The following is a 144179-nucleotide window of genomic DNA, read 5'->3' on the forward strand; positions in this document are numbered from 1 at the left end:
AAAAGGAAAGATGTACAAACTGGAGACTGCATTGCGACTAGTATAAAAAGGGGGCTATGGTCAAGATCGATAGTTCATTGTGACTACCAAGACCGAGCGAACAAAATGAATACTTTGAAAGAGACATCGTTCCAGTTTGGGGATTGTAAAAAAGCTGTATCTTTCTCTAGTGTGACTAATACTGGATGGATAAGACCCAGACATTGCGAGGGAAAATGTCCGGAAGGAAACTGCGATTGTCCATGTGGTTACCATTGTAATTGCGTAACGGAGTTTGCAGACGAGTGCGATTGTGAGCCTTGCGATGGGACCGATGCTGTACCTTGTGACCTGAGCGATGCCGTAAAGCATCATGGGAACTTTAGTGCCCCTACCCCTGTCATGGAAAGTGATGCTGTGCGTGTCAAACCTGTGGGATGCGAAAGCGATGCTGCTCGTCCTCTTGGACATTTTACTGGGTTTCGTTTTAAAGGGGAATGTCGACCTTCACGTTTACCTCCCTACGGATGTCATCCAGCCCTGAGCAAACTCCTGCCCATTTCACTCAACCCTCATCGAAACGAACCTGTGAAAAACGAATATTCGTTTCCTGTGCGTTTGTCGGAATACTGCGACTTTGAAAATCGTCTTCAATCGTTCAAAGGAAAATGGCCTAAGTATCTGGGAGGACCGACCCCCGAAGAATTAGCCAGAGCCGGATTTTTCTACTTGGGCGAAGGAGATAAAGTCAAGTGCTTCAGTTGCAGTGTGTCACTTCACCACTGGGAACCGCAAGATTCGGCCTACGTAGAACATGCTCGATGGTCACCGAATTGTCATTACTTACCTTTAGTGGGACCGAGACATTGAAGTAACTTTTTACCATAATAATCTGTTCATGGATACTTTACAAGAGAACATTTGTGCTTTGCCTGTGGAGTTGAGAGAACGCATTTATCGAGAACTGGTCAAAATACAAGTGAAACGTAAAGAACAATTGCATCCGATACGTCACCGGTGTTTGAACCACTGGTACCTGAAGGCTATACAAGGACTGATTCAATTGAAAGTGTTCCATTGGACAGACATTGATCAACGACCTCCTGGTTATAAAAAGGAATGGTTTGGTATTGACGATTTTATCTACTACATTGTAAACGTACTGCATCGAATTCCAGAGGAAGAGTTAACGAATTACCAACATCTTGAACACAATGTCAACTTGGTGAAAGAGGAAACTTCTGAACGAATTGTAATGTGTAGATTAGTGACTCAACGATTTAAATTCGACACTGAAGTGAAACCATGTTTGTGCAAAGAGTACATTTCTTGTGTCAGACCAAAGAGGATTTAGTATGACCTATTCATGGATACTTTGCTAGAGAACATTCGTGCTTTGCCTGTGGAGTTGAGAGAACGCATTTACCGAGAGCTGGTGAAAATACAAGTCAAACGTAAAGAACAATTGCATCCGTTACGTCACCAGATCTTTAACCACTGGTACCTGAATGGTATAAGAGAACTGATTCGTCAGAAATTGTTTCAGTGGTCAGACCTTGTTCAACACTTTGAGTTAGTGAATGATCGAAATGTTCATTATTTTGGTTACTTCGAGATTCACCTACAGCAATACATTGAGGAAGACAAGTTAAAGGATTATCAACATATTTTACGTGGAATCTACTTAGAGGAAGAGGAAACTTCTAAACGAACTCTGAAGTTTCGGTTACAGTATGCAAGATTTAGATTCCCTACTGGAGAACGAAGATCTCTGGCTAGAAAGTACGTGTATTGTTTCCGAAACAAAGAGACTATAAAAACAGGCTGCCATGCCACGACTTATGTCACATGTCATCCAACAGATTCCGTGGAAGGAACTCAATGACCATATTCAAACCGTGGATCATTACCATCGATTATTACAAGAACTGTATCCATTCAATTTGGGTCGACAAGTGTCATGTGTCTTAGTGACTTGTTTTCTGGGATTTCGTTTACCAGCCGATTCTTTCTGGACTCTTTACGATCAGAACTTACCACACCCCCATGGCCTTAAATGGTCACGAAAAACTCCTTTTGCTCAAAGCCTTGCGTTTTCATCTGGATACTTCTCGACCTCTACGGGAAAAAAGGATTCGTCAACTTTTAGCTACCCAAGACGTGTATGACGATGTGTGTGTAGCTTGTGACTTACACCCCCAATGGACAGTTGTCCGTGCCTGGAAAGAATGGGATTTTGAAGCTTGGACCCAAGAAGTGGCCCAGTATGCACAAGAGTTGTTCAAGGAAAAAAGTTACTTTTCAACCTGTGTTAGTGACGGTGCCATAAGAACCCGTCACCGAGAACAACCACTCGCTTCAGGACAGGACTGTCATGGACATTCCTGAAAGGTCATTCCGGGAGGACACTTGTGTGACAATACCTCATGTAGAGACTGTAAGAACATTACACACTATCCCTAGGACATCTTGGTTACCCAAAACATGTTGTACAGACACTTGTTTATATTCCACTTTGATCGCTTTGCTGTGTTTTATATTCCTGTACATCAATATTTGGGTTGTATGTATTTTTGTCTTTCGTATTCATGTTTGAAAAAAAACATTCAATAAACGTGTTCTGAAAAAGTATATAAACTCTTGTCTTGTTCGTTTTCGTGTCACAAGTGACATTTCCCATACCATGGCTACCTCTGCTGTCTCTGCTCCCTCTTCCTCTACTGTCAAAGTCATCGACGAACACTTAGATCGTGCCAGTTGGGAGGCTTTGTATCTTCGCCATCCCTTTAACATGCTCATTGCTGGACCTAGCGGTTCAGGCAAAACCGAATTCGTCAAACGTTTGATCGAACATAAACATCATTTGATCGATCGACCCCCTCAACGGATCGTGTGGTGTTACAAAGAGTGGCAATCGGCGTACAACCTCTTGCGAGAAAGTCAAGGCGATTCCATCGTGTTTGTGGAAGGCATTCCTAAAGAAGACGACGGCATCGTCTCTGACTCCCGTCTAACCCATTTGGTCATTTTCGACGACATGTTAGGAGAAGACGAAGAAGAAATTAAATTGTGGTTCACGCGCAAAGGGCATCACCGTAATGCCAGTGTCGTTTACATCACCCAAAATTTGTTTCAACAAAGTAAAGCCCATCGTACCATCAGTCTCAATGCGCATTACGTGGTCTTGTTTAAAAGCCCTCGAGATAAATCGCAAGTGCAAGTCTTAGCCAAACAGTTAGGAACACCTTGGCTGACTCAGGCGTACGACGATGCCACTCAAACGCCACACGCCTATTTACTCGTCGATTTGAAACCTACGACTCCTGAGGATTTGCGATTTCGTACCCACTTGTTTCACCACTGGTGCCAAGACAGAGGGCCTGTCCTGTACACGTCTCCGTCCTCGACTTCATTTCACTCCCCATCAAAAAATCTATAAAAACCTCAGACCCTTTTTCGTCTGTCTCACTCTCAGTGCGAACATGACGTCCCTTCAGTCGCATCTTCCCGTCAAATTGATTCGTGCCTTGTATGGCATCAGTCGAGAAAAAGATCCACAAACACGAGCTCGTGTCTTAGAAGCTAGTCTCAAAGAAGTCTTACGATGGTTCACGGTGACGGCACGTCAATTACTCCAAGGAATCATTCAGATTCCTCATCAAACCAAACGCTTTTTCGATCGAAACAAAGTCGCTTTGGTCCAACTGGCCGATCCCCGCATCGACACTCAAACCAAAAAACAAATCATTTTGAAACCTGGAGGGAGCGGTACTCTAGGAGGGGTCATCATTCGCTCACTCTTAAGATGGGATCCTAATGCCCCCAAAGTTATCCCCAAGACAAAAGTCCAACGAAGCCCCAAGAAGAAAAAGAAAAAGACCAGGTCCCCAAGAAGAATAACTTCTCCAGTGGCGGGACCCTCCTCTTACCAGACACCACCCCGAAAAAAGAAAAGAAGCCCCCAGAAAAAGAAACAGAGAAAAAGTCCTCAGAAAAAGAAAAGTCCACAGAAGAAAACTAGTCGCAAGAGAGGCACTGCGGCCAGGACGCAGCCTTACACTCGCAAACCACGACCTGCCACAGCGTCTCCGACAGCCTCACGTTTGTCCACTTCTTCGTTGATGTCACCAGGAACTGAAGAGTACTTGGAGACGTTGATTACACCAAGAACTTCTCCGTTGATGACCCCCAAAAGAACTTCCCCAGTGGCAGGACCTTCCAATTTAGCGGCAGTGGCTGCTGCTCACAAAGTACCTTCTCCCAAAATCAAAGTCCATGAAAGATCGGGCATGTTACAAAGTTTACTGGATTTGTCCAAGCAAGAACTGGCTCGATTTAGTCCGTTACGTACCCCTGCACGACGTGTCATGCCTGTCCTCAAACTGATACGACGTAAAGACAATCAATGGCGACGCGTTCCAGTATAAAAAAGGCCTGTGACCGAGTAGGATATCAGTGTTTTTTGGTGCTCCTGAAGACTCAAAGATGTCACCCTCCAGAAAACCCCAAGGAAAGAAAAGGAAAGGACTGCCACCACGTTTAGCCAAACATGGGGACATGTTATCTGTCCTGTCCAAAGCTTCTCCACCCCTACGAAAAAAACTCATTCAAACGGCCTCCAAAGAGGTCATCGATACCGTGTGCGAATGTTGTTTGAACGTTTTGAAAGGCCCTTTGTCCAAACACCAGAAACAATGCTTAAGCAAACATCGTCACGTTCTTCGCCAAATGGTTCGAAAGAAAATTCCCATTCGTCAAAAAAAGAAGATGTTAGTGCAACGTGGAGGCATTTTGCCCCTCTTGTTAGGCCCCATACTGAAAGGAGTCTTGGGAACCATGTTGGGAGGACTAGTGGGAGCAAGATAAAAAGGCCCTCGAAAGTCCCAAGATCTCAGAATTCACCCCTGACAACCCCATGGAAGGACGAAAACTAGCTTTAGTGCCTTACAAACGATGGATGGAATACCATCGGTGGCAAGAACAACGCACCCCGCATTTACCTCCCAATCCCAATTTGAGCGAGATGTCCCAGTTACAACACGAATTGCAGTCCTTGATGGATCGCCAAGATTTGTCCGAAACAGAAAAATCGCAAAAGTACGGTCAACTCTTGCAACGACTGCAACTCTTTCACCAGAAAGCTTTAGACGAAACAGCTCTACCCACTTTGAAAGATTTTAAGACCTTGATGAAAAGTCCAGCACCATCACCAGTACCAGTACCAGTACCGGTACCAGTGGTCAAGAAAGAAAAAGGAAAAGAAGAAGAAGAAGAAGGGTTTCAAACTCCACCAGAAAAAGTACGCAAGTTAACAACACCACCTACCTCCAGAATTGAATGGATTAAAAAGATGATGGCCACCCCTTCTTCATCACAAGAGAAAAAGAAAGTGAAGACAGAAGTGAAACAAGAACCGATATCCCCTGCTCAGACATCCTCCTCTTCGACACCTATTGCCGGTCGCACACGCAAAGCCTTGCAATCCAAGAAAATACCCCAAGAGAAAAAGAGTAGCCTCTTCCAAGAGTGGGTGCCTTATTAACACACAAACACAAAAAAATGGAAAAAGTCTTAGCCAGCATTTACTACGATCCCTCGCATCCTGCAGGTTACGCAGGAGTTCAAAAATTGTATCGTGCTGCCAAAACCCGACTGAAAAGTCTCCGTTTACCTCAAGTGCAACGATGGTTACAAGAACAAGCTACCTACACTTTACACAAACCCATTCGACGCAAGTTTGCCAGAAGTCGCACCCGAGTGGAAGGCATCGATCATCAATGGCAAGCCGATTTAGCCGATGTCTCTCATTTGGCCAGCTACAATCGCGGCTACAAATATTTGTTTTGTGTCATCGACGTCTTTTCCAAATTTGCCTGGGTCGTACCCTTGACTTCCAAATCCAGCAGCGAGTTAGTGCGAGCCCTGCAACGAGTGTTGAAACAAAGCGGTCGTCACCCTCTTCGATGGCAAACGGACAAAGGCACCGAATTTCTGAACCAAGCTTTCCAAAAAGAATTAAAGAAACGTGACATTCATTTTTTTACCACCGAGAATCCCGAAACCAAAGCCAGCATCGTGGAACGTTTTCAACGCACTTTGAAAGAACGCATGTGGAAATATTTTACGCATCACCACACTCTGAAGTACATCGACATCTTACCGCACCTGGTGCAAGCGTACAACCAATCTTACCATCGAAGCATCGGACGTGCCCCGCAAGACGTGACTCCCGACAACGAAGTGCTGGTGTTTGAGCGCCTGTTCGGTACGTCCCCGACGAGGGCTGTCCCTAAGAAAAGTGGAGAGTTGACCGTAGGAGATTGGGTGCGCATTGGCAAAACCAAACGCACTTTCGACAAAGGTTACTTACCTAACTGGACGACCGAATTGTTTCGTGTCACTGGACGAGTGCATGGCCGTCATCCTGCCGTCTATAAATTGGAAGACATGAACGGAGAAGTACTCAAAGGAACGTTTTATTTGCCCGAGTTACAACGTGTCACCAAAAAAGAAGACGACGTGTACGACATCGAAAGCATTCTCGAACACAGAACCCGTAAAGTGGGCAAACGACGTGTCAAAGAAGTCAAAGTACGTTGGAAAGGATATCCACCCAGTTTCGATTCTTGGATCGACGCTTCGCAAGTCATCGACTATAAAAAGAAGAAGTGACCATCATGCCCTTTCACACATCAGACGCAGCTACGTCGACCACTCCTTCTTCCCCTAGTTCTTCTGTGCAAGATTTACAAAAACAACCCTTGTGGGTGTGGTGTGGAGAACGTGTGCCTAAAACGCAAATCGTCTTTTTCTGCCAAATCTTCGTGGTGTATTGTGTCATCGGGGCAGCCATTGCCAATTTGAGTTTGCAACAAGGAGACAAACAATTGTGGACCATTTTATTGAGCAGTTGCATCGGTTACCTGCTTCCCAATCCCTCCCTGAAATTCTCCTCGAACGGGAACCCCGGGAACCTTGTGTCCAGTGCCAGTGTCAGTCACAACCACAACCAGAACCCCATTTTGGGTGGAGACACGCCTCTGACGTCCACTAACCCCTCGGACAGCCACAGAACTCTAGAATTATGAGTCACCAAAACCAATTTTACTTGACCTTACCCAGTGACAGTTCCATGGAGGTGTTTCCCAATAACACGTTGTGCTGTTACACGGCCAAATTACCTCAAGCCATCCCCTTAGACCACGATGCCCATTGGGAAGTGGCTTTAGTGGAAATGATTCACCCGACCCAAGTCCTCAATGTCCTTCCCAATCAAAATAAATTTGATGTGGAAGTTCTTGACGAGCAATTGCAACAGGAGTTGGATAAGAGAGTTACCATATCTGACATTAAAACCTATAATGAGAAAACTCAAAAGTCGACCTACCACTTGTTCATTCTCCCAGGCTATTATTTTAGTGGTCAACATTTGGTCAACACCATAGCTACCAAGTTTAATGGCGTGTTTGGGAAAGCGTTTGACATTGTCAAGAACAAAAGTGTCACCATGGAGTACCACAAAGTAGCTCGTCGCTTCTTGATGAAATTTGAACGGACTAAAATCCTGTCCATTTTATTTTGTCCTGAATTGTTTGACATGTTGGGCGGAGACATGAACCTGAGAATGACCATACTCAAGAACAACGAATTACCCAGCGTTTACGACAACGAGTCTTTTAGCAAGTTATTTCGTACCCCGGTAGAACTGAACCAAGGACTGAATTTGATGTTCGTGTACTCCGATGTGGTGGAGTACAACGTGGTGGGACACACCTCCGTGCCGTTACTGCGTGTCATTCCTTTCAAAGTGGATTCTGCCGCGAACGCTGACGAGGAAGGTGGAAACACTTACCACGTTCACCGCGAATTTGTCCATCCTCACTATTTGCCGGTCAGCAAGTCGTATTTGGACACGGTCAACATTACTATAAAAGGAGATTTGGGACAAAATATTCCATTCACCAAAGGAAAAGTCACGGTGAAACTCCATTTTCGAAAACGGTTCTCTCACGACTCGTAAGTAAGTCATGTATCCAGTGTACCGAGGGGTTGCTCGACAGCGAGGACACGGTTTAGGAGATATGTTAAAATCGGCCTTTCGTTCGGTGGCCCCAGTGTTGAAACCGATGGTGACACGCGGATTGCACGCCTTGAAAGATGCGGCACTGACGCAAGGCAAAGAATTTCTCCAAAATGTCATCATCGACAAACAAAACCCTAAAGAAGCCTTCATGAGGGCAGGCAAAAATGTCTTGCTGCAAACGGGTAAAGACATTTTAGGTCGACGAGACACACCTATAAATGCCCTGCACGCTACCGAGTCAGGCATTCAGCAAGGACAAGGCAGAAAGAGACGACGAAGAAAACACCCTTTCACCAGACTTCAAGCGAGAAAGGCCAAGAAAAGAAGAACCGTTCGAGACTTAGACGTTTTCGATTATTGAGAAAGAACAGAACAAAATGATGCACCGAGAGTCTTGCGCTTGTTCCAAAACGGAACTGGATCTGTTTACCATGCCCCCCACCATGATGACGATGCAAGAATCCCAGTGGGTGGAATTTCATCCCGTCTCCTCATTGACCGATTCCGCTCCCATCGAGTTTGAAATCAAAGGACAACCCGAAGATTACATCGATTTGAATAGCAGTTACTTGTACTTGAAAGTCAAAGTTCTAGATAAGGATGATGGTGGAATAGATGACACTGAGAATATAGCTCCCGTCAACAATTTCATGCATTCCTTGTTCAGCTCAGTGGACTTGTACTTGAATAACAAACTGGTCAGCAGCAGCATGGATACTTACCCTTACCGTGCCTACCTGGAAAATCTCTTGACGTACGGAATAGATGCCAAGGATACCCATCTCAATGCCTGTGTGCTGTGGGAACCTGACGAAGCGGGCAAGTTCGACCTTGTAGATGGAACCAATAGTGGCTTTGAGCAAAGAGAAATCAAAATCTTAGACAAGAGGAGTTTAGAACTGATGGATCGTTTGCATTTGGACATGTGGTTGCAAGAGAAGTATTTGCTGAACGGGGTCAATGTCCGCCTCAGACTGAATCGAAGCAGTACCGCTTTCCATTTGTTGGCTGATGCTACTAAGGCTCCTAAAAGCAAAATCGAAGAGGCCAAACTCTACGTACGACGCGTGGAAGTGTTACCCAAAGTAGGTAACGACATCAGTCAAACGTTGAGCAGAACAACCGCCAAGTATCCCATACGACGTGTGGAAGTGAAAACGTTCACCATTCCCGCTAACCATCATTCCATGATCGAAGATCATCTGTTTCAAGGACAGTTACCCAAACGTTTAATCCTTGGCATGGTCGAGAATTCAACCTTCAACGGACACTTCGCTAAAAATCCTTTCAACTTTCAGCACTTCAACGTGAAGAAAATCGAAGTCAGTCGCGATGGCAAGACCTTGTGTACCAGACCTTTCGAACCCGACTTTGCCAAGAACAATTACTTTAGATCGTACTTGTCCTTGTACGAAGCCACGGGCCAGTTAGGAACCAACACCAGTCACGGCATTACGTACGACGATTATGCAGGAGGCTATGCTTTGTGGGCTTTCGATTTCACTCCAGACCAGGGCAGCGACGAGGGACATTTCCACCCTATAAAATCAGGCCAGATTCGTGTGGAACTTCAGTTTGCAAAGCCACTGGACGATACAGTGAACGTCATCCTGTATGCAGAATTTGATAATACCATAGAAATCAACAGTTTGAGAGAAGTCATTCTAGATTACTAGAAACCATGGAAGACTGTTATCCCTCTTTACCTAGTGGAGAAACTTTGGAGATGGAATGTGAGGAGACCCTGGAAAAAGAAGAAGTAATCATGATGAAGTCGAGATGGCCAGAAGAAGAAGCCCATTTAGTCTCCTGTTTTGCCAAACACTTGGCGGACAAAATGACGGAACTGATCAAGAAAAATTGTTATGGATGTCAAAACGATCATCCCAGTCAAATTCAACACGATAAATGCCTGATGTTAAGTCAAGAAGAAAAATTGGACGAGTATCTGGACGAAGCTTGGAGTCTCATCTCGGACAAAGACGTGTTGCACCAGTGGTATAAAGACTTGCGTGAACATTCTTGTCCACCATTAACCACTCAAGAGATCCATCGTATCGAAGCTCTCCTGAATCAGAGTGAGGAAACAGAACGAATAACCGTTTATTCGTCAGACATTTTCAAGCAAAAAGTCAGGATCGAATTGACGACTTATTATTACCTGTGAAGAAGAAAAAAGCACACACAAATCAATGGATACCTGGGAACTTTATTACCTTTTGAACCACAGTTCGTATACGGCTTCTTGGAATCCTGTCGTCTGTGCTAAAGATGAACTCCCTCATCGCAAACCTAAAGACCATCAAGCTTACGTGATCAACACGGACGACAGTCATCTCCCAGGAACCCACTGGGTAGCCGTCTACTTTCCTCAAGAAGGATGTGTGGAATATTTCGATTCGTATGGATTGCCCCCTTTGGAAGACGATATCATCGACTTTATGAGAAGAAATGCTCAAACCACCCGATTCAATAACGTGAAATTACAAGGCACAGATTCCTTGGTGTGTGGACAGTACTGTGTGTATTTTCTGCATCATCGCAGCCTGGGCTATTCCTTAGAACATTTAGTGACTCATTTCGATCCTCGTTCTTCTGCTAGAAACGATGTGAAAGTAGATCGATGGTTTTGTGACCATTATGCTTATCTTTTGTCTCAAGCTAGGAAACGTAGTGTCCATCAATGGCCTAATGATTTCCAACAGTGGAAATCACAATTTCATTCACAACGTTGTCAGCCTTGTTTAAAGTAGATTGTATTTGAAGAAAAAAATGTTTGTGATTTGAAAAAAATTGTTTGATGTTATAGTGTTGGATTATTGTTAAAAATGTTGTTGTTTAGTGTTAAGTGATTTTTGAATAAAAAATGTTGTGTTTAGAAAAAAAATGCCTTTGTCTTTTGTTTAGCTATAAGAATGTTGGATTGATGCTCTTTCATTTCTTACTATCCCTCTCATGAACGTTGCGGCTCGAAAACCGTGTGGGGATGTTTTCCTTCACGTCCGCGCTTTAACTTTAAGAACCGGGTTGTTCCCAGTCTAGCCATCCATTGTCGACTCATCCTCCTAAGAAGATGTGCTCCAAACTAGCTAAGCTCAACGAAGCCTACGTGAATCTGCATAGGGTCAGACACAGTCTGATACCGAAACCAGAAGAAATAGAGAATGTGAGAATGTTAAAAATCACTGAAGACCTGATAGAAGAGCTCTTCAGAGAAGAAATGAACAGGGAGAAAGAAGAATGGACAGAGAAGTACAGACTTCAGAGACAGCAGCAACAGGAGCAACAGCAGCAGCAACAACAGCAACAGCAACAGCAGCAGCAACCTGAAGCTGACAGAGGCTTTGTCGATTGTCGTATCGACACCAAAGAATTCTTCTTCTCTTTCCGAAGAAGCAGACCTATCGCCAGAAAGTCTATCCTCAGAGGACATCGCATTCTTAGAAACTAAAAAAAGAATGCCATAGCAAAAAAAAAACAACAAAAAAACAGCCCTTTTCAGGGCTACCCAATACTCTAGAAAAGAAATAACGATCCATTTGCCAATGTGTGTAGGTAGAGTAGTGTGAAAATAAACACTAACTCTTTCTTAAAAAATGTGAGGGTATGAGTTTGTGTGTTTGTGTGATTGTGTTTGTAAGTGATAAAGTAGGTTGGTGTGGATAGTAGATTAAAGTGATGTTTGTTTTTTGGGCTGTTTGAGGTGTATATTTTGGGTTAGATTGGATTGCTTTGCGTATGTGGATAGTCTATTGAAGTGATGGGTAGCATAAAAAAGTGAGCGAGTGTTTCTTTTAGGTCCGCGCGTTGTTGTTGTTTCTTGGTCATGATCTAGGTAAGATGAATTTTATGTTTTTAGGGGATGTTTTCCTTCACGTCCGCGCTTTCAGTATAAATTGAAACTCGTTCGGCAGTCCAGCTACCCTTGTTGATTGATCAACACCAAAAATGAACACGAGACTGGAGAAACTGTTGGAACTTCATGTGCATCTGGAATATGCCAGGCGCATATTAAATGAACTGGCCGCTGAAGCCATTGTCGAGGAGGGAAGGATAAGAGAGGAGGAAAGAAGAAAAAAAGAAGAGGAGGAAAGAAGATATAAAGAAGAGGAGGAGGAAAAGGAGAGAAGAAAAAAATTTCAGAATCCCAGAGAGTGAAAATTGGGATTCTGAAGCGACATATCCTGCCTCTGCTCTCTCCCCCCAAAAGGTAAAAAGTAACTGGGGGATAAGATGTGTATGTGGCGCCAGGCCTGGAAGGTGCCACCATTAACCAGGTGTCCATGAAGTTCCAAACAAAACAGCCCTTTTCAGGGCTACCCAATACTCTAGAAAAGAAATAACTATTAATTTGCCAATGTGTGTAGGTAGAGTAGTGTGAAAATAAACACTAACTCTTTATTAATAGTGGAAGTGTATGTGTTTGTAAGAGCTCAGGTATGTTTGTGTGAATAGTAGATTATGGGTTTCTTAGCAAATGTGGAGAGTATAGTTAGGGTTATATTATATGAAATGAGAAAGTAGGGGGATGTTTTCCTTCACGTCCGCGCGATGTTGGGTCATGATCTAGGTAAGATCCATTTTATGTTTTTAGGGGGATGTTTTCCATCACGTCCGCGCTTTTCGTATAAGAACCCACAGTATTAGTTGTTCAAACCATTCTGCAAAGAATAAAAAGAAGATGGCGTCAAACCAAATGGACAAAATACAAACCTTGCAAGACGTTTTAGACAACTTAGGAATAATGGAACAGATGCTATTAAGACTGGTTGAAGACCATTATTCCTATAGTCCCCATCGTGTGAAGATGGAAATTAATAACTTAAGGAAAGCAAAGGACAAGATTAGTGGTGTCATGAAAGAGATCAAGGAGGAGAAGGAGGATGAAGAGGAAAGAATAAGAATACGCAATTGGAACGAAAAAATTGAAAAAGAAGAAGAAAATGAAAAGAAGAAGAAAGAAGAGGAGGAGAAGAAAAAAAAGAAAGAGAAGAAGAGTGTAGGAGATAAAATAAGAACTTGGTGGAGGAAAAGAAGAAATTAGAAGAAGAAGAAAACCCAAAGGCCCTTTTCAGGGCCAGCCATATTTCTCGAAAAGAGATAGTCTTTGAATTGCCTACCCCTTTTTTAAAAAAATTTTTTTAAAAAAAATCCCATGTTAATTCCCCTTGTCCGTAGAGTGTCCCACGATTTATTGCCATGTTAAATTCCCCTTGTCCGTAGATTGACCCACGATTTTTCGCCATGTTAAATTTCCATTGTCCGTAAAGTGTCCCAAGGGGTTCTGTAATGCTAATTCCCATTGTCCGTAAAGTATCCCCTTTCACTACTCTCACACTTTTTCAGGCAACTTCTTTTGATCTGGACAAACGTTTCCACAACTAGGTGATAATTGGCTATCTGGCGTCTTCGCAACTCCTAGGTCCGGCTCTCCACTTCTAGCCACGGCAATCTTACGTAATGGATTAGTGGTAGCCTGCGGCAATGTTTAACATCAAACAATGGCTTGTCAGAATTACTTTGATTATACATGTTTCAAACTGGGGCTACTCTGGGTCGGGGTAAACATGACACCGACCCTAGGGCAAGGCGAACAAGGCAACCGCCTTGGGCCCCGCGCTTTCAAGAAATCAACTCCGCAATGCAGTTTTTTTTTTTTTTTTTTTTTTTTTGCTTGTGGCCCCACTTATCGCTTGCTGCCTTGGGGTCCCGCGTGCTGCCTTGGGCCTCGCACATCCGAAGGTGGGGCCTTTATCCATACTACAATATTGAGAGAGAATTTAGCATGTAAATTAAATTATAACTCACACTTTCAAGATTTCTTCTTAAAAAGATTTTAAATCAGGTTGCTTGTGTCATTTATAAAATGAGTACATCATGTTGCTTGTTTCATTTATAAAAATGAGTACATAGAAGTATTCCATTCTTTGTGAAAATCATGAATTTCTTCTCAACAATTAAACTTAATTCTTTTTGGAACTATTCATTTTATCATGCCCGTAGTTTTAGTCTTCATTCCCGCCGAATGTTCAGTGAAAAATCAATCAATACGAAAGATACAGTAAAAAGCTCAGCTGAGGAAGAAAATTCCAGATGTTAGTTCGCTGAGTTTTGTCCCTTTAACTAGGTTCATTGTCACGTGAGATCTAAAATGGTGCCGAAAATTGTTCGTTCAGCTGTTGGCGTGTTCTTCGAGTACGATACACCAAGAATTGTCCACATTCGAAGCAAGAAAGTTGGAGTGATAAATAGATTTATTCAGCTTGTCATAATAGCTTATGTCATAGGGTAAATATATCGCAGGAGGTTGTCATTCACTTCATTTCTTGACCAGTACTCTTCGAGTTTTACTCACTTGAGCAGTTTCACTTTTTTAATAAAGATACGCCATTGACATTGATCCTCCTCATTTCGTTTGAAACAAAACTTATATTAATAAAATATGCATGACAAATGCCAGCAATATATTTATTATATTCTTGATGGCCTTGTCCATCCTGTATGTCACTTGGTGACGCATCATCCTCTTCCAGTTAAGTACTTTGCCGTATACGCAGGCACAGTCGCACCGTGGTGAACTTTGTACGTGTGTGAAAAAAGGCTTTTTGTACAAGTTAAAAATGGGTTAAAAGAACACATGTTGTCCATGCTGAGACATGGGGCCTCCAGCGTACTTATCATGAATAAATTTCTACCCATTACACAGTTGTATATAATCTGTAACAAAAATTTATGGTAGATCAACAATCAATAGCACATAAAAAAACAAAATATTTGGGGAAAATCACAACGAAATTTATCATTCGTAAATTTTTTATTTATTTAACGATTTTAAGATTAAAAAGCCTCAAGGATATAAAAAAGTGTACAAAATTTAGTCCATAATTTATTAATATTATCATTTCTAACCATAGTGTTGCCAGGGGTCCCTCACACTATCATCTTGTTGGACTGTTCTAAGCCAACCAAGATTTGTTTACTGACATAACAGCTACATTTGCATGGGCAAGTCAATTTTTTAGATGACATTAGTGATGTACTGGTTACTAGAAACAATGAATTCTACTCGAAAACCAAAATACACACAGAGCGACACATATTTTTTTACAATAATACCCATAATGACAAATGTTTTATGATTTATAAATATTGAATAAAATAAAAAGTAAATAAAACTTTGATTTTTATGCAAATTATTTTAACCTTTTTTTTTTATTGATAGCACAATTCATGCAATGAAGTCAATTGATCATACTTTGCTGGATGGGTGTGATAAAAGACAAACATTAAGATATACACAATGAAAGTGTATGTATCAAAGTAACATCATATTATATATTTACTTTAACTTTTAATAGTATAGATGTTGACAAATTTTAAATAACTATTTGCAGACCCTCCACCTAGCCATGTGACCATCTTCGTGTACATATGGTCCTTATTCAACCCAGCATAGTATATGTGGATTAGGACAACTTGATCTTTGCCAGGCTGCTGATTCAAGGGTTTATAGGCAAATTTTTTTGCTGGACTTGTTTTTTGAAAGAATACTTTTCATTTGGAAAAAGGAATTATACTCAGATCCCTGTTGTCAGACAAAAAATAGAATGATTTAGGGAATGCTCCGGTAGGTGTATCCAACACACAACAATTATCTGAAAAAGAATTTTTTTCCATTATTCAACCTGTTTTTGTTTTTTTTCTCATTACTCAGAATGAAGAAGACATTTTCTTGTAAGCAACATGGAATGCATTTAATGCTAGAGTCTGATTTTAGCAAAATTTGTCAACTTTTTATGTGTCAAGAAAATTACCCTGACCTAATTTGCCTTCTGATGGATGTTTGTATGTGGTGTTTCCATCTTTTACCTTGTTTTGTGTGTCAGTGAAGTTGTCAGTTATATCAGTATGTGTCTCCGTAATAATATCTTCAGTCCGGTCAGAATGAAGAGAAGCAGCATATTTTGAGTCATCTTTGAAGAGTAGTTTTCTACATTTATAATGACCATATGCTCCATTAAAAAACTGTGGCTCAAAAAGTGATTGTGTACAAACCCGTTTGTTCTTTCTGGAACAGACATGTTTCCACATTATGCATGCTCTCTGCGATACTGATTTGTTTATTGCCCTTCCATCAATCTTATGACTCAAAAGATCTGATGGAAATTCTGCTTGTAACTGTGGTAATTCAGCAGTTAAATAATAACAATGACGAGGAAAAGGTGCTGTTTCATTAATGTCCAAGACATTGTTTTCTTTGTTTGAATAAGAAATGGGATTAAATGGAAGACAGTAAAGGGTTTGCAGTAAATTTAAAATGAATTAAGCAACTTAAAAAAATGAATGAACTGATTTTCATCCATCCATTGCGGTGATTTCCTCCATTCTTTTGAATCTGTTCATTGCATTTTAAGTCTTTATTTCATTTAAAACACACAAGTATATGATATGAATACTGAAAGTATGTAACATATTCTGGCTTCTAACAGTCATAATTTCATTCTTGCATATGCTATTATCATATTTTAAGTTTTGACCAATTAGCTGTTTATCATACCATTATTGTCCAACTGAGTAAAATCAAGTATGATCGAGTGACATCATTAAATGAATTTTGCTAGAAATTGTTTAAGAGTAAATAATGCATATAAAAATCATTTAAATTAAAGTTTGTTTTGCTTTTTATTATTATTAAAACAATTACAATCATAATATCAGTTTACACTGATATATACACAGAAAACATGTAAGCATTTATGTATTTTCAGTGTATTTCTGTTTTTTTAGCATATTTTGGTGTTTCTAGTAACTCGTGATTTAGTTCATTGTGTTTGGTGTGCTGTGAATAATTCCATAATTTCAGTAACTGCAAGAGTTACATCCCTTAGAATCTATGTTCATAATACAAGTTAACACTATTTTCTCCATTTTTTTGTTGTTTAGTACTTTTGGGAAATATTAAAACCAAACATTGCAAATGCTGGATGCCAATGATGCAGTGTTTACCTTCTGCCTAACCCCTTCACTATAAATGGACTTTCAGTAAATTGAAAATAATAGTGAACATGCTCATTGTGTACACTTTGGGCTTGAAACAAGCACAAGACAACACTGCTAGCAACCCCTGGTGACATTTGGGATAGAAATCATAAATTTATGAATAAAATGACTGAGTTTTGTGCATTTTTTTACATCCTTGATGGTTTTCGTTTTTAAAATCGCTTGGGGGATGATAACTGCAAGAACGGTTAGCAAATACTAAAAAAGTATCAGATTGGGAGAAAATTCATGATGGTATTTTTAAAAAATTGTTCAGTTGGAATAAAAATGTTAGATTCATAATGTAAACTATTTGAGAAAAAAAATTGTAATTGAAGAGTGGGTATGCAGAACTCAAAACTTAGTCTCTTGAATATACAGTTTTAGAAGTTGGAACATACAGGCATTCATCATAGCTCATTCTACTAGAAGAAAAAAAATAAAGTTACTGGAGAAAGTTTTTATTTTCAATTTCTTATCATTCTTGCGACCATCTGTCGTAAAAATTACAAGTGTTATGTTATAATGGAAAGGGAAAAAAATTCTTTTGGGACTTATATTAATAAAATAATAAATAATGATATGACAAGGAAAGGTGAATTGCTTTCCAACAGAAAACTGTTATAGTTAACTTGAACCTGTGGTCTTTGTAAACACATCTATCTTTCTAGCCAGAGGGCAGTTTCACTTTTGCATTGCCATTGATGTTCTGCTCAACCAGGTGTTGGGAACCTTGTTGCATATTTGGCAGTTCACTGTAGTTTCCAGTCAAGGTGTCACAGTCTTTTACTGCCTGGTGAAACAAGTTCATGTAGGCATCAGTCACAGGCAAAATATTTTTTAATAATCTGCAAAATGTCTGTTTTTTTGATGTTGCCGTAAAATTGTTTTTCAGTGAAAATCATTGAATTGGCACAATGTTATTTATCATATGACAAAAAATACTGTTTTTATTTGATAAAACATAGAACAGTGTTATGAAATAACTTTAAAAACCGTCACATTCCACAGTTATTATGCCTTTGCCTTACATATGCCTCCATCACTATGCCTTTGCCTTACATATGCCTACATCATGTCATTGCCATACATATGCCTCCATCACTATGCCTTTGCCTTACATATGCCTCCATCACTATGCCTTTGCCTTACATATGCCTCCATCATTATGTCATTGCCATACATATGCCTCCATCACTATGCCTTTGCCATACATATGCCTCCATCACTATGCCTTTGCCTTACATATGCCTCTATCACTATGCCTTTGCCATACATATGTCTCCATCACTATGTCATTGCCATACATATGCCTAACTCAAATGGCCTTTTATGTTTGATAAGCTTCAAAAAGAGTGAAAATCAAGATTGATAGTAATGGCAGTCGATATGGCAATTTGTTTATTAAGGACTTGCTAATACAAATTTAAGACAAGTTTTATTTGGACACCAGTAAAATAATTTACATATTTTATTCAGCTTTACTGCAATTTTCTTATTTCAGATGTCTTCCTGAGCTAAAAATATACCAAAGCAATCTGTCCTTTAACTTTGTTCCTAATGATTTTCTTGTCAAAATGATGAGCCAATAAGTTTGTCATTAAAACAAAATCCTAGTAAAGTTTTAATTTTGTTTTTCTAAATGTATATTAGTCATTTAAAGCCTAAAACATCAAGGTTTATTTGTCACCCTGCATCATATGTAAACAAAAACTCGGAAAATGTTTAGGATGATTGTGTTGAGATGGGAGTTTTTTTTTTCCAGGTATGCCATTGTTTACAAGAAGGGCTATCAGGAATTTGATGATGTTCAGGGAGCAGTGACTACCAAGCTGAAGGGTGTAGCCAGGACTAACTTGTCTTTGCCAGGTCTTCAGGATCGAATCTGGGATGTGGTTGATTATGTAGAACCACCTCAGGTTAGTTGAAATGGCAATGCTTCCCATGCAAGTACTGGTGTCATAGTTGCTAGTGGTTTTTGTCATATAGACCATTCGGATTTGAATTAAAGGGTCGCATAGCAAGAACTCAGGGTCAGCTAGAAGGAAGCTGCAAACCCTGACCAATTGCTAATATCACTGGCTGATAATTATTTTTATGCTGTTAATTAGTGTGACCCTGCTATAACATGGTAGTTGGGAGCCATAGAACCCGACCATGTTATTGATCGAACCAGGCTTTAAGCAACCAGGTCAATTAGCTGAAGAAAATGATGCATGTACCCAAACAAAATTGCAAGGGGGAGGCAATAAATGCAGGCAATATATTGCATGCTTCATCTGCACAGTTACCATCTTAAATTGATGCAAATTAAATGAGAAATACACCTGTAGTGAAAACAGAGAAGGCATATGTATTATTTTACTTTTTTTAGAGAACCATGAATTGGTACATGTATGTATATACTGTTTATATATACATGTCTAATGTATAGTATAAATAGAGTATCAACACCGTGTACTCACCCGCGAATCTCATCACATACATTCAGTCCACAATGCAAGTAATTCCATTGAAAATATGCACACACACAGATTTAAAATATTCAGTACTTTTGTCACAGGTCATATAGGTCTGAATTCAGTGGAAAAACATACCCCAATCAAGTAATGATGAAGCACATGATTTACTTTTCAGTACGTCCCAAGTCGGTAAAAGTTAGTTTGCATTTTAAGCCATTGTTGATAGCGTTCGTAAGCATAAACTTTTGTCCCTGCAAAAAGGAAACTTTCACAGCACAGTTCATATGTTCCAGTCACGTTGGAAAATGCAAAAATCGACCACATTCCATTGCTTTTATTTAAGTTTGGTACTGACTTCCTTTGAAGAAAGGTTCTTTGTTTTTATTAATGATCATATTCGGCTTACTTTGATGAAGGGTGCATGCGTTATTGAAGTCACCGCTAAAGGCCAGCTTTGGAGAGCCAAACAAATGTCCATTTCTTATTGTGGCGGCAACATCAAATAATTGTATTGCATGATTGAGGCAGATTTTTTTCCGTTTGCTTAGTTCATTTTTATAACAATTGGTGCTTCAAAGGAAATCTGTTTCCTTTGAAATTTCAGCAAACTATTGTATCTGGCAGCATTTTTAAGAAGGAATTGGCCATCATTTGGTCTCTTCTAGTTACTGTTCCTACCTGCCTACTTAATAGACCAACAGGTGAGATTTTTTTTTACATTTGTGGTAGCAGAGTGATGCTGCCTTCCATGCATGTGTTAGAAATCTAAGAAAGGGTCAACAGATGATAGAGATGCATGTGTTCTGGTCTGATGACAGGGATTATTACAGAAAATGTGAGTGTTCTGAAGGATTTAATTCTGAGCGAAAAGAAGAGTAATTTTACTTAACATCCACATACAAATGTCAGTCTGTTTAAATATATTAATTATTAGCATACGGCCAAAAATCCGATGAAAGATAGATTACGAGATTGATCTCTGTTACCAGAAATGTCAGCAACAAAAAAAGCGGAAATCTCACAGCATACAGTACTCATACTAGATGTCAAGATAAGCAGATTTTGATATAACAATGCACTGTTTAGATGGTTTGTCAATATAGACAAAGAATTTGTTTACGTAACAATACATAAATTTTAGTGCATTTTATATCAAGTTTGCAGCTTCCTTTTGTGGGACCTCTGAATTTCTCCACTCGAAACCAATGGTTGTATATATAAGTTTAAACAGCCTACAGTGGCACCACACCAATAATAAAAATCGCCAGATGGTATATCTTGCCAACAATAAGGAAAAAAATCCAAGTTTGCGACATTGGCGAAGCCCTACGCAATCCCAGAATAAGCTTTTTACATGTTATTTTCTTGTCCTTTTATGAAGAAAAAGCTATATTTTCATGTGTGAGAAAAATGCATATAAAATTTCAGGCACCATGCCATGATCATCATGTAATATTCATATGCAATCTCTTCCCCCAAAAAATGATAATAAACGTTTTAATTTTTTTCGTACTTTCAAGAAATATTTGTTTTTTCATGTACGAGAAAAATACATGTTTATGAAATTTCAGGAGCCACACAATAACCATGTTATATCTGAATTTGTGTTATAACGGAGCTTGCTATAGCAGGGTCACACTGTATACAGTCAAACTGTCGTAAGCAGCCACTTCATCAAAGTGAGGAAAGCAACAGGGCCTGAGAATTGTGGTGGTCCGAGGTGCAGGATACATTTTTTTTTAGCTGCTGACCTGTCTTATGTTAGCTGATCAGACCTTTAATATTGGCTGCTTGTTCCAATACATTGAGGAAAGTGCACTTTAAAATTCTTCAGTCATCCTTGAAGAGTCATAAATGCAAGCAAACTCAATAGATATTTAAGGCTGGTGGTCTTAATTGTTACTGGAAATAAACAAATTTAGTCTGCAATGTATGGATCACCAGTCTTTTGATCTTTGTCAATCAAACATCTGTGCTCGTCCATAGCTAAAACTAAGCATCAGCCATATGATCTTAATGTGGAAGACTGAGATTTTGTTGATGGATGACTGAGATTTTGTCGGTGGATGACTGAGATTTTGTTGATGGATGACTGAGTTTTGTTGATGGATGACTGACTTTTTGTTGATGGATGACTGACTTTTTGTTGATGGATGACTGAGATTTTGTCGATGGATGACTGAGATTTTGTTTTAGTATAAATTTGTTGGTAGGGGAAAATAATGAACAACAAGGAATTTGTTTGCTAAAAGAATTATTGCATTGCATGACCTTGAACATCCCAGGTCCATAAAGGACACAAACTATGATAAAAATAAGCATATTTAGACTTGGTTTTCCATGATCACTGGAAAAAGACCTGGCCATGGGTCGAGTATGATGGGAAGAGGTTGCTCATGTTTTGTTCAGCATGTACTGCATACCCAGCGTTAGCAGATCATTCGGTTTTAATACTGTCTCATTGATAGCACATTAAACATAGAAAGAGCATATTACTTTCACTGGAAAGGTTGTTGCTAGTAAATCAAACATAATCCTTCCATCACTGAAACCCATATTTTAAGGCCTTTACAAAGCAGAGTACAGATCAGAAGAAAAGGCTTGAATATCTTTTTAGTGTTTTCCCTGAAGTGATATAGCTGGGATTTGTATCTCAGATTTTATGACAGCTAGTATCATTCAGCAAAAAATGCCTAGATTTGGGAGAACTTTACATGAACAGTTACAGCTATGCATCTTTCTTAACTCCACAGGTTGTTCCCTAAATGTGTTACGTATATTTGATTTAATTTATGTTTGATTTTATTTAATTGTTTGTTAGTTTTAAATTTTTGTTTATTCCATTACATGCTATTGTAATGTAACTTTATTTGCTGGATTTGACATTTTCCAGAAATTCAGTTTGACTTGACTCTTTTTCGTAAACACCTAATAATAGATACTTTGTATCTAATATTGATCTAGTTCCTGACCTTGATTCAGAATCAGTAAGAGTTGAAGTAAACAACTTTTGGAAGAAAAAAATTTATAATTCTTTCTCAGAGTAAAATCATTGATTTTAGTCAAGGCCATACTGGGAGTACATGATGTTAGGCATGTAAAAAGCTTCTGTGTGTTTCTAGAAACGTGATCATGTGGCCCTCATACGGGAATCTGTTTTGAGTCTTACATTAGTGTATAACTGTTTTCTAATGAGAATATAGTCAGCTGGGCTTTAAATTATTTAGACTTAAAGGAGTTTTGTTGTGACCAGTTCGAGTTTAATTTTTAATTTTTCTTCAAATTAATTGGATGCCAAGAGATAATTTTTCATTGGAAATACTTGAGCTCTAAATTAATTCTTGGACAAAGACAGTTATCGAAATTTATAGAGAATTCAAATTGGTATATTATTTTCTGTGATTCAACAAAGAACTGTTGAGATATCAGTATGACGCTGACCACAGCATACATCATCGCCTTCCATTTTGGATTTCATTGGGATTCAAACTCAGTTTCATTAGGACATTTTATTACTAGGACTTGTAATATTTAATTCTTGGATTATTTTTGGATTTGATTTGTACAACCAAAAGTTCTTTTTATCATTTTTACCTTGTTTTTCTAAGGAAATAAATTATTTGTTAGATTTTACAAAGCTTGTTTTCTTCACTCTTTTCTTGTTACTCTTTTAAAGAGCCTAAAACATAACAAAAGCACCAAAACGAAGACAGATACAGTTCATATGCATTCTTACTGATGGTAGCACTGATCAGGCCATTCTTGAGAATGATATATATGTAAGGTGTCTTGCCTGTAGACAATATGCCAATCACCAGAATGATCTCGTTTATTCCACTAGCTAGTATCACACTAGATGGTATTTATGATGCAGTCAGGATTGTTGTAGAAAGTATTAAATTAAAATAGATTCCTTGAAACCTGATCCAGAAAAGTTTGGGAGTCATCCCTTTGTGAAGTTTGGATCAGAGACCGGTGTTGCGCACAAGTTAAAGGAGGATGTACTGGATATCATTGCTACACACTGCTACTTGACATCATTGCTACACACTGCTATTTGACATCATTGCTACACACTGCTATTTGATATCATTGCTACACACTGCTACTTGATATCATTGCTACACACTGCTATTTGATATCATTGCTACACACTGCTACTTGATATCATTGCTACACACTGCTACTTGATATCATTGCTACACACTGCTACTTGATATCATTGCTACACACTGCTTAGCTTATAAGCAGTCATCATTAATGGCAGCATTTGAGGATACCATTAAGGCATATTTGGGTTTTACCATTTCTCACTCAGATGGACGCCTTAATTGAAAGAAGTAGCAATTGTGATTGAAACTGATCTGGTACATTTTATCTCCATGAAACAGTTTGATGGCTTGTAAGTAAGGAAAGAACATGTGCTCTTGAGAAGACCGTGGAGGCAGTTGCTGTACATCTTGATTTTGTATTTGCTGCTGCCAACCTTGGTGATGATACAGACAAAGCTGAAGGCTGTCTCCGGGACGTAGCATCTATGACCTTCTTGATTAGGTTGTTCAGTGCTTGACTATTTGCCCATCATGGCTGATCTGTCCAGGGCTTTCCAGATGGAAGATCTCCTGATTATCTAACATAGCACAGAAATATCTAGTGCAGTTAAGTGCTGTGAAGACTAACCAGGCAGAAATATGAAAGTATTTCTGCAAACGTGTGACCCTGTAGCTAAAGGTTTTGGCAATATTTCATGGAAGGGTTTATGTCAGCTTGTTACATTTCATAAGTGTAATGAGGTGTAAATTTTGTTAAACAGTACTATCATATATATCCAAGATAGATTTTCATGTATGATTAGGAAGAACCAATCCAGTAGCTCTCAGTGTTGAATTTCCATGAATGACCTCTGGACAAAACAGAACTTCACAGGGGCCCCGAGTGGCCGAGTGGTCTAAAGCGCTCACCGTTCCGGATCACTGCCATCTCACCTCTGTCTGCGTATGTTCGAGTCCAAGGCTCGGCTAGTGTGGGTACGTGGGAGAGCCTGCCAGTAGCTTCTCGTGGGTCGGTGGTTCTTTCCTGGGTTTTCCAGGGTTCTTCCTCCACCAGTTATACTGGCCACCATATATGGCCTGTCTTGTGCTGAAAATGGCGTTAAACCCCAGAACAACAACAAGAACTTCACAAGCATGATGAAGATTTAAAGCACCTGCTGTATTAATCAATAAACAGTAATCAAGCTTTATGACTGCAGTTCTGTCAATGTCACATGACTTGCACATAGGTTGGTCAGAAATAAAAATTTTGATTATACTGCAAAAAAGACCAAATGTCAATATTAAGGCTACTTTCAGGAATGTCAACATGATAAATTGGTATAGAATTTCAGTTATATTTATTAACAATACAGCTGTTTATGGACAACAATGCACTTGCAATGATATAAAAGCTATTTTTAATTTTTTTTATGTAGATGAGTAATGTCTCATTTTTATCTGTCTGGATTGTAATATTTTCAGAAATGATTGAGAAAATTAATGATGAACAAACACATAATTGATGTCAAAATTGTCTTTTATTATCACAGTAGTACATGAACATATATAATAAGTAATATTTATGAGTAATTAAAGTCTGAAATGCTTTTCACATCCTCTTTTCAACAAACACAAGAATCTGACAGTAGGCTGTACACACAGCCCATACTGTGAAAATCCATTATAATTTCTCCATTTTCATATTTTATGGTGATATATATTAATTGAATTATCACTAAATATCAGCATAAAATATGAAAATGGAAAAATGATAGATTTTCATGGTGTAATGGTAGCATGTGTTTTTCACATTAAGTGAATAACATTAAGACAGTAGAAATGTCAGTTCTTTGATAACGTTTTTTTAAATATATGGCTGCAAATGCCAATCTTTTTTTTTTCTTTTCTTCTTCAAATCCTGCTGATTTTGTTCTTCTTTTGGCATCATGATTTCATTACACTCAAGGTGAAAGGTCTGTAGACAAAACTAAACAGCATTTTTAGGAAGTTTTAATCTCTTAATTTGGCAGGAAATATTTGGGCCAATTTGAGGTCTGTTATTTTCAGAGCAGACACAAAAGTTGTAGGTATGGGGTAGAGAAAGTCCAAAATAATATGTTAGCTTTGTGGGTTTCAGGGAAAATGTGTGTGCGTGTGTGATTTGAATTTTCAATGTAGCTTTAACAATATTTCAGTCATATCGTTACAATGTCTGCAGTGTGGCAGTTTATAGTGATGTCTAGCACTGGGGCATCATGCCATAGACATGTAGCATGATGTCCCACCCAGTCACATTATCCTGACACCAAGCTGACCAGTTCAAACACTAACCTCTTAATGCTAAATGCCTATTGAGGTAGCTGTTAGTACCATTTTTGTAAGTCTTTGGTATGACTCGACCAGGGTTCGAACCTGCAACCTTTCAAGGAAAAAGAACCTCACTGATTTCGCAGCAGCTTATATTTTATTCAGTAGCACAGTGAAGCAAATTGTATAACATATGACACAGAGATGTCCACTAGCCTAACATTTATGTTTCATTAAATCCTTGTATCAGGAGCATTAGACATATCCTTTCTGCTATTTTAGTAACTTAAACAGACAGATAAAATTTCAAAATTACGATAAACTTGAATCCTTGTTAATCTGGACTCCATTTGTCCAGTGTCATGATATTTGTGAGAGACTGAATGGAACAATTCCAAGGTTATTCTTTAAAGTAATTCATTAATGCAGATTATCATTTAATCTGACAGGTTCAAAAGGGTCAGGAATCAAATTGCATGATCAATGAGGTCATACTGTACATACATTAATTGTAATATTGTTGTATTGGTTCTACTTCAAAATGTAATGATTCCAAAACAGTCATGGTAATATTTTTTCTTTACAGGAAAACAGTGCTTTCTTTGTTACCACGAATTTAATCATCACAGAAAACCAAACAATGAGAACATGCGAAGAGGTAAATTTAAACGTCACCATAATTCTCCATTGATAATATCACATCTTAATATAAGTCTACCACCATTACGTGGCTTATTATAGGAAAAATACTATACTGTACAGTTTTAGGTGTCACCAATAATATGATCATTGAAGCAATTGAACATAACACACATATTTATTAAAACCTTTTAATATGTTACACGACTGACAGTCATGGGGATGGGGTAGGTTGCACAAAGTATTTGGTGAAAATGGTCCAATTTGCCACTGAGGCCTGACCAGAGAGTACAGTAAATAGCATTGAGTTTATGGCCATTTCACAGTACCTATCACTGAAAGTATAGTCTAGGTTAGTAGGAATATTTTGGACAGAATGTTTGATGATGGTTTATGGCAGCAGGTATGATATGTGATATGATCCCCCACCACTACGGTGCTTTGGTTTTCGTTATCTAGGAAATGAGTAACCATGTTGTTATTGTCTGGATTGAGCAGACAATAAATAAAATGTTTAGTTAATGGACTGAGTAACAGAGATCTGAGCAAAGATATGGAATAGAGCAACACGAACCCCTATATGTAAAACATAATTTAATTGATTACATAAGCAAAATGAAACTGAACATGACATTTGAATTGCACACTTTTTCTTTGATATAGAATTACAAAATTTATGTGAAATGCACTTAGCAGTTCTGTTATACTGATAAAAAACTTCATCATAAATTTGTGTGACTGATTTAATTCAAAGTGCATGTCAGCATAGCCTGATTGCATCTGGTCCTTTCCATATCACTGTTGATAACAGGTCAGCTTTGTTGTATTTCTTCCTTCTTTCTCTCTCTGTCCAGCCTCTTTGGCTTATCAACTGTAACTTGCTTTCTGCTGTCTATTTCCCACTGCATGGTGCACAGGTATGGTGCTGTTTTTTTTTCTCAGATAAATAAAATGCAACCTAAATATTTGTGAGGTGTTTCCTTTCTGGCATCAGACATTATCTCCACTGTTGTTATGTCAGATATTTTCATTTCTTGACTCAACAGACTCAGGCTAAGGTTAGTTTGCAAACTGACACTGATACACAATCCTAGCAGCTACAGTAGTCCCCCTCTTATAAGGCCACACCTACTGCAGCAGGGAAGTAGCCTTATAATGAGGGTGCCCTTTCTAGAGGGGGATGACAAATGCGAATAGTAAATACATATGAAGAAAGTCACAAGTACATTTAATTCTAAAACATTTAATATTTTCATTAAAATATCACATGCATGTTGTGAAATAAATGAAAAACAAACTGTTTCTTCATTTTCAAAAGAATGTTATGAATAACCATTGATATAGTTTTAAAACTGTCTTTATAATTATGTTACAGATCACATCATCTGTCACTCTGTTGGTAACAGTCTAAAAAACAAACCAGTTTCGTCACAATTAAAAATATCCTTGCTGTCATATCCCCTGCATATATCGTTTAGTCTTTTGTTCCAATCTTTGACAACTTCATTATTAACATCAGCTGATTTTCCACTAAGGACAGAACACTTAATATTGTGCCGCTTGAAATCTGTGCAACCATCCGTTACTTGCGGTGAAGTCATATCCCAATTCAACTGACAAAATTGTTGCTTTTTCTTGTAATTTAGATCAGGATACAAATATCTCCTGGCTCAAACAATCTTCCTTTCTCCATCCATTTCACCTTCCCACTTCTGCAGAATTGTTTCCTTATCTTTCACGATATTTTTTATCCAATTCTTTCCGACATTAGTTTTCTGCAAGGATCCTCGACCACCCCCACCCCCCGAACCTCTTGGTCAGTTGAATTACTTTCACTTTCTCTTCTAAACTAAGAATTTTTCTTTTCCTCGATGACATGTTGATCTTTTTGCAGTAAGTTATTCATGTTGCCAACTACAGTACTGATAAAACTATTTTGTATGCATCTAAACAAATTGCCGTGTGTTTTTAAAGGAAGTGATCTTGTCACGTGATTTGTTAGTCACAGTCTGGTACCCTATTGTTTTTATACATTTCTGTACACTAAGTGAGTGATGCCAAAACAGCTTCGATATGTACCATTTAACATCATGCAGATTTGACCTCGCGGCCGTTACGATTTGTAATTTTGGCAGTTATTGTCAGTAGTAATAGCCACTAATTGTCAAAGTGAACATCTTACTAAGGGAAGCCATACAGGCTATCAAACCATTTTCCTGCTGACTTGTGTATTGTACATCGATGCTGCCACTTCGCAGCTGTTACTACTGTTCAATAACTGTAATCTTAACAATTATCGAAGTGACTAAACCGGACATCTTATGATAACACAGCAGTAAGGCTAATTGGATTACATGTACTTACCCGTTTGTACGGATTAAAATTTGAGGCTTTCTCGGCTTTATGGAATAAATGTGGCTTCTCATGAGGCGTAAATGATATAATATTAACCTTAGTGGTACATGTCCTTTAGTCAACATTTCTTTCAGTAACGTAAACCTGACATCGGGGAAACAGAAATCGGATTACTTAACACACGTTATGAATAAAATACTGGTTCTGGATACATATCAAAATAAAATGCGGCCGCTTATGAGGGGTAAATTTTATATTATTGCACTAATATGCTGGTCACGTTAGCCGGGTGGCCTTTCGTTAGGGGTACTTTGAACACAAACTCGTCAGTACCAACGGATTCTGGCCATAAGGAGCGGGTGGCCGCTGGTCAGGGGGGCCATTCAAGAGGGGGACTACTGTATTCGTATTCCTAACTGAGACCATGACATAACTAGATTAATTCTCACAATTTGTATCAGAGTAATGCTTGAAATTCCTACAATGTGTACTTTCTGTTATTTATTATATGCTCATTTTTTTCCCCATTAACTTTACATTGTCGGAATCGTTCAGTATTCCTCGATACTGAACACGTGCAACAATACACATATAGCATTCACATGAATAAAGGAACTACTTTCTATTGTAAATAAACAATGACGCAGACACCAGCACTTTTGATTTGTAAACAAATCATATACACTCGCGTAAGAGGCTCTTTACGTTGTGGTTATTTAAATTTGTTTCTGAATGAACGAAAACATGTTTCATGGACTGCAAAAAAACCCCAGCTGTTTTGGCACATTCCGCATTGATACAATGTTACGGATTTAGGCTAGCTACATTATATAAAAGACAGACGATTATGTCCTTGCAAATAACATACAAGTGACAAGGAATATACTGTATTCTTTATCTGGTGATAAGAATGGCAAAATAAAATACACTTACAGTTTTACATCCTGAATTTCCTCAAAATGTTTTTTCTTAATTCTGCAAATTCGAATTACATGAGCCATGTCATAGGTTTTCAATCTGGATTACACATTTTAAAAGTGATGTAATTTTGGCTGATAAGTGCAACTGCATCCTCCTTACTGCACTCAAAATGAAATACACATTAAATTCCATAGCGTCTTTTTGAAAATTGCAATTGAAAGAGTTCATATTTTTCCCACGTTATGATTTCAAACATTCAGTGACAGAAACAGAAACACATTTGCAGACGTAAACACGCTTCTCCTGCACCACTTCAATCCGATGTATTTCATGTATAATTTGCACAGATGAATCCAGTCCAAAATCACAAACTTTCGTTGAATCGAAACAAAATACCAAAATATGTTCACTCCAGATCAAATGGAAAAGTCGTTGCAATGCGCATTCATTCACAATATGACTGCAAATTTCAATTTTAACTAGACACGCCATTTTCTTTTGAAAGTTATGTCTACCGCACGACTAAGTTCAAATTTATCTGAGCGGAGCTATGTGCACATTAATAATGATGTCATTTTGTAATGTCAAACCTGCGCTTGTGTGTTTAGTTTGGAATATGGCATTCATTCATTTACGTTGTTTCTTGTAGTGTGTTATGTTTATATAATTAAACCTTAGGTAGAATAACAAAATGAGCAAATAATAAAAAGGTTACTGCATTTGTATGGGAAAATATGAACTCGTTTTGTCGGAAGGATATACTGCACTCACAGGTTCGTGCAGTATTCATTCCGAAAACTCATTCATATTTTCCCATACAAATGCAATAACCTATAAACACAAACCACTAAATGTGGACACATTCATACCAATGAAATATTGTATGACATTCTTACAGTACATGAATCATGCAACATTCAAGACAAGAAATTAACTTCTGAACTCAAAGAAAATTGAAGTAATGAATTTAAAATGAATAAATTAAACAAATGATTACAAACATACATCAATGTGTGATTGAGACAATACCTTGTGCTTTCCTGAAACTCACTCCATTTTTATACAAGCTGAATATCTCTTTCCGTGTCTCTCAAATTTTCCAGACCACGTCTCTTGGACAGTTTAATGGGAAAAGTACTTTTTACTGATCTCAGAGCTAGCTTCCCCTTTCCTCAGAAAAACTGCTCCGGTGGCCAGTTGGTTAGAGCATCTGCCTGAGATGCGTGAGGTCTTGGGTTTGATCCCCGGTCGAGTCATACCAAAGACTTACAAAATGGTACTAACAGCTGCCTCGCTTGGTGCTCAGCATTAAAAGGTTAGTGTTAGGACTGGTCGGCCTGGTGTCAGGATAATGTGACTGGGTGGGATATCATGCTACATGTCTGCAGCATGATGCCCCAGTACTAGACATCACTATAAACTGTCACACTGCAGACATAGTAGTGATATGACTGAAAAATTGTTACAGCTAGATTAAAAATCCAAATCATACACACACACTCCACAGAAAAACTTGGACTGCTGAATTTTGCAAGGAAATAACTTAAAACTTTGAATTTTGTTAGGGAAACACACCCGCTTGTTTAGCTTAGCCAATCAAGATTAACTTTCTCTAACTGCTAAAATTTTAATACTCCCATTGAAGTCAAAATATTCTCTCTAGTCCACCTTTATTAATAACTATTCAGGAAACTATCATTGTATGACACCTGTTTCAAAATGGCCCAAGATTTCCCAGATTTTGTCTCTGGTTTGTCTCTACTTTGTCATTTTCTCCACCTAACCCTATGTTCACATATCTTTTGAACTGTTATCCTGGCAAGTCCTAATTAAAATATGGCTCCCAAATGAGAGGTTAACCATTGGAAGCTAACAATTTATGGCGAGCCTGGCCCATAGATCAGTCGTAATGGTTACATCTCGTGGTTGGTGGTCAATTTCCAAAAAGAACTTTCATTCATATGAGTAGTGTTGGAATTAAGATATTCTGAAAATAATTGCAAAGATGTCTTTCTCATAAACTGAATAATTGCATTCTGCAGTTGACAGTTTCCTACTACTATATGCTACTGAAAATAGTAGCTGTCGCTAATCGTAAGTTATGCATGAAGATCGAAAATCCAGCCCCACCCCCAGTATGTTTCCATCATACTCTTGCAATAGAACTACCCTATAATCTCTGTAAGAAGCGTCAATATTTAAGACAAAGTTCTTCATCACATATGGTAATTTTACTGCTGCATCTGACTTCTGTCATTTAACATTTGAAATGCATGTTCATGTGCATCTGTCCAAATAACATTCATTGGAGCCTTCTTTCTAGTCAAAGACAGTCAATGGGCACTGAAGCTAGAAGCATACCTGTGATAGTACCCATGCCTGTCCCAAGGTTGAACTTCCCTCTTAGTGGTTGGTCCTGCTGCATCCATGAGTTAGTCAACTTTAGAGCTATCTGGTGTTAACATGTCTTAGTGTATTTCCCGAACCCTACATGGTGTGGTCATCCAGTAAATTTCATCTAAGTCACTCTAAAACTTTTCTCAGCTAAATGATATGATTGTCCGAAGTAACTGTTGCTAATAGTAAAGTCATCCATGAAGTTCAAAAATCCAGCCCCCCACCCCCCACCCCAAATAATTTCCTCATCATACAGGTGAAGATACATGGTACATTCTGACCCGAATGGCACGACTGTCCATTGGTACATTCCATCTGGAGTTACACAGTTAAGTGTTCACTATGAACTGGAATTCGCCAATACCCTTTTGACAGGTCAGTTTTCGAAAAATGTTTCACATTGGTCACTCAGTCAAATATCGACTTGGGATTCTGTAACATTTCTACTTGAAATTCTGTTATCCTGTTTAATTTCATATAGTCGACACAGAATCAATGAGTGCCATCCATTTTATACACCAAAATAGCGGGAGAGCTATATACTGATTCAGGTTGTTCTTTGACTCCCAAGTTGTTCATAGATTGAATTTCATCTCTGACAGTTTCTAATTTCATGTGTGTTAGTGGATAAGGTTTCAATTTCACTGGTTTTTCATCCAGTAGCTTCACTCTGAACTTCCCTAAATCTGACTTGCCAGGTTGTTCTATCAAGACAGTAATATAATCTTGGAGTATTGACTCCACCTCCTTTCATTGCTCTAATGTTAATGACTCATCAAGGACATCGTTGACATAGGTTTCTTCCCTCATCAAAGGACAACTAGGAAGTTTTTCTGCCTCTTCTCCTTGTCGTCGGGTTCTGTAGTCACAACTGTAGCACCCATGAGCTCTGCAGTTGTCTCTCTTTCATGATGATACTTAAGTAAGTTGTCATGGTAAGTTTCTGTTTGTCTCCTACCCTGATATGGTAGTTCTGTCCAACCTTCTTCTCTGTTACAGTGAACAGTCCCCTCCAAGAAACTTGAAGTTTGTTGTGCTCTAATGGAAACAACAGCAACACTTTGTCACCCTCCTTGAACTGTCTTTCCTGCATCTTTCTTTTGTAATATGTACTTGGCTTGACATCCCTATACTTCTGGGAGATCATTCTGAGCCAAGTTACATGCTTCCTGTGAAAATCAACAATATACTTTTATCTTGTTTGTGATTCATCGGATGCAGTTCATCAATCCATAACTGTTTCAATACAGCCGTAAGTCCCATTACTGTCCTACCATAAACTAATTCAGAAGATGAAAATCCTAAACTAGACGGTGGTACTTTGTGGTAAGCGAAATGTGTCACAGGAAGGTATTGATCCCAATCCCTGGGTCAACTTTCACAAAGCCTTCTCAGAGCTTGCTTCACAGTCTAATTAAAATGCTCTACTGAACCACTGCACTGCAGAAAATAAGGAGAGGTATTCAGGTGTCTAACGGACACTAACTGGTTTACCTCATCCATCAACTTGCTCACATCCAGCACACCCAGGTCATTTATTATCTCTTCAATAACACCACCTCTTAACCAGACTCTTAACAAGGTCTCAGCCACTGTAACTGAGACAATGTTTTCTTTATGCGATGATCTACGGGTATCAGATGGCATAATAACTATTCTTAATACATAACAAATTCCACTCTCTGATGCAGGCTTTATTTGATTAATCAGATCCATTGCCAACTTTGAGAAAGGCTCATCAGTCATTGGGGTGGTTCCTAGTGGCACTGGGTGATGGGAGATTTTAGGTGCCAACCGTTGAAACCTGTTACATGACAAACAAAAACTCTGCACATCCCCATACACACCTGGCTAATAGAACTCCCTCACTAGCCTATCTCTTCAACATGCCCATGTGGCTTCCAAGTAAACCGTCATGTGCCAGCCTAAGCACTTCAGCTCACTTAGCTCTTGATAATAACCTATTTAAACGTATCTGTCCTTTCCTGACATACCAGTACAAGATACCCCATTTAAACACTTCACTTTGCTATCTGGTAATTTCCATATCGACCTGTCTTTAGCACACCTGTGTACTTTGTTGAGAGACAGATCTTCCTCTTGAAGTTTTACTAAAGTGCCACGTAGCAAATTGTTTATGGGTAAAGTCATGGTTCTCAGCAGTTTGACTTTCTCTTCATAGACCTCATCTCAGCAGACCCCACATACACAGATGCACAAGTCACAGAGTTAGGCTGTGCCAGCACATACCTATATTTTACGATCACTTTGTGAGAAAAACCCAGACAAACATGCTGCTTCAATTTGCCCTTTCACATAAGGCTAGCTTATGTCAATGTTCCTGACTGGGAGTGAATCTTTAGTCCTGTCGGCAGACTGAGCTTCCACTGTCTTCCCTGTTTAATCTCCAGGCTTGATATATTTACTTTCTACCAAGGATGGATTACTGCAGCTGTAATCATAAAGCATGGCTGCCATTTCACTATTTTTTGTAGCTACTGCTGTGTTAGTCAACTGGTTTTTGCTTCTCAGTAGTATGCAAAGTTACTGTGCGAATCGTTGGACAATACTTTCTACAATCCTTAAACACATGGCCTTGCTTGTTGCAGCCACAGATGATTGAGGGTACCCTTATCTGCCCCATTAAGTCTTCCTGTTCCATGGAGATAATCATAGCTGGGATTCCTGGCCCCCCCCCCCCCATTCTGACTATTCTATTTTGTTTATGCTCCCTTGGTGGCCTTCCTAGGTTTGCTGATGCTGGGTCACTCCCTGTTACCCTAGGTGGTTGGATGTGAGTGCACATTTTCATAATGGTCAGCCATCATGTTGATATCTTCCAATGTCAAGAACTCATGCTCTGCTAAGAACACGATTAAAACTTTATGATATGTACTCAAAACATGCTCTTTCAGCATCTCTTTGCATATACTGTTGTATGTTCACACCACACTTGTCATTTCATCCATTTATGAAGAAGTACATGTGCATGAAATTGTGCATAAGTTTCTGTAGTTCTCTTTGACGACTGTCTGAAGAGTCTTTGGAAACTTTCAGCTGACAGGTCATAGTGCCACACAGTGTATCCCCTTGAGTACAAGACTGAGAGTCATAACCTCCTTAATGTTAAAACTGGGGATCAGACTGAGTAAAAAATAAACTTTAGTACCAAAACTGGGGATCAAATTAAACATCTGGGGATCTCTGAAGCGCAAATGAGGTTAAAGGGAAACACTGCATATTAGTACTTTCTTCAGGGCGTCATAGTCATCTACATTATTTGGCATCATATTATGGTAAATGACTTTTGCTTCTCCCTGCTGGAACATTGATAGCTCACTGATCTTTGGGCATCTGATGCACCAGTGCCAACTTTTTGTATTGCGTCAAAAATATTTCAGTGATTTCTTCATTGTCATTGGACATGGGCATGGTGATCTGTATGAGTTGTCTGACTTCAGATCACTTACTTGTGGGTCCTGAACATTCATTCAAGTCTTTGCACCTTCTGGACTCAACTTTGATCCTCAACCTCGCCATTGCTAATATATGTTCACATTCCCTAGCTGTTTCCTTGGCTTGCAATCTGGCTAACGTGCAATCTTTCTCCTTTTCTCACTCCACTGCTTGTCTTTCTTTTTCTTGGTCTGCTGTCTGTCTTTATCTTTCTCTTGCTCTGTTGCTGCTGCTTGTCCTTCTTTCTCATGTTCTGCCATTTGTTGTTCCTTGTTTTCTCTAACACTTCACTCCACAAATTGAGCTAACTGGGCCCCAAACTCATCCTCACCAATCAACTCAAATTACCCGGCTGACTGTCAGTCTGTCACCATCCTGGTCAGTTTGTGCGGTGTTCTTTGCCTACTTTAGTCTGACTGCCCTCTCAAACAATAGCTCCACACGTATTTGCCTGCTATGTTATGGCCCTACCTATGGACTCATTTTAACTAGACTATCCCTTGCACAAACAATCAATAAAAAGACAGTACCAGCCTGAATTTTTTTTATTGAAAGTTTATTTTTAAAAATCCAGATACATTAAGAGCATTTCAGAGAATGGTATTCAGATTCAGGTAATGGTTAGCAGTGTCCACTTGTCAGGAGAAAATGGAAATTATCAACATAAACCCAAATTGTTAGTAGTCACTTATAAAAGTGCCTACCCAGCCATTTTTTTAAAAAAATGGATGGTTTGTACTTTGAACTAGATAGTCTTAACAGTCACCACGAAGCTATAGATAGAAATATTTGAGATGAGAGCTAAGGCTTCAACATTTTATTTTCAACTGAGCTTGATACCAGCTGCAAAGAGCTGAATTCTTGGTGCAAAAACCTTAAACAAACGAGAAACTTATGAAGGGTGCACATCATGATCTTCTTCACAGTTGCAACACTGATAATTCCAAGTAGAAATGAAATGAAAACAGAACAGTATTGTTTAGAAATTTACTTGTTAAAAACTTCCAAGTTATTGTTACAAATCTAGACTAACCTGCATGTTATAAAGAGATTGAATCTCCATTTTAAAAATATATAAAAAAATCAAAATGCGTGAATTATCACACTAAAGTTAAAGTTAAATGCCTCGAAAATTTCTTGGAATGAAAACATAAAAAATAAAGAACTGTACATTAATGAGCTTTCTGTATAACTCTGTTTAATCACTGTCAGTATTGAAAAATTTCGATAAAATTTTCTTTTAAATGGAGTGTGTATTCAGTAGTAGGGTGTAAGAAAAAGGTTCACATTCTGGTACAAAAACCTGTGTTCCATTTGCGAAACAATCACTTGCCTGTGTTTGCAATTTAAATCCATTCATATATCCCATGTGGGTCGGTGGTTCTTTCCGTGGGTTTTCCAGGTTCTTCCTCCATTAATACTGGCTGCCATGTATAGCCTATCATCTGCTGAAAAATGACATTAAACCCTACAACAACAACAACATATATCCCATACCCAAAAATTTTAAAATCCAAAGCTAAAGAGTTCATCACTACACAGTATGTATGAGGGACTGGTTCCAGTTATGTATGGGCCTACATCTCATGTTATTTTTCTTTCAGTGGGTTGGTTGTACATTATCTTTTATAAACCTCCAGATGTCTTAAATTCTTTTAAAGGATACATTAAACAATTTCAAAAGAATGTTTGAATAAAAAGGTGATATGTAATGAATACAAAGCCACATAAGTGCTTTGTTCTGAGTCAAGGGATAGAACCTGTTTGATATGGCATAGGAATATTCATCTCAGCTGTTTCAAAACTTGTCCTTCACACTGACTTGGAACAAAATGTACCAGAAGTTTTATCTGTGTACAAGAGTAGAGAAATTTTCAAGAAGCTTGTCTGCCCACCAGACTATCATACAGAAAAACATTTGGTTGCCAAGCAACATCTGGTTGCCTGCGTAAAAGTCGCTGAGGGAATTCCAGTTTTGTTGCTCGGTTATTTTAAAATGAGTTCTGCAATCTGTGTGTGTGTGTGGATAATACCACATGGAGAGTCTGTTTTATTGATTTCCCTCATCATATGATTGGAAACTTAGATGGACTTGTTTTAAACCATTGGTTTCAAACGTTGGTTATTTGGTTGGGCTTTGACTTTCAGTCAGTTGGTTTCCTAGTGTTAATTTTAAGTTAAGGGTTTCAGGATTATTAAATTCCTGATGTAAATTCAAACATAGTTAACTCACCACACAAGTCATTGGTCTCATTTTCATATCGGGAATAATCTTCTATGCATAGTTTCTGTTGGTAATTTGAAACAAAATTGTTTCCAGTAAATATTATTTTATGCTTACAATTTAGTCTGGTGTCTGCTAAAGTATGTTGTATATTTGCAGACTAATTCAGAATTCAAAAATCTTCATTCTTGAGGGTGTAAATTGGACATATAAATTTACACAATATATTTATACAACAGTATGTGTAATGGGATGAAAACTTGTATCCCAAGTACATTTTTGTCTCTTGAATTCTAAAACAAAGGTAATCCAGTAGCATACTGTATTTCTCGTTAGTATCAGTTTATTTTATTTAATTCAATATGAAATGAGGAAACAGTATCGATTTTACATAAAACTTTTTGTTTATATTTTGTTATATTGTTGCAGAAATCTGTTGCTGCCAAAACAAGTAAAGATTGTCAAAAATTTAAAACCAGTAACCAATAGGCATTATTCAAAGGCAGGTCAGTTAAATGATACACGAAATATAGTCTCTGCCATTTATTTCATTTCAGAAAATTACTAAATTTTGGCAATTCAGAATACAAAAGCATGAAACTACAATGTTTTCATTTAAATTTTAGGACCCAAGCATATATGGTGCTGATTGCACACTAGATCCAAGCGTCTGCATAAAAGGGGAACCACTGGAGGCAGGAGATGGTAATATTAATATAGCAGAGTGCAAAATAAATTTCAGTATTTAAGATGGTAATATTAATATAGTAGAGGTCAAAATAAATTTCAGTATTTGAGATGACAATATTAATATAGTAGAGTGCAAAATAAATTTCAGTATTTGAGATGGTAATATTAATATAGTAGAGTGCAAAATAAATTTCAGTATTTGAGATGGTAATATTAATATTGTAGAGTGCAAAATAAATTTCAGTATTTAAGATGGTAATATTAATATAGTAGAGTGCAAAATAAATTTCAGTATTTGAGATGGTAATATTAATATTGTAGAGTGCAAAATAAATTTCAGTATTTAAGATGGTAATATTAATATAGTAGAGTGCAAAAAAAATTTCATTTTTTGAGATGGTAATATTAATATAGTAGAGTGCAAAATAAATTTCATTACTTGAGATGGTAATATTAATATAGTAGAGTGCAAAATAAATTTCATTATTTGAGATGGTAATATTAATATAGTAGAGTGCAAAATAAATTTCAGTATTTAAGATGGTAATATTAATATAGTAGAGTGCAAAATAAATTTCAGTATTTCATATGGCAATATTAATATAGTAGAGTGCAAAATAAATTTCAGTATTTGAGATGGTAATATTAATATAGTAGAGTGCAAAATAAATTTCAGTATTTAAGATGGTAATATTAATATAGTAGAGTGCAAAATAAATTTCAGTATTTAAGATGGTAATATTAATATAGTAGAGTGCAAAATAAATTTCAGTATTTGAGATGGTAATATTAATATAGTAGAGTGCAAAATAAATTTCAGTATTTGAGATGGTAATATTAATATTGTAGAGTGCAAAATAAATTTCAGTATTTAAGATGGTAATATTAATATAGTAGAGTGCAAAAAAAATTTCATTTTTTGAGATGGTAATATTAATATAGTAGAGTGCAAAATAAATTTCATTACTTGAGATGGTAATATTAATATAGTAGAGTGCAAAATAAATTTCATTATTTGAGATGGTATCATTAATATAGTAGAGTGCAAAATAAATTTCAGTATTTAAGATGGTAATATTAATATAGTAGAGTGCAAAATAAATTTCAGTATTTCATACGGCAATATTAATATAGTAGAGTGCAAAATAAATTTCAGTATTTGAGATGGTAATATTAATATAGTAGAGTGCAAAATAAATTTCATTATTTGAGATGGTAATATTAATATAGTAGAGTGCAAAATAAATTTCATTATTTGAGATGGTAATATTAATATAGTAGAGTGCAAAATAAATTTCAGTATTTCATATGGCAATATTAATATAGTAGAGTGCAAAATAAATTTCAGTATTTGAGATGGTAATATTAATATAGCAGAGTGCAAAATAAATTTCAGTATTTAAGATGGTAATATTAATATAGTAGAGGTCAAAATAAATTTCAGTATTTGAGATGACAATATTAATATAGTAGAGTGCAAAATAAATTTCATTATTTGAGATGGTAATATTAATATTGTAGAGTGCAAAATAAATTTCAGTATTTGAGATGGTAATATTAATATAGTAGAGTGCAAAATAAATTTCAGTATTTGAGATGGTAATATTAATATAGTAGAGTGCAAAATAAATTTCAGTATTTAAGATGGTAATATTAATATAGTAGAGTGCAAAATAAATTTCAGTATTTCATACGGCAATATTAATATAGTAGAGTGCAAAATAAATTTCAGTATTTGAGATGGTAATATTAATATAGTAGAGTGCAAAATAAATTTCATTATTTGAGATGGTAATATTAATATAGTAGAGTGCAAAATAAATTTCATTATTTGAGATGGTAATATTAATATAGTAGAGTGCAAAATAAATTTCAGTATTTCATATGGCAATATTAATATAGTAGAGTGCAAAATAAATTTCAGTATTTGAGATGGTAATATTAATATAGCAGAGTGCAAAATAAATTTCAGTATTTAAGATGGTAATATTAATATAGTAGAGGTCAAAATAAATTTCAGTATTTGAGATGACAATATTAATATAGTAGAGGTCAAAATAAATTTCATTATTTGAGATGGTAATATTAATATTGTAGAGTGCAAAATAAATTTCAGTATTTGAGATGGTAATATTAATATAGTAGAGTGCAAAATAAATTTCAGTATTTGAGATGGTAATATTAATATTGTAGAGTGCAAAATAAATTTCAGTATTTAAGATGGTAATATTAATATAGTAGAGTGCAAAATAAATTTCAGTATTTGAGATGGTAATATTAATATAGTAGAGTGCAAAATAAATTTCAGTATTTGAGATGGTAATATTAATATTGTAGAGTGCAAAATAAATTTCAGTATTTAAGATGGTAATATTAATATAGTAGAGTGCAAAAAAAATTTCATTTTTTGAGATGGTAATATTAATATAGTAGAGTGCAAAATAAATTTCATTACTTGAGATGGTAATATTAATATAGTAGAGTGCAAAATAAATTTCATTATTTGAGATGGTAATATTAATATAGTAGAGTGCAAAATAAATTTCAGTATTTAAGATGGTAATATTAATATAGCAGAGTGCAAAATAAATTTCAGTATTTCATATGGCAATATTAATATAGTAGAGTGCAAAATAAATTTCAGTATTTGAGATGACAATATTAATATAGCAGAGTGCAAAATAAATTTCAGTATTTGAGATGGTAATATTAATATAGCAGAGTGCAAAATAAATTTCAGTATTTAAGATGGTAATATTAATATAGTAGAGTGCAAAATAAATTTCAGTATTTGAGATGGTAATATTAATATAGTAGAGTGCAAAATAAATTTCAGTATTTGAGATGGTAATATTAATATTGTAGAGTGCAAAATAAATTTCAGTATTTAAGATGGTAATATTAATATAGTAGAGTGCAAAAAAAATTTCATTTTTTGAGATGGTAATATTAATATAGTAGAGTGCAAAATAAATTTCATTACTTGAGATGGTAATATTAATATAGTAGAGTGCAAAATAAATTTCATTATTTGAGATGGTAATATTAATATAGTAGAGTGCAAAATAAATTTCAGTATTTAAGATGGTAATATTAATATAGCAGAGTGCAAAATAAATTTCAGTATTTCATATGGCAATATTAATATAGTAGAGTGCAAAATAAATTTCAGTATTTGAGATGACAATATTAATATAGCAGAGTGCAAAATAAATTTCAGTATTTGAGATGGTAATATTAATATAGTAGAGTGCAAAATAGATTTCAGTATTTCATATGGCAATATTAATATAGTAGAGTGCAAAATAAATTTCATTATTTAAGATGGTAATATTAATATAGCAGAGTGCAAAATAAATTTCAGTATTTAAGATGGTAATATTAATATAGCAGAGTGCAAAATAAATTTCAGTATTTCATATGGCAATATTAATATAGCAGATTGCAAAATAAATTTCAGTATTTAAGATGGTAATATTAATATAGTAGAGTGCAAAAAAAATTTCATTTTTTGAGATGGTAATATTAATATAGTAGAGTGCAAAATAAATTTCATTACTTGAGATGGTAATATTAATATAGTAGAGTGCAAAATAAATTTCATTATTTGAGATGGTAATATTAATATAGTAGAGTGCAAAATAAATTTCAGTATTTAAGATGGTAATATTAATATAGCAGAGTGCAAAATAAATTTCAGTATTTCATATGGCAATATTAATATAGTAGAGTGCAAAATAAATTTCAGTATTTGAGATGACAATATTAATATAGCAGAGTGCAAAATAAATTTCATTATTTGAGATGGTAATATTAATATAGCAGAGTGCAAAATAAATTTCAGTATTTGAGATGGTAATATTAATATAGTAGAGTGCAAAATAAATTTCAGTATTTGAGATGACAATATTAATATAGCAGAGTGCAAAATAAATTTCATTATTTGAGATGGTAATATTAATATAGCAGAGTGCAAAATAAATTTCAGTATTTGAGATGGTAATATTAATATAGTAGAGTGCAAAATAAATTTCAGTATTTGAGATGGTAATATTAATATTGTAGAGTGCAAAATAAATTTCAGTATTTGAGATGGTAATATTAATATAGTAGAGTGCAAAATAAATTTCAGTATTTGAGATGGTAATATTAATATAGTAGAGTGCAAAATAAATTTCATTATTTGAGATGGTAATATTAATATAGTAGAGTGCAAAATAAATTTCATTATTTGAGATGGTAATATTAATATAGCAGAGTGCAAAATAAATTTCAGTATTTGAGATGGTAATATTAATATAGTAGAGTGCAAAATAAATTTCAGTATTTGAGATGACAATATTAATATAGCAGAGTGCAAAATAAATTTCATTATTTGAGATGGTAATATTAATATAGCAGAGTGCAAAATAAATTTCAGTATTTGAGATGGTAATATTAATATAGTAGAGTGCAAAATAAATTTCATTATTTAAGATGGTAATATTAATATAGTAGAGTGCAAAATAAATTTCATTATTTGAGATGGTAATATTAATATAGTAGAGTGCAAAATAAATTTCATTATTTGAGATGGTAATATTAATATAGCAGAGTGCAAAATAAATTTCAGTATTTGAGATGGTAATATTAATATAGTAGAGTGCAAAATAAATTTCAGTATTTGAGATGACAATATTAATATAGCAGAGTGCAAAATAAATTTCATTATTTGAGATGGTAATATTAATATAGCAGAGTGCAAAATAAATTTCAGTATTTGAGATGGTAATATTAATATAGTAGAGTGCAAAATAAATTTCAGTATTTGAGATGGTAATATTAATATTGTAGAGTGCAAAATAAATTTCAGTATTTGAGATGGTAATATTAATATAGTAGAGTGCAAAATAAATTTCAGTATTTAAGATGGTAATATTAATATAGTAGAGTGCAAAATAGATTTCAGTATTTCATATGGCAATATTAATATAGTAGAGTGCAAAATAAATTTCATTATTTAAGATGGTAATATTAATATAGCAGAGTGCAAAATAAATTTCAGTATTTCATATGGCAATATTAATATAGTAGACTGCAAAATAAATTTCATTATTTAAGATGGTAATATTAATATAGCAGAGTGCAAAATAAATTTCAGTATTTAAGATGGTAATATTAATATAGCAGAGTGCAAAATAAATTTCAGTATTTGAGATGACAATATTAATATAGCAGAGTGCAAAATAAATTTCAGTATTTGAGATGGTAATATTAATATTGTAGAGTGCAAAATAGATTTCAGTATTTAAGATGGTAATATTAATATAGTAGAGTGCAAAATAAATTTCAGTATTTGAGATGGTAATATTAATATAGTAGAGTGCAAAATAAATTTCAGTATTTGAGATGGTAATATTAATATTGTAGAGTGCAAAATAAATTTCAGTATTTAAGATGGTAATATTAATATAGTAGAGTGCAAAAAAAATTTCATTTTTTGAGATGGTAATATTAATATAGTAGAGTGCAAAATAAATTTCATTACTTGAGATGGTAATGTTAATATAGTAGAGTGCAAAATAAATTTCATTATTTGAGATGGTAATATTAATATAGTAGAGTGCAAAATAAATTTCAGTATTTCATATGGCAATATTAGTATAGTAGAGTGCAAAATAAATTTCAGTATTTGAAATGGTAATATTAATATAGTAGAGTGCAAAATAAATTTCAGTATTTAAGATGGTAATATTAATATAGTAGAGTGCAAAATAAATTTCAGTATTTAAGATGGTAATATTAATATAGTAGAGTGCAAAATAGATTTCAGTATTTCATATGGCAATATTAATATAGTAGAGTGCAAAATAAATTTCAGTATTTGAAATGGTAATATTAATATAGTAGAGTGCAAAATAAATTTCAGTATTTAAGATGGTAATATTAATATAGTAGAGTGCAAAATAAATTTCATTATTTGAGATGGTAATATTAATATAGTAGAGTGCAAAATAGATTTCAGTATTTGAAATGGTAATATTAATATAGTAGAGGTCAAAATAAATTTCATTTTTTGAGATGGTAATATTAATATTGTAGAGTGCAAAATAAATTTCAGTATTTAAGATGGTAATATTAATATAGTAGAGTGCAAAATAAATTTCATTATTTGAGATGGTAATATTAATATAGTAGAGTGCAAAATAAATTTCAGTATTTGAGATGGTAATATTAATATAGTAGAGTGCAAAATAAATTTCAGTATTTAAGATGGTAATATTAATATAGTAGAGTGCAAAATAAATGTCATTATTTCATATGGTAATATTACTATAGTATGGTGCAAAATAAATTTCAGTATTTCATATGGGTCATATAGACAGTTTAATACATCAGGTACAAATATTAAGCACAGTTTGAATAGTATGCATATTTATTTTGCTGCTCTTATTTCCGTTGTATATCGCACATAAAGAGTTGTGGCTGAATTGTAGATCCAAATATGCCAGTACTTGTAGTATCATATGAGTTGTACTGAGGTTTGTTTTCCTTGAAAAGTAAATGAGTGTGTTTGTGTTTTGGATTTTTAATGTAGCTTTAAAAACAAAATTCAGTCATATCATTGCAATGTCTACATTGTGACAGTTTATAGTGATGTCTAGCCCTGGGGCATCATGCCGCAGACATGTAGCATGATGTCCCACCCAGTCACATTATTCTGACACCAGGCTGACCAGTCCTAACACTAACCTGTTAATGCTGAGCACTATTCGAGGCAGATGCTCTAACCATGAAACGTAAATGAGGTAAAGAGATGACTTCGTCGGTTCAGCTGTATTTGGATAGTTTTATCATTGAGTCCACAATCAGCAGCTAGACACAGCTTTATTGGGATAATTTAGAGTTATATTATTGAGTCCACAGCTGTATTAGGATAATTTAGAGTTTTATTATTGAGTCCACAGCTGTATTTGGATAGTTCTGAGTTTTATTATTGAGTCCACAGCTTTATTAGGATAATTTAGAGTTTTGTTCTTGAGTCCACAGCTGTATTATAATAATTTAGAGTTTTGTTATTGAGTCCACAGCTGTAGTAGGATAATTTAGAGTTTTATTACTGAGTCCACAATCAGCAGCTAGACACAGCTGTATTAGGATAATTTAGAGCTTTATTATTGAGTCCAAAGCTGTAGTAGGATAATTTAGAGTTTTATTATTGAGTCCACAATCAGCAGCTAGACACAGCTGTATTAGGATAATTTAGAGCTTTATTATTGAGTCCAAAGCTGTAGTAGGATAATTTAGAGTTTTATTATTGAGTCCACAATCAGCAGCTAGACACAGCTGTATTAGGATAATTTTGAGTTTTATTATTGAGTCTGCAGCTAGACAGCTGTCATTTTTTTATCACATCTCTTTAGTGTGAGATGAGCTACCGTACTTCTCCGAGCATCACTGCCAGCATCTACAAATATATACACATATGTATAGCCTCACTGTGTCTAAGCCATTCTTTCTTCATAAGCTTTTGGCAACACTTTGAAATGGGTTTCATTGCATCTAACCCTCTGGCAAAGAGGAAAATGGGGCTAACTTTTTACCGCCATCTTCATTATTTGTGCATTCTTGGATACATTTTTACATTTAGCATAGGTTTGTTACATCCTGTATACATAACACCTGGAATGATGAAATTTGGTGAGGGGATGCATTTTCAGCTCTATTGGCCATAGACAGTTTGTTCCAATATGTCCACCACGGTGGCTATCTTGAAAATCTTGTTATTGCTGCTTCTCCTAGATAGCTAGTCATGTTGACATTGTGCTTCTCACAAAGACATCTTAAGCCCAAAAAAATGTGTTTTCTATTCGTGCTTTTTAAAATTAGGTATGTTATTGTTTTTTGGAACATATATTTTTTGTGATTTTTTTATGTAACATGAGTGAAAAAAATGCTATGGTCAGCAATGAGGAACAGGGAGGGTTGGCCAACCAAGGAAACGCACATATTTTTTTTGTGGTGCTTTATGATGTCTAGTTGATCCAAAATAGAAATGGTGCAAATCTGATATGCAATATAGCCATCTCAGCAGCCATCTTGAAAATATGGTTATTGTTTCTCCTAAAGTGGAAATCATATCAGCATGGGGTTTTCATCAGAAGACTGTTTAAGATGCCATGTTGGGCCTAAATTAAAATTGTCCGATGTCCAATATCGTGACCAAATCAAACAAAAGCTGTGCCGTTGTACCTGTGTCACTATATAGGAATCTTCATGTAAAACCTTGTGCCCTTCTGGCTGATGTCCTTTCTTCTGTCCTTCACAGTCATGTGAACACAATCAATTAGTCCAACAGATTTTGATGGATTGCCATGAAACTTGATGAATATTTTGGTGATTGCTTAAAGATGTGCATGTTGACAGTCACTTTGCTCTTGCAGCTGTTACAAACGTTGTTGCCCTTAATGAAGGAACAATGAATGCCTATGGCAGAAATGGGCATCCAGGTCATGGTCATGGCCAATTAGAAAAGGTAATGCTAGTCAATTCAGTGAATAGTGCAAAATTATATTGATTAACAGGTTTTACTTTTAGTTTATTGTTGTTAAAAAGTCACTTCATTATGAGGTGGCAGTTCATAAGATGCATAATTCTTGCAAGATGCAGCAGCTGCCACTGAAACGTCAGTAGTTAGATGATGGCAAGCAAGAGCATGATCAAAAATATGATGTAAAGAATAGATGAAAAAAGTATCAGAAATCATGGAACAATGAATACAAACAACTGCTGTATGTCTGGGAATGGATTTGGTTTGTGCACTTTCTGCTCGGCTTATTTGAGAAAATGTGAAAGTGCATTAGGTACTCCGTTTGATGATGGTTCTAATTTTACAAGACCGCTCCGGTGGCCCATTGGTTAGAGCATGCACCTCGGATGCGGGAGGTCATGGGTTTGATCCCCAGCCGAGTCATACCAAAGACTTACTAACAGCTGCCTTGCTTGGTGCTCAGCATTAAGAGGTTAGTGTTAGGACTGGTCAGGATAATGTGACTGGGTGGGACATCATGCTACATGTCTGCGGCATGATGTCCCAGTGCTGGACATCACTATAAACTGTCACACTGTAGACATCATAGCGATATGACTGAAAAATTGTTAAAGCTACGTTAAAAATCCAGATCACACACACACTAATTTTACAAGGGTTACGGTAGGATCAGTAAGAATGTTATTTTGGTGATCCTGTGGATCACTGGAAAAGAAAGATAATTTCAAGCCGAGTTGTAAATGTCATCAAATATCTATTGCTTGTTCATTGTGAAATGTTTAATATTATTATACAAGATTGAAAAATAAAAGGCTGCAAAGAAGAGATTAAAGTTTCTTTTTGTTGTAAATTTGTTGTCTAATTAGTTTAATTCCATTTTGTCCTTAATCAGCACAGTGTGCTTTTCTGATGCAGAATAATGGAACAGACTTAAGGAAATAACAAATTAACAAAGTTTATTAACCTTTTCATTCAATCCATGACCAGTATAAATGAATTTTGAGGCCATGGAATGCTCAATTCAAAGATTCATTCATTGAAACTTTCAGTTTCATAGGTGTTCTGTTTTTGTTATCAGAATTAGATTCATTATCCAGGGTTCCCACGCTACTGGAAATCTGGAAAAAGTCTGGGCAAAGAATAATTTTCTTCCTGACTGGGTAAAGCCCTTAAATTTAGCAAACTTGGGGGAAGACCTTAAAGATAAGTAATTGAGTTGTAACTGAACAATTTGTTAATTTCGTAGCATAATTGGTGGAGGTTGTAGAATTCTTCACTCAGTTGAGATTTAATTGCTGAATGGATCCTTTGGGTGCTTGACCTAAACATATTTATGTTGTCAATCCAAGCACTCAGGCAATTGGATTGGTCAGATTGTCTTGTTACTTCTTAGTCCATGTCATGGTGGTATCGTTTTTCACTACATTTTTTCTGTAGAAGTTTTGGAAAAAAACCTGGTTTCATAGTTTGTCAATATGACTTTAATGTGTTATCTGGAAAGTGTAAGAGAAAAATAATAAAGTCTTCATTCCTCAGTTTCCCTTTTCAAATCTTGAGATGTCTAAAATGCACTGTGATAAACCTTTGTTTGCACTGGGAACATGGTATTCAGCATTATCATCAATATTAACATTTGCTTCCTCCAACTTGGCCTTTGCGGTGAGTTTTGCTCTTAGACCTTGCTAAATACTTCAGGGATGATTTCAACAATAAAATTTTGGGGATCCCATCACTAGAATTTTGATTTTTAAATTGCAAAACAAGTATTTTGGTGAAATTTTAGAGTATTTTAGATCATTTTGAACACAGTAATATGGTTTCTAGCATTGTATCTCTCATCACTTGTACTCCTTTTTTGTAATTTATTTTTGGCTATCCCATTGTAGCAGATATAAAAATAAATATTGCATATATAAGGGTTTGTTGATAGTGTAAACCAGCTAACTTATTTTGTAGAGAAGGTGCCTTTTTAAAAAGCCGTGGTAGTAGTTGTGCTGTTGGCATAAAAATAGCCTCTTTAAATAAATCCTTAAATGAAACAAATGTATCTGTTTATTCAACAAGCATAATGTACATTTAGGTGGCATTATATTAATTTTGTATGCTACCTACATCTGTTAACCGATTCGGCCCCGATCCCGTCTGTAGGCGTGATGAGGCTGTACCCTACTTCAAAGCCCTGCAGCATCAAGGCCATTTAAGATAGACCAACGTGGATGGTATTAAAAAATAGCAGACAGATATAGCTCTAAAATGATATCAAATAATCTGGAAGTTCTAGTTGCACTACAAAATACAGTTAGAAAAAGCTCATTTTTTGGACCCGTTTTTTTTCCACCCAAAATTCGCTCGAGATCGGAATGCGATTTTGTGTCTGGATTTTAGACCTTTTGGCCTCAGATCTAAGGCATACCGGTCTTAACTGCACACAGACAGGTGAACCTTTGCAAAAACTAGGATAAGGTGGGCATTTGGAATAAATTGCGGTCTCCATACGAAAATGATGGGTCTATTAAGCAAAAAAAAAAAAAAAGAACTCCAACTTTTACCCTTCTGCTCATGCGCAAGCAAAATAACCAATGGAAATTGATGTTTCTAATACAACTAGGCATTATTCTCATGGATAATCCGTTGAAATCCGCTGTATTACAATGTATTCAGAAATAGCACCCCAAATCTCGTTCCTACGCACATTTCAGGCAAAAACGACAAAAACCTCTGGGGCCGAATGAGTTAATGGAATACACATGCCCTATGATCATATGGTAACATTAGTTTCACATCAAATTATAGTTTAATTCTGCAAATATTTACAAACAATCTATGAAAAGTCAAGTGAAAAATTCAGTAGTCCAGTCTGAAGCAAGTTATGTCTCTGTGGATGTATCCAGGTCAGTTATTTAAACAAAATGATCATTGTTTACAATATTTCATTATACAGGCATATGAAAAGAGACCCTCTGGTATGTAAACAGTTTCTGACTAATCTATTTTCAAGGTTGCCATTTTATATTAAAGAACAACTGTATTGAAGCACTATAAGAAAAGTGTTATTTTTTATAAACTTTGAATAGTATTTCATCAGCATTTTAATCATCAGATATGAAAATTTGAAAAAACAATAGTTTCAAGTGACTTTATTGAACTTTGTAAACATGCCTCTCCTATTTTGCCAACTTTGCTCTATTCTGTCTTGAGAGAGGTAATTTTGCCCAAAATGGAATCTGTCTTGGACCCTGACTTATGATTAAGTGCACTTAAAAGCAATGGCAGGATGAATGGAATGGAGTAAGATTGTGGCAAGAAAGATTTGCTAATGTTTGAATGGGCTATTTGAAAATAAAAATTCTAGGACTGTCAGGTGGCCCCAATTAATATAGCTGAATCATCCCTGTACTTAGAAAATCTGCCAACTACTGGAGCAATTTTCAGTGCAGAATTCCATGTTCTGTGCATTCTTTACAGTGACATAGATTACATTAAGCTCAATGTTTTGGCACAAAGTAGACATAAAGTGGAAATGTAGAAACAAAATGCTTAAAAAAATCAATCCTTTCTTTTATCCCAAGGTATATAATTTTTATGGGCTTTTTGTCAAAGTGTTAAATAACAACCATTGCCTTAAACATTTTCATTATATGAAGCTAAGCAAAGTTTTACATTTTTTATTCTGTAAAGTAAAATAAGTTACATGCAGTTTATTTTCTTGAATTGCAATAGTTCTCACCTACAGCCTTGTCATTGGCACCAAAGAAAGTTCGTAAAGTTGCCATTTGAACAGCACACATTTGTTAATTGATAAAAAAAATAAACTATATCTGCAAATGATACAAAAGAGCTGATTTGATGACTATTGCACTGTCAAACAAAATCAGTAAATTATTTATTCTTTACATGGTAGAATACCAAAATGTCCCAATATCTTGGCATTATATTTCTGAATGTGATATACGAGTGTTCCAAATATTGACACAGGATATACAAGGGATTCAAGTGTGCCAAAGGAGGTGAGGTGTCAGAGCACACACATAATTAGTCTGTTGATTAAAACAATGAGTTACTGACAATCAGCTGACAGGTGTTTTAATCTCCTTATCTGCTAAGGTCTGGCCTATGCTGCTTCACCCAATCCCATTACAATGACTTGAACTCTTTTGATAACCAGGTCACTCATAATTGATACTTGCTTTGTAGAAATAGATCAAACAAAAGACATGTTTGCCCCTTAAAAATGTTGTGTAACAAGGACTGGGCTGTTGGAATTTTCATGCATCCAAAATTAAAAATACACATGCATTAGATATAGTTAGAACTTTGCTGTTGTGTGTGACAGAATTTTGCAAATGCAACTTGTCTTACAGTTTGCAGTGGATCATCTTTAAACTTTGTACATGTTATAGTCATTATTTGAAGATGCACATATAAATAAATTACTTTCTTCCTGCAGAGTTATTGCTCTTTGTGTTGTGCAGCTGAAAGCATTGTATGGCAGAACATTGTGAATACAATGAGTTGTGCAGGTGTTTTTTAACATTGTGAAACTTAATATATATTATGGACATCGTTCGTAGACGCAAAATTCACTTTTGATATTTATTAGAGTTATAACAATTGCTCTGTTGACTTGGAACAGAATACAATTTATAACAACAGTTTTGAATACAGCTTGTCTAAGTTTGCATCATTTTGCCATGAAACTTTGTGAATGTTGTGGTCATCATCTGAAGATGTACCTATTGACACACTCTGTCAGCATTTTATAGTTAGTGCCCTTTTTGTCATTTAAGCAAAATTTAGTGAATGCAACTTTCATTTATTTTATGGATTGCTGTGAAACTTGTTACATATTATAATGATTATGAAAAGATGCACCTATTGACAAATGTTTAGTGCCTCCACAATTTTTAAAAAATTATTGCCCTTTGTGACTTACAGATGGATACCATATTTGACAATTCTTAAAAGCATTTACTTTCTCCATTTTTAGTGGATTTCTGTACATGGTATAATCGTCATCATCAGATATGCAGATTGTCCAGTCATTGCATGTTGATCATTGTACTTCCCTAATTTTTGTTTGAATTATCCCCTTGTTTTGTACTATAGACTGATATCCATGATGGAGGATAGGCATTAGAGGATGGAGATATGTGGTCTATTTATGTGAACAAATTAGTTCCCATCAATGTAATAAGCAGAACACTTGGAAATGTTGCACTTGACCAGATTCTGAGGTCAGTTTTATCTCTAATGAAAACATGTTACCTTTTCAGGTTATATGACTGGAAACTGTATAAATTCCACTAGACAAAATAACACAAAAGTATGTGAGGTTTTTGCCTGGTGTGAGACAGAAATAGGAAAGGATCCGTAAGTAGTTTCACATATCACATAATGCAACAATTTCCTCTGCTACCCTCTGTACATATTTATATTTCATAAGGATAAGTGTATGTTGTAAACCTGTTTTGAGAGACCACTCCTTCTGCCAAGAATAATTGGCCTCACAAGATAGGTGGTATTTCATAACAGGTTGGTGCAGGATATCATTTTTTAAGGTCAGAATTTAACATGGCTTAAGGTGGAAAATATCCACAATAACTATATATGCATTTTATTCTTTAATTCATATTTCTTGTTAAAATATTGTAATCATTTCATTTCAGTAATTTTACATAGCAATAAAGATTTACATCTGTCATAAAACATTTACATTTATATTTAAGATTATGTGTAGATATACAAAAGTAATATTTATTTATCCTGTATATAAGTTAACTTAGTATGTCTATAAATTTCCAGACTCAATTCAAATGCAGCATGACAATTACACAGTTAGCTATGGTAACTTTGTACCAATGACTGAAATAAAATGAACAGAATTAACCCATCCAGAAAGAAAAAAGATGTATTGGGAATAAAAAAGTGAAAGGCTCAGTTTACCAACAATATAAAGGGTGTGATGGATGATGACTTAGTGTGTGGGTTTCAGTAACTGTAACATCAAAAAGCAACAAACAAAATAAAACTTTTAGAATTAAATCTGGAAGAACAGACCTCATTCATTCCATACATTTTAGATTGACTCCATTGACAAACAACATACTTGACTGCTACAGTAAAACCTTTCAGAAGGTTTCTAATTATGACATTTGGGTTGTATGGGTTTTGCCAAAGATAAAGAAACAATACACACTGTTGAATTAACTGTATAAATCCTTGATTCCTGTCTTTGAAGAAAGAATGGTCAATTGTAATAGGGATTTACATGACTTTGTTACTGTAATTGCAGTTAGTGACTTGTACTTTAGTCTAGTTTACAGTTTGTAGCATACCTTGTTTTGTTTTTAAAAAATGAATCTAAGCGGCCATGTTTTCAAAGATCTTCTGTGTTTATCTCTGTTGCCAAAAAAGACATGGTTACTGGAAGCATTCTGCAGGTGGTTGTTTACAACAGTGTACTCATATAGTAAAATCAATCGGTGCATGATGGTTGTGGTCATAAATGACAGGTGGTTTCTCATAGCATATATATATATATATATATATATATATATATATATATATATATATATATATATATATATATATATATATATATATATACACACATACACACAATCGCAGACTATTGCTCTATCTTGTTTAGCTTGGAAGAGAATATTCAAGCTCACCTCATTCATATTTATGGATTTGCTGTTCTAAACAAAGGTGAAGTTATTAGTTGTATTTCTTTAACACTTTATCAAACAAAGCAATCATCGTTGAATACCACATTTTTAAAATTCATTTAGGTGTACAGTTTGTGAGTAAAGATACATTTCTCCGTCAAGTATGTTGCCTTTTCACATTATATTATGATAACTTTGTCTGCTACCTCTGAATCCAGTCCTCTAGGAAAGATCGGGGGGAAAAAAGTGTTAATACAGTATGTGGACAAAGGGAAGTAACTCTTACAGGTTAACTCCCCCTATCCACTACGTCGTTAGGGTGCAATGGACAATTTTTTTATGTTCAAATTTAATGTTGCATACATGAGCCTGATATACAAAATTCATAAAAATAAAATACATGAGTGGGGGCAAAAAAAGGTCCTTATTTTTTGATAAGTATAATAAAGCAAAACATAAGAATATCATTCATTTGACCTGTCAAATCAGTGGAAATTAATTGAATAAAAGCTAATGCAACCCATCCTAAAATTTATACATGCATTTCTCATGTCCGAAGGTCATTTTTGAGAGCACGTGATGCTCACAGTGCAACACAATCCCTTTCTTTTGGTGATAATTTTGAAAAACATTGTGTATTTAATAACATGATGAAGTTCAAAACAGTTGTCATCCAGGCAGTGTTTGAGATATTCTACTTGCCTTGAACCAATGTGTCTACTGCTATGAGTAGCTAGTTCTGCTTCCTAGCCGACTGTTGGTATTTCACTCGCTACATACTGTGCAGTGACTCCATTAGGTGTATATGCCTCACATCAAATTCAAGAACAACACAAGCCGAAAAGACGAATTCACAAATACATCCATATCCTTAATTATTACACAATAATAGCTCAAAAAGTCACACCAGAGCCTTAAGACAAGGGGTCAATTTATGAAACTGTCCCCTGCCACCATACCATTATACATATTTTTAAAAATGATGGGAATTTTACATATTTTATTTTTGCTGTCATGCTGTTAAGATGTCCTTCATAGAATCCATTTAATCTTATAGTCAGATGTCATATTTTACTTTGAGTAGTATAGTATGGCATGATGTTGTTTTATATGGTGCATGTGACCTTTTTTGAATTCCAGGGAATTTATTTAGATTTTTGCAACTATCATACCATTCATTATTGTTACATGTGAATTTGATAGGTTACGTTTAATTTTGCTGGAGAAATTTGTGGGCAGTGTACTTATTAACTATTACGCTTCTAAGTCATTTTGATTATGCAGTTTACATTATTTCAATTTATATATATTACCTGTATATTAGCTGTATATTACCTTTATATTACTTGTTTGTTCCTGTTCATTAGAGAGATGACAAGCAAGTGCATGAAGTATAAATAATTTAAGGTCATTGAGGATGGACATGAGACCTGTTTACACTCATGATTGCTCGTTGGCATACATGTTATGTGTGTGCACTTTGATCAGAAATACTTGGTACATCGTTTTCAAAAAGCAGCTTTTGGTCCACAAAAATGAGCACACTCCAATACATCGTAGCAAGATTTTAACATACACCTCACATCTAACTTATTGATTAGCCTGATGGGTGATGTTGAGATACCTTCTCCATTCCCCATGCAGAAGCAGAAACAGCACCTATGAGGAATGAGGTTACAGTCAAACTTATCCACTACCCGATAGGCATTAGCATACACAAGAATCATTGACCCCATCCAAGCATGAGAATATTAAGAAAACAAGCTGGACATGAAAATTTGCAATTTAACCAATAAGGTATGGATGAACTGACCACAAGGCATATATTGTCCTTGGTATGCTGTTCTGACTGTTGACCATTTGGTCCAGCCATATGAATGAGCTATGTATGATTGCAGTGGTCAGGAGTTAGTTATGTCTGACTGGCAAGCTGGTCATCCAGACTGACTGCATAACTGGCTGGCCTTACCGTTCATGCAACACCAGCTGGCTGGATCACAAGGCATGTCTTTGCGACACTGTTTCAACTGATGACCACACATCGTTTGAACTAGTCCAAACCACACTCACACTGAGCAAAGGTCAGTCCATTTTTTCTGCCTATACCGCCCTCCTCATAGTAGAAAAAACAAGCTGGCTGAATCTCTCATTTTGGAGCAGTTTCCGAATCTCCTGGAGTATGGAAATTCAGTAGGTGGCAACCTGATTATTCTTGGACATTTCAGCTTTCACTTTGACTGTCCTGGAAACCCAAACACATCAAAACTCATAGATTCCATTAATGTTTTCAATCTCTAACAGTCAATTAAACAACCCACCCATAAACCAGGTCACATTTTAGACTGGATTCTTCATAGACCTGATGATAACATTCTACGGTCCTCCCTGATATACCATGACCATGAATCAGATCACCTCTGCATTATATGCCATCTTGACATATCAGTCCCTAACCCTCCACCTTTTTCTGCTACTCAGAAAAACCTCCATATGATAAATAGAACCAAACTAATGCACAACATCCAAGCAAATCTAACAACTTGCTTACCTCCTACAGCAGAACAACTCGATAACTACCTGCATTCATTGCTCAACAAACATGCCCCAGCTACCAAGTGCAGAGTATCAGTTCAAAGTGTTCTCCATGGTATAGCAGTGTCTCTATTTGAACCTGTCTCTATGGATTTCGTACGTACAATCCTGATGAAGAGTGCACCAAAGTCATGTGAACTTTATCAAATTCCAACATCACTGTTGCTTGAGTGCTTAGATCCAGTATTGCCTTCACTAACTGATGTTATTAATAGCTCTCTCTCGTCCGGGGAATTCCCATCATTTTTAAAAACTGCCATTGTAAAGCCTCTGCTGAAGAAACCAACACTAGACCATAGCAATTTAAAGAACTACTGCCCAGTTTCTAATCTCCTATTCATATAAAAAATCTTAGAAAAGGTTGTTCTATCACAACTTGTATCTCATATGAGTTCAAACAGCCTTTTTAGCAATGTACAATCTGCATATCGTCCTTGCCACAGTACTGAAACTACTCTTTTGAAAGTAGTTAATGACATTCTCTCTGCTTTGGATAGCGGAAAGATTACAGTCCTCACCCTCCTTGATTTGTCTGCAGCATTTGACACCATAGACCATTATATATTACTTCAACGTCTCCAGCATGTATTTGGCATTCATGATACAGCCTTACTGTGGTTCAAGTCCTACTTGGTCAACAAGACACAAATTGTATCTGCAAATGGAATATACTCCAGCCCAGTTGATCTATGTTGTGGTGTTCCCCAGGGGTCTGTTCTTGGGCCTGTTCTCTTCATTCGATACACTCAGTCGCTCTCAAGTGTCATAGATCATCATCCAGTGTCTCACCAATTATACACTGATGACACCCAAATATACAAATCTAGCCACCCAAATGAAGTTGATGCTACCATCCAAGGTGTAGAGAGGTGCATTTCTGATGTGAAATCATGGATGACATGTAACAAGCTGCAGATGAATGATGATAAAACTGAGGCCATTCTGATCACAACACAAAGACTTTCTCATTCACATCCTTTACCTCAAACAATAGATATCAGCAACACCAACATTAAATTCACACAATCAGTACGAAACCTAGGTGTTACTCTGGACAGTACTCTCACATTGCACCAACATGTCATGAACATATGCAAGGCTGCGTATCTTGAGCTGAGATGCATCAGCTCAGTTCGCAAATATCTTTCAGTTGATGCCACTAAAACACTTGTGTGTTCATTAGTACTTTCAAGACTGGACTATTGTAACTCAATTCTGTCTGGTTCATCTCAATATTTACTCCAGAAACTTCAAAAAGTTCGAAACACAGCTGCTCGGATCATACTTAGAGTACCACGATCAGAGCACACCTCCCCGCTGCTCTGTACCCTACACTGGCTATCCATTCGATCCAGAATCAAACACAAAATTTGTTCTCTGTGCTACATTTTACTGTTGGACTCTAGTCCAACATACCTAACTGACCTCACCCATGTGTACACAACAGCAAGATACTTACACTCCTCTTCTGACAATCATATACTCATTATTCCCACTATGAAAACAAAGTCATATGGACAGCATTCTTTTGCATACCAGGGCCCAGTAACGTGGAATGAATTGCTCACTGAACTTAGACACAAAGACACAGTGATCCCATTCAAGAGTGCTCTCAAAACTCACTTATTTCGACTGCAAGAACAAACTTAAAGACCTAATAATGTTTCCTGCCTTAAATATTCTCAGCATGTTTTTTTAATGTTTTCTAATTTCATGTTGTTTGTTTTTGTAATTATATCATTTTATGTTTTTTATCTTATAAGTGTTGTCAGATGTTGTAAAGCGCTTAGAGCTTCTAAAGATTAGGTCAAAATACAAAGTCCTCATTAATATTATTATTATTATGACCAACTGGCAAACCAGCCAGTAAATTGACCAGGCCAAACATTCATATGAAGTTAATAGTGAACCAGCATTATGGAACCATCCAACAGAGCCAAGTGTACAAGACCAGTCTTCTGTGATGCAATCACTATTGATGGTACATCCAGTGGACAAAATGATGATGTATGCTGATTGTACATCATTATCATTTGCTGTGGATTAAGGTAATGAAATAGAAATGCTGGAATGTGCCACTGCAGCAATGGAACAGATAGAATTTAGTGCATGACAGCTATAGGTGAAATTTGTTTGATTTTGTCTCCATCAGAATGCCCTTCTCCACATTCAGTTACTTCTGCCATCATGCTCAGTACCTTGGTAGATGTGAATGATGATGATGACAGTTCATCATTCAAAATCATGCCACAATTGTTAAAGACTTCAAAAATTAGCAGGTGTCTCTTAGAGTATTTGTGATCCCAGTGGTGCAAGAATTTCTTTATGCTGAGTCAATTGCCTGCAAGTTTCTCACACTACTGGCAAGACAATGCCATATCCGAGTTAGTCAGGATTGTTGTGTCAATTTCCTCTCCATTTGATTTTGCACATCAGACAACTTTTTCATGTAGCCAAAGAAGACCGTTAACAACCATTGCTGTTTTTTTGTGCTCCTTTCCTTTTGTTAGGGCATCAAATTTAGAAAGTGAGAAAGCGAGAGGCATAAGAGTTGCCTTTAAACTTTCAATGCAGTCTCCTTTTTCAGCATGACCCAGTTAGGGAACATGCTTGAGACGGGATGATTCTCTGCAGAATTCACAGTGGTGGTTCTTTGTTTCTCCTCTCCAACCAAATTACAGGCAGTCATATTTCCCAATTTTCACATGCAGGTAGGGAGACAAGTAACACAGTTTTGTCTACTCCAAGCATTACATCAATTATCAGTGATACACCATCACCCATGCTCTCTGGTTTTCCACCTGAGGCAACATACTGCTCCATTTTCATCAGATTTGGACCAACCGTTCTTTAAAAACAATGGGAGACCCAAACCATATCAGAGGGTCTTTGGATTTCATTATCAGAACCCCTCTGTCATCCTACCTTCATGAAAGAACTCCCAAGTAATCCTATGAATGGGGATGTTATTACACAAGAAAGTCTAGTTTTATGCTTGTAAATTATGAAAACTGCACACACAGGGCTTCTGCTACAACAGTACAACAGCAGTTGATACTTGCGATAGAGATGTGACAAGCGCATGATCAGTCTTGACATGTCTGACACATACTTCATTAAACAGATTCTTATGGCCCCAGTCTAATCCCTTTGGCCTTCACTAAGAATTCATAACATCTGCCTCTGAGATGGCAATGTTCTTGCATGACACACCGTACAGTAAGTTTGGTGTTTGGTTCATGAAAAAAAATTTGCTTCCCTCATCATGTGGTGGATAATCAGTGTAGAGAAGTCATACCTAGTCCCATCTCAACATTTTGTCCATCTAGGTATGGAACACATAACACGTATCAACTTGTCATCTAACTCCCAAATGCATCGAAAGCACTGGAAAGGCATCAACCAAGACGTTGAAGTTGGACCTTCAATTAAGATGTTAGACCACCTCTTATCTCAGTTCAGGACATTATCCATGGAGGACATACTACAAAGCTATTGACCATTATAGTTTTGGTTCATGACATGAATGACCTTACTTCTCTCATTTGCAGTTCAGGATGTATAATCCTTCTAGGGAAGTTTGACCATATCCATTCTCAACAGTTTATCCTTTTAGATATGGCGCTTTTAAAACATATTAACTTGGCATCTTTCTCCCAAACTCATCAAAAGTATAGCTCACAGTAGTTGAATAGGTTCATGGATACTCCCATTATCAGGTAGTATTCAAATCCGACATATTCCTGGTCAATTCAGTGTCCTGGCCAACTTATTATCTAGGGAGGACAATTGCTTTAAACATTTGGGGCCGTCCAATACTTGACAATTCCTTTTTCCGTTTTCACCGACCTCAGAAGCATGGGCCGTACATGTTCTTTTAATAAGTTGCAAGGAAATGTGGGCATACACCTGATTATGAACATAATTAAGAATTGAGGGGCACAGACTGCAATAGCTCTGATTTTCCCATTAAGATTAAACTTCCTGGATCCGCTGGATTTAGCAGATGTACTGTGATGAATAATACCAACCTCCACTCTGCTCCAGTTGTCACGATTGCCTCAATTCAATCCATGTCCAGATAATCCCTTTTTCATACCTCAGTCCTGATAAAAATGAAGTTTGGAGAGAATTGCAACAGCTGAAGATCTTCCACTTTGAGTACATTCAAAGGGAAATCATGTGATGGTGTCACATCAGTGATATCACACCACTCTCAGCACCCAGTTCCCGACAGCGAACTTCTTTCTATTTCTCTTTGAAGACAATTTTTCGACCTATCACAATTAATAGATATTGTTCCATGATTTCAGACATATTCAGACTTCATGGAAGAGATGGCCACAACAAAGTAATATTGGACTTGTCCGGTTTTGACCTATCCAGACCATGCTCTTTCATATTATTCCCAAATGGAATCTCTTCTGGGTTTTAACATGGCCAGACTCATCTGATTTTCAGCTACAGCATTCTGTCCTCACTGAAGCAGCTATGATACATGACTCACATGATTCGCATGCCCAGTTTTGTCTTCTCTTTGACAAAGCCTCACTAAGGAGTTAACTGAATCTTGTTGGTAGCTGCACAGACAGTGAGCACTCTCCATTTATGAAATCACAACTTTTGACCAAGACATTCATTTACCAATTTTCCTGGATTTGCTTGTGAAACTTTTCATGGTGAGACAATAGTCAAGTGTGGAATCCCGTAGGGATCTCCCATGCACATGTATAACCAATTGTCTCTTGTGCTAAACTAACATTAAGAGAAGTTCAACCGTTTAGTAGCGCAATCATGCTTCTACTGGTTGACACAGGTAGAGGTAGGATGCTCAGCATTTTCCTCCTTACCTATTATCCTAATGTAATGTGATCAGGTAATGTATTTGATGGAGAAGACAAATTTCGTGGCAGACTGTATTTCTTCAATAATACTTATCTGATCACATTACAAATAATCCCTTCCATCCTTCCCTGCAATGTGAACATCCTATAAGGTTTTGTTCAAGAAAAAAAACTGGTGTATCAAGGTACAACAGTAACTACCTATTTTGCAAAAAGGGAGTTAACCTGTAAGATCAGCTTTCTTTTATCCATATAATATAGACAGAAAGACATTTGTCTTTATGATATGGCTGGTTTTGGAGGTTGCAGAAAACGTTATCCTATTATAATATGAGCATGTAAGTATTATAGAGAGAAAAATAATTTACTAAATATATTGCTTTCTTAATGCACTTTTAATTGGCATACTTACCTTGCAAGCATTTATACAGTCACCAAATAAATTCTTTATCTGTCTAAGGGCTGTTCCAATAAAACATACTTTAGCCCCAGGGAAGGCACTTTCATTGTAGTATAGTCACCCATGGATGTAATTTAGAAATCTACATTGTTTTCATATGAACTCTTTCAGTACTCAGAGTATCTGGTATACATTTTTTAAAAACTTACTTCTCTGGGTACCATGTATGCTTAATTGGGACAGCCCTAACCTGCAAAAACATTGGAAAGATCTAGTTATCCACTTCATGGTGTTGGTTGTGACTGATGCAGTTTTGCTTGTAGTGGTGTCATCAACAGTGTTTAGATTTTATTTTAAAGGTTTTTAAAAGGTCATTTACAGTGGTTCCTCAGTATAAAGAACCTCATTATGACACATTTCCTGATACAACATGGGTATAGTCTTGGATCCCATTATATTGGCTGAATGATATTGTTTTCTATAATGTGCCCCACTATAAAGTGATATTATCTATTATCACAGTAGACTTTCATTGCTCACCAGAACAGTACTATAGTGAGGGACCACTGTAACACTGAAAAGCTGGTTTTCTTTCGAATATGCAAGCGCGTTTGTGATGAACAGGTGTTTTTTTTTTATACCTTATTACTTTCCATCAGCTGACATTTGAGTGCTGTAAATGTGCTGTAGTTATTAACATTGATTTCTTTGTGTCGTAAGAGGACTCAAAACCCAGACCATTGTAGTAGCTTAGCTAGTCATTTTTACCTACAACAGGACTCAAACCCATACTGTTGTGAAAGCTTAGCTAGTCATTCTTACCTACAACAGGACTCAAACCCATACTGTTGTGAAAGCTTATCTAGTCATTCCTACCTACAACAGGACTCAAACCCATACTGTTGTGAAAGCTTAGCTAGTCATTCTTACCTACAACAGGACTCAAACCCATACTGTTGTGAAAGCTTAGCTAGTCATTCTTACCTACAACAGGACTCAAACCCATACTGTTGTGAAAACTTAGCTAGTCATTCTTACCTACAACAGGACTCAAACCCAGACCATTGTAGTAGCTTAGCTAGTCATTCTTACCTACAACAGGACTCAAACCCAGACCATTGTAGTAGCTTAGCTAGTCATTCTTACCTACAACAGGACTCAAACCCAGACCATTGTAGTAGCTTAGCTAGTCATTCCTACCTACAACAGGACTCAAACCCAGACCATTGTAGTAGCTTAGCTAGTCATTCTTACTTACAATCCTGATACTTGCCAATCAACATGGAAAAGGCCACAAAATAAAAGTTGCATATTGGATGCCGATATAAAGCTTTAAGGAATATAAGTATGCAAAGTATTTGATGGTTCCATATTATACATATCCAATGGAATATCAGTATGCAGAGTATTAGGTGGTTCCATATTATACATATCCAGTGGAATATCAGTATGTAAAGTATTTGATGGTTCCATATTATACACATCCAGTGGAATATCAGTATGTAAAGTATTAGGTGGTTCCATATTATACATATCCAGTGGAATACCAGTATGCAAAGTATTAGGTGATTCCATATTATACATATCCAATGGAATATCAGTATGCAGAGTATTAGGTGGTTCCATATTATACATATCCAGTGGAATATCAGTATGCAAAGTTTTAGATGGTTCCATATTATACATATCCAGTGGAATATCAGTATGCAAAGTATTAGGTGGTTCCATATTATATATATCCAGTGGAATATCGGTATGCAAAGTATTAGGTGGTTCCATCTTATACATATCCAGTGGAATATCAGTATGCAAAGTATTAGGTGGTTCCTTATTATACATATCCAGTGGAATATCAGTATGCAAAGTATTAGGTGGTTCCATATTATACATATCCAGTGGAATACCAGTATGCAAAGTATTAGGTGGTTCCATATTATACATATCCAGTGGAATATTAGTATGCAAAGTATTAGGTGGTTCCATATTATACATATCCAGTGGAATATTAGTATGCAAAGTATTTGGTGGTTCCATATTATACATAACTAGCTCAGTTTTAATGGTATAATGGGTATATAAAAACTAATCTTCCTTTTTTATTTTTCAGACCTAATCCACCAGTTTTGTTGGAATCCAGAAATTTCACAGTTTTCATTAAGAATAATGTAGAATTCCCTAAGTTTGGAGTTAAGAGGTTTGTGATGGTATTTTTTAAAAATTTAAATAATTGACATTTATGCCTTTTTATAGCAATATTGTTTGCTGTTGCATTTCGATAATTACAGCACACTGTCTATTGGCACATGAGAGGATTTTCAATAAATACAGTGTGGTCTATCAGTATGGGCCAGATATGGGATTTTTTTTATAATTACAGGGTAACCTGTCTGTATTGACCACGAGGGAATTGAGAATTTGGTAGATAAAATTTAGGTGGAAAGTAAAGTTTGCTATAAAAATCACTGGCTGGGTATTAGACTTGGTTGTCAGTCAAAGGTGACCTTTATGCTTGTGTGATTATGATGATAAAAAAAGATGTTATTTTGGATCTTTTTGAGTATTAAGTATAAATTATATAATCCCTGATAAGGAAAGGCGTATCAAAAATCATGTTTCTAATGGTAAGCAAAGTTATTAATTCATTGTTCAAATTTAGTCCAGTATTTATGTGGCTGCCTTTTTATAATGGAGACATTAAAATGACCCATGTTATAAGTGTTGTACCTTATACTGAGGGATGTATTGCTGTGTCATGGTAGTGCATTAAACCATTAAAAAAATATTTGATACCATTTAGTTACACATGATTGGTTCTGGTGAACCAAAAACTGGTGGTTAGAGCTTCTGCCTCGGGTCTGGGAGGTTGTGGGTTCAAACACCGGCCAAGTCATACCAGAGACTTACAAAAAATGGTACTAACAGCTGCCTTGCTAGGTGCTTGGCATTAAGAGGTTAGTGTTAGGACTGGTCGGCATGGTGTCAGGATAATGTGACTGGGTGGGATGTCATGCTACATGTCTGCGGCATGATGCCCCAATGCTAGACATCACTCTAAACTGCCACATTGCAGATATCATAGCAATATGACTGAATTTTTTTTAAACCTATGTTAAAAATCCAAATCACACACCAAAAACTGAAAGTGAAATCAATTAGAAATAATGCAACAAATTTCAACTAATTTAATGGCATCCATGGTCATGCCCACATTATAAAAGGGGCTTTATTCTGAGGGAGTACTGTACAGAGATGTTGATTGTTTTGGTTTACAACATAATTTTACAGAAAATACTTTGATCAGTAACCATGTGTAAGGCAGAGAATCAAATAAAGGTGTGGCATGCAATTTTCGGTTACTTTGACAAATTTTGTATCGAGTCAGTAATTAATTACAATGAATGGTTTGCATGAGAGACACTTTTTAAATGGCTGACTTAATGTCATGTGAGATTTATTAATTCATGATGTTGCACCATTGTTATTCATAACATTTTTTGTGTGACATCATGTCTATTTTGCTATTCTGAAACAAGTTAAATTCGAAAACAGTACACTAAATTATGTAATAAAACAATTACAGACTGTTGCTGAAAATGAAGTCTTATGAACATCATATTATATGGTTAACAAACAGCCCCATTGGATTAATGTTTGTTACTGGTCAGGATCCAGAAGAATTGATGGCAGTTAAGTGAAAATATTCACCACTTGCTTGTACACTAAACCTATTCAGTGAACAACTTTAAGCTTTTACTAAAATCAAAAATGGGGACAGAAATGTGGGACACTGTCCATGTAATGAATCTGATGGCCACCAGAGGCTGAAGACGGTGATAGTAACCTTTTGTAACAGACACCAGTGCTAGAGTCAGTAGACCAGAAGGTAAACATCCATCTTCTAAATTAGCAAAACAAAATCTGAATATGTCCTAAGACTTAAATTGTAAGGAGAAAAATATGGTTTATAAAAATATTGAAAATGGATGTCTAGTGATCACTTGTTGCTGCTGTTGGTATGTGATAGGGTAGAACTGATCTTTGATACAATGTATTAGTTAGCAACTTCTCTTTGAGGTAAACATTGCACTTTTATCCACTGCATTGTTTAGAGGTGTGTGTATGAATGGTCATATGTGTGTAATATGCTTGGACTCTTACGCTGTTAAAGCCTGACACAAAACTTGGGTCAGTGATACTCTTGTGAGTGAAGATTGTACCAAACACTTTTGGGATCTTATTCAGGACCCTTGGATGTATGTACACCCACCCTATAACCCTATACATACTTGCTGGGCATGGAAAGACTAATGTGCATACCCAACTGTCATAAGCCCCTGGTGCAAGGGGTGCAAAATTTTGGGTTTTTGAAGTCAAAGCAAGGGAACAAGTGGATACATGATTTATGAAAATTGTTCAATTTATTATTGTCTATTATTATTATTCAATGGGAAATGGATATTAAAGAACAAAAATTTCTTGATTAATGGGATTTTACTCTGTTCGAATAAAAGTGTCCTGACTAATGGGGTTTTACTCTGTTAGATAAAATGTATCCTGTTAAATGGGGTTTTACTCTTTTAGATAAATGTGTCCTGTTAAATGGGGTTTTACTCTTTTAGATAAATGTGTCCTGTTAAATGGGGTTGTACTCTTTTAGAAGTATTGCCCTTTTTGTTAAGGTTTCATTATGTGTTAAAAACTTTACTTGACATTTTCTTGAACCACACCTTTAGAGTTGTGTTTACAGTAAGGACAGGCAGACAGGCAATCATTTGGTTAACTTCTAAACTTCAGTGGTCCTCCTCTTTTGGACCACCCCTTGTGTATTGAAAAATGGCCTTATAGAAAGGATTGGACTTTTATGATGGGCAGAAAATGGTAAAATATACTTATTTTGATATTGGTCAAGGTGGCCTTTTATAAGTGGGTGGGTGATGGGATTGGCTTTTATTGAGAGGGTGATTCAAAGGGAGGACCACTGTAAGAACATCTTTGTAATTGTTAAATGTTTATTTAATAATCAGTGTTTTCCTCAATGTTATCTTCATGTCTCGCAAGTGAGTCATTGGTATCCATTTTGTCTGGTAACATAAATGTCAACATTTTTAAGGTGCTATGTTCAACTTGAAAGGCTTTTTACATCTGTTGACTGTATTCAGCTTCTGTATAATACTTACATAGGTAAACCCTGCTAAAACACTATGGTGGTGGTCCATGTTGCATCATCGTACTTTGTAAGAAGTTTTAACTGTTGAAAATTATGCATACTTATACCATAGGCATTACAATTTGGGGTGGGATTGGTTCGAATGGTAGCAAAACTATGTCCTTCAATTGCATGGAATCAGTGCATAATAAAATGAGAAATAGTTGTTGTTGTTGTTGTTGTGGGGTTTAACGCCATTTTTCAGCACACGATAGGCTGTATATGACGGCCAGTATTAATGGTGGAGGAAGAACCCGGGAAAACCCCAGAAAGAACCACCGACCCACGAGAAGCTACTGGCATGCTTTCTCACATACCTACATTGGCTGAATCTGAGACTCGAACCGGCGCAGACAGAGGTGAGATGGCAGTGATCCGTAACGGAGAACGCTTTAGACCACTCGGCCACTCGGGGCCCCCAAATGAGAAATAGTAAAAACACAGTGACTGCCACATATTTAATATTTGATTTTAAGCAGTGTACTAATCATTGGTACTTACATGTATTGTACAAATAGTTCAAGTATCAGATACAGAGAGATCTCCCATGCATGTGTATAAACACATTTGTCCATTTTTGTCCTAAACTAACATCAGGAGAAGTTCAACCTTTTAGTAGTGCAATCATGCTTCTACTGGGAGACACAGGTAGAGGTAGGATGCTCAGCATTTTCCTCCTTACCTATTATCCTAATGTAATGTGATCAGGTAATATAGTTGATGGAGATAGCTAATTTTGTAGCAGACTGTATTCAATAATACTTACCTGATCACTGTACAAAGTACTCCTCCCTCCATTCCCTGCAATGCATGCTTCATTTAAAGTGTCACTCAGGTATTTAAAAAAATGGTTTAAATTGTGTATAAAGGTAGCCACCTGGTAGGTAGGAAGGAGAGTTAACCTGTAAGGGTTGCTTTCTATTTTTTTATAAAATATATATAGTCAGAAAAATATTTTTTTATATCCGAGGGCTGGTTATATAGATAGCAGAGAAAGTGATGTTCATGTAAAGTATTACCAGAGAAACATAAGATTCTTAAAAAAACTTTTGATTTTCAGATTCATGTCAAATCTAAACTGATGTTGTTACAAAGCATGTTATTGCATGATTTCCCTCTGTATATCTATAGTTTGTACTCTAGACACTTGGAGTTCCTTTCTTGCTTGTGTATACGGGAAACTCCCTTAAAATATTGGTGTTCATAGGCTGGATATGACATCCCACAAAGCAATTCTTATTTTTAATTTTAAAAGCATTCTTTCTGTTAATTTTATATCTTTCATCTGTAAAAAAATGATTGATAATGTTACTTTCCTGATTGTACATTTCCTTCCTGCAGGCGAAATATTCCCAGTTTTACTGACGCAGCTAAATATCTCAAGACCTGTCGTTATGACAGTGGCAGCAACTCTATCTGTCCTGTTTTTCGTCTTGAAACTATCACACAAGGAGCTAAGATCGTGAACTACCAAGATATTGCTATACAGGTACTTAAGATTTCTAGAAAATCTTCTTTTTGTCACAACATATTCTGAAGAGGGTATGTTCACGTGTTTGTACATGCTGTATGTAACAAATTTGTGCTTTTGCTCAGTGACCATTGAGGTACTCGTTGGATTTAAATAAATTTGGTAAAAAGCTTTAAATTTTGAAGCCTAAGTTAAGTCTGATTTTCACTTCACTGTGTCAGAATGTTATTTCTGGCTTAAGTTTTGCATGACTGGCTGAGCTTGTTATCACTCTGTCTGATCAGATTTTGATCAAACTTGGTATGTTTATTCCAGATATCATACAAGTACAATTATGAGCAAGATTGGTGCATATTAATTAGATGATTGTTCGTGATATTGTCTGAACTTATCAGCACCACAGCGACTTTTTTTCTTCTGGACTTTCAATATCCAGATCTCATTTGTTTAGTGAGATCCATGCATGTTAATGATATGATCTTGCTTTTGATTGGTTGAGGATATCAGTGCTCTAGCCACTGTATTTCTGGTCAGATTTTGATCTTATATCACCAAGATGAAGATGTTGGACAAATGTGATCTACAGGTATTTATGAAGTAATCTTGAATTGGATTTTCAGAGCTTGTTTCCACTCTGAAGATGAATTTTGCTCCAGCTTGTTAAATATATTATGATTGTCTTGGACAGTTATTTTTAAATAAGTATGATATGTGCAGATCAATGAGATGATCAAAAATGTGATTGGCTGAGCTTATTTACTTCTAGATCAGGGGAATTTGTTTTTCATCCAGTTTAAATAAAATTTGGAAAATAGGTTTATGTCATCAAGATCTTGGATGAGTTTTTTTTATGAGCAAGAGATTGTGCATTTAAATTATGCTTTTATATTTTGAGACAATTTATTTCAGACAGTAGTAGAATGGGTAAGATTATGATATAAAGTTCAGGATAAAGTTTACACTGTTAAATTATGTAATCAGGTAAGTGATATCAGACCCACTAGGACCTCTTGATGCTGTTTCAGGGCTTGTGTTTTGTAAAATCAGGAGACCTGCGAATAGCTCGCCTGGTAGTGTTGAGTAGATTTATTCACTGTCCTCAAATATTTATGATGCCATTGTTTATGGCACATCATCAGTTACAGCACATAATGTCATATGGTGGAACTTGTATACATATCAGTATCATGAAATCTGGGGGGAAAAATTGAAAAGTTCACTCAGAAAACATTAGAAATCGTTGGGGAGAGCAATGGAATCAATTTAAGGAGCACAATGGCCATGAGTGCAATCATGCTCCTCAAAACACAAGCCCTGTTGTTTCCTTTATGTACGCCTCAGTTTGTTTTTTCCATCTTATCTGTCAAGAGTGCTGAAGTATTCAGAATTTCACATTTTACAAATGGTTAAGTATAGTTTTTGCCAGATCTCATGTTGCAATTATTTTAAAGGAATTGAATATCTTATACATTTTGCCAGATATTTATTTTAAAAAAATCAACAAAGATCGATTGTTCAGTTGTAGTCTAGTGCAGATAATACACAGAGAGATGATTTATTAAAACAATCAAAAGTTCGTAATTTAACAGATTTTCTGAAGTTTCCTTATATTCTTTTCCTGTATAAATTGAATGTTATTATATCTAGAAAACAAGTATATATTGAAGCCTCTGTAAAGAGACCATAACATTTTGTATTTTGTGTGGACTGGTATGCTTTATATAGTGGTCACAAGTGAAGAAAATGATTTATTATGGGATGCTGTTTGTGATACAAAGGTACAGTACCAGTCAAGGCAAATTTCACTGTATTAAATAAGGATTATAAACAGTAACACCCCCAATACCCTCATTAATATGTTAGGGAATAGGATACACTTGTTATCCCTCTAACTTTTGGTCATCAAATATAATAATGTCACCACTTGCTTATTTCCTAGCACAGTACTCCCTTATTATAACACTTCTAATGGAAGCTGTAGAGGATACTGGCTGCCATGTACAGCCAATCTTGTGATAAAAATGGAGTTAAACCCAAAAAGAGAACAAACCATCTTACAATGAAATACATGATACATAATTTTACTGCCATTTAATAAAGTGTGCTCCATGACCATACTTGCCATTTGATACAAACTGTGTTATAATGAAGGGCCTTATAATGAGGGAGTGTTGTGTATATGTATAAATTGAATTCAGTATCGAAGAATGTTGGACCTATTTGAGACTAGTTTATCAATAACAGTATAGGCAGTTGCATGATATTCATTGTATCTGTTGTTCCTACTGTGCTGTTGTTAGCTGATGCTTGTAAGCTTGGGCCTTGCATTCCACAAGTATTCCTGACCCTTTTCATCCACTGGAATGAGAGAACATTGTTTAATACCTACAGCCTTTCTACAGCATACACCTAAGAAACCAGTAGCTTGTCTGGCACCCTTGATGTAGGGTATACAGAATGAGACAATAAAAAAAGAGATCCCTGTGTCCATTTAATGCAGTTAAGGACACTGCTTTGAAATACTTTTCTTAGTAGCGCAGTATATTATTTCCATAAAATTATTGTCTGTCTGCCTGTCTCTGGGTTTAAACTAGAAATCACTGATATGGAGCCAATGGTCCCTTGATGGACCAATATTTTGAATGCATTTGTAAAAAAAAAATAATTGAAAATTAGAAACATGTTTCTAGTTTTTTTAGTAATTTCACAGTATGCTATTGATAATGGTGCAGTGATTCTTTACAAATTCAGAATTCATTTTTTTCCTGAAAATTTGCTTAAATCTCAAAATATATTAATCGGTGCACTTGTACATCTTTTACCAATAAAAGGAGACCTTTGTTTCGTTAATGATGAAGTACAGGAATTATGTGGTTAACAATATAGTTACCATGAATATGCTTCTTTGGCATGGCTGTCAACGAATAGTGACCTTTATACCCATGCAGTTATGATGATAAAAGATGATTATTGAATCTGTTTGAGTATTAAATATGAATTATTAAATTTCTAACACTGAAAAACATATTACGATTTTCAATTTCTAATGGTAAACAAAGTTATAAATTCATTTTGCAAGTGTCTCTAATATTTGCAATGAAATCACGGCATCAGTATTTTACTAATTGTTCAATTCACAATTTTAGTTTCAGCATAGACACTTATTTCACAAAATGTCACTAGTTTTTGGAAAAAGGAATCTTGTTTTGTGGTGTATCAACAGTTAGTCTGGTGCATATGTACTTCATAGCCATATATGAGGCAGGGAACCAGATTAATCAACAGCAACAAGAAGCAGTGATGTAATACACAATTTTTCTCACATAACACATAAATGTTGTTTGAAACTGGTTGGAATAAAATGTTAATGATCTTTCAGATGTTGGACATCTTGAAAATGTAATTTATACATAGTAACAAACAACATCATTAGAAAATGCGCTTTATTGACAAGTATTCTAGACATGATTATAAAATGTATTACCAACCATTAAACAGTACATCCCCCCATCCCGTGGTGTTCTTGATGTACAGCATGGATGGGGTCACTTATTGTTTGGAGGTCCCTTGATAAATTGTGCCCTCACTTAATAGTTCGGTTTACTTTTTGGACCCCGTTGTGCATGAGTTATCAAGGGAGAGGTGTATGCTGGATCCAAGCGCAAACATTATAGACCCAGATCTGCTATAGTATATTGCTCTGTTAGCTTTCTGTCTATGCAGTTTATTAGGACTAATCATTTGAACCAACAACACAGACCCGGATCAACTTTGAGACAATACATTGTATATACAGTTCTAAAATATCATTTCCAACCAAACATTTATTGGTTTCTTTAAAACTGACTCACTTTTGATCAGAGGGTCATAGATTAAAGCCCTAATTACTCAAATGCTTTTATATAACTAATATGTAATACTAATGTTTATGTGATATACACCTCTCCCTTGATAATTCGCGCACAATGTGGTCCACAAACATAGACCGCATTATAAGTGAGGAGCCAGTTACCGAGGAACCTCCAAAAATTGAGAAAAAAAATCGCTTAGACATCGAGAAAACCGTAGTGGGGGGGACTGGCGTTAGGGAACTGGGCTGTTTATTGACTGAATCCTCATTTTACAATCACATCTATAATAATTTTTAATAATGCACTTTTTCTAATGAAGTTGTTCGTTATTCTGTTTAAATAACATTTTTTTTCAAAATATCCAACATATGAAAGATTGTTCCAACTGGTTTGAACAACCATCACGTGTATACGAAAAATCTGTGTATTACGTCACTGCTTTTTGTTTTCTTGATCAGTCTGGTTCCCATAGTGGTGTTTAATAGTATCTTGCCAAATCGGTAGTCCATAATTTGGGAACTAGACTAACAGTTGATACACCACCAAACAAGATTCCTTTTTTTCCCAAACACACGCGAAATTTATTTCGTGATACATCTACATCAAAACTCAATTTTTTATTGTTCAGTTAGTACAGTGTTAATGTCATGATTTCAGTGGAATTGATAATAAAATTTTGTATAATACCTGAGGATATCTCTAAATGCCAGTTCAATAATTCTCTGAACCTCGCTTGCCCACAATGGTCCGTATCTGTGAAATCAAGCTCTATATTTTACGAAGTATTCATTTCGCTTGGCGGCCTTGTTATCTTTGATCACAGTTATGAAAGAGTCGTTTAATTTAAGGTAGTTTATGTTACATACACAGGAACGTTTATTACAGTGTTCAATTGATCAAATGAAGTGAGCACACCCGACATATGACCGAGGCCGCTAGATTTTAAGTTAGTCTGATTTTTGTGTCTTTTAACTTTTCTTTTATTCCACCTCCTTTTTTTCTTATTTAAAAGACATAATTAACGTGATAATACAAAGGAGGCCAGCTTTTAATTCAGTGCAACAATTCAACAAACACTTCCGCAAGTCAGTTATCAAAACACGCGGTCGGCACTTAATTAGGATCTCAGAGAAACGCTCGCGGACATAGTTGTTACGGTAGATTGACGCATTTTACATTTAATTACAAGAGGACACATTGCATTTATGATGATTACACTTAAAAGGAACTAAAAGATGGAACTAGAACACAAATTTCAATTGATAAAAAAATTATTTAATTTGTATTTATTTATTAAAGTACTGCCTCCACTCGGCGTAAGTGACATTTTCATTGATCGAAATTTCCTTAGATAGCGTTAATTGCGGTGTACTAGGAATGTCATTTGGAAAGAAAATGTAAAAAATTGTTGAGCTATTATTTAATTTGATATTTCGTAGTGTTGATTAAAATTTCCAGGTCCTGCCTACTGTTTTCAATGATAAAATGAGTGATACATCAAAGTTTCCGTTACCAATTTTTATTACGATTTTCTTCAAGTTCAACAAATAGGGATAAATTATTAGGGTATTTTTGGGTTTAAAAAATGGGATCCACGCCTGACACCGCGTTATAAGCGGGTTCGCGAGTTATCAGGGCGTGAGTTATCGAGGCAGTGGTGTAACACTATTGCCTTATTTTGTTTAACAAGGAAGATGACTGTACTAACATGGAGATGGAAAAATTAAAAAACGTTGAGGTAGCTGTGATTTTGTTTATGTTGGCTTAAATTTTACAATCACTCTTTTGATTAAAACTTTACATAGTTGGATATTACTAGGATGGAAGAGTGAAAAGTTTGATGTTAAGATGAATTTAAACAGAAAACTACCATCCATCTTATAAAGTGAGTTGTCTCCCATGCTTTTGTTTATAAAGTGAGTTGTCTCTTGTGTACCTTGAACAGAATAGCTATCCTGCCAAGAAGGAAAAGGTTTCATGAACTCGATGTAAAGGGGACAGTGGTTAAATTAAATCAAAACCCCAAAGTGAATTGAATGATGGCTAATAATTTAAATTGTACATTACATATTTCAACCAGACTTGACCAGCTGTCACTTCCTTGAATACAATATGTTGGGCAACACAGGTATAAAGCCTTTTGTTTTCATACATGACCGCATTTGATAGGCTTTCAGAAAATATGTCTTTATCTAAACAGCTCTGGGTGTGTTACATGCCTTTGTCAAGCTCATGTTAGTTGGAAGTGAGACATAATCACTTTTTTTGCATCAGCAACAGTCATTGTTGACAGTTTGTTAAGGCTTTGGTTACATTGCATTCTCATTATGTGGTATGAATCATTATGAAGCTAAGACAATCCATTGTGCAACATATTTACATGCTTCTGTGACATTGGTGTCAAAGAAAGAGTCTTGAAAAATTTGCATGAATGGTTTTGGTTGAATAATTTTCATGTGCAAATATTTTCTAAACCCACTTGATAAATTGTCATCATACATGGCATGAATCATGTTGAAACTAAGTTTGTACATTCTGTTATCCACTTGCTTGTCCCAATGACTTATTTTGTAGTTGAGGTCACATAGAAAATTTGTGTCAAGGTTTTTGTTAAAGATATTATTCATTTTTTACATTTTTTAAACCATTTAAAGGATTATTTTTCTTGACTGTTTAAGGGATTTTTTTCAAACTTGCATTGACTCATTATAAATCTTATATAATTATTTATGGCAGCATGCTTGCTTACCCCTTGAACCTTATGGCCAAGGTCACACTATTAGAAACTTTGCATTACGGTTCTGTTTAAAGTTTCTTCATTTCCTTCTTTTCCTAAACCTCTTAATCAGTTTTCTTTATTCTTTGGATAAATATATATGAAGCTATGACCTTTCTGCAACATAAACTCTTTGCTATGTGACCTTAGGGTCAAGGTCACACATTTTACAGCAGTGCTTTGATTGTAGGCTTGACACATGTAGGTCCAGATTCTCTTGTTCCTTGGTATTGATAAAAACTGTTTAAGCAGTGGGTAAATGGTAATCTGTATAATGTTTTTAGTTTGAATTTATGTTTAAGTAGATGACTGTGAGAATCGATACTACTAATGTTTTGCTCTGGAGAGTTGTTACATTTTGCTATTACTATATCACTTTTAAAAGAATCAATTGAGTACCTTAATTTCAGGAGAAATATTATTGGTTACAATAAAACTGAACTGACCACTTGCCGCTTCAAACTGAACCATCCACCTGATAAGTTCTGTCCCATATTCATACTCAGCGACATAGTCGGTCTTGCTGGTGAACAGTATGATGGTATGGCTCAAAAGGTAAAGTAATTGTAAAATTTTTTGTATCAAACCTTGTCAGCAACAAATCATTACAGCAGTTTTTAGACATAATTCTAATATTTTAAAGTGACGGTTTCACTAGGCAGGGGAGACAATTCTGTACAGAATTAGCTGTTGTGAAGTCATGAATGTTTTGTTCTTTAAGATTACACACTTTTCACAGAATTTATCTTCTTCAAACATGTTGTCTGCTTGAGGTTAAATCTTTATGGTGAAACTAGGACTTTTCTGATACAATCAAATTCTCTTTAAGTCTTGTCAAAGTTATCATATTTTGTCGTCAGATTGTTAATTAGCAAAAAAACTTCTGCCTTCTGATTTATGTGTTCATTGACTTATTGAGATTGGATAACCATCAGGAGGTTTCTTCTGCAACTGAATTTTTTTTTCTTCCATACACATAGTATGAGGTTTTACATTGGTGGGATGTAGACACAAGTCACTGTTTGGATGGCTGTAATGGCATTGTCAGTGTCAAGTTTACATTGGTGGGATGTGGACATAAGTCACTGTTTGGATGGCTGTAATGGCATTGTCAGTATCAAGTTTACATTGGTGGGATGTAGACATAAGTCACTGTTTGGATGACTGTAATGGCATTGTCAGTGTCAAGTTTACATTGGTGGGATGTAGACATAAGTCACTGTTTGGATGGCTGTAATGGCATTGTCAGTATCAAGTTTACATTGGTGGGATGTAGACATAAGTCACTGTTTGGATGGCTGTAATGGCATTGTCAGTATCAAGTTTACATTGGTGGGATGTAGACATAAGTCACTGTTTGGATGGCTGTAATGGCATTGTCAGTATCAAGTTTACATTGGTGGGATGTAGACATAAGTCACTGTTTGGATGACTGTAATGGCATTGTCAGTGTCAAGTTTACATTGGTGGGATGTAGACATAAGTCACTGTTTGGATGGCTGTAATGGCATTGTCAGTATCAAGTTTACATTGGTGGGATGTAGACATAAGTCACTGTTTGGATGACTGTAATGGCATTGTCAGTGTCACGTTTACATTGGTGGGATGTAGACATAAGTCACCGTTTGGATGGCTGTAATGGCATTGTCAGAATCAAGTTTACATTGGTGGGATGTAGACATAAGTCACTGTTTGGATGGCTGTAATGGCATTGTCAGTATCAAGTTTACATTGGTGGGATGTAGACATAAGTCACTGTTTGGATGGCTGTAATGGCATTGTCAGTGTCAAGTTTACATTGGTGGGATGTAGACACAAGTCACTGTTTGGATGGCTGTAATGGCATTGTCAGTGTCAAGTTTACATTGGTGGGATGTAGACATAAGTCACTGTTTGGATGACTGTAATGGCATTATCAGTGTCAAGTTTACATTGGTGGGATGTAGACATAAGTCACTGTTTGAATGGCTGTAATGGCATTGTCAGTGTCAAGTTTACATTGGTGGGATGTAGACATAAGTCACTGTTTGGATGGCTGTAATATCATTGTCAGTATCAAGTTTACATTGGTGGGATGTAGACCTAAGTCACTGGATGGCTGTAATGGCATTGTCAGTATCAAGTTTACATTGGTGCGATGTAGACATAAGACACTGTTTGGATGACTATAATGGCATTGTCAGTATCAAGTTTACATTGGTGGGATGTAGACCTAAGTCACTGGATGGCTGTAATGGCATTGTCAGTATCAAGTTTACATTGGTGGGATGTAGACATAAGTCACTGTTTGGATGGCTGTAATGGCATTGTCAGTGTCAAGTTTACATTGGTGGGATGTAGACACAAGTCACTGTTTGGATGGCTGTAATGGCATTGTCAGTATCAAGTTTACATTGGTGGGATGTAGACATAAGTCACTGTTTGGATGGCTGTAATGGCATTGTCAGTATCAAGTTTACATTGGTGGGATGTAGACATAAGTCACTGTTTGGATTACTGTAATGGCATTATCAGTGTCAAGTTTACATTGGTGGGATGTAGACATAATTCACTGTTTGGATGGCTGTAATGGCATTGTCAGTGTCAAGTTTACATTGGTGGGATGTAGACATAAGTCACTGTTTGGATGGCTGTAATGGCATTGTCAGTATCAAGTTTACATTGGTGGGATGTAGACCTAAGTCACTGGATGGCTGTAATGGCATTGTCAGTATCAAGTTTACATTGGTGGGATGTAGACATAAGTCACTGTTTGGATGGCTGTAATGGCATTGTCAGTGTCAAGTTTACATTGGTGGGATGTAGACATAAGTCACTGTTTGGATGGCTGTAATGGCATTGTCAGTATCAAGTTTACATTGGTGGGATGTAGACATAAGTCACTGTTTGGATGGTTGTAATGGCATTGTCAGTATCAAGTTTACATTGGTGGGATGTAGACATAAGTCACTGTTTGGATGGCTGTAATGGCATTGTCAGTGTCAAGTTTACATTGGTGGGATGTAGACATAAGTCACTGTTTGGATGGCTGTAATGGCATTGTCAGTGTCAAGTTTACATTGGTGGGATGTAGACATAAGTCACTGTTTGAATGGCTGTAATGGCATTGTCAGTGTCAAGTTTACATTGGTGGGATGTAGACATAAGTCACTGTTTGGATGGCTGTAATGGCATTGTCAGTATCAAGTTTACATTGGTGGGATGTAGACATAAGTCACTGTTTGGATGGCTGTAATGGCATTGTCAGTGTCAAGTTTACATTGGTGGGATGTAGACATAAATCACTGTTTGGATGGCTGTAATGGCATTGTCAGTATCAAGTTTACATTGGTGGGATGTAGACATAAGTCACTGTTTGGATGGCTGTAATGGCATTGTCAGTATCAAGTTTACATTGGTGGGATGTAGACATAAGTCACTGTTTGGATGGCTGTAATGGCATTGTTAGTATCAAGGTTTTGTTTACAGTTTATCATTTGCATATATTTCCTAAACCATTTATAGAATTTTATCATATTTGGCATGAATCATTATGAAGCTAAGACTCTTCATTGTACAACATAGTTCCTGTCTGTTTTACCTTGGAGTCAAGGTCACAGATTCTGTGGTAATGTTTATGGTTACTGTTGTTTCATTTGCTTATATTTTCTAAGTATCATGATGGGATTTCATAATAATAATACTAATAATAATAATTATAATAATATGGGCTTAGTAAAGCACCTAATCTTTAGAAGCTCTAAGCACTTTATAATATTAGATAACACCTAAAAACATATAATGACAAGATTGCAAAAACAAACACCATGAAATTACAAAACAAGAACATGCTGACAATAAACATTATTAAGTCTTCAAGTCTTCATACGTTGGATGAATTATTATGATGCTAAGACAATTAATTCTGCAATACATTCTCTAGCCCCTCAGTCTTTGGGTCAAGGACACAATAAGAAAATGTGCATGAAAGTTTGGTTTAAAAAAATTTAATTTCCTTGTATTTCCTTAACCACAAGATGGATTTTGTTCATACACTAGACAAGACATTATGAAGCTTGGACAATTCATTCTATGAATTTCTCTCTTTCCCCTTTTGATCTTTGGGTCGAGTTTGAGTATTCCACTAACGCATAGATTCTAGGCCTGACTTTGTTATTTCTAGTTTTGCATCTGTGTGCTTCAGCTTCTTTGCGCAACATCATGATGAACTAATTATTTGTGACCAGACTACAACTGAATAAACATTTGCAAGAAATCTTGTAAATATCTGGCAAAATATTTTTTATATTATTAACAGTTATCTTTGTATTCTTCTCAAAATTCCATTTTGTTTAATTTTTATTTTCTCCCATCATCAGGGAGGTGTGATACAGATAGTGATAGAATGGGATTGTAACCTAGACTACAGTCCAGATAAGTGTAACCCTATCTACACATTTAGGAGACTCGACACAAAGGATGATGTTGTATCACCAGGATATAACTTCAGGTTAGTAACTTAGACACAATCTATGACTGCTCCATTAAAATCAGTGAGTCTTATAACTTAAGGTCAGTAACTAAGATACAGTCAATGACTGCTCCATTAATATCAGTCAGTCTTATAACTTAAGGCTAGTAACTAAGATACAATCAGTGACTGCTCCATTAATATCAGTCAGTCTTATAACTTCAGGTTAATAAATAAGACACAGTCTTTGACTGCTTCATTGTTATCAGTCTTATAACTTAAGAGTTAATAACTAAGACACAGTCTTTGACATCTTCATTGTTATCAGTCTTATAACTAAAGAGTTAATAACTAAGACAGTCTTTGACTGCTTCATTGTTATCAGTCAGTCTTTAAGCTGAAGGATGTTAAAGTTGAATCTTTCCAAGCTACACAGAACAGCAGACATGTAACATTCCACATAGTTGTAGATAAACCTGGCAGCTCATTCTGTTCTTCTGATTTCTTGATAGCACGGCTAGGTCATTAGTGGAGTGCTAAGCAGCTCTGTTCTGTGGAATCATGATATTTGTTTGCCTGTGCATCCATATGTCTCTTCATCCATGGCAGCAGGGGGTTTCATTTAGCTCAGATGCATTTGGTTGTGGTTGTATTTTCATGTATATATTCATCTTGAGAGGTTCTGCATTACTTTAGGGCTGAAACAGTTGTATAAAAATGTGTCTAGACTAGCTTATTGGGCATTTGAAGTCCCAAAAAAATGTTGGGTTAATTTAACCAAACCTACTCTTTTTTTAATCCTTACAACATCTTATCAAGTACACACCAAAAAAAAAAATCAATACCAACCATTCCCAATCTCTCACATTCACACTAGTAACTTACATTGGAAACTGTGACATGAACTAACATGAGCTGGATAAAAAAAAGTAATCAAAACAAAAACTTAGTACTGACCTTCATACCCAGTTTTCTGTCACACTGTCACCAGAATCGCACATATTTTTTATTTCGGTCTATATGATTTCCTTTTTATCAGACATCTGATTTGCTGACACCCACCCACCCCAGCCCAATGAAAGTGGCTTAGGAGTTGTGCTGCTTTTCAGTATACTATGTACCTTATTTCTCTTTGATCAGAGATGCACCACGCCCTCAATAACTCGCGCACAATGGGGTCCACACAAACATAGACCGCTCTATAAGCAAGGGTGTGAGTTGCCAAGGAACCTCCAAAAATTGAACAAATCTGATTAGGATATACTTCGAGAAAACCACAGGGGTGGGGTGAGGGTAGGGATCTGGGCCATTTAAAGACTGAATCCTTGTTTTACAATCATGTTGATAATAATTGTTAATAAAGCACTTTTTTTTAATGAAGTTGTTCATTATTCTGCTTAAATAACATTTATTTTCAAAATGTCCAACATGTGAAAGATCATTCCTACTGGTTTCAACAATCATCACATGCATGTGAAAACATATGTGTATTATGTCACTGCTTTTTGTTTTTTTGATTAAAATGTTTCCCAGAGTGGTATTTAATAGTATACTGCCAAGTCAGGAGTTGGAGTAGCAGGGAACTAGATTAACTGTTGATACACAACCAAATAAGATTCCTTTTTTTTAAAAACTAGCAACATTTATTTTGTGAGACAATCATCTACATTGAAACTCAAATTTTGTATTGTTCATTTAGTACACTATTGAAGCGATTTCATTGGAAGTAATAGTGAAACTTCTTATCATCCTTGAGGATATCTCTAAGTGCCAGTACAGGAATTCTCTGAAACTTGCTTGTCCACAATGGTCCATATCTGTGAAACCAAGCTCTTTATTTTGCAAAGTACTCATCTCGCTTGGTTGCCTTGCTTTCTTTGATCACAATTATGAACGAGTTGGATAAATTATGGTAGTTTATATTACATACACAATAACATTTATAACAGTGTTAAATTGATCAACTGAAATGAGTTCACCCAGCATATGACCGGGGCTACTAGATTGATTTGCATGCCTTTTAACTTTTCTTTTATCCCACCTCTTTTATTTGATTCCAAAGATATAATTGGCGTGATAATACAAAGGAGGCCAGCTTTTAATTCATTGTGACAATACAACAAATACTTCCACAAGTCAATTATCAAACACAGTCAGGACTTAATTGGGTTCTCAGGGAAATGCCTGATGACATAGCGGACACATTTTACATTTAAATATACATTGCATTTATGATGATTACACATAAGAGGAACTAAACAATAGAATTAAAACACAAATTTAACTTAATAAAAATTATTTAATTGGCATTTAAGTATTAATGTACTGCCTACACAAGGCGTAAGTGAAATTTTCATTGATCGAAATTTCCTTGAATATCTTTAATTACGATGTACTGAGAATGTTGTTTGGAAAGAAAATGTAACCAAGTATATGACTTCTTATGAATAGCTGATAATTTCAAAATGTTGATTAAAATTTCCAGGTTCTCTCTATCGTTTTCGACCATAAAACAAGCAACATATCAACGTTTCAGTTAGCAATTTTTATCACGATTTTCTTCAATTTCAGTAAATAGGGATCAATTTTGGGGGGTTATTTTCTGGTTTTAAAAAATGTTATCCACACCTGACCCCATGTTATAAGCGGTTTTGCAAGTTATCAGGGCACGTGTTATCGAGGGAGTGGTGTATCTTGATTTTGATTCATGAACAAACGCCTGTTAGGTTCCTGGATTTGTAGGATACAGCACATTTCAAACAAGGACCCATGTGTAACACAGGCATCCTATTATCCATTTTCATACTGTAATAGACTTATTCCAGATAAGTGAGTTTGGGATTTTTCATTGGACACATCATTGACACTGAAATATATAGGATATTTCACCACATTTTCATTATATTTAGGTGAACTAGCATTCACATTTGTGAGTCTGCATTCACTGCCTAATGAAGAAATATACATCAAAATTAGCTCTGACTTGTAGGACTTTTTTAGGAGATGACGTGCCATCTTTTCTATCAAGTTAGTTGAAAAGAGTTTTATAAAGATGCTGCTGAAATTATATGAAAAGTTGGTGTAGAAAGCTTAACTAAAAAATTACGTTGAAATGTAAAATGAAAATTTTCAAATAAATTATTGAATCACTCAAAGCTTAACTCAAGACCACATTGATATGTTTCAAGAAAATTTTCAAATAAATTATGGAATCTATCTAAAACCCTAACTGAAGATCTTGTGGGTTATTTTTGAAGAAAATTTTCAAATAAATTATTGAATCTCATAAAAGTTAACTGAAGATCATATTTATAATGTTTGAAGAAAATTTTCAAATAAATTATTGAATCATCTTTAAATTCTTAACTGAAGATCACACTGGATTGTTTAAAGAAAATTTTCAAATACAAAAAAAATATTGTTAGTAGGGCTGGCACCAAAACCCTATCTATGTCAGTTACTACTTGTTCTAGGAAGCATGCTTTCATTTGAAACCTTGCAAAATCGAGTCTACTGGTGGCATTTTCTCACAACAGGGAAGTATCTTTGAGCTGTATTTTTGTCTTGCCCTACATCTATCCTAGCTGAAGAATTCACTTTTATCTTTGTTTTATGATATTAATGTTGGTGCCATTTTAATTGCCTGCCCAGTCATTTAGTACTTTAGTTCATTATAGTTCTTGATCTGGTACATGAATTGTGTTAAGTATTACCATAAGACCATTCATATAATTATTTTAGGCAGTTGTGTTTGTCATTCATGTCCTCTTCATAGTAAATTCACACAATGCATGACTCATTTCACCTGTAACATTAATGCTTTCATTTTGTCACTGTCATTACAGGTGTTTGTGTGATTTGGATTTTTAACGTAGCTTTAGCAATTTTGCAGTCATATTACTACAATGTTTGCAGTGTGCAGTTTAAACTTTTAGTGTATCAAGCTTTAATTATACAGAGGGCATTACAAAATTAATGTATCCCTGTCTGTTGTAGATATGCCCATTACTACAAGGGAGCAAATGGCACTGACTTCAGAACACTTTACAAGGCCTATGGAATCAGATTTATCATCACAGTTCAGGGGAGGGCAGGGAAATTCAATTTTGTTCCCTTGATGCTCAATGTTGGCAGTGGTCTGGCTCTTTTATCAATAGTAAGTACAATATTTTCTCTTGATGCTCAGTATTGTAACATGTTTTTTTAACATGGGATACCTTTTATACTTTCAGCTTAAAGAACTTGGTGAGAATAGGATTCTCATTTTTCCATAATGTATCTGAGTGCTTTGAAGTTACTTAAATTTCACAGATTAATTCTCTGTACCTTATAGACATCTTTAAAAATTGACATGAAATCTTAAAGGTTAATCTTATGTACTAATATACCTGCCTTAACACGATGTGACACACTAAAAACATGATTTTTTAAACTCTCAAACGCCCTGAAATAGTCATGTTCCGATAAACATGATTTTGAGGAATCTTAAAAAACAACTAAACAAGCACTGCCTCAGTATATGCCTGTAACATCAATATATTTGAAAGTCCTGCTTTGAGTTCATGTCAGGCTATCCTTGGGGCAGTTAATACAGCTGATTGTCATAGAGGCAATTAAAAGGCATGGTGGTCAGGTATAAACAACCACCATTTCTTGTATTATTTAATTGACTGACAGTAGCTAGTGTGAAGACTGCTGTTGGTTAGCCCATTATGTTAATTTGCATAGATAATATTCTAAAAGTGGAACAATCCAATTTGTTGTAAGTTGTGGGTAAATCAAAGAAATGCCTGTTGAAGAACAAAAGTTATTACACATCATTCCTTGAATGAGAATATTTAAGCCATCTCGGTTGAAGATTATTGGTAGGGTTGTGAATAGCAGCGTTTATTTGAAGTCAGATTTTACTCCATATAAAATGAAAATGGATTATTTCAGTCATCAGAATAATGTCTGATTGTGATTCATTTTAGAAGGCTAAATGTCTGAATGTATTTCCTGTGATTTAGGAAGCAAAGCCAGGCAAAATTATATCTCAGAACTCGAAGTTGGTGAAGTTTTTGCTTTGTGAAGCACATCATCAACGAGGAGCATCTAAATCTTGACAAATACAACATATCAGCATAAGTCATTTTTGAGTGAATGACCTCCGTCTAAATAGCACCACCACCTGTATGCAGCAGCGGGACAAACAACTTATTTGCCATGCAGAACTGAACATTCGGATTAATTCTTTTTGTTATTATTCATTATTGTAATCTTGTTAAAATGCCAACTAATAATTGATCCATGCTTTACAAGATGAATGTAACCATGAAATAGATTGATTGAAAGACAATCATAAGCACATAATAGTGTTTGCACAGTTGATTTGTGTTGATAAAGCATTAACACCCATACTGGACAGAGGCCATTATTACTGTTCTATTACCTGTAAGGTCCCACTTAAATTTAACAATATTATGTCCACTCTCACTTCCCCTTCACTCTGAAGTGAACTAGTTGGTTACAGAGGTGATGTATATTCATTTTTTTATAGAGACAAACATATTTTGTGGTCAGACTGCATCGGATACAGTTCATATAATGCCAACATTATGGCTGTCATGTACAACTCAGTTCTGACCAGGAGTCGCTCGGAGAATCCAGTAGGGAAGTTTGAAACAACAGTGCCATCCAGTCTCTAATAAGATGAACACAAATGACACTTGCATTATCCCTATTGGACTATTGAGAACTATTGAATTTTAGACAGAAACTTGTGTATGTTTTTATTTAATGTTAGTGTGGTTGTGATTATGTGAGTGTTGTCACATAATGTGTATGTGTGGTGATGATATTTGACAAAGCCAAGTTTACCAGATATATTTTCTTTGTAAGTGTATTAAATGCTTTGTAGAAAACACACTCGGATTTGAATTTCTAGTCATTTTGTTTAGGTTTATGTGAAATTATAGCTTAATCTCTGCTTGCTGACATTTTCTCTCTTCCCTCTTGTATCCAAGAGTAATGAATTTACATAAATTCACAAAACATTTTGTCATATCTTACAGACAGTATGGTCTTTACATCTATAGTAAAAATTCTAACGGCTGTTTATATGAACTAACAACAGCAACAGCAATAATAATAATAATAATAACAACAGCAACAGCAGTAATAATAATAATAATAATACAGAGCCATGACTAAACTATCTGGAAGGTAAATCTATATTTGTGTCATTTTTTCAGGCCACCATACTTTGTGACATTGTAGTTCTCTATATCCTAAAGGCAAGATCAATATACAGAGAAAAGAAATATGTAGAAGTAATAGGAGACGATGCTTACAAGGTAAGAATAATAGAATCTATCATCATTCATGTGATACAAATACAGGTACGGTCAGGACAGATCAGGAGGTTTCCAAAATTTGGTCAGGAGTTTTGACCTCAAAAAAAGGTGGATTTTCATAGACCCAATTTGTAACATGCATATGGACAAAAATTGCATGTATTGAACAAATTTAAATTTTTAAATATTAAAATATGTACATTATCTCATCAAGTTAGTCCATTCCCAGGAACTTGTTTCCATTCATACTCTGCTTCAATGTACTACAAATATTTTTAGCTTCTTAGATCATTGCTGGATGATATTGATGGTAGCCCTCATCATTGTTGATCTTAACACTTAGGACATGACGTACTGTTTCTGGATCTGGGTTTCCTCTAACATCAGACTGATTGGAAAATGTCCTTTTTAGTGTCTATATTGAAATGTGACAATGTCAGTACAACTCAGCTGGTTCCACCAAGATAATTAAATCGTTTCCATCATGCTCAAGATTGGTTTTGTGTGGGTATAATAATAATAATATTGTTTTAATATCATTTTCTAGCTGAGATACTGGAGCTCCCAACACTCTTACTAGATTTTTCTTAACTTTCATGCATGTAATACTAGTAAACCATTATTATTCAGTATTGGCCTGTTGATGTTGTAGGGTGTAATGCCATTTTTCAGCACAAGAGAGGCTATACATGGCAGCCAGTATAGATGGTGGAGGAAGAACCCAGGAAGAACCATCAACCCATGAGAAGCTACTGGCAAGCTTTCTCACATACCCACATTGGCTGAGTCTGAGTATTGCCCACAGGCTGGAAGTAAAATAAGCTGAATATACAGTGTCCTATCACCACATTACAGTGCCTCGATTCAGAACAGTCCTTCATATAAAATGGATATGTTTAAGAAACCAGGGTCTATCAGGGCATACAGTGTTGTCGTATTATACAGCATGGTTCATAATATAACATTGATATGGTTGTTATTCAGGGGTCTAACAGGGCATAGATTGTTGTCTCATTATAAAGTGCCGCAATACAGCATGGTTCATAATATAACATTGATATGGTTGTTATTCAAGGGTCTATCAGGGCATAAATTGTTGTCTCATTATAAAGTGCCGCAATACAGCATAGACATGCCACAATACAGCATGGCCCATAATATAACATTGATATTGTTGTTATTCAAGGGTCTATCAGGGCATAGTGTTGTCTCGTTATAACATGCCACAATACAGCATGGCCCATAATATGAGTATGGTATTGAATCCAGGGTCTGTTCTGGAATTGAACAGCTATAGAGGCCCCCTTCATTTGAAAAAAATTGGGGACTTTTCAGAATATTGGTCGCCGAGTGGTCTACAGCGCTCACCGTTACGGATCACTGCCATCTCACCTCTGTCTGCGTCGGTTCGAGTCTTGGATTCGGCTAATGTGGTTATGTGAGAAAGCTTGCCAGTAGCTTCTCGTGGGTCGGTGGTTCTTTCCGAGGTTTTTCCGGGTTCTTCCTCCACCATTAATACTGGCCGCCATGTATAGCCTATCTTGTGCTGAAAAATGGCGTTAAACCCTACAACAACAACAACAACAACAGAATATTGGTCAGATTTTAAGGCAGGAAAAGGTTGTTTTTGAAAATATCGTGCAGTTTGTGCATAATGTGTAGGTTTAGTTTTTAAAAATTTGCATGCATATTTAGAATTTAGTGCAGATTCTGCTAATACACATCCTAGAATAGACCCTGGAATTGCATTTTGAGGAGGATATTCCAGAATAGACCGGGGGGGGGGGCATTCTAGAATATACCCCAGAATTACATTTAGGGGGATGGAATCCAAGAATAGACCAGGAATCACATGAGGGAGGGACATCCTGGAATAAGGTGGCACTCTACAGTTTTGTATTTTGCATAGGGTTAGAATTTTAAAGAAAAAGAATTTCCTGGGCTTTCCTCACTGGTTATACTGGCTATTTAAAACAGACCTTGTATATCTTAGGTATAATTCAGAGACCCTTCAATTCCCTTTATTTTGGTGTATGATTGATGGGTGTAATATGGGTTATAGAGTATACAGCTTGGCCTTACTCTAGATGTGCACCTTTCAAAAAAGTGCTAGCTCCACTTGGTCATGTTCAGTTTCTGAACTTCATAGGTAAATTATATTAAAAGGAGCCAATAACTTTTTTTTACATTTTATATATTTGGTAATTCATTCATTGCACTTTCAGAAGCTGGTAAATAACTTTTTTTTACATTTTATATATTTGGTAATTCATTCATTGCACTTTCAGAAGCTGGTATTGTCTGTTCTGGCAAAATTCATTTTCCCTATTTTAATAGCTGCTATGGATGGTGTACTTCAGACTAATTCAGGCTGATTTTTTAGCACAAGGGAGCAGTCATTTTAGTTAGCAGTGTGCTTAGATCATGTACAGTTTCCAAAAGTACAATATACAAAGATATATCATCCACATTACATTAATGTAGCATAGAGGTATGCCAACATTCTCTCCACTGTACATGTTTTAAATGCAAACAACTTCACCTACATACGTCACTCTCTCAAAAGTACATAATAACTGGTGAGCAAATACAAAACAAATACAAATACAAAACAAAATCACATGGTGGGGGGGCATCTTAGATTAGTCCCTTTGATCACCTTTTGTGAGGAGGGCAGCTTTAGTTTGAACACTGAACCTACCTCAGTATAAATCAAACTCCCTTATGATATGGTGCACTTTTATGGCTTCTCAGAACAGCATTGTAATTAGACACCACTGCAGTCTGATTAATCAGGCACTTTTATGGCTTCCCAGAACAGCATTGTAATTAGACACCACTGCAGTCTGATTAATCAGGCACTTTTATGGCTTCCCAGAATAGCATTGTAATTAGACCCCACTGCAGTCTGATTAATCAGGTAGTTTTATGGCTTCCCAGAACAGCATTATAATTAGACACCACTGCAGTCTGACTAAACAGGCACTTTTATGGCTTCCCAGAACAGCATTGTAATTAGACACCACTGCAGTCTGACTAATCAGGCACTTTTATGGCTTCCCAGAACAGCATTGTAATTAGACACCACTGCAGTCTGATTAATCCGGTAGTTTTATGGCTTCCCAGAACAGTATTGTAATTAGACACCACTGCAGTCTGACTAATCAGGCACTTTTATGGCTTCCCAGAACAGCATCATAATTAGACACCACTGCAGTCTGATTAATCAGGCAGTTCTATGGCTTCCCACAACAGCATCATAATTAGACCCCACTGTTTGAAAATCAGCCCCAAGACCTATACTGATACTGAAAGACAGACCGCTGTATCTAAGATTTTTTGTTGCGGAGCTGTAAGTAATATTGGTATACTAATATCTTTAACGTAAACCCATTTTGTTAGTTTGCTTATAATCATTTATGTATCAGCAAGAATTGTGTTTGTGCCTTGCCTTTCACAATGCTTCAGAAATGTATGTTAAATCTAAGTCCAGTGATTCTATACCAATGATAATTTCTTAATAGCTTCATAACTCAAAATGGGACTAAATTTCCAAAACTTTATGTCTAAATCCAACAATTGCATTTTTTAGGGAGATGACCTGACCCCAATAAATCAAACAGGTTTTAAGTCATATGATAGTACTCTTGGTAGAGGCGATCTTTAAATTGAATGGTTTCAGCAATGAATTCGTAAGTCATTTTCTTATGACCCTGCATTTCCAGTTATTCATTCATTCTGTAGGCTTTGTTAATCACAACAGATATGAAAAATTTGTGTCTAATTTATTACAGTTTCTCATTCTTAATTCAGATATGTTTGTTTTTATATAGAGCGGTACAAATAGATCTAATTTAATTAACGGATTTCTCAAGATAAATATTATCATGTTTATCGTGCACCAATCACTACTTTGCAGTGGAATAGAAAATTTTCAAATACTTGAGTGGCACCAAGATTTGTCTCTTTGTTATTCTTTCTCGCTTGTGAATTGCATTTGTCATTATTCATATTTCTGATGTTGAATCGTTTGATAAATTAAACATATCATAGGCTGAGTTTTGTGTCTCATTTTCTTAATTGAAACAAACCTTTAATTAAATGATGAAATGGATCAAGGTGTTGGGTAAGGAAATCATAATTTGTCATTTAATATGCTTGGTGAACAAATTCATCATCATGGACAATTTTTTAAACCAGTAAAAATGTAAGTCAGTGTGAGTCCTTGTCACAACACATTGATGAAGGCATTATATTGTGGAAATATTAACTTCATTTTTTAAATTGTTAAACACAAATATATATTTTCCAGGATTTAAAGCATAATTGAAATTTATGGAAAATAATTGGGCTTGGTTGGGCCTGCTGTGCTTAGCTTTAAACCTCCTGAATGCATTTTATATACTTGGATATGCAGCTTTTAGTCACTAAGATGTATGTTTGTCCCTTATAAAGCACCTTAGTATAACACAGTCTCTTATATAATTACAATGGCCTAGTTTGATTTCATTCATTTTGTCATAGTTACGAATCTGTTGTTTTAAAGCTCATAATATCTTTAATTATTTGGAGTTTTCATCCTTGTCTAACCATTGTCAAACCTGCATGAATCAGTGAAAAGAATGAATCACAGATATACGCATTAATTATTTGGAGTTATCATCCTTGTCTAACCATTGTCAAACCTGCATGAATCAGTGAAAAGAAAGAATCACAGATACAAACCTACACTTCAAGCCTAATGTTATCACAGAAATAAACCTACACTTCATACCTAATGTTATCACAGATATAAACCTACACTTCATACCTAATGTTATCACAAATATAAACTCACACTTCAAGCCTAATGTTATCACAGATATAAACCTAAACTTCATACCTAATGTTATCACATATAAACCTACACTTCATACCTAATGTTATCACAAATATAAACCTACACTTCATACCTAATATTATCACAGATATAAACCCACACTTCATACCTAATGTTATCACAGAAATAAACCTGCACTTCATACCTAATGTTATCACAGATATAAACCTACACTTCATACCTAATGTTATCACAGATATAAACCTACACTTCATACCTAATGTTATCACAGATATAAACCCACACTTCATACCTAATGTTATCACAGATATAAACCCACACTTCAAGCCTAATGTTATCACAGAAATAAACCTACACTTCAAGCCTAATGTTATCACAGAAATAAACCTACACTTCATACCTAATGTTATCACAAATATAAACCTACACTTCATACCTAATGTTATCACAGATATAAACCTTCACTTAAAGCCTAAAGTTATCACAAATATAAACCTGCACTTCAAGCCTAATGTTATCACAGATATAAACCTACACTTCAAGCCTAATGTTATCACAGATATAAACCTTCACTTCATACCTAATGTTATCACAGATATAAACCTACACTTCATACCTAATGTTATCACAGATATAAACCTACACTTCATACCTAATGTTATCACAGATATAAACTCACACTTCAAGCCTAATGTTATCACATATAAACCTACACTTCAACCCTAATGTTATCACATATATAAACCTACACTTCATACCTAATGTTATCACAGATATAAACCTTCAATTCATACCTAATATTATCACAGATATAAACCTACACTTCATGCCTAATGTTATCAGAGTTCTAAAACTCTCATCCATAATGTCCAGTATTAAAATCTCATTTTTGGGTCTACTCATCATAGACCAGGAGAGTTAATGCACTGGTCTGTTGTCTGTCATATGTCCCTTGGGTAGTTTGTTGTTACTACTCCTCCTGGACTACTTCAAGGATTGCCATGAAACTGTACACATACACATGCATCCCAAGGTCTAGTTGGTCCTAAATGGCACTGTTCAGACAGTGAATATGTCCGCCACAGAGATTGTATTGAAAATCTTGTTGTTGCTACGTCTCCTGAATGGATTGTTGTATCAACATGGGATATTTAACTCTTCTGGTAATAGGAAAGTTCATGAGATGGTCTGTTGTCCATCTGCCCATTGTCACAAGTTTGTTATTGCTACTCCTCATAAACTGCTTACAGGATTGCCATACAACTTTGCCACACACATTTATCCCATAATCTAATTAGTCCTCAACGAAATGGTGCTGCTTGGACATTGAGTATGGCAACCAATGAAGCTGACTTGAAAATCTTGTTACTGTTACTTTTCCTAATAGGATGATCATATCAGCGTAGGTGTTTTCATGAAAAGGTTGGTCCTAAATGGAAATGGTGCTGATATCATTTTCATTACAGCAACCACACTGTGGCATTGCTAGTATATTTGGATCCCTACACAAAGCTTACCGATGGGCCCCAGCAATGTTAATAACATTTTTTAGGGTCCAAAAGTATGATACGTTAAGAATATTAGCCTGCTACCTCGTGAATCTGACCCTACTAAAAATGATGAAAATCGTCTGATTCTAATAGACAAAGGGCACTAACTCTTGCTCATTACCTCTCCTTGACACTGCCAGGTGTTGCTAGTGTTTAGCTTGGCTACTGCACAGAGTACTCATCATGCAGTTCATTATTCAACAATCCAGCCATTTTTTTGGTTCCCTTAGGCCCATTCATCATTTCTTTTGAATTTGTTGTGTGGATACATTGATCTACTGCACGTTGTATGCATTATTTTACTGTTTCTGCCAATTCTTGAGTGATTTTATTTCCTTTCAGTATTTCGTCTTTTGAGACCCTCATCCCACCACGCTATCATTGACCTATACAAGTTCATTATGAGTTAGCATGATTTTGACTTTTTTCACTTATCCGTTCATGATGGAGATCTTATTAGTGTAAATATATATTGCTGCTTGATATTTATACTTAGTTTGTTAATAGTCTTGTGGTTTGATTATTAACTGAGCATTGTGCATAAGTTCATAACATGGCCATAGGCAGCCTACCCGTGATACTCTTGCGCTTTTGGGCTCACTTGACCTCGAGCCTTCCTTCAAAATGGGTGGGTGATCCAAGTCATTTTGGAGGGCTTCAATTTTCATTCGTATTCCCACCTCCTCCTCTTCCCTCTTCTTGGAAGTCTCGGCAGATTGGGAAAAGGATGCCTTTCTCCAACAGGAGGTATGGTCTCTCATCTCAAAACAGCCAGTGGGGATTGTGAAAGAGCCACAATGGCCAGGGTTTTATTCATGGCTGTTTCTAATTTGGAAAGCAAATGGCAAGTTGAGGCCCATCATCAACTTGAGTCACCTCAACTGATTCATTGCACCTCCAGATTGAAGATGGAGATGGTGAGTTCAATCCACCTCTCCGTAAGAAAGGATGAGTATGCCATCAGTCTTGACCTGACCAATGCATACTTTCATGTCCCTATCCACCCTGTCTCCAGCAAGTTTCTCCTTTTCGCAACATCATTTATCACTTCACTATTTGTCCCTTTGGCCTGACATCAGCCCCAGGGCTGTTACCCAGATTATCGATAGCATTGTCTCCCTGTTCAGTGTATTCTACAATGATGGCAGCATACCTAGACAACATCCTCCAGAAACACATGGTAAGTTCTATCCTACTCCAAGGCAGGAATGATCTTAGTGAACTGGGAAAAGTTAGACCGCCCTCCATCCCAGAACTTTGACCATCTGGGTGTGAATTTCTTAACCAGCTGGAATCTGGTGTGGGTTCCTTGTGTTTGTGTTACCAGAATCATTGAACTTGTTGAGTCTGTTTCTAACAAGACTTCAATTTCAGTGAGAGAGTTCTTGCAAGTCTGTCTATTCATTGCAGCAGTGGACCTGATCCCACTCAGCCATCTTTTTATGCACACCCTACAGATGACATTGTTGGCATAGTGGTGCCCATTTTCAAGTCACTTCTTATCGAGCAGTCATGAACACATATGACATTCGATCCTTCCTATGCCAGTGGAGCAACCCAGGTTAGCTGACCATGGGAATTCCACTGGAGAAGCCCCAAGCAGAAACAATGGTATGCACTGATGCCAGTGCATACGGATGGGGTGCCTACCTGTTGCCAGACTTCATTACAGTCAGTGGCATGTGGGAGCTGGGGGAATGGCCTCTGCACATCAAAATCCTCAAAATGAAGGCTGTCGTCAAAGCCTTTCGCTTCTGGGAAGATTGTCTCTTGGGAAAAACGGTTGTTGTTATATCCAACAACTCACTCCTGGTGTCCTATCTCCTCAAACAGGGTGGCACCAAATCGCCCAACCTGTGTGTCCTCGTTCAGAAGTTTCCATGTTGATGCAGCAGCAGCCATATCAACATACAAATCAGACACATTGCCGACAGACGGAACTTCTTGGCTGACACTCTATCCAGGAGAGGCCAAGTCCTTCACATGGAATGGTCTCTTAGTCAATCATTCTTTACTTGGATCTGTGCACTTTGGGGACGTTAGGTGACTGACCTTTTTGCAACAAGGTGGAATCACAGGTTACCCACCTTCATCTCTCCCATTCCAGACCCAGAAGCTTGGGCTGTGGATACATTGTCAATCAGTTGGGAGGGGTTGTGGGCCTTTGCCTATCCTCCCACAACCCTGACACTGAAAATAATCAAGAAGCTACAGGGTCAGAATAGCAAGATAATTCTGAAAGCCCCTTTTAGATGGTACAAGTCCTGAATCACCAATCTCCTTGATCTAGCGATCGATCTGCCCTTGAAGAGTCTGGCCAGCCCATTGCAGGTGTTCCATCTGTTCCTGTACTGTCTTCCTCGACCGCTCTGGTAGTCTAGTGGTTAGAGCATCCGTCTTGAATGGGGAGGTTGCAGGTTCGAACCCCGGCCGAGTCATACCAAAGACTTTAATAAATGGTACTAACAACTGCCTCGCTTGGCGCTCAGCATTAAGAGGTTAGTATTAGGACTGGCCGGCTTGGTGTTAGGATAATGTGACTGGGTGGGACATCATGCTATATGTCTGCGGCATGATGCCCCAGTGCAAGACATCACTATAAACTGTCACAATGCAGACATCATAGCGATATGACCGAATTTTTTTAAAGCTACATAAAAAATCCAAAAACACACACCATCTTCTGCACACTTGGCTTTTATCCATATAGCCTTGCAAGACAACAATTTAAACCTCTGATTGTGGAGAGAATCTTGAGAGCAGGAAAGCTCTCCACTCGGGGCTTACAAGTGAAAGTGGCGTATTTTGGTTGACTTTTTTCTCTGGCTCCTGAGAAGAAACAGTTGGCCCCAACCTCTATGAAAGGCTACTGCCCCAGGATATTGGATAAATTCTGGTATCTTGGCAGACATGATTTGGGGCATGATGTCAGCCTGTTGGATCTTTTATTCCTTTTGGTCTCAATTGAGCAAAATCTCAATGTTACCAAATGGAACCAATCTTGGGTTTTAACATGGCTTGATTTAAATCCATCCAAACCTCTAGCCCTCTCCTCACTAAAGTCAATATCATACAAGTCTTGTATCCTGAATGCTCTAGCTTCTGTTTGCATGGTAAGTGAGCTGCATTCCCTTTATGTCGACCAAAACTCTCATCAGTTCACATTGGAGTGTTCAGTGGTTCTCTTGGCTCAACCAGGCTTTGTAGCCCAAAATAGGTTACTGTCCATAAGTAACCAAAGAGTCATAACTCACTTGCTCTCTTCCATAGACAGGTAAAGAACAGCAGCCATGTAAGATCCTGTTTTTGTTCTCAAGCACTACTTGAAATGCACAGAGACAAGTCATGGCACTCACCAATGCATCTTCCTTCCGGTGAGCCAGAACACTAGACATCACCCATTAAGCCCATGCATGCTTCATTGCTGAAATGGGTTGTATGCTCAGTGTACTCTGACATCTCACCAGATCAGCTTCACAAAAATTACTGCCATTTCTGTAAGCCTCACATTCAAACACAAAGTTTTGATCTGGGATGTAACAGAAACTGTTGGCTGGCATGCAGAGTCAATGTTTTCGAGCCTTCATTTCCGAGATATAGCATCACAGAAACAAACCTTGATTCTGGTAGGTCTAATGGCGGCAGCACAGACAGCCACCAGACATGTCTAACTCAATCAATACAGCCTGTTAACTTTGCTGGATTTGCCAGTGAAATTTTGTAGGTAAGACGATTTCAGTCTTCATCTTCTTAACCATAGATAAGTGTAAGAGATCAAGTGACCCCAGGCTGTGTTGCTTATTTAAATAGGAGAATGGTTTATCATTCACATGGGGAATCCAGCTATTCTTCCCTTGAATGCCAGAGATACAGGTCAGATGCTCAGCATCCCCCTCCTATTATTTATTCTCCTAATGTAATTTGATTGGGGAACATATTAGAGGGAGAAAGCAAATTTGTAAGTAAATTGTTTCTCTGAAAATACTTATCTAATCACATTACTTAAAAACCCTCACAACCACCCTGTCATGTGAGCATCCTCATTAATATCTCACTCAGCTAAAAACTAGTGACACCTGGTGGTGCCAAGGGAAGGTAATGTGCAAGAGTTATTGCCCTTTGTATATTGGAAATAGACATGAAAAGATGATTTTTGTCTAAGTTGGGTTGAATGGGTTGGATTCATGGGGTAGCAGGCTAATATTCCTAGCATAACGTGATTAACTAAGTATTCTCAGAGAAACATAATTTACATTAAAATTTGCTTTCTTGGCTCATCCCAATAGATGGAAAAAGCAGAGTGATACCTAGTTGGTCCTAATAAAAATGGTGCCAATCATACATCCATTATAGATGCCATGATGGCCATCTTAAAAATCTTTGATGTCACTACTCCCCCTGAATTGATGGTCATATTGACATGGAGTTTTCACCAAAAGACTTCAAAATGATGTCTACTTGGCCCTGACATCTAGTATGGCCACCACAGTAGCCATCTTGAAAATCTAGTTATCACTACTTCTGAATGAAAGTTCATATCAGAAAAACTTAGGGTGTATAGTTGGTCATAAATGAATATGGTGCTGATTTAACTTACGGATACCAAAATGGCCATCATGAAAACCTTGTTATAGCTATTTCTAGATGGCAGGTTATATCATCATTGAGCTATCACCAAAAGACTTCTTAGGGGCAATTCATTTAGCACGTACTCAAAAATCTGGCAAAGCTTGACCCCTCCCCTCCTCCCTGTATACATGCATACTTTTTTACACACACACACAACTGCATACATACGCTTGACACACACACACGAACTCTATAGAATGGCCTATATTTAATCCACGCAGAAACGATCAAGGATTAATATTAACATGTTTAATAAAACATATAGTCCACCAACATTGAATGTCTGGCTGCATCAAAGAAATAAGCTGCGTAACTTTGAAAAGTTTGTCTAGTATCCCCTAAAATTCAAACACTGACTGAACATTCAATTGAACAGGTTACATATTAGACAAATTATTATCAAGGTTTCACCCACCACCCATTTCTTATGCATACATACATTATCAGTAGACATGTCCCCATACACAAGTGTATGCATTTATGTTAAATCCCCCTCCCCCCTCCATGCATACATATTAAATGGATGGCCCCTTATCAGGCCTTTTGGTCCTAAATAGAAATGGTGAGAATATAATATTCACAGGAGGCATATTTTAAAAATCTTATTTTTTCTCCTTCAAAATGGATAGTCCTATCAGATGGGGTTTCACCAGAATACTTATTATGGTATCTTGTTTGTACTAAATGAATTTGGTGCCAGTTTTACATATAATATGTGCGTCACAGCAACTAATATGAAAATCTTGATATTGTGGAAGAATATCAGATGGTTTCAGCACTCAGCATTAATAAGAATGAAATGGTCTTATCTTGAATTCCAGGAAATTCTTTTGTGCCAGTACAGCATTAGTTTCTTTGAGGGATTCTTGCTTTATAAATAAAACTGTATGCATGATGTTTTCTGCATATTCTCAGTAAAAGTAAAATACAAAGGAATGACAGTGTCATAAAGAATAAGGTATAAAAAAAGTAAGCACATTTGTTACCAGGGTTATTTGGGCCCTACATTAAGATATAGGAACCCTGTAGTGAATACCTTTTTTTACCATCTTTCCATCAGTCCATCCATTCATGCATATTCTTACCAGTATAGATTTACAATCCATATACATAATTAGTTGCCGTTTAGTAGTAAATTATCTATCACATGTACATGGTGGCTTTTATGGGTTTTGTCTTGGAAAGTCCATTTATTTTGTATTATGTCCCATGATAATTACCATAATATCTTCACATGGGATGTTGCCTCTAACCAGCAAAGCTCAAGAAGTATTCAGTTTATTCTGACACAGCTTGGCATCAACACCGCCTCTTAACATGCATGTGCCTTTTATAGGTTTAGCCTTTGTTTCAAAGAGTTATGGCCCCTTGATTGCCCATCCCTCTAATTGGTTTCTGCAATGAAACTTTAACAAAATTCGATGGAATTTTTCCAAAGTTGGCATAGGCTTCCAACTGATGACATAAGTAAGTTTAATTCCAGCATTCCACAGCATCATCTAAAGGAGTAATAACCCATGATTGTCAGTCCCACTTACTTTGGTTTTGCAGAATAGCGTTACTAATATTTGTTATATTTGAAACATACTTGGCTTGAAGTTTCTACTGATGAAATCTTGAATGATTTAATTTCAGATGTTACACAAAATCATTTTCAAGAGTTATGGGCCCTAATTGCCTTTCCTTCTGACTTTGCTTTCCTCAACATAAAATAAGTAATTTTGCATTACAGGCAAAGTTATTATGCACCTTTATATTGCTGAGACTTTGAATTAGTTGGATTTTCAGCACTCCATACCATTATTTGGAAATGTTATGGTCCTAGAATGCTGATCTTTTCTAAAGATTACTTTAACTACAAAAGTTCTTTTTAAAACCTTGAAAAATGTAGACAGTGGAACCGTTGGTGATGCACCCTTCTAGCTCTAATTGTTGATGGACTTTCACTCAACTTAATGATCACTTTGACATCCATGTGCATGTCTGTTCATACATCCATCTGTCCTCACCTAGATTAACCTCAGTGTTCAAGTTTTTTACTTTCCTTTTGTGTATATCTTTTCTGTCTAAAAAAAGGGCAGGGGTCTCTTGTATCAACAATATCTCTCACATTATTGATTATCAATATTGTACCTCATTATTTGATGGCATTTTGGGCAAACCACCTTTTTGTACCACACCATGAATGTGGTAAATATTATCCTTATGTGTCTCCGTCTTTCTATCTGTCCATTTTGTTCTCAGGAGCTGTGGTATGTCATTTGTGTTCCATTAACATATCTCTGGTTTGACATCTGGGTGTATTCTGATATGAAGCTTTATATATAGAAAGTTGAGTAACTTTATATTCTCATCACTGGGTACTGGGTGCCCTACCAAAAATATCAGCGAAACATGTACAGTGTACCATACACCATTATGCCATGTTAAGAAAGAAAATTATGTCTTAGAAAGTAAGTAACCTTTTCTTGAATTTTCTTGATTTGTGGTTGTTGCTTATAATGAGAAAGGCAGACTGCATTCATGGAACTGTTCTGTCAAATTTTGAAATATTTCTTAGAATATTAGAAATTTTCTAGTAAATGCTGATTTAGAGTGACAAGTGCACTATCTTGAGTAAAATTACACATTTAAAAAGACATCATGATATCTATAAATTCATTTGATATGACAACTGTTCTGGTGACTCAGCTTCATAGATCTAGTATATCACTGCTTCCTAGAACTATCATCAGTAAGAAAATATACAGCTGAAAAGTACACAATATAAAATTTTTGTTTAATATCAGTAATACCATACTAGCTGTCAATATTGGATAGCTGGTACTTTTCTAGGAGGAAAATACACAGCCAAATGATAAAAATTCTGTCCTCCCATGAGGGTAAACCAGAATCTTCCAGAAAACTGGATCAGCTCAGTGAGAACTCCACACATCTCAGGCATGCACAAAGGCCCATTGCATTATATTTTTGGGTCTCCATGTTGTAATGTTCAACATCATTTACATAAAGAATATTAATCACCATTTAGTGGGTCAACGAGCGAATTATTGTCTTATATGCCATATCCTTTGTGAACATTAGGATTATACACTGATAAATTTTTATCGCAGTTTAATTAGGCTCTTGTGAGAGATTTTTAGACATTTGTTCCGTACATGTGGTGATCATATTGGCATTTTATTTTCCCCTTCTTAGGATGCTAGTATTTCAAATTGGTTGTTTTATTTTATTCAAATAACATTTTCCAAGCAGCTAAGAGTAGGTACATGTAATTGATTTTAATTTCCCAATCCATGCTTTTCAGTCTACAGACTCACCTGCTAATTATTTTATTCACCTTACCTATATTGTGAATAGGGACATTTCTACACATGGTTACAAAGCAGGTTGCACATCACTTCACTTCATCTGTTGTGTCTGGTTATCTAATTCAGATTCTTTCTATTGTAGTTCATTTAGCCTTCCTTAAATTTATCCATATAATTAGCAGTCATAACCTACTGGTATTTTGCTAATATTTAGTAGTCACTTTCTGTTTTTAAACCTGGTTGACTTATTTATTCACTTTTTGGTCCTGAAAGCTCCTTTTTAACATTTAATCTTAGTGAAACACTCTTGTAAGGTGTCTTTTCATTAAATATATTAGCATTGACTTAGTCCATGCTTTACTTACTTAGAAGGTTTTTGTGTATCAAATCTTCTTTCAGCATCCTTATTTCAGGTACAGTGTCTGAGCAGTTTGTGGGGAAGTGTTGCCACAAGATATCTCTCTGGGACTCCCCCTCACTTGTTTATCCTGTATGCACTGAAGGGAACAGATGGCTGACCAATGTGTTGCCATTGGTCTGATGAGATGTGGGATCTCAGGGAGAGTCAATGAACCTACCAAGTGAGGAAGAAGGTATCCTCATCTTCTTCAAAATTTTCTGGATTCTCTTTCACTGAGTCACTCTGGTCTCAGGGAAAGATTGGATTTGTTGGCCCCATCCAAGGGAAAGTATAGACAGGTGAAGAGTGTGTTGTGCCCTTCTGAGAGGTAGGTGCAGCATCATCCCCATTCATTGAGGGTAGAGAGTGAGTCATGCCCATCCAGGAGGGAGGAGCAGCACCCTCTCATGTCCAAAAGGGTGAGCAGCACGCTTTACTGATCCCAATACTCAGTAAAAACTGATTGTGAGTCACACAATTCCATAAGTGGGGAAGCAGCAACATTTCAGTCCCAGGAACCCATTGTTGGCAATGCGGTCTAGTTCCCTTGAGAAAGGGATTGCTCAGATCTAAGTCTATCAGATCTGGGGATGGATTTTCCTACAGATCTAAGTCACCTGTAGAGTCCATGCTCAGTGACCATACCAGTTGGTCACCAGGCATCAGGCACCAGTTACTGAGTACCGGGTACGAGGCACTAGGCATAGGTCTTTGGAGTTCATATAGTACAGAGATAGGGATTGGCTTCAGAGCCACATTCTCTTTAGATTACCATTTCATCTAACGGGGGACTGGGAATTGGCCTGGGGCAGGGGATGAGATTGGCATTCCCATCTTTCCTATTATTCCTCTATGCCACAATGGGATGTAGGGCCTTCCTCCACAAGGAAGTGATCGGCCCTTTCGCTACATGTTTCCATAGATTTCTGGACCACATGGTAGCAAGGTTGTGCCAGCGGGCCATATTCCTACTCCATCATACGAGGTTGGGTCATGTCTTTTCCATTCCATTAAAGGTTCAGCTGATATTTCAGCTTCCACCATTTCTAGGTGGTTTGCATTAACTGTCAAAAGAGCTTATCTGTCCCTTACTGATAGGAACCTGTCTTTCACGAAATTAAAACCCATTGCTGCTACTTATGCTTATGTAACTCAGTCATCCTTGGAAGATTTTGATGACACACTATTTGCCTCTCCTTTTACGATGGCTCTTTAGCCCATCAAAATGAAGGCGTTTCTTCACTGGGCCCAATCGTCATTGCTCAAAAAGTGGCTCATGTGGATTCCATCCCTCACTAGTCTCAAGCTCTTCTGTGAGAGTATTCCTTGTGTGTGTTTCTTATTTGCCAGTTTTGGCATCATCAGACTGCCACCAGACTGACACATTCAGCTATGCAGTAGCAGTAGGCATAGTATTACTGATATTAAAATGTATTTGGGGGTGGGTAAACTAATTTTAATGATGTAATAGTTACTTGTCACTCTTGTCAGATACCCTTCTCCCTCTCTGCATTGATGCCCCACTTTAGACTGCTACCTCAAACTAATGAAGAAGGCCTTCACGCATGCATGTGAGACTTGCAGTTCTTGCAAGGCGATCCAGTGTTCTGAAAGATTCTGGCTCACCCTAATGGGAGGATGGAATTTTCATCATTCAGTCATGTATTTTTCTCTTGGAAAAGTACTAGCTATGCAATAACACCAGGTAACCATTTTACTACCAGATTCCACCCCTGAAAAAAATGTCACTGCATCTCAGAGATTTACTGACCACAAAGCAGACTGGTTTCAAGATCACCATTGGAATAATTCCCATGTCTCGAATATTTGCAGGACATAGTTTACCAAAGTACATACTGTTCTCATGATTATTGTTTGAAAGTTCCCTAGTCTCAGAGACTTGCAGGGTGCTAAGCACAGATTGGTCTCAGGATTATTGGTCAAGATCTGCTGGGCAAAGTTTATCAAAGCACAGACTGATTCAGGGATTATTGTTGGCTTGCCTTCATTAGAATACAGCAGGTTAGGGGAACACTTTCTTGTAGTGACTTTCTTGTCAATAGAAACAACAGCAAAAGCATTGTCAGGAGCAGTTTGTTTTTTTTGTTTAATATTATTAACTTGGGCGTGTGCAAGTTGAATAATGTCAGTTCTCTGAAAGGGACAGGTACTTGTAGTGATACATGTTTGGTGGATGAACATCCAGCTGAATGTACAAAGAATAGATTAAAATAAAAGATAGGTGCTGAAAATAACTCAGCAACATTTCAGCCATAAATGAAATACCTGCACTTTTAAAATTTAAGAAAAATAATTGGTTTTAACTGCCTTAAACTGTCGCTTATGTTACATGATATTAAGTCATTGTGACAGCAGTGAAGTTACTATGACACATTTAAAACCACTATATTGAGGACAGTTCAGAATAGATACTTTTTACACTCTGTGGAGACTTTCTAGTATGCAGTGAAAAAAAAGAGATGGATGTTCCAATTGTGTTACTTTAAATCATATATGATTTCATTTCAGACATTGGAAGGAGACGTCAGTTACAATCATTCAATGGAAGGAGACGAGGCAAATAGAAACCAGTCAAAATGACAGCACTCCTCCTTGAAGTAAATAATACTTGGGCTAGAGCCCATGATAAAATGCACATTCTGGATTTGACCAACATATCGTATGATAATTCAGTTTACATAGTTAAGAATCAACCTTTACAAATCAGACAGTATGGGAGTTAATTTAATACTATCTGCCACTGATTTTAAAAGTCCAAGATTTGAAATCAAAATGAAATCATTTCTTGCAGTCAGCAAATCTCAGATTAGAGGATAATTCCCAAATACATGAAATTTGCCTCTTCACTGCTATGTTTCTCACATTCATAAAACAAGATTTTAATTTCAGACTATATTGAATAAGGGTTGTTTCATGCACTCCTCAAAGATTTTATTAATAGTCAGACCTGTTCTTATGGTCACCTCTATTCAGTAGTCACCTGTTCACAATGGTCATTCTACCCCACCCCACCCCAATTTGCTGTATAAATGTCCTTTGTGAAACAGTTACTTGCCTTCGTGGTCAGCAGCTATATGTGTCCTAACCAAACAGTGGTTTCTCTCTGTTTTAAGTGGTCTCTGGCACACATCTACAGTGACTACTTAGTCTGTGCAAAGTTTCGCTTCATAAATATTCACCATACCAGTCAATGGAAAAGTCTGATTATAGAATACGAACATAAAATGTAAAATTCTTTTATTATGTTTGATTTGTAAACTAATTAGATATCTAATCATCATATCTGTGAACAGATAGCAATATTCAGGTTCCCTGAATAATAGAACATGATTTTAAAGAGTGCCGACATGTTCCTTTCACATCCCTAGTGATACCTTAAAAATGTGAAGTCATCTGCAGAATAAAGAAACCAATATGAAGCAGAAAGATTGTTTTAAACAATGAATTTTCTTAGTATTTTTAAAGTAATGCATTGCTTTGATGAAAATAAAGATGCAGCAAGCAGCTACAGTTCACTTTTGTTATCACTGGTTCTCAGACTTGAAGTTGGAGATGACATAACAGCTACATGTCAGTGCTGTGTGTAATAAAATTTGTAAATATTTATTTTCAGACACCACTGTATCCATGTTGCAGGATGATATTTTAACACAAGTTTGTCTCTATAGATACTCATACAGTCCAGATTTCTTCTGACTGCAAGACTGTATTTGTATCTAACTTAGAGTATGAAGTTGCTGAACTTGGCAAATTTTCCATGAAATCCAACATACCAGTCCATGTTGGACAGAAAAAATTATATTAAAAAAAATGTCATTAAGCAAAATGTCTGTAAAGCAGTTTGATATTGTATTTCAGATTACAAGAAACACTTGTACAATTTATCAAGATTTATTTTTTCAGAATACTGAGGCAGAAAACAGTCCTTATTCAATAAAACATTTTTGGATTTAGCATTACTGTGAATTTACTGTTTTGCATTGAGTACCAATATTTTGGAGCTTTTGTTGCTACAAATATGCATTTCAAGACCCAGTGAACAGTGACCTTGACCTTTCTGTGGAAACAGTTTGACTCCTCCAGACCACAGATTTAAGTATTTAGGAAAAATGCTCATAAATTCTGTATGGTCAGCTGTGAAAGTTAGTTTATTGGCTGTGATTGAGTTAATGAATGCATTTGTCTTTTCATTTTGCTGCAAATGAAAATCCCAATTTATTATTTCATTTTTTTTCATTTAATAAATAATTCATTGGAAAGAATCAAGACTCAGTTTTGGCAATAAGTCTTGTTTAGATTTAAGCATTTGAGTGTTCAGTTTCAAGTCAGACCTAAATTTCAGCCAGTCATTACACTGGATTCTAAACAAAACTTTAAGTTTAGACTTTTGTTCTCTTGGTGAAATTTAGTCCACAGGTTTGTTTAAGTTCATTCTTTTTAAACATTGCATCATTTTGGCAGACCTAATTTTATTTTGAAAATGTTAGGGATGGAAAGTACTGCTATATTTTGTTATTTATTAGCGAATTCATTTTTTAATCATTGGATACTGATTCACAAGGATTTTATAGCTCTAACAAAGCACAAAGTTGTTGACTCGGAGACAACAAAATCAACATTTGAACATCAGAGAATCCCTTCTCAGTCCATCAATTTTTATTTATGAAATATCATTTTATGCTAAATCACAGCACATCCTCTCCCAATAAATGATACTCAAAAACAACTTCAGACAATATAGACCTGGCCTGCCATTGTGCAGTGTGCCAGCAGATCGGGGTCTGTGTTTGTTCTACTGATTACTCCTAACAAATTGCATTGACCCAGATCTGCTGGCACATTATATAACAGCAGATCACGGTCAGTGCAGTTTGCAGCTGTTAACTTGCTAAGGTTAGAACATAAGAAATGTAGACGAGGAGATTTTTGAATGTTAATTATTCTCCCTGTGTTGCCTTAATTTTATGTTATTATTTGGATATACATGATTATATTTCTATTGAATTGGATGCCAAGCCAATGGGTTTTTTTTGCATAATTGCACGTGAATTTGTGTTTGAGAGTGTGTGAATGTGTTTTGTATGTGTGTATTCTTGGCATTTTTGTCCAAGTGTTTCATATGTAAAAGGGGGTCTCAAGAAAAAGTGGTATTTGCATAGAGTTAACTTATTAAATTTATGATTTTGATTATTATTATTGTTTTTGTTGTTGATGTTGTTATCTCACAAGACCATAAGGTCAAGTGAACTTATGGTATGGCCCTGCATCCATCATGCATTCATTAACAACTGATATTTGAAACTTCTTCTAAACAAGTACTGTACCAATTTTGACCAAGTTTGGTAAATAAGACTTTTGTAAAAGATGTTGATCCACTATCAAATGTGGCCACCATTGTAAATAGCAAAACCCTCTGATTAAATTTGATCAAAAGCAAACTGGCAGGAAGACCTTTAAAGTATGTACAAATAAGACCAATCCATCTTGAAATATGGCAGATGATACTGAAAATAGAAAAGCCACTATTAATAAAAGTAGAACTTTAAAACACTTTCCTCCAAAACAGCTAATAAAATTTGACCAGTATGACAGAAAGCATCCTGGCATGAAGGCCTTTCAAGTTTGTGCAGCTGGTGCTGATCTGCTGTCAAATATGGCCATGATTTTTTGAAACAGAAAAAACTTTCAACAATGTATATTCCAAAACTGCTAAACAGAAATCAACCAAATTTGACAGAAAGAATCCTGGCTTAGTGCGCTTATTGTTGTATACAACCAATACTGAGCCACCAACAAAAAAGTATTTTTAAAAAAACATGAAGTGACTTTTTGTCAAAAACCACTGAATAGCATTTGATGGTATTTGACAGAAAGCATTGTGGGATAAAGACCTTTAAAACTGTACAAATTATTCCAATCTTTCTGTTAATGTGGCCACCATTGCTAAAAAGATATAAATATTTGAATGATTTCCTTTATATTTTTTATTAAAAAGAACAAACAACTGCAAATTTTGCAGAATACATCCTGACACAGAGGGCTTTTAAATTTTGCAAATGATGATAATCCACCACTAAAAGTCGAAAATCATGCAATGCAACTGATGCATGGGCAATTCATTATTGAATAAATTATGCCAATGTACCATCAGACATGGATGTAGAAAGAAAAGTTAGAGAATTCTTGAAACAGTTTTATTCATAACATACAAAGTAACAACTTTGGAAGAAATTTCAACCGAAAGCATCCTTCAGTGCCAGGTTTCTTGGCTAGTTGCTCTTGCAACATGCTATGACCACTCCTGTAGCCTAGTTGTTAGGGCGTCTGCCTCAGATGCGGGAGCTTGTGGGTTTGATCCCTGGCTGAGTTATACCAAAGACTTACAAAAATGGTACCTACAGCTGCCTCACTTGGCACTCAGCATTAAGAGGTTAGTGTTAGGACTGGTCGGCCTGGTGTCACGATAATGTGACTGGGTGGGACATCATGCTATATGTCTGTAGTATGATGTCCCAGTGCTAGACATCACTATAAGCTGCCACACAGCAGACATTGTAGCACACACAGTGAACTGTTTTAACTACGCCACCTTAGGGCAGTCGGGTTTCCAGGCACATTTTGCCAGTACAACTGCATCATCTTTTCCACCATGGTGATATAAATGGTATCTGCCGAGTCCCTTCTTATCAATTCCATTGTGTAATTTACCGGTTTCCTTACATAATACTGCCATTGCAGTCACACCACCAATGTACACCACTAGGTTTTAGTAGGGACTTTGATATTCCAGGGACACTCATTCAGTTGGACCTGAATTCACTACATGGAAACTCACTAATACTTTACTCCATGACTTTTGTTCCTAGAAATTGGCTAATTATTTTGGGCACAGGAACATTTCAATTACATTGAATTCCAATAATCAGACAAGCAATCACAATAATCAAAGAATTTCTTAAAACGGTGTGCTAGAACCAAATGTGCAGACTCCAAATATATATATATATATATATATATATATATATATATATATATATATATATATATATATATATATATATATATATATAGTGTACTTTCACAGTTCCGCCTCAGATGTGGGAGGTCATGGGTTCGATTCACGGCTGAATCATACCAAAGACTTACAAAAATGGTACAAACATTTGCCTCGCTTGGCGCTCAGCATTAAGAGGTTAGTGTCAGGACTGGTCAGCTTGGTGTCAGAATAATGTGAGTGGATGGGACATCATGCTACATGTCTGCGGCATGATGCCCCAGTGTTAGATATCACTATAATCAGTCACACTGCAGACATCATAGCGAACTGACTGAAAAGTTGTTTTTAAGCTATGTTAAAAATCCAAATCTCTCTCACACACACACACACATTATGCTATTAGATCGATGTTGGCCAGGTGAACAGTCTCAGACTCACTTGGGTCTCTTATTATTTTTATTATTATTAATAAATTTGGGGCCATTCAAATGTGCAGTATATGATGTGAATCACACACCTGAATATTTCAGTACTCAGTTTATACAGTATTACAGCATAATGTATTATCTCATCACTTATTGTTTATTGCAGTAGTTCTTTTTAGTAGTTTGTAGGTCATTTAAAAAGTATACAGAAATTTGAATGGATATTTTGTATTGTGATTTAATTTTAAGAACAAAGTGATTCCAATATTTTATAATTATATTCAGCACATCTTTTGTTTAGGTTGCATCGCTTATAAAAGAAGCTGCATAACATTCCAGTTGTTATAAAGATAAAGTAAGGGGTATTGTTCTTTGTATTCAACATTTACAGATAAAGTAAGGGGTATTGTTTTGTATTCAACATTTGCAGGGAAAGTAAGGGGTATTGTTTTGTATTCAACATTTACAGATAAAGTTGTTGTTGTTGTTGTTGTAGGGTTTAACGCCATTTTTCAGCACATGATAGGCTATACATGGCAGCCAGTATTAATGGTGGAGGAAGAACCCGGGAAGTCCCCTGAAAGAACCACCGACCCACAAGAAGCTACTGGCAAGCTTTCTCAATACCCACATTAGCTGAATCCGAGACTCGAACCCACGCAGAGGTGAGATGGCAATGATCCTTAATGGAAAGTGATTTAGACCACTCGGCCACTTGGGGCCCCTACAGATAAAGTAAGGGGTATTGTGCTTTGTATTCAACATGTACAGATAAAGTATGGGGTATTGTGCTTTGTATTCAACATGTACAGATAAAGTATGGGGTATTGTGCTTTGTATTCAACATTTACAGGGAAAGTAAAGGGTATTGTGCTTTGTATTCAACATTTACAGATAAAGTAAGGGGTATTGTTTTGTATTCAACATTTACAGATAAAGTAAGGGGTATTGTTTTGTATTCAACATTTTACAGGGAAAGTAAGGGGTATTGTTCTTTGTATTCAACATTTACAGATAAAGTAAGGGGTATTGTTTTGTATTCAACATTTACAGGGAATTTAAGGGGTATTGTTCTTTTTGCATTCAACATTTACAGGGAAAGTAAGGGGTATTGTGCTTTGTATTCAACATTTACAGATAAAGTAAGGGGTATTGTGCTTTGTATTCAGTATTTACAGGGAAAGTAAGGGGTATTGTTCTTTTTGCATTCAACATGTACAGATAAAGTATGGGGTATTGTGCTTTGTATTCAACATTTACAGAGAAAGTAAGGGTATTGTGCTTTGTATTCAATATTTACAGGGAAAGTAAGGGGTATTGTGCTTTGTATTCAACATTTACAGATAAAGTATGGGGTATTGTGCTTTGTATTCAACATTTACAGGGAAAGTAAGGGGTATTGTGCTTTGTATTCAACATGTACAGATAAAGTATGGGGTATTGTGCTTTGTATTCAACATTTACAGGGAAAGTAAGGGGTATTGTGCTTTGTATTCAACATTTACAGGGAAAGTAAGGGGTATTGTGCTTTGTATTCAACATTTACAGAGAAAGTAAGGGGTATTGTGCTTTGTATTCAGTATTTACAGATAAAGTGAGGGGTATTGTTTTGTATTCAACATTTACAGATAAAGTAAAGGGTATTGTGCTTTGTATTCAACATTTACAGGGAACGTGTTAATGACAGTGATACTGCAGTGTCATTGTGAAGAGCAAAAGATAAAACTTTACTGCAGATTCTCTTGCATGTTAAAAATTAGTGAAAGGTGAAAATTAGTAGTCACTGGGACCGCTCCAGTGGCCTAGTGGTTAGAGTGTCTGTCTCGGATGTGTAAGGTCATGGGTTTGAACCCTGGCTGAGTCATACCAAAGACTTAAAACAATGGTACTAACAGCTGCTTCACTTGGTGCTCAGCATTAAGAAGTTAGTATTAGGACAGGTCGGCCTGGTGTCAGGATAATGTGACTGGGTGGGACATCATGCTACATGTCTGCGGCATGATACCCCAGTGCTAGACATCACTATAAGCTTCCACACTGCAAACATCGTAGCGATATGACTGAAAAATTGTTAAAGCTACATTAAAAATCAAAATCACACACAGAAGTCACTCGTAGAGCTTATGTATAACATAGTGCCACACACTGTACATTGTTTTCCAAAACCCATTGAACATTGGGATATCAACTTATGAATCAATGCCCTTATTTGTTACCCAGGGATATCAGCTTCATGAATCAATGCCCTTATTTGTTACCCATGTTTGGATTGCCCATGGCCACAAAATAGTTTTGAAGCTCTTCAACTCTAGATGTGTACAAGGAAATAACAAATTTTTGATGTATATTTTTCATGCAAAACAGTTTCAAAGCATTTGAAAAAGTCAATTGTTGCTTTTTATACCTATTAATTTATTAATTTAAGTGGAATATATTTTTAAGAGTTATTTTTCCTGGATTAGATTTACTTATCGTTTCCTTGTGACATGTCATTCAAAAATATATATTTTGTTATATAATGTTTTTTTGCCTTGGATTAATTTTAATGTTCAATCATTTTTCATCCATTTCTTCCTGCTTTAAATATAGGCAAAACATGGATATCACTCATTCTGGCAGAATCTTGAATGGGTAGAGTTTTAGTTAAAGTTTTTGCTGTTTGTTCACTAGTCCTAAACACTTGTGGGGATATCTGTTACACTTAGACTGTACAGTGGTTAAAATATGCCATAAAATATTGATCCTTGCATCTCTCTACTCCTGTAGCTTGGACTGTACTTTGACTTAGATATACCTTCAGATATCCGTGCATCTCTACACACCAGTAGCTATCGCACATAGACTGTACTTTGATTAAGGTATACCCTCAAATATCCATGCATCTCTTCGCTCCTGTAGCTATCACACTTAGACTGTTCATTGATTAAGGTATACCCTCAAATATCCATGCGTCTCTTCGCTCCTGTAGCTATCACACTTAGACTGTACTTTGATTAAGGTATACCCTCAAATGTCCATGCATCTCTACGCTCCTGTAGCTATTACAATTAGACTGTTCATTGATTAAGGTATACCCTCAAATATCCATGCATCTCTATGCTCCTGTAGCTATCACACTTAGACTGTTCATTGATTAAGGTATACCCTCAAATATCCATGCATCTCTACGCTTCTGTAGCTATTACAATTAGACTGTACATTGATTAAGGTATACCCTCAAATATCCATGCATCTCTATGCTCCTGTAGCTATTACAATTAGACTGTACTTTGATTAAGGTATACCCTCAAATATCCATGAATCTCTATGCTCCTGTAGCTATCACACTTAGACTGTTCATTGATTAAGGTATACCCTCAAATATCCATGCATCTCTATGCTCCTGTAGCTATTACAATTAGACTGTACATTGATTAAGGTATACCCTCAAATATCTATGCATCTCTACGCTCCTGTAGCTATCACACTTAGACTGTACATTGATTAAGGTATACTCTCAAATATCCAGGCATCTCTACGCTCCTGTAGCTATTACAATTAGACTGTACATTGATTAAGGTATACCCTCAAATATCCATGCATCTCTATGCTCCTGTAGCTATTACAATTAGCCTGTACTTTGATTAAGGTATACCCTCAAATATCTATGCATCTCTACGCTCCTGTAGCTATCACACTTAGACTGTACATTGATTAAGGTATACCCTCAAATATCCATGCATCTCTATGCTCCTGTAGCTATTACAATTAGACTGTACATTGATTAAGGTATACCCTCAAATATCTATGCATCTCTACGCTCCTGTAGCTATCACACTTAGACTGTACATTGATTAAGGTATACCCTCAAATATCCAGGCATCTCTACGCTCCTGTAGCTATTACAATTAGACTGTACATTGATTAAGGTATACCCTCAAGTGTCCATGCATCTCTACGCTCCTGTAGCTATCACACTTAGACTGTACATTGATTAAGGTATACCCTCAAATATCCATGCATCTCTATGCTCCTGTAGCTATTACAATTAGACTGTACATTGATTAAGGTATACCCTCAAATATCTATGCATCTCTACGCTCCTGTAGCTATCACACTTAGACTGTACATTGATTAAGGTATACCCTCAAATATCCAGGCATCTCTATGCTCCTGTAGCTATTACACTTAGACTGTACATTGATTAAGGTATACCCTCAAATATCCATGCATCTCTATGCTCCTGTAGCTATTACAATTAGACTGTACATTGATTAAGGTATACCCTCAAGTGTCCATGCATCTCTATACTTGGCCATGGTTACTGTCATTTTACTGTGAAAACACACCTGTATTAGGCAGGGCAGCAGGAGATACATACAAATTCTTTGAATTCCTCTTTAGTGTTTAATTGTTAATTACCTGGGACACATGTCTTTGGACTTTGTTAAATTTCCACATCTACATTTCATAAAAGTTCAGTTAACTGATATCAGTTTAAAATTTACTAACATTACTGAATTGGATGTGTTATCAAGTCATGTATTGATGTATGTCTTTATACATTGGTTAATAAAGCAAAATAAAATATAAAATGTAACTTAATGTTGTTATTTATGGCATGAACTACTTTAATTGTCCCATACTCTTCATGTGAGTTACCTCCCTCTGGAAGGATATCTTTGCCTCAGCACTTATTATGGTAAAATTTGCAGAAAACTGTACACTGTGATAACTGCACACTGTGATAACTGCACACTGTTATAACTGCATAACACTCAATTTAAGCTGCCTTTTCTTTGATCTTTCTCTACAATAGCTTTTGTATCCATTTTAAGGCTGCAAAAAGTCAGTTTCTGTTTGACCCAATTTTGCAAGTCTGATGCATCTGATAGGGGTGTCTTGTCAGTGAGTCAAATTTGCACTTTGGAGAAAAAAAAACAAGCCAAGCTGGATGGATAGATAGATTGGAAAAATAAAGATAAAACCATATAGTTATTGAGTGGAATATGTTGCAAATAAATGTACAGCTTACATTTGGTTCCACTTCATGTAATGAAATCCATAGAAATCCATAATGATTTACGTTTTAAATCCATTTTTTTTATAAATGCATGATTTCTAATATAGGTCACATACCGGTATCAAAATAGTAGACCAGAATGATCCAATTCACAATATCCCATAATATGTTAATTCTCCATGTCTGACAAATAATCAATGAAAGTATATCCACAGTATCTGGTCATTGGATACCTCATCATCAGTATCATGTGGGTGCTTATATATTGACTGACCTTGGGTCTTGTAAGTGACACTTTGATCATATAGTCCATGAAATCTCTAAAAGGATGGGTGTTGATTTTACAACCTAAGGGATTAAGCTCAGATACGCAATGGGAGTGTAGGACCCTCCTTGCCGCTGAACAAGTGTCAAATGTAAGGTTTGATCAAAGGTTTATCAACAAGAAAATGCAATGGGCGCTGACTTTATATGCCATGGAATTATTTGCCCATGTACAGCAGCAGATAACTTGGGAAATATTTTTGGGGAATTAGATTTGGCTTATGGAAAAGAAAATATAAATCGAATCGAACTTTTTTTTTGGCATTAAACACAAACTGTGTCATTCAGTCACGCATTCACACACACATGTACATATATAGGAGCAAACGTCACGGAGTGAAGTGTTAGTTTGTTTCCATGATGGCATGGTTCACTAGTAGTGAATTCAGGCCAAAACCAAATGAATGTCCCTGCAGTAAGATAGTCCATATTAAAATCTAGTGGTGTACGTTGGTGGTGTGACTGCAGTGGCAGTATTTTGTCGGTAGGAAACCGGTAAATTACACAAAGGAATAAATAAGAAGGGACTCGGCAGATACCGTTTATGTCGCCATGGTGGCAAATGTGGTGCAGTTATATTGGCGAAATGTGCCTAAGGTGGCGGAGTTAAAATAGTTCCCAGTGTTAGGGGATACTCATATAGTTTCTACGACGTGACCGGCTGGCGGTACGGAAACCTGATGAAGAGAAACCATGTAGATGTGCGGTTGATAGATATTTGGCAGGTTGTTTTATCGGTGGTCTTGAATTAATTAGAGTAAAATTTATGCATAAAACGGACACGTTGGGCTTTCTGATTTACAACTGAAGTTGTGAAGAAGTATTTGGAAATTTGGCGTAAAAGAATTTTAATACAATTATTATTTATATTTATTTAAATCAGTTTATGAGAATATCTAAAAGCACAAATGATGACATCAGACAAAATAATTAAGTAAATACATTAACCAGTTAATTCATATTTTTAATTGGTTGAAAAATTTCCTAACGATCATAGCATTTATTTTAGGCTGATGAAAATGAATGAAACAACTTAGATTTGAATTAAAGAGAAATAACATTAAAGAGGCATAAAAATGTATAAAACTGCATGTAAGTTTTTTTCTTCTTTCTAATAATGATTTGGTAGAGGTTACTTTTGTAGGTGTTTCCCGTGTAATGGGTGTTGCGGTTGCTTGTTCCAGGGTTGCGGGAATAACTACAATATTGATCATCCGTCATGTTTTTACATCGTTTTGCACAACTTTACTAGGACTGGCTGCAAAAGATTTAAAAGACAAACGAGTGTACAATAAAGTTTTTAAACATGAAGAAGTTGTAACCTCGGTACAATTAAGTTGAATAATTGGTTAGTAACTAGTAACTCATTGAAGCGATAATTAATTCAGCACCATACATTTAAAAATAATCGCTGAATACAAAAAACGGTTGCCAGGACGAAATTGCCACTACCGAACCGCAGAGGCTACTGACATTATCGTTGAATGACAGTCAGATAAAAATTATATATTATTCAAATAAAATCGATAACACAGATGGTTAATCATACATTCAGATAATATATTTAGGTGTTGAATTTTACAATATTTTAAATAATTAAAAATATATTCTTTGATATAAACAATATGAATGAAGCCATGCTTATATCAATATCTGACGGTTTCTGTATTCTTTAAACGTACTTGAAAAATACAGAATGTTCCGAATGAATTCCAAAAGTCTTGGATGTCCTGATATAACAACAGTGACGTAATCCCTAATGTTTTTGAAGGAGTTAACAGTACTCTAAAGTAGTATTTATAAATCCTTAAAATGAAAATAGCACTTTAATAATTCCAATAAATATCTTTTATAGAACTATCAATTTTGATCAGTGGATTCCGCAGATTGATCTATAACGGGAATGAAGTATTTGTTTATCAATTCCCTAATTATACACATTTTCGCTTGACCTAGAAGTGAATAATTCCAGTGGAAAATTCCAATCTAATTTGTAAACAAGACAGGGCCAAGAATGTTCTAAGATCAAGTGCTAGGTAAACATCCTATTTACACCTTCCTAAAGAACAGCGTATCAAAGTTTGCTACGTAAACATGCTCTTGACATTTGTTTATCTACAACTTACAATCATGGTTAGAAGTTAAGCACACATTTAAATATACATGGAAATATAACGTTGAAGTTTTCGTATCCAATTAAGTTTCCAATAATTACACAGTGTACATAATAAATTTAAACTATAAATTACTAGTACTTAATAGTCAGATAGCTCTGAATACATTTATCAAATAAGATACAGTCTGTGGATTTTTTTAAGGCCTAAAGCATATATTTCCTCTATTAACTAAATACATAGAATTATTGTATTTTCTCTTGTACCTATTAAAGTTTGATTTTATGGTGATTTTCATTTTGTATGATGTTATTAGTACACATAAAGAATTACCACGTAGTAGTACAGATATATTAAATATCAGCATTAAAGATGAGGATGGAAAAGCAATAGAGTCAGTGCTGTGTCACCTACATATATCTTTAAAACAGCATACCTATAAATATGAAGCTTGTAGAAATAGACTTCATTGTACTATGGGACCGCCCTGGTGGCCTCGTGGTTAGAGCGTCCGCCTCGGATCGGGAGGTCATGGGTTCGATCCCCGGCCGAGTCATACCAAAGACTTATACAACAGCTCCCTCGCTTGGCGCTCAGCATTATTAGGTTAGTGTTAGGACTTTTCGGCCTGGTGTCAGGATAATGTGACATGTCTGCGGCATGATGCCCCAGTGCTAGGCAATCACTATAAACTGCAAAAATCCAGGCATCCTTGCGAAATGACTGAAAAATTGTGAAAGTTACGTTAAAAATCCAAATCACACACACACACACACACACACACATTGTACATTGGGTATTTGAAATCATATTTCGTAAAGGTAGCTATTCATTATGACCTACTTGTCGATAAAACAGGCTAGAAACTTACATATCACTTGGTCTTACACCTTCGTTTCAACTCAAAAAAATTCAAACTCCTTTTAAGCCCGCACTTCTGGGTCGCACTGTTTCACCCCCACAAGAATATAAGAAAATAGTTTAAAATTATGAATAAGATTTTCGCTGATCTGTCGCGAAGTGGCGAATACTTGCTTCCATGCCTGTAAAGAAAAAGCCAGCGATGTCGTAAAGAAAAAAACCGGCGATCTTATCAGGATGAAAGCGATTGTTATTTATGATCCTGATATTACGAAAAAGTTAATTGATAAATAAGCAGCTAGACAATGTTTTTCTGTTATATACAGGCATGCCGTCTGTGAATCAACTCAAGCACTTTGCGAGAGACGGTAATAAAGATATCAACCGGTTTAAGAAAGACAGGTATACTGACAATATTAGAACTTTCTCCAGATGAGCCACGGCTTCCCCCAGACGTATCAGTGATGGTCGTAACGGCAGCGCCATCTGTGAAGAAACTTAAGCAGTCCTCGTGAAAACGTTGAATAAAGATAGTGAGAGGTACAACAAAGTCAGGTACACTCGCACTAGGTTCCATGATGGGTATTTCGAAATATTATGTCACATGGTGGTATGTTGTGAAATATAGTCGTAATAGAAGGTGTATATGATCAGAGTACTGAGCAATCTGATTCATTCCTATTTTGGAGTCATTCTTATATAGTGTGCTCCTGTTGTAACATCAAGTCTGCAGACGTATTTTCTTGTTTACTTTCATTTTATTTTACAGGAAAACGCTTGTTTGAACTGTTCAGTAGAAATTTAAAGTGCTTAATATTTGGACTTTAATATTATTTTGGAACTATTTTGAATTTTTCAAAGAACAACGCCATTTTGACAAAGCCATGATTCTTGGCAAACCAGTACATTTCCTGTTCTGAAGTTTATACGGAACTTTTCATTCTTTTGGACTTTAATTCATTTTGGATTGTTTTGGATTAATTTCATAATACTGTAAGTTCCTCTCACATTTTCATTTATAACTTTGATAACTAAATTATTTGTCAAGTTTTACAAATGTTGTTGGTTTTGCTTCTTTCTTCTACTTAGTTTATGACCATAGAGTCTTAACAAAAAAACGTCTGGTCCGCTTTTGTTTCTTGAAATTTCAGTGACTACCACGATGTGCATTTGCGCATGGACGTGCCCGATGTTCGCGGATGTCTTTGAGTTGTTTCCCAAAAATGCCATACGTGTACAAGCTCGACCAAGTGCTTTGTTTGTCATCGTCGGGAACGTCTTGGTGTGTTTTGCTGTAAAACAAACCCACATCGGGTTGGAACCTTTCACGGATATCCATCATTTTCTTTTTATCAAATGATGACCGCGGTGGCATTTTCATAGTGACTCACTGTTTTGCTCGCGTGAATAACCTAAGCGTTTTCTAATACGAACACTCCGTCTCAAAGAGTGATATCATGTATGGCTAGCGATGATGTAATCGATATCCGTAGATGAGTTGTGGTGCATTGGTCCCACATATATAGACATTCACAAACATATTAGTAGTATGGTGGGACGGTCTAGGGACTAGGGGAGTTCCATGTTAAAAAGGTAATATCCACTCTGGGGACTACGTAAATTTAACATGGGAAGCAATATCCACTCTGGGAACTATATAAATTTAACATGGGAAAAAAAAGGTATCCACTCTGGGGACAAGGGAATTTAACATGGGAGAAAGGAAATATCCATTCTAGGGACAAAGGCAATTGAACAATGGGAGAAAAAATATCCATTCTAGGGGCAAAGGCAATTGAACAATGGGAGAAAAAAAATATCCATTCTAGGGACAAAGGCAATTGAACATGGGATTTTTTTTGTTTTTTTAAAAAAAAAAAATAATAATAAAAAAATAAAAAATAAAAAAAGGGGTAGGCAATGGAAAGTCAATCTCTTTTCGAGAAATGTGGGTGGCCCTGAAAAGGGCCTTTGGATTTATGTTAATATGCCCTTAACATAAAGGGCATCTGCGGCATCTTCTTGTCCTCAAGCTGCGTCTTAGTGTAGGGCCATAAATCAGAGTCCTCTTGAGGCAACCTTGTCTTTCCACGTACACTCTTCGTATCCACAGACTCGTGTCTGACTTGTGGACAACGGGCCACTTGGATCGGACATACATGAGCATGTCCGTCCTAAACATCATTGAAGACACAAGGGTGGATGATTCGACTGTGGTCCACATCTTGAGGCGACGAGAACAGGTGAATCAGTGCAGTGAACTGCGCTTATTTATAGGTAGAGGAAGGATTGAAACGGATTGAGTTCATTGACCAATCCAAACACGCGTTACAAAATTCAGTCAGTCCGTATCCAATCCGAAGAGAACAGTCTGTGACGTCACGTGGTCTATAGATTCGCTAGCGCCTGTGTGCAGTCAATCTATGCGACAGTGATTCAACATGACGGAAACTCAGAAAACGATTCGTTGGGGGTGCACCAGCAGTGGAGACCGCCTAAGGGAACCCGGACTTACTTTCAGAAGAGGTAAATTGGGATTTTGTGGATTTTCTTACCTCGCAAGAATTTGTTCCGGAACCTTCGTCACCTTCATTACCGCAATTGGAGAATTTTAGACAGAGACAGAAAGAAGAATTGGAGAAATTTATACAACGACAAAAGGAAGCGGAACAAGCTTTTCTCCTACAGCAACAGCAGCAAGAAGAGGTAAGAAAAAAACAACAACAACAAGAAGAAGTAGCAGCAAAGAAACAAGAGGGTGAAAATCAAACGGTCACGGTACTGTTGGACATTTTAGCGGAGTTAAGAAGTCTGAAACAAATGTATCAGACTTCTTTATTACGACCGAAGAGAATACGACCTTCCCGAGCTAAACACGTCAACCCTGTGACTAAGCCTACCGTACCACCCTTAGTGATTTCAACCCAATCATCATCAACAGTACGCAGTCCAGAAGTAGGCCTTGGCCACGGCAAAGGCTTAAGGCAGTTAAAGTTGATTGCTTAAACTCACCCCTACACCAAAAACCAAAGGCCCTTTTCAGGGCCACCCACGTCTCTCGAAAAGAGATAAACTTTCAATTGCCAATAACTAAAAAATCAACAACAAAAACCCATTTTACCCCTATAGTACGCGTATATGAGTGCGTGAGTGTAGCTTCTTATTTAAAATCAAAACTCAAAGACACTTACCTTATATAATTAATGTATTCTTTTATCAATAGTTACAATCCAATTCACAATTCACAACATAGCACTTTAAAAAGTTCATAGACTTCTTCTGTCTCACTGTTTAGTCTCTCTGTTTTTTCAATTTCTTCACCGTCACAGTCTTTTCCTCCTCTTCCTCCTCACTTTCTTCCCTTCTTCTTTTCTTCTCCTGTTTCTTTTTCTTCACCTGTCTGCTTTCTTCCTCTGAAGAATCCCTCTCTTCCTCTGAAGAATCCCTCTCTTCTTCTGAAGAATCCCTCTTTTCTTCTGACTCCTCTTGTTTCTTTTTTGGGCAATCTGGAGACCAATGTCCTTTTTCTTTACAATAATAACAGGTATCTTGACTTTTGTCTTTTCTAGCCCCTGTTTTTTTTTCTTTTTTGACGGTCTGGACACTCTGAAGACCAATGCCCTTTCTTTTGACAGATATAGCAAGTATCTTGACTTTTATCTCGAAAGGAAGGAGAGTAGTCCGTCGGCTGGTCTGAAGAGAATTTTCTAATGACCCCTCGCAAAGCTCTGATGAAACGTTGGATTCGGCTAGTCTCTTCCATCGTTGTGCTCCGTTAGAGAGTGAAATGAATAGTGAAAGGACAAAGACACACACCCTTTTATATACGCTGGTCTGCCATGACTATAAATTAGCCCATGGTGTTTAAACTTGAGTCATTTGACGTTTTTCACTCAAGATGAAACGATCCTATTCATTCGAGAAGAAAGAAGAAGAAAGTAAGAGGCAGAAACGTGATCTATCGCCTCGTACCAGGGCTGAAGTCTTGGCACAAATTCATGCCAGTGATTTTGAAGAGGACATGAGTGAACCAGAATCCGAACCCTCTAAACCAAGTTTGCCACCCTTAGTCAACCCTGAAAAGTACTATTCCATTCGAGAGACGGAAAAGCGCTCCTCTAGAAAATTTAGAACTACGGCTTACAAATACTCAGTGAAGTTTAAAGATTTCAAGGCTGAAGTACCGTTAGAGAAAGCAGAAGGGTTTATTACTGGGGTGTGGGATTCTTTGCTCACTGCACTCAAGCGACAATGTCAACCCAAAGAAGACGATCGCTTGAGACTTTCCATACAACACGACGGTTTGAAATCCCCTGTTTGGATCGAGTTTAGCAGACCCGCAGAATTGACTGCTTCCAAAGTCATGGACAAGATTCAACACGTGCAACAATCTAATGACCAGTTTGACATCACCGATGGAAAAGCCACACTGGACATGACCCACGTCTCTCCTCGTCAAGGGACCGGACAACGCAATAAGGTGTTATTGGTGAACGACCTTCGCATCACCAAAACGAGCCTCGTCCGAATTCACAACCCTCAAGACCAGATGTGTTTAGCCAAGGCTATCGTAGTGGGACGAACCTATGCCAACAAGAACGACACGGTAGAATGGAAAAGAGCCTGGGAGAACATTCGAAAATCGAACCGAGCCAAACAACGAAGTGAAGCAGAACTCCTGTTACAACAAGCTGGCCTGTCCAAAGACACACCCTGCGGTATTCCTGAAATGCAAACATTGCAAGATGTCCTAGCTCCATTCTACACCTTGAAAGTGCACCCTCAAGAAGTTCGCGGGCCTCTGTTGTTTCGAGGCCAAGACTTTAAGGATGGAAAATACATTCACCTTTATCATCACGATGACCATTTCGATACCATTACCACTATCACTGGATTCCTGGGATACAAATATTACTGTGAGAAATGTGACTATGGCTATAATAATCGAGAGCAACACAAACATTGCGGATTGAAATGCTCAGGATGTTTGGCCTCTCCACCCTGTCTGAGCGAAGGACAAGAAAGAGTACATTGTCCTGCTTGTCTGCGCACGTTTGTCAGCCCTGCCTGTTACCAACAACATCTGAAGACGCAAGGTTCACAGCAGAAATGTGCTTGTCAACTGCTGAGATTGTGCCCTACGTGTGGACACGGCCTACGTACCAATAATGCCAAGACACACGTATGTTCAGGAAAGAAAAAATGTCACATTTGTCACCACATCGTGGACTTGGAACACGAATGCTACGTGCAAAAATACCAATCCCCACCAGAGAAAGAGGACGGTCACAAGAAGAAAGGTAATTTCATCTTTTTTGATTTCGAATGCATGCAAGAGACCGGCATTCACATTCCTAATTTTTGCGTGGCTCATCGAGCGTGCGAGAAGTGCATTCAAGAACCTATCTTCAGTCATTGCCCTCACTGCAGCAAGATTCCCGGAGGGCGTGAAAAAATCTTTCGAGGACCGAACACGTTAGCCGATTTTGCCCAATGGGTCTTAGACCCCATCGACAAGACGTGGAGCCAAGAGGATATCGAACGTTACGGAGATTGTCATCGTCATGCCACGATGATGGCTCACAATTTCTCCGGATACGATGGACAGTTTCTTCTCAGATACTATACGGAACAAGGCACCGAACGTCCTAAAGTCACCTTGAACGGAGCCAAAATCATTTTCATGCAAGTGGGACAAGTGCAATTTAAAGATTCGATGAGTTACTTGGCCATGCCTTTGAGTCGAAGGCCTAAAACGTTTGGAATGACAGAAATGGCTAAAGGGTACTTTCCACACTTTTTCAATACGGAAGCCAATCAACATGCCGTTCTACCCCATTTACCTGAGGCTCACTATTACGACCCCGACAACATGCGTACCGAACAACGAGAAGCTTTCTACGCTTGGTACCAGACTCATGCCTCCGAACCCTTGTCGTTCCGACGTGGACATTTTACGGCGTTGCTGTGGAAAATTTCGAGAACTGTTCATGGAACACGGAGGGGTCGATCCTTTGAAAGAAGCTTGTACCACTGCCAAAGCGTGTTCCTTAGTGTATCGACAACGATTCATGCCTGAAAAGACCGTGGCTGTCATCAGTCCTCAAACGACCCACTATGTCAAACGTCAATACTCGGTCAAAGCCCTACGCTGGTTACATTACTTGTGCGACAAGGAAGACAAAAGGATTCAGCATGCCCGCAACGGAGGGGGGCGAAAAGACCATCGGAACGCATTCGGTCGATAGCTGGGACTTAGAAAACCCCAAGATCGTGTACGAGTTTAACGGTTGCTTATTTCACGGATGTCCCGTCTGTTATCCTGACCGTGACACTAAAAATCAGTTTTTACGACGAACCATGGAAGACTTGTACCAGGACACTTGTCAGCGACGCCTAAAGTTAGAACAGCAAGGATACCAAGTGGTGGAAATGTGGGAACACGAATACGATCACCGAATGAAAACCGATCCCGAGTTTAAACGTGTCGTGGAAATTTACAAGCTGATGAACCCTCTGAACCCGAGTGATAGTTTGAACGGAGGAAGGACCAATGCCACTTGTTTGCTGTACCAAGCCGACGAAGAGAAAGGAGAAGAAATCAAATACTTGGATGTGTGTTCGCTGTATCCCTACGTGTGCAAATATTGTCGCTTTCCTGTGGGGCACCCACAATTGTTAACGGAACACATCGACCTGAAAAACATTCGACAATACGAAGGCTTGATCAAGTTTTGCCTCCCACGAACCTATACCATCCCGTCTTCCCTCACCATTGCCAAGGCAAACTGATGTTTCCTTTGTGCCGTACTTGTGCCGAAACGTGCAACCAAGACCAACCTTGTCAGCACACCCAGGAAGAACGGGCCTTGACGGGAACCTGGGTCAGCGTAGAATTGTTCAAAGCTCTGGACATGGGATACCAACTGTTAGAAGTGTACGAAATTTGCCACTTTCCCAAGACACAACAATACCACAAGGGTGCCCCCACGCAGAAAGACATTTTCGCCGACTACGTGGATGCCTTTTTGAAACTGAAGCAAGAAGCCAGTGGCTATCCGTCCTGGTGTCACACTCCCGAAGACCAAATACAATTCAAAGAGAAATACTATGAACAAGAAGGCATCTCTTTAGACCACATCGAGAAAAACGAAGGCAGGCGATCGTTTGCCAAAGTGATGTTAAATTGCTTGTGGGGTAAAATGGCACAACGACCGTGTTTACCCAAGATGGAATATTTGACAGAACCTTCCCGCTACTTCCAGATGATTCACGACAAAACCAAATACATGAAACACGTGGACGTCGTTCGAGAGAATTTGATCTTGGTCAATTACGAAGAAGATCTGGACAAGACGACCCCTTTGGAAATGTCATCATTGCGGCTTACGTGACAGCTCATGCTCGCTTAAAATTGTACGAAGCTTTAGAACTGTTAGGGGAACGCGTCCTGTACTTTGACACGGACAGTTGCATTTACATCCATCACCCGAGTCAACAGCACCCTGACATCGAAGGAGACCGTTTAGGAGCCTGGACAGACGAGCATCCCGACGACAAGATTCTAAGTTTCGTCAGTGGCGGTCCCAAAAATTACGGCTACGAATACCGGGACCCACAAGGAGAAGTGCACACGACGTGCAAAGTGAAAGGACTGACTCTGAATTATCGTACCAGTCGTGTGGTCAACTTTGGGGTATTGAAAGAAGCCTTGCAATCTGGAGAGGATGAACACTTTAAAGTGACCACCTATCAACCCAACAAGATTGTACGTTTACCCACCCACCACATCGTCAGTCGACCCTTGGAAAAAGTCTATCAAATCGTGTACCAGAAGCGAGTGCGACTGCCCAATCATTTCACTTTGCCGTATGGACATGTTGGTATAAAACTTTGGTTGTAAGCGGATAGCCACCCACTAGAAGGATGGCTTTGCCACAGCAAGAATCGAGTGAGAAACCCGATGAGAACTCCAAGTTCAAACCCTACCATTTTCCAGTCTTCTTACCTGACTATTGTGATTGTGCCCGTCGATTGGACACGTTTCAAGCATGGCCTACGGATAGGAAAGGATTATCTTCTTCGCACATTTTAGCTAGAACAGGATTTGTCTACTTGGGACCTGAGTCAGGATTGGGATATGAAGTACAGTGTTTCGCTTGTGGCCTGAAGTTACGAATGGATCTATGTATCTATAAAGATTCAGCTATTCTGGAACATACTCGATGGTCTCCGCACTGCCCTTACCTTTCTATGGCCTTTCCACCCATGACATTACGGTACAATGATGACGGTACCTTAGAGACGGTACCTTCCAAAACAAGACATAAAAAACATAAAAAGGAACGATGTACAAGCTTGAGACTGCATTGCTACTAGTATAAAAAGGGGGCTATGGTCAAGATCGATAGTTCATTGGGACTACCAAGACCGAGCGAACAAGATGAATACTTTCAGAGAAACACAAAACAAGTTTAGACAGGCACAATTCAAGTGTGGGGCTTCGGAAGTGGAATGCGATTGTGAGCCTTGCGATGGGTATGATGTTGTACGTTGTGACCTTAGCGATGCCGTAAAGCATCGTGGGAACTTTGTTCTCACTACCCCTATCATGGAAAGTGATGCTGTGCGTGTCAAACCTGAGGGATACGAAAGCGATGCCGATCGTCCTCTTGGACATTTTACTGGGTTTCGTTTTAAAGGGGAATGTTCACCTTCACGTCTACCTCCCTACGGATGTCATCCAGCCCTGAGCAAACTCCTGCCCATGTCACCCAACCCTCATCGAAACGAACCTGTGAAAGACGAATATTCGTTTCCTGTGCGTTTGTCGGAATACTGCGACTTTGAAAATCGTCTTCAATCGTTCAAAGGAAAATGGCCTAAGTATCTGGGAGGCCCGACCCCCGAAGAATTAGCCAGAACCGGATTTTTCTACTTGGGCGAAGGAGATAAAGTCAAGTGCTTCAGTTGCGGTGTGTCACTTCACCACTGGGAACCACAAGATTCGGCCTACGTAGAACATGCTCGATGGTCACCGAATTGTCATTACTTACCCTTAGTGGGACCGAGACATTGAAGTAACTTACCATAATCTGTTCATGGATATTTTACACGAGAACATTCGTGCTTTGCCTGTGGAGTTGAGAGAACGCATTTACCGAAAACTGATCAAAATACAAGTTAAACGCAAACGCAAAGTTATTCATCCGTTTTTAAATTATGCTCTGTTCCAAAGTATAAGAAGACTAATTATGAGTGGATATTACATCAGGCACAAAGGTAAACGAGGCTATTTGTCACCACCCAAGGATTCCAAAAACAGTGTATATACTTATGGATACTTTACAAGAGAACATTTTGGGCTTGCCTGTGGAGTTGAGAGAAAGGATTTACCGAGAGCTGGTGAAAATACAAGTGAAACGTAAAGAACAATTGCATCCGTTACGTCACCAGATCTTTAACCACTGGTACCTGAATGGTATAAGAGGACTGATTCGTCAGAAATTGTTTCAGTGGTCAGACCTTGTTGAACACTTTCAGTTAGTGAATGAACTAAACGTTCGTAATTTTGGTTACTTCGAGATTCACCTACTGCAACGTATTGAGGAAGACGAGTTAAAGGATTACCAACATATTTTACGTGGAATCTGCTTAGCGGAAGACGAAACATCTAGACAAACTCTGACGTTTCGGTTACAGTATGCAAGATTTAGATTCCCTACTGGAGAACGAAGATGTCTAGTTAGAAATTACCTTTATTGCTTCCGAAACAAAGAGACTATAAAATCAGGCTGCCATGCCACGGATTATGTCACATGTTATTGAACAGATTCCGTGGAAGGAACTCAGTGACCATATTCAAACCGTGGATCATTACCATCGATTATTACAAGAACTGTATCCATTCAATTTGGGTCGACAAGTGTCATGTGTCTTAGTGACTTGTTTTCTGGGATTTCGTTTACCAGCCGATTCTTTCTGGACTCTTTACGATCAGAACTTACCACACCCCCATGGCCTTAAATGGTCACGAAAAACTCCTTTTGCTCAAAGCCTTGCGTTTTCATCTGGATACTTCTCGACCTCTACGGGAAAAAAGGATTCGTCAACTTTTAGCTACCCAAGACGTGTATGACGATGTGTGTGTAGCTTGTGACTTACACCCCCAATGGACAGTTGTCCGTGCCTGGAAAGAATGGGATTTTGAAGCTTGGACCCAAGAAGTGGCCCAGTAAGCACGAGAGTTGTTCAAGGAAAAAAGTTACTTTTCAACCCGTGTTAGTGACGGTGCCAGAAGAACCCGTCACCCAGGACGGGACTGTCGTGGACAAGCCTGAAAGACCCTTTCGGGAGGACACTTGTGTGACCTTACCCCCTATAGAACTGGTCAGAACTTTACCCAAAACATGTTGTACAGACACTTGTTTTTATTCCACGTTAATGGTTATCATGTGCCTTTTATCCTTGTACTTAAGCCTTTGGCTTTTATGTATTTTTGTATTTCATATTCATGTTTAAAACATTCAATAAACGTGTTCTGAAAAAAAGTATATAAACTCTCGTCTTGTCTGTTTTCGTGTCACAAGTGACATTCCTAACACTATGGCTACCTCTGCTGTCTCTGCTCCCTCTTCTTCTACTGTCAAAGTCATCGACGAACACTTAGATCGTGCCAGTTGGGAGGCTTTGTATCTTCGCCATCCCTTTAACATGCTCATTGCTGGACCTAACGGTTCAGGCAAAACCGAATTCGTCAAACGTTTGATCGAACATGAACATCATTTGATCGATCGACCACCTCAGCGGATCGTGTGGTGTTACAAAGAGTGGCAATCGGCGTACAGCCTCTTGCGAGAAAGTCAAGGCGATTCCATCGTGTTTGTGGAAGGCATTCCTAAAGAAGACGACGGCATCGTCTCTGACTCCCGTCAAACCCATTTGGTCATTTTCGACGACATGTTAGGAGAAGACGAAGAAGAAATTAAACTGTGGTTCACGCGCAAAGGGCATCACCGTAATGCCAGTGTCGTTTATATCACCCAAAATTTGTTTCAACAAAGTAAAGCCCATCGCACCATCAGCCTCAATGCACATTACGTGGTCTTGTTTAAAAGCCCTCGAGATAAATCGCAAGTGCAAGTCTTAGCCAAACAGGAACGCCTTGGCTGACTCAGGCGTACGACGATGCCACTCAAACTCCACACGCCTATTTACTCGTCGATTTGAAACCTACGACCCCCGATGATTTGCGATTTCGTACCCACTTGTTTCACCACTGGTGCCAAGACGGAGGGCCTGTCCTGTAGACGTCTCCGTCCTCGACTTAATTTCACTCCACAAAAAAATCTATAAAAACCTCAGACCCTTTTCGTCTGTCTCACACAACGTCAACATGACGTCCCTCCAGTCGAATCTTCCCGTCAAATTGATTCGTGCCTTGTATGGCATCAGTCGAGAAAAAGATCCACAAATACGAGCTTGTGTCTTAGAAGCTAGTCTCAAAGAAGTCTTACGATGGTTCACGGTGACGGCACGTCAATTACTCCAAGGAATCATTCAGATTCCTCATCAAACCAAACGCTTTTTTGATCGAAACAAAGTCGCTTTGACCCAACTGGCCGATCCCTGCATCGACACTCAAACCAAGAAACAAATCATTTTGAAACCTGGAGGGAGCGGTACTCTAGGAGGGGTCATCATTCGCTCTCTCTTAAGATGGGATCCTAATGCCCCCAAACTTCTCCCCAAGAAAAAAGTTAAACGAAGCCCCAAGAAGAAGAAAAAGACCAGGTCCCCAAGGAGAACTTCTCCAGTGGCGGGACCCTCCTCTTACCAGACACCACCCCGGAAAAAGAAAAGAAGCCCCCAGAAAAAGAAACAGAGAAAAAGTCCCCAGAAAAAGAAAAGTCCACAGAAGAAAACTAGTCGCAAGAGAGGCACTTCTTCGGCCAGGACGCAACCTTACACTCGCAGACCACGACCTGCCACGGCGGTGACCGCGTCTCCGGCAGCCTCACGTTCATCCACTTCTCCGTTGATGACACCAAGAACTGAAGAGTACTTGGAGACGTTGATCACACCAAGAACTTCTCCGTTGATGACCCCAAGAAGAACTTCCCCAGTGGCAGGACCCTCCAATTTAGTGGCAGTGGCTGCTGCTCACAAAGTACCTTCTCCCAAAATCAAAGTCCAAGAAAGATCGGGCATGTTACAAAGTTTACTGGATTTGTCCAAGCAAGGACTGGCTCGATTTAGCCCGTTGCGTACCCCTGCACGACGTGTCATGCCTGTCCTGAAGTTGAAAGTCAAAGTTCTAGATAAGGATGATGGTGGAGTAGAAGACACTGAGAATATAGCTCCCGTCAACAATTTCATGCATTCCTTGTTCAGCTCAGTGGACTTGTACTTAAATAACAAACTGGTCAGTAGCATCATGGATACTTACCCTTATCGTGCCTACCTGGAAAATCTCTTGACGTACGGAATAGATGCCAAGAATACTCATCTCAATGCTTGTGTGCTATGGGAACCTGACAAAGCGACAAAGTTTTGACGTAATAAATAAAGACAATGACGGCTTTGGGGAAAGACGAAGCAAAATCAAAGATGGAAAGGCAGCGACGAGGGACATTTCCACCCTATAAAATCAGGCCAGATTCGTGTGGAACTTCAGTTTGCAGAAGTGAAAGAGACAGTGAACGTCATCCTGTATGCAGAATTCGATAATACGATAGAAATCAACAGTTTGAGAGAAGTCATTCTAGACTATTAGAAGCTATGGAAGACTGTTATCCCTCTTTACCTAGTGGAGAAACTTTGGACATGGAATGTGAGGAGACCGTGGAAGGAGAATCCCAAGACAAAGACGAAGAAGTTGTCATGATGAAGTCGAGATGGCCAGAACAAGAAGCCCATTTAGTCTCCTGTTTTGCCAAACACTTGGTCGAAAAAATTAAGGAATTGATCAAGAAAGATTGCTATGAATGTCAAAACGATCATCCCAGTCAAATTCAACACGATAAATGCCTGATGCTGAGTCAAGAAGAAAAATTGGACGAGTATCTGGACGAAGCTTGGAGTCTCATCTCGGACGAAGTCGTGTTGCATCAGTGGTATAAAGACTTGCGTGAACATTCTTGTCCACCATTAACCACTCAAGAGATCCATCGTATCGAAGCTATCCTGAATCAGAGTGAGGAGACGAAGCGAAGAAACGGTTATTTGTCAGAATTTTCAAGCAAAAAGTCAGGATCGAATTGATGACTTATTATTACCTGTGAAGAAGAAAAAAAACCACACACAAATGGATACCTGGGAACTTTATTACCTTTTGAACCACAGTTCGTATACGGCTTCTTGGAATCCTGTCGTCTGTGCTAAAGATGAACTCCCTCATCGCAAACCTCAAGACCATCTAGCTTATGTCATCAACACGGACGACAGTCATCTTCCAGGAACCCACTCGGTAGCCGTTTACTTTCCTCAAGACGGACGTGTGGAATATTTCGATTCGTACGGATTGCCCCCTTTGGAAGACGATATCATCGACTTTATGAGAAGAAATGCTCAGACCACCCGATTCAATAATGTGAAATTACAAGGCACAGATTCCTTGGTGTGTGGACAATATTGTGTGTATTTTCTGCATCATCGCAGCCTGGGCTTTCCTTAGAACATTTAGTGACTCATTTTGATCCTCGTTCGTCTTCTAGAAATGATGTGGAAGTAGATCGATGGTTTTGTGACCATTATGCTTATCTTTCGTCTCAAGCTAGGACACGTAGTGTCCATCAATGGTCTAATGACTTCCAACAATGGAAATCACAATTTCATTCACAACGTTGTCAGCCCTGTTTAAAGTAGAGTGTGAATTGAAAAAAATGTTTGATGTTATATGGTTGGATTATTGTTAAAAATGTTAGAGTTGTTGTTAGTGTTAAGTAATTTGGAATAAAAAAATGTTGTGTTTTGAAGAAAAAATGCCTTTGTGGTTTGTTTAACTATAGGTATCCTGATTCATGCTCTTTGACTTCTCTCTATCCCTCCCATAACACTATTTGAACGGTTCGACTCGAAATCCGTGGAGGGATGTTTTCCTTCACGTCCGCGCTTTGACTTTAAGAACCGGGGTTGTTTCCAGTCTAACCATCCATTGTCGACTCATCCTCCTACGAAGATGTGCTCCAAACTAGCTAAGCTAAACGAAGCCTACGTGAATTTGCATAGGGTCAGACACAGTCTGATACCGAAGCCAGAGGAGATAGAGAATGTGAGAATGTTAAAAGTCACTGAAGACCTGATAGAAGAGCTCTTCAGAGAAGAAGTGAACAGGGAGAAAGAAGAATGGACAGAGAAGTACAGACTTCAGAGACAGCGGCAACAGCAACAACAACAGCAGCAACAGCAGCAGCAGCAGCAGGAACCTGAACCTGACAGAGGCTTTGTCGATTGTCGTATCGACACCAAAGAGTTCTTCTTCTCTTTCCGAAGAAGCAGACCTATCGTCAGAAAGTCTATCCTCAGAGGACGTCGCATTCTTAGAAACTAAAAGATTGCCATAGCAAACAAAAAAAACCCAGCCCTTTTCAGGGCTACCCCAAACTCTAGAAAAGAAATGACAATCGATTTGCCAATGTGTGTGGGTAGAGTAGTGTGCATATAAACACTAACTCTTTTTTATAGTGTGAGGGTATGTGTTTGTGTATAGGATTGTGTGTTTTTGTAAGTGCTCACGTACGTTGGTGTGGATAGTAGATTAAGATCATTTTTTTTTTTTTGGTGTTTGACGTGTGGGGAGAGCAGATTTGGGGGTTTGATTGGATTGCTTTGAGTATGTGAATAGTATATTGAAGTGATTAATGAAATTTTTTTAGAATAGTAATGGGTAGTATAAAAAAGTGAGTGAGTGTTTCTTTCAGGTCCGCGCGTTGTTTGGTCATGATCTAGGTAAGATCAATTTTTTTTTAAGGGGATGTTTTCCATCACGTCCGCGCTTTTACTATAAATTGAAACTCGCTGGGCAGTCTAGCTACCCTTGTTGATTAATCAAGAGAATGAACACCAGAACTGTGAAACTGCTAGAACTCCAGATGCACCTGGAATATGCCAGGCGCCTGTTAAATGAACTGGCCGCGGAGGCCATTGTCGAAGAGGGAAGGATGAGAGAGAAGGAGGAAAGAAGAAAAAAAGAAGAGGAGGAAAAGGAGAGAAGAAATTTCAGAATCCCAGAGAAAGAAAATTGGGATTCTGAAGCCACTTATCCCGCCTCTGCACTCCCAAGAAAAAAGGTAAAAGGAGACTGGGGAAGAAGATGTGTGTGTGGCGCCAGGCCTGGAAGGTGCCATCATTAACCAGGTGTCACTGGAGTTAAAAAACAAACAGCCCTTTTCAGGGCTACCCAATACTCTAGAAAAGAAATAACAATCGATTTGCCAATGTGTGTATGTAGAGTAGTGCGAATATAAACACTGACTCTTTTTTATAATATGAGTGTATGTGTTTGTGTGTTTGTGTTTGTAAGCGCTCACGTACGTTTGTGTGAATAGTAGATTATGGGTTTGTTTATTGTTTCTTAGCGTATGTGGAGAGTATAGTTTGGGTTTTGTAACGGATCACGTACGATTGTGTGGATAGTAGATTATGGATTTCGTTTTAATGATTTGCGTGTGCAAATAGTAGATTTGGGGTTTATTTATTGCTGGTTTAGGTATGTGGATAGTAGATCATATGAAATGAGAAAAGTAGGGATGTTTTCCTTCACGTCCGCGCTTTCACTATAAGAACCCACAGTATTCGTCGTTCAAACCATTCTAAGGAATAAACAAAGAAGATGGAGGTGACAAAATTATTTAACGATTTGAGACATAGCTATTTTTGGATCATGGATGGAACTTATGTAGTAGAAAGATTGAATAAGGAAGGAAGATTTGAAGGTAGCCTGAACAATGTGAAGAATCTTGGAGTAGCAAAAGATCAAATGGGGGAATGATTGAGGAAGAAGTAGAAAGAATCAGAGGATTCATTGACCCACCTTACGTGAGAGTAGGTACTTTAAAGGAAGCCTTGGATCATATCACAGAAGTCAGGAGCTTCCTAGAAAATAGCTTTCATTGGACTGACTGGTGGTACGTAAAGTGGGGTTGTAACCAGTTGATAAAAGCAGAAGAACTAATTAGAGAGGTAATGAAAGTAGAAGTGATGAAGATAAAAGAAAAATGGAGCAAAGAGAGAAAGGAAGAAGAGAATAAGAAGAAGAAATTAGAGTTTGAAAGATTGAATAACAACTGGATGAAGATCCAACAGAAATTTAGAGAGATGGGCCATCCTGACTGGATAACAGAGGAGGAAAAGAAGAAGAAGAAGAAAGGAATAATGGAAAAAGTGAGGACTTGGTGGAAGAAGTGGAGGAGTTAGAAGAAGAAGAAGAAATCCAAAGGCCCTTTTCAGGGCCACCCACATTTCTCGAAAAGAGATTGACTTTCCATTGCCTACCCCATTTCTTTTTTAAAAAACAAAAAAATCCCATGTTCAATTGCCTTTGTCCCTAGAATGGATATTTTTTTCTCCCATTGTTCAATTGCCCTTGTCCCTAGAATGGATATTTGTTTCTCCCATTGTTCAATTGCCTTTGTCCCTAGAATGGATATTTCCTTTCTCCCATGTTTAATTCCCTTGTCCCCAGAGTGGATACCTTTTTTTTCCCATGTTAAATTTATATAGTCCCCAGAGTGGATATTGCTTCCCATGTTAAATTTACGTAGTCCCCAGAGTGGATATTACCTTTTTAACATGGAACTCCCCTAGTCCCTAGACCGTCCCACCATACTACTCATATTCGCAATCACGACAGCAACAGCGAGCACGGATATTTTATTGAAGTTGACCTGGAATACTAAGAAGACCTTCACCACACCCATCATAATTATTCTCTCGTCCCAGATGCGCTGTTGCTTCTCACAAGTGGTTATCGCCGTTAACAGTGTGCTCTTGGACGATTTCGGGCCTAATTTTGTCGAATCTACAAAGCTTGGTCCAAATCTGCGGCGGTAACTCAGCTATGTTGTCCACGTACGAAATTACAGTTGTAGGAGTACGCGTGTCGCGAATCCATGGGGTGTTGAGATTTCACCAACGTGCGTTTAGAGGAATACGGATCTATGAATGGCCGTCACAAATAAATTTGAGAATGCCTTATTTAAGCTGGTGAGTAATGCCGTGTTCAGACAAACCATGGAATATCTGCAAAACAAAGCCGCGTTCGGGACAGTGATCAACGAACATATTACAGGTTGATTGTCGACCCGACATTCGAGTTAGTGATATTTAATGATGGACTCGTTACTATAACCAGTAAGAAAGCCAAGGTGAAGTTGACGAGTAGAGAAGAGCCTTCCGCAGTTTAGAAAAGTCCACAAGAAATTCGTGGGCGGGGGGGGGGGGAGTCAAGGACGAGTTCATGGGAATACCCAGTGAGGAACACTTGGGACTGCGTCATGAAATGTTCTCAATTATAGTTGGAATTTCCAGTTCCATCGATGGAAGCTCTAACAATATCATGAAAGCAAAAGGAGTTCTCTGGGTTGTGATTGCGAAAGATCTCAAGCAAAACATGTTCGTGGAGCATATTCGGCAACAACAGAAATTCAAAGAAGCGGAAAATCTTATTCGGTGGAAGAAACTTATCATAAGTGTGTATCATTATACCAAGATAATTTTGTTCCCGCTGACACCAAGCTGTGGATTTTCACTGATGGAATCACCACTTACGCGAGAATCGTGCTTTCGCGGCAACCACTTGTAATTCCTATCATACAAATGTCCTACTCCGAGCTTGAGGCTTCACCGCTCACCGCAGTGATTTTAACCACACTGGCACCAAATGCTAGCACGTTGCATGTCCGGGAATATCGATTCCGTCTGATCTTGTAAACACATCGACGGATAATACTGTGTCTGTCGAACAACTTTGTCCGCCTTCTAATTCCCCTCCCCAGTGTAGAGATACCGAACCAAATTGTTCCTGACTGAGTCAAACGCCAATGGCTGCAGTGATAAAGCCACTTTGTAGGAGATGACAGTTTTCTGATAAATTTCGTCAAGCGAGTTTTCTGGAGAATTGTGCTAGTGGGTCTCAACACGATCGTACGTGTAATTTTATTATTCAGTGATACTGTTACCAACCGAAGCTTATTCACCCACTCGTGAGAATGATCGTGAACCAAATAGTCCTGCGTGGAATGTTGCCTAAAAATAATTGTTCCCCAAGGTACGGTTGAATCGTTCCTCAATGGCTTGATTACGATGAATGCTGACATGTCCACAAAGAACCCGAACATGACGTTTCACTAACAACTCAGCAGATCCGAGAAATTCTGTATCAGGATCCACCTGCAGAAACCGTGGCCGTGTAGTAATGAAGAAAATAGCAAAACCCAAACCCACATCCAAATCCAAACATGTAAAAACTCTTGCTCTACAAACCGAATCCCTATACAACCGTCTATCCAACATCGAACTGCCAGACGAATCCGAATCTCCATTCGAATGTCCATGTGAGGTTGAACTCCCACGTTCATCTGCCCCATGTTGCAAGAAGAAATTGACAGGCCGCGAGAAAAACAGAACACCCAGGCAGCAACCGCCAGTAGGAAAAGGCATTGGTGGATTGGTTTCCCGTATGTGTGACCTGCAATAAGTCGTCCATGCAACAATCTTCAGTTGGAGTATGTACGTGTTTACCTTACCGACCGGGATGGGCGCGCGTTAAACATACATAGGGAGATTTTGACGATGGTGCTGTATATTAGAGATCGGACTGATATTTAATATAATGACATTAGCATACGTAACATCTATTCGTGTGATCAACGTGAGGAAACCTGTTTACTTTATTACTTAATTGGTAGTCTGGGGATCGTTCACAGGAACCTCAAAGGTTCTCACCTCGCGCCTACACATATCGCTAAACTAGTTACACTGCGAGTCGTTGAAGCATCAAACGCGTCGATTCCAATCGGTTGAAAATTCTGGGATCGCAGGCGATGGGATCGATTGGAGATTGACTTCGACGATTACTAACTCGACAACTAAAGGCAGTTACACTTTCATCAACAGGAACAATGCCAGCTCAAGTCGTCAAAATTTCAATGAAGCCGCTCAACAATGTTTGGCATAAGCTAATATCGAGTTGACGATCGCAAACCTGGTAATAGGAAGCGGTGTGAACAGTACGAAACTCTAAGGATCCATACCAGCACGGGCCAAAAGAATCTCTGGTTCAGGACACGTCTTGATATTTTCTTTCATACGAGACATTCTTAGAAGTCCAAGGAAAACATGTACGCGCCGACAAAATGCTATATTCGGGGCCAACGATCGAGTTTCTTTTATCAACAATGGAATCATGGCATTTTTTGGATTCGACAGCGCAAGTTATCCCTGCAGAGAAATGTAACCGAGCCGTTTGGACAATGTTGATGTCACGATAAGTGTCGGACTCGTCCGTTACATGATATTTCACAATAACACAAACGAACATGCAAATCATTTCAAGCACATTGTTTGTGGTAATATAACCGGAGGAAATCCTGAGTTAGCTTAGACTTATCCGCGACGAAACCAGATTAATACACGCAAGGTGTCTTCCTACACGATTCCACTTACTCACATATTTAGATCCTGCCGAGATGTTCGTATGGTTATTTTCGGGGCCAAATACGAAGTCGTGTTAACTCGTAAAGCTAACGATTACGATGCAATTTGGTATGATGTTTCCGTTGCCGATGATAAACTTAAATTATCCAGACTTACGCTTTTTATGCCCTCATTAACTCCATCAGTGGCCACAAACACATGTTTTACGTCATTGACAGTGTCTGGCCGAACATTTACGCTCTCATTCCTCGCAATGACCACAGACTCGGTGCAAAGCGGCTTTCGATTATCCTGGTGTATGAGCCGATGGCCCCAGAGCGGATGATTTCTTCCATTGTGACGTGGTTGTTGACGACCGCAGTGCATCTATTAACCAGTTTTGATTTTCTCATTATGACAATGACAGCGAAACATTTCCGAGGTGTCTTTATGCGATATGAACTTGGTCCTTAATCCCCAGAACATGGGAAACATCGTTAACCTGGGTTTCGACAATGTACTGAAACGCATTGGTTCTCATACGTGGTAACACGTCGATATCTTTAATATTTTGACTCGTATGGGCATAAACCGCCGTATGAAGTCGTCGATTATTTATATGGTGGCTTAATGACTTAACCTTCCTGGTGTGTCAGCACTGTGACGACTACCACCGTTTTATTAAACGCTGCCGTTGCAAACTCGAACTCACAGCCCATTATGTGGAAAGCTTGTCGTTGGAGCACTGCATTCACTCATTCAAAGCTATTTCTCTGACCCAGTATGCATATGTTGTTTTTGATTGTTCACGTAAAAACTACGCTTACAAATATATACGAAATGCTTGTTCACACTTACGGACGCTCGAGCGTTGCAACCCGATGTGTCACTGTTGTGGATTTAATCAGGCTTGCAAGCAAAGCTGATCTGATAGAATTGAACAACCGGATTAGCTTCGATTAATACTAGCTTGTGAATTTGTCAAAATCTGCAAACGTGCAGCGTGGATATTAACGTCGTTGTTTTGAAGCCGTTAAGACCTATCGCAAAAATCATTGCCAAAATCATCGAGATCCAGGGAATCGGAGACACCAGCTTGGCGTCGAAATTTATCAAAATTTGGATGGATATTTCCCAGGCTGCAACGAAACAATACGTTGATGCAAACGTGTACTCGCCAATAGGTGCAGTAATTTCACGAGAAACGATCCACGGAATATTATTCAGCGAAGGAAATAGGGGAAAAAAGATAACCGCATAACTAATGATCGACTTAATTTCTCGCTTTTCATGCATGATTTTGATAGACCTAAATCTTAAACGTGCATTAGTCTGGTTTTTTTTTATTCATCTTAATGATATATGGTCGCGGTTGGGTGGAAAGACAATACTGACAAATGATCACCAGCATGATAGTACCACTAGAGACGACAATGTTATAATAGCTTTGAGCTGATATGGGATGCTAACATCGATGGTGATTTTGATCCACTTGTTGACAAATATCTGCTTCAGAGTGGTGTTAAGCAACCCTCGTATAGATATAAAATATAATCTTGGCAAGGGTCAAACAGAGATTTACCGTTGGGACCACCCTGGTGTTCCAATACCAAATCAACGGCTGCATGGATTCGTCGCATTAGCGTGTGAAAGCGCCCTGTCTCAAAATACATCATCAAGCATCAAAATATCCAGTGATTGTTCTACAATGACAGATCCACCACAATAAAATGCTCCGTCAGTAGTGAAAGGGGTCACCCTACGTACAATGGGAATTAGCATTAAAAACCACCCTGGGTCACTCTACGTACAATGGAAATTTAACATGGCGAAAAATCGTGGGTCACTCTACGTACAAGGGGAATTTAACATGGGGAATAGAGTTAAGGCTTGTTTAGGGATTTTTTTTTTTTTTTAAAACAATTTTTTTAAAAAAAGGGGTAGGCAATTGAAAGGCTATCTCTTTTCGAGAAATATGGCTGGCCCTGAAAAGGGCCTTTGGGTTTATGTTAATGTATTCATTAACATAAAGGGCACCGCATTGGTCTTCTTCTTGTCCTTAGGCTGCGTCTCACTGTTGGCCCGTAAATCAGCACTCTTTTCAGGCATCCTTGTCTTTCAACGTAGATCCTACGTATCCACAGACTGGTGTTTGTCCTGTGGACAACGGTCCACTTGGATCGGACATACATGAGCATGTCCGTCCTAAACATCATGGAAGACACAAGCGTAGAAGACTGCACATCGGTCCACATCTTGAAGCGACGAGAACAGGTGAATCAATGCACTGAACTGCGCTTATTTATAGGTAGAGGTAGGATTGAAACGGATTGAGTTCATTCACCAATCCGAACACGTGTTACAAAATTCAGTCAGTCCGCATCCAATCCGAAGAGAGCAGTCTGTGACGTCAGTTGGTCTATATAGATTCGCTAGCGCTTGTGTGCAGTCAATCTATGCGACAGTGATTCAACATGACGGAAATTCAGAAAACGATCCATTGGGGTGCACCAACAGGAGAGACTGCCCAAGGGAACCCGGACTTACTTTCAGAAGAGGTGAATTGGGATTTTGTGGATTTTCTCTCCTCGCAAGAATTTGTTCCGGAACCTTCGTTACCTTCTTCATTACCGCAAGTGGAGAATTTTAGACAGAGACAGAAAGAAGAATTGGAGAAATTTATACAACGACAAAAGGAAGCGGAACAAGCTTTTCTCCTACAGCAACAGCAGCAAGAAGAAGAGGTAAGAAAAAAACAACAGCAACAACAGCAAGAAGAAGTAGCAGCAAAGAAACAAGAGGGTGAAAATCAAACGGTCACGGTACTGTTGGACATTTTAGCGGAGTTAAGAAGTCTGAAACAAATGTATCAGACTTCTTTATTACGACCGAAGAGAATACGACCTTCCCGAGCTAAACACGTCAACCCTGTGACTAAGCCTACCGTACCACCCTTAGTGATTTCAACCCAATCATCATCAACAGTACGCAGTCCAGAAGTAGGCCTTGGCCACGGCAAAGGCTTAAGGCAGTTAAAGTTGATTGCTTAAACTCACCCCTACACCAAAAACCAAAGGCCCTTTTCAGGGCCACCCACGTCTCTCGAAAAGAGATAAACTTTCAATTGCCAATAACTAAAAAATCAACAACAAAAACCCATTTTACCCCTATAGTACGCGTATATGAGTGCGTGAGTGTAGCTTCTTATTTAAAATCAAAACTCAAAGACACTTACCTTATATAATTAATGTATTCTTTTATCAATAGTTACAATCCAATTCACAATTCACAACATAGCACTTTAAAAAGTTCATAGACTTCTTCTGTCTCACTGTTTAGTCTCTCTGTTTTTTCAATTTCTTCACCGTCACAGTCTTTTCCTCCTCTTCCTCCTCACTTTCTTCCCTTCTTCTTTTCTTCTCCTGTTTCTTTTTCTTCACCTGTCTGCTTTCTTCCTCTGAAGAATCCCTCTCTTCCTCTGAAGAATCCCTCTCTTCTTCTGAAGAATCCCTCTTTTCTTCTGACTCCTCTTGTTTCTTTTTTGGGCAATCTGGAGACCAATGTCCTTTTTCTTTACAATAATAACAGGTATCTTGACTTTTGTCTTTTCTAGCCCCTGTTTTTTTTTCTTTTTTGACGGTCTGGACACTCTGAAGACCAATGCCCTTTCTTCTGACAGATATAGCAAGTATCTTGACTTTTATCTCGAAAGGAAGGAGAGTAGTCCGTGGGCTGGTCTGAAGAGAATTTTCTAATGACCCCTCGCAAAGCTCTGACGAAACGTTCGATTTGGTTAGTCTCTTCCATCGTTGTGCTTGGCTTGAGAGTGAAATGAATAGTGAAAAGACAAGACACACACCCTTTTATATACGCTGGTCTGCCATGACTATAAATTAGTCTATGGTGTTTAAACTTGAGTCATTTGACGTTTTTCACTCAAGATGAAACGATCCTATTCATTTGAGAAGAAAGAAGAAGAAAGTAAGAGGCAGAAACGTGATCTATCGCCTCGTACCAGGGCTGAAATCTTGGCACAAATTCATGCCAGTGATTTTGAAGAGGACATGAGTGAACCAGAATTCGAACCCTCTAAACCAAGTTCACCACCCTTAGTCAACCCTGAAAAATACTATTCCATTCGAGAGACGGAAAAGCGCTCCTCTAGAAAATTTAGAACCACGGCTTACAAATACACGGTGAAGTTTAAAGATTTCAAGGCTGAAGTGCCGTTAGAGAAAGCAGAAGTGTTCATCACTGGGGTGTGGGATTCTTTGCTCACCGCACTCAAGCGACAATGTCAACCCAAAGAAGACGATCGCTTGAGACTTTCCATACAACACGACGGTTTGAAATCCCCTGTTTGGATCGAGTTTAGCACCCCTGCAGAATTGACTGCTTCCAAAGTCATGGACAAGATTCAACACGTACAACAATCTAATGATCAGTTTGACATCACCGATGGTAAAGCCACACTGGACATGACCCACGTCTCTCCTCCTCAAGGAACTGGACGCAAAAAGATGTTATTGGTGGACGACCTTCGCAACACCAAAACGAGTCTCGTCCGAATTCACAACCCTCATGACCAGATGTGTTTAGCCCGTGCCATCGTGGTGGGACGAACCTATGTCAACAAGAACGACACGGTAGAATGGAAAAGAACCTGGAACACTATTCAACGTTCCGACCGAGCCAAACAACGAAACGAAGCAGAACTCCTGTTGCAACAAGCCGGACTGTCCAAAGACACACCCTGTGGCATTCCTGAGATGCAAAAATTGCAAGATGTCCTAGCTCCACGATACACCTTGAAAGTGCACCCTCAAGAAATGCGCGGGCCTCTGTTGTTTCGAGGCCAAGAATTTAAGGACGGAAAATACATTCACCTTTATCATCACGATGAACATTTCGATACCATTACCAGTATCACTGGATTCCTGGGATATGTTTATTATTGTGAGAAATGTGATTATGGTTATAACAATCGAGAGCAACACAAACATTGTGGATGGAAATGCTCAGGATGTTTGGCCTCTCCACCCTGTCTGAGCGAAGAACCAGTGCCTTGTTCAACTTGTCTGCGCACGTTTGTCAGCCCTACCTGTTACCAACAACATTTGAAGACGCAAGGTTCAGAGAAGAAATGCGCTTGTCAACTGCTGAGATTGTGCCCCGCGTGTGGACAAGGCCTACGTACCAATAATGCCAAGGCACACGTATGTTCAGGAAAGAAAAAATGTCACATTTGTCACCACATCGTGGACTTGGAACACGAATGTTACGTGCAAAAATACCAACTCCCACCAGAGAAAGAGGACAGTCACAAGAAGAAAGGCAATTTCATCTTTTTCGATTTCGAATGCATGCAAGAGACTGGCATTCACATTCCTAATTTCTGCGTGGCTCATCGAGCGTGCGAGAAGTGTATTCAAGAACCTATCTTCAGTCATTGCCCTCACTGCAGCAAGATTCCTGGAGGACGTGAAAAAATCTTTCGGGGACCGAATACGCTAGCCGATTTCGCTCGATGGGTCTTAGACCCCATCGACAAGACGTGGAGCCAAGAGGACATCGAACGTTAAGGAGATTGTCATCGCCATGCCACAGTGATGGCTCACAATTTTTCCGGATACGATGGACAACTATACGGAACAAGGCACCGAGCGTCCTAAAGTGACTTTGAACGGAGCCAAAATCATTTTCATGCAAGTGGGACAAGTGCAGTTTAAAGATTCGATGAGTTACTTGGCCATGCCTTTGAGTCGAATGCCTAAAACGTTTGGAATGACAGAAATGGCTAAAGGGTACTTTCCACACTTTTTCAATACGGAAGCCAATCAACACGCCGTTCTACCCCATTTACCTGAGGCTCACTATTACGACCCCAACAACATGCGTACCGAACAACGAGAAGCTTTCTACGCTTGGTAACAGGCTCATGCCTCCGACCCTTTCGACTTTCAAGAAGAAATGCTAAAGTATTGTCGTTCCGACGTGGACATTTTACGACGTTGCTGTGGAAAATTTCGAGAACTGTTCATGGAACACGGAGGGTTCGATCCTTTGAAAGAAGCTTGCACCATTGCCAAAGCGTGTTCCTTAGTGTACCGACAACGATTCATGCCTGAAAAGACCGTGGCTGTCATCAGCCCACAAACGACCCACTATGTCAAGCGTCAATACTCGGTCAAAGCCCTACGTTGGTTACATTACTTGTGCGACAAGGAAGACAAATGGATTCAGCATGCCCGCAACGGAGGAGGCGAAAAGACCATCGGAACGTATTCGGTCGATGGCTGGGACTTAGAAAACCCCATGATCGTGTACGAGTTTAACGGTTGCTTATTTCACGGATGTCCCGTCTGTTACCCTGACCGTGGCACTAGAAATCAATTTTTGCAACGAACCATGGAAGACTTGTACCAGGACACTTGTCAGCGACGCCTAAAGTTGGAACAGCAAGGATACCAAGTGGTGGAAATGTGGGAACACGAGTACGATCACCGTATGAAAACCGATCCCGAGTTTAAACGCCTCGTGGAAAGTTACCAGTTCATGGACCCGCTGAACCCAAGGGATAGTTTGTACGGAGGAAGGACCAATGCCACCTGTTTGCTGTACCAAGCCGACGAAGAGAAAGGAGAAGAAATCAAATACTTGGACGTGTGTTCGCTGTATCCCTACGTGTGCAAATATTGTCGCTTTCCTGTAGGGCACCCACAATTGCTGACGGAACACATCGACCTGAAAAACATTCGATAATACGAAGGCTTGATCAAGTGCAAAGTTTTGGCTCCCACGAACCTATACCATCCCGTCTTACCTCACCATTGTCAAGGCAAACTGATGTTTCCCTTGTGCCGTACTTGTGCCGAAACGTGCAACCAAGACCAACCTTGTCAGCACACCCAGGAAGAACGTGCCTTCACGGGAACCTGGGTCAGCGTAGAATTGTTCAAAGCTCTGGAGATGGGATTCGAACTGTTAGAAGTGTACGAAATTTGCCACTTTCCCAAGACACAACAATACCACAAGGGTGATCCCAGTCAGAAAGGCATTTTCGCAGACTACGTGGATGCCTTTTCTTGGTCAATTACGAAGAAGATCTGGACAAGACGACCCCTTTGGAAATGTCATCATCGCGGCTTACGTGACAGCCCATGCTCGCTTAAAATTGTACAAAGCTTTAGAACTGTTAGAAGAACGCGTCCTGTACTTTGACACGGACAGTTGCATTTACATCCATCACCCGATTCAACATCACCCTGACATCGAAGGAGACCGTTTAGGAGCCTGGACAGACGAGCATCCCGACGACAAGATTCTAAGTTTCGTCAGTGGTGGTCCCAAAAATTACGGCTACGAATACCGGGACAAACAAGGAGAAGTGCACACGACGTGCAAAATGAAAGGACTGACTCTGAATTATCGTACCAGTCGAGTGGTCAACTTTGGGGTATTGAAAGAAGCCTTGCAATCGGGAGAGGATGGAAACCTTAAAGTGACCACCTATCAACCGAACAAGATTGTACGTTTACCCACTCATCACATCGTCAGTCGGCCCTTGGAAAAAGTCTATCAAATCGTGTACCAGAAGCGAGTGCGACTTCCCAATCATTTCACCTTACCATATGGACACGTTGGTATAAAACATTGGTTGTAAGAGGATAGTTACCCCACCAGAAAGATGACTTCGCCACAGCAAGAATCGAGTGAGAAACCCGATGAGAACTCCAAGTTCAAACCCTACCATTTTCCAGTCTTCTTACCTGACTATTGTGATTGTGCCCGTCGATTGGACACGTTTCAGAAATGGCCTACGAATAGGGAAGGATTACCTTCTTCGCATGTTTTAGCTAGAACAGGATTTGTCTACTTGGGACCTGAGTCAGGATTGGGATACGAGGTACAGTGTTTCGCTTGTGGCCTGAAGTTACGAATGGATCTATGTATCTATAAAGATTCAGCTATTCTGGAACATACTCGATGGTCTCCGCACTGCCCTTACCTTTCTATGGCCTTTCCGCCCATCACACTACGGTACAATGTTGACGGTACCTTAGAGACGGCACCTTCCAGAACAAGATATAAAAAACGTAAAAAAGGAAAGATGTACAAGCTTGAGACTGCATTGCGACTAGTATAAAAAGGGGGCTATGGTCAAGATCGATAGTTCATTGTGACTACCAAGACCGAGCGAACAAGATGAATACTTTCAGAGAAACACAGAACAAGTTGTTTAGAAAGGTACAATTCAAGTGTGAGGCTTCGGAAGTGGAATGCGATTGTGAGCCTTGCGATGGGTACGATGCTGTACCTTGTGACCTGAGCGATGCCGTAAAGCATCATGGGAACTTT

At 37.5% G+C, this 144179-nt stretch overlaps 1 protein-coding gene across 5 annotated transcripts; it reads left to right on the forward strand.

The window, feature by feature from the left end:
* The first annotated feature begins 13855 nt into the window (after window positions 1–13855).
* Window positions 13856–112464, forward strand: LOC149775304 (P2X purinoceptor 4-like). Of its 5 annotated transcripts, XR_016416568.1 has the most exons (13): window positions 13861–14350; window positions 18867–19020; window positions 26491–26562; window positions 38523–38601; window positions 52390–52486; window positions 63731–63817; window positions 68171–68318; window positions 79286–79416; window positions 83374–83533; window positions 85611–85712; window positions 89305–89404; window positions 102972–111373; window positions 111444–112464. XR_016416568.1 is itself a non-coding variant. In XM_089944007.1 (12 exons), the coding sequence occupies exons 1-11, from the start codon at window positions 14214–14216 to the stop codon at window positions 89377–89379; spliced, it is 1239 nt and encodes a 412-aa protein (XP_089800133.1). In that variant the 5' UTR covers window positions 13856–14213; the 3' UTR covers window positions 89380–89404; window positions 102972–112464. The 5 variants fall into 5 exon arrangements, 4 of the variants coding, with proteins under 4 accessions (XP_089800133.1, XP_089800130.1, XP_089800132.1 ...); XM_089944007.1 differs by lacking the exon at window positions 68171–68318 and adding an exon at window positions 75338–75482 and having other exon boundaries at window positions 13856–14350; window positions 102972–112464; XM_089944004.1 differs by having other exon boundaries at window positions 102972–112464.
* Window positions 112465–144179: the final 31715 nt, after the last annotated feature.

The sequence above is a fragment of the Sinohyriopsis cumingii genome, chromosome 19 (assembly GCF_028554795.1).
Source record: "Sinohyriopsis cumingii isolate HCF-2022 chromosome 19, ASM2855479v2, whole genome shotgun sequence".
In the NCBI taxonomy this organism is placed as follows: Eukaryota; Metazoa; Mollusca; class Bivalvia; order Unionida; family Unionidae; genus Sinohyriopsis; species Sinohyriopsis cumingii.

Bases quoted from the DNA above. Each gene is read 5' to 3' on its own strand.
- LOC149775304 (XM_089944004.1), top strand. From the start codon at position 14,214: ATGGTGCCGAAAATTGTTCGTTCAGCTGTTGGCGTGTTCTTCGAGTAC. The intron at 19,021-26,490 runs GTTAGTTGAAAT...TTTTCTTTACAG, and splicing joins ATTATGTAGAACCACCTCAG to GAAAACAGTGCTTTCTTTGT. The intron at 63,818-68,170 runs GTTTGTGATGGT...TCCTTCCTGCAG, and splicing joins CCTAAGTTTGGAGTTAAGAG to GCGAAATATTCCCAGTTTTA.